This window comes from Saccoglossus kowalevskii, chromosome 10 (assembly GCF_978046115.1).
Source record: "Saccoglossus kowalevskii chromosome 10, keSacKowa6.1, whole genome shotgun sequence".
Taxonomy (NCBI): domain Eukaryota; kingdom Metazoa; phylum Hemichordata; class Enteropneusta; family Harrimaniidae; genus Saccoglossus; species Saccoglossus kowalevskii.
This window is the reverse complement of record NC_140650.1, coordinates 12,123,039-12,267,217: the sequence shown is the minus strand read 5'-3', so window position 1 is coordinate 12,267,217 and position 144,179 is coordinate 12,123,039. Positions and strand designations below refer to the sequence as shown.

The 144,179-nt window shown below is 35.0% G+C and overlaps 5 protein-coding genes, 1 long non-coding RNA gene, 2 other non-coding genes and 1 pseudogene across 9 annotated transcripts; 7 read left to right on the top strand and 2 right to left on the bottom strand.

Moving 5' to 3' along the window:
- The first annotated feature begins 46,094 nt into the window (after nucleotides 1-46,094).
- On the top strand, nucleotides 46,095-46,176 carry TRNAL-UAG (transfer RNA leucine (anticodon UAG)). Its single transcript has one exon. It is a non-coding gene; the product is annotated as a tRNA-Leu (tRNA).
- Nucleotides 46,177-50,818: 4,642 nt separating this feature from the next.
- TRNAL-UAG (transfer RNA leucine (anticodon UAG)) lies at nucleotides 50,819-50,900 on the top strand. Its single transcript has one exon. It is a non-coding gene; the product is annotated as a tRNA-Leu (tRNA).
- Nucleotides 50,901-56,805: 5,905 nt separating this feature from the next.
- LOC100378384 (transmembrane protein 45B-like) lies at nucleotides 56,806-58,434 on the bottom strand. Its single transcript, XM_006820965.3, has one exon. The coding sequence runs from the start codon at nucleotides 58,275-58,277 to the stop codon at nucleotides 57,399-57,401; it is 879 nt and encodes a 292-aa protein (XP_006821028.3). The 5' UTR covers nucleotides 58,278-58,434; the 3' UTR covers nucleotides 56,806-57,398.
- Nucleotides 58,435-63,853: 5,419 nt separating this feature from the next.
- Nucleotides 63,854-69,560, top strand: LOC146737870 (casein kinase I pseudogene; annotated as a pseudogene). The gene has a single exon (XR_014930700.1). The product of XR_014930700.1 is annotated as a casein kinase I pseudogene (transcript).
- A 2,595-nt stretch (nucleotides 69,561-72,155) lies between these two features.
- LOC100378083 (ATP-dependent RNA helicase DHX58-like) lies at nucleotides 72,156-96,749 on the top strand. The gene is made up of 11 exons (XM_006820964.3): nucleotides 72,156-72,505; nucleotides 84,186-84,554; nucleotides 85,144-85,206; nucleotides 86,491-86,733; nucleotides 88,916-89,311; nucleotides 89,498-89,691; nucleotides 90,718-90,970; nucleotides 91,485-91,676; nucleotides 92,060-92,310; nucleotides 92,891-93,202; nucleotides 94,388-96,749. The coding sequence occupies exons 1-11, from the start codon at nucleotides 72,235-72,237 to the stop codon at nucleotides 94,877-94,879; spliced, it is 3,036 nt and encodes a 1,011-aa protein (XP_006821027.1). The 5' UTR covers nucleotides 72,156-72,234; the 3' UTR covers nucleotides 94,880-96,749.
- Nucleotides 89,695-98,190, bottom strand: LOC144359154 (uncharacterized). The gene is made up of 3 exons (XR_013421945.2): nucleotides 98,096-98,190; nucleotides 91,830-91,875; nucleotides 89,695-89,722 (listed from the first exon to the last, which is right to left on the bottom strand). It is a non-coding gene; the product is annotated as an uncharacterized LOC144359154 (long non-coding RNA).
- A 709-nt stretch (nucleotides 98,191-98,899) lies between these two features.
- LOC100377936 (transmembrane protein 45B-like) lies at nucleotides 98,900-100,308 on the top strand. Its single transcript, XM_002738362.4, has one exon. The coding sequence runs from the start codon at nucleotides 99,025-99,027 to the stop codon at nucleotides 99,919-99,921; it is 897 nt and encodes a 298-aa protein (XP_002738408.3). The 5' UTR covers nucleotides 98,900-99,024; the 3' UTR covers nucleotides 99,922-100,308.
- A 7,549-nt stretch (nucleotides 100,309-107,857) lies between these two features.
- Nucleotides 107,858-125,078, top strand: LOC100377792 (rRNA N(6)-adenosine-methyltransferase ZCCHC4-like). The gene is made up of 11 exons (XM_085504260.1): nucleotides 107,858-108,037; nucleotides 109,045-109,246; nucleotides 109,668-109,851; nucleotides 110,534-110,625; nucleotides 110,751-110,823; nucleotides 112,273-112,489; nucleotides 112,595-112,698; nucleotides 114,206-114,324; nucleotides 123,034-123,161; nucleotides 123,430-123,595; nucleotides 124,759-125,078. Exons 1-11 carry the CDS (start codon nucleotides 107,872-107,874, stop codon nucleotides 124,967-124,969), a joined length of 1,662 nt encoding a protein of 553 aa, XP_085360386.1. The 5' UTR covers nucleotides 107,858-107,871; the 3' UTR covers nucleotides 124,970-125,078.
- Nucleotides 125,079-130,162: 5,084 nt separating this feature from the next.
- LOC146737869 (E3 ubiquitin-protein ligase TRIM56-like) lies at nucleotides 130,163-134,069 on the top strand. The gene is made up of 2 exons (XM_085504714.1): nucleotides 130,163-130,251; nucleotides 133,075-134,069. The coding sequence occupies exon 2, from the start codon at nucleotides 133,098-133,100 to the stop codon at nucleotides 134,040-134,042; it is 945 nt and encodes a 314-aa protein (XP_085360840.1). The 5' UTR covers nucleotides 130,163-130,251; nucleotides 133,075-133,097; the 3' UTR covers nucleotides 134,043-134,069.
- The last annotated feature ends 10,110 nt before the right edge of the window (nucleotides 134,070-144,179 follow it).

The window sequence follows — 144,179 nt, the reverse complement described above, 5'->3', positions numbered from 1 at the left end:
AGAAACTGCACGAGAAACTGTTTAGTATAAGTGAGCCAACCGGTATAAAAATGCTTTCCGGATTGATCCGTCGTGTCAACAATCCCCGGGCCTGCAGAGCCGAAAAGTATCACCAAAATATTTTGGTTAATAATATTCGTGTGGCTGTTATGTGGCTGTGTGGCTTCGTTTAACGTAATTTGAGTATTCCAGCACTTGATGCATTGTGCTTGGAATATTGTCTAACCATAGCATCATGTAACAAAGTTAATAACAAATACTATGACTTCTGTAATGATGCAGTAGCAAATGGAAAATACACGTGTAATATGTCGAGAAAACAGTCTGTGGAAATCACTATAACTGAAGTAGTTCATTCTTGCATACGTGTGACATTTTGACGGATAACGCTTCAATTCCGATATTTGTGAGACGAGATTACGTATTATATTATTCTGAAAATTACTTTCAACGTTTAATATTAAAATATATATATTTGATGTTATTCCGAGTAAACTCCTGTGCTGAAAACCGATATTCAGGTAAAGTGTAAATACACTAATATATCGTAAAAAGAAACAACCAATCTTCCAGTAAACAGGAGAGCTCGGGCGATATCCGCTCACTATTAGCAGAGACAGGGACAAAATGTTGGTTGCAAATCCTAAGAATGACAAGTGAGAGTTCTGGTTATGTAGTACATAACGACTAGTACGTGATACACTCTATTGCAATAAGCGTTAAGAAAATACTTTTTTAAACAAATAACAATAACAATAACAATTGCAGGACATGCCATTATATGAAACTTATGTGGCCAAAAATTCTATATTTTGTTTAATTACCTTGTAAATATTTTTTCACTTAATATATGAATCACAATGGTTAGGTAATAACAAAATGTTCGCTTCATTTCGTTGGTGGAAATTACAAGGTTTAGTATTAGTATGTTCATGAGTTTGCAATATGTGGCGATTTAACTAAAGCTAACACATCCCTGTATTAATACAAATCTCATGAGCCTGAATAGATCTTTATCTGCGAATACACCCCCACGTTCAGGTTCCATCAACGTATGAAACTTGTCAACAAACTTAGTAAATCGAACTGTGTATCACAAGAAATCTGTATATACTATGTTTCGCAATTAGGTATTACAAAAAACAGCATTATTGTTCTAGATATCTTGTCTCTGCGTGCAAACTGCATACAATCTCGAATACGGCGTCAATAATAAATAATAAGATTATTAAGGTAGAGATGCAGTTTACCTGAGAGGTATTTTAATTAGTTAATTAGAAAACCAAGATGACCTCTCTTGTCCACAAAACTATATATTTTCGGAAAGCTTATTGTATGAATTTTAAAAAAAATTATGGACACTGTAGTTTGAAATATACACGAAAATGTGCTTTTTTGGTCAAAAGTGATTTAAGAAAAATTAGCTCCTGAACCATGCTTCTGTTTACTGTCAAAATTGGTTTATGGGTACATCCGTTTACTATGAAAAAAGTGCCGTCATGAAAACTGTCTACCAGTTGTCAATTTTGCAGGGCAGCAGCCCAAATTTCACTACTTCAAGTTTATGCATAAATTAACACCCAGGCTGGTTGTCTGTACGATTGTACAACAGTTCAAAGCGTCTAGGAGCTATTTTTCTGAGATGTGCACTAAAAAGAAGCTGAGATAATTGCTAATTTGCACAACAATTCACTCAGTAAGAAGTTTGCTAATGCTCATAAATAAATGGCTGTTACAGTTTCAAATTTTAATGTATTATCGTTTTGTTAAATGTTAAATAGAGTGCATAATATGGAGATCCTGTCATTTCTTTTTTCACCATGTTTCTTTTTTATTATTTAAGTACAGCCTTGCTAAATCTTGCTTAGCATTCAAAAGAGAGAATGTTTGCACCTGTTATATATATTTTAAAATCGTTTTTTGAGTATGTTCCACTATTCACAATTCTACGAAATTTTAACAGCCTATAGCCAAGACTGTTTGGATAATAAAAAGCAAAAAAAAAAAATCACTCCCAAGTGCCCACGAACCTTTTACATTTTAGTTTTTTTGTGAAAGTTAAATTGCATCAAGGTACGTGTATACAAACACAGTCAACACACGTGGAGATCCACTAATAGAATACTACAGATACATGTCTCACGATTAGAAACTTTTGAAGAAAAAAAAACATTTTTTACGATTGCAAGAAAATAATGTTTTCACGAAGCCACATTCCAATTCGAAATAATGTCTGTGATTGCAATTATTACTGAAGTCCTAAAAGTTATAAATGTATTATATGGCATTCCAAACTGTCACATTCGTTTACGCTCTGACAGGAAGTAATTGCTTCTTTAAAAGATTGCGTCGATGTATACTTGCATGGATACCGAACAAACACTAAAGTAGATACGAATCTACATTTTAGGGAAATTACGTTATCTGGGTCGCAGATATCGTTGTTATCGGAATAGCTTTTTGTGAAACGTATAACGCGTATACCTCGTGTTAAGCATTTGTGTGTTGCTATGTTTAATGTGATAGCCGATAACTGGGGTACTAAATGCTTCATGGCTTTTTCCTTCTTAAAGTGTGGATATTGGTGAAATACTGAGAGGTACTACATGGTTCATTACTTTTTTCTTATGTGAATTAGTGTGGATATTGGTGAAATTCTGGGGGTACTATATGGTTCAAGATTTTTTTTCTTATGTGAAATTGTGACGTTATTGGTGAAACACTGGGGGTATTAGGTGGTTCATGATTTTTTTTCTGCAGTGAATTAAGTGTCGATATTTGTGAAATACTGGTGTACTCGATGGTTCATGACTTGTTCTTCTGTGAATTAGTCTGGATATTGGTGTAACGCTGGGAGCTAATAGGTAGTTAATGCCTTTTCTTTCTTCTGGGAATTAGATGTGAATATTGGTGTAACACTGGAGCTACTAGGTGGTTCGTGACTGTTTTTCTTCTGTGAATTAATCTGGATATTGATGTAACACTGGGAGCTAACAGGTAGTTAATGACTTTTTCTTTCTTTTGGAAATTAGGTGTGAATATTGGTGAAACACTGGGAATATTAGATGGTTCATGACTTTCTTCTTCTGGGAATTAAGTGTGAATATTGGTGAAACACTGGGGTAATACATGGTTTATGACATTTTCCTTATTCTGTAAATTAGTTTGGATATCGGTGGAACGCTGGGGTACAGGAGTGTTCATGATTTTGTTTCTGTGAATTAGTTTTGATGTTTGTGAAACACTGGGTACTAGATGATTCATTGCGTTGCTTTTGGTCTGTGATTATTGTGGATATTGATGAAACATGCGAGTTGCTCCATTGGGATTGAACAGTGCCAATGTTCTTGTTCACACAATCAGATTTTTTATTTATAACGTATCACACAATCAAGTACGTGACAAATTGCACTACTCTATGGAACGTGTCAGATTCACAAAACAGGGTGTAATCAGTTATTTGCCTTGGCCTGACTTGACTACGGCTGATTGTAGATTGTTTTATTTGGAACAATGTACAGTTGTATATATCATTGCATTCCGCGTATACTGATTTCAAATGTAAAATATAACTGCAAGCATTGATGATCGGCTTGCAGCTGGCAAGCTGATGAACCATGTTTGGATACGTTAACATTTTCTCCGAATAGATCCATTTGCCAACACATTTGATGCACATAACTAGCCTCTTGGCATTATCATTTTATCCAAATCTCTTCACTAATGTGGGTAATATCAAGTCAGTAGATCCCGGGAATCAGACAATTGCCATTAATTAGGTCGTGTGACCAGCTTGTTTGTGCAGAATATCCAGTTAGTAATTAAAGGTGAATGTAACGAATATCTAAAAATTATATATTCACAATATCAATATGGATACATGACCAGTAATTGTTATTTTCTATACTAATTCAAAATCGCCTCTACCCACAAACATAATGAATGTACAAAAAGTGAATAAGTGAATGTTTTCCGCAAAGCGATTTCAAGTCAATTGCACAGTTATACTAAATGGGACAGAATGCAACAAACAAATTAACATCCTTCAAAAACGTTACTTAAAATAAGGTACACGACCTAGTATAATGACATTGTAGGCACGTACTACAAAAAGTCTATTCTGCGCATTTTGTATTTTTTAATTAGCAAATTATTTAAAATTTCATAAATAGTATGAAAGCAGAGAAGAGATGTTTATAGATTATTCAACCCAAAAATGTGCATAACGTACGTATAGATCAACATGTGTCAAGTGTGATATACCAATCATTTTAAAAATGTTCTGGCGTGATCATACGAGTTTTGCACTGCTTGTAACAATGTATTGTTTATGATTTACTACTGACACGGAGAAGATCTTAGAGAGATATTTTGATACTTTCCGATCAGCCAATATAAACATTATGCAATTCGTTTTTCTATTGTGCCAATGAAATTAATTTATTAAAATAATTGAACAAATAACTTTATTTTATTTAAATATGCAACACACATAACATTGTCTGTGGGACAGCAAATGCTATTATCTGCTTAAAAAGAACTGTCGGGAATATGCGATGTTACATCTCTGCTTGATTGAATTCATTGTTATGTGATTTATAATGTCAATACATGTATAAGTAATAGTTGAAGTGTTACGGAATTCATACATTCAAAACTCAATCTACTAGTTGCCTATGTAATTCATTTACCTACAGTTGGAAAATGTAGACGTGCCGTGAATTATTGTCAACTACCGCGTGTATCTAAACAATTTGCGGAGTTAACTTGTCAACTGCCAGGTGAAGAATTTAATTCTAGTCTTCAGACATGTTAATTTGATTAGAGGAGAATTCGTGAATGACAATTGAAGACGAAACTAACAATGTTATATTAAGAAACATAAAATGTGGATGAGGGGGTAATAAAATGAAAATGCAATACATTAGTCAATCGCCATGTTGTTGTGTTTGCTATTTCAGTGACTTTAACGAGAATGTAACAATCAACATCCATACTCATCAATTAATGAACAAATCGAACAATCCGTTTCGACTTCCGTCACTTTGGACAGGAGGCCATTTCACAAAACCTTGATGACGCAGCGTGTCATTAACTTTAACAGTCTCATGATTTTAGATGTTAGCGCCTCTGTTCATCTATGTCAGTCTTCTTTTGTGTGTTGTATAACAATAATCTGGCGTGTTAAACATTTTAAATCAGTGATGAGAACAAATGTCAGTAAACAGGTGCGTTAGTTTGCTCATTAAAGTAATTCTAGCAATGTATGTACCACTGTTTTGTAAAAAGCATGGTATATGTTATATGAATCGTTCTGCGTAGCAGCGAGTTTCAGAAATTTGAGATAATGAAAACGGCATGTAAGTTATAATATACTTTTCCATCAAAATGTACGTCCAGAACCCATAAGTGTTGGAAAATAAGAAGCACGTGATCGGTTTATTTGCAAATCCCAAAATATAGTGCAGTGTTGCACAATAAGAAGAACAGTACACAAGCGACAGAGGTATTTCAAGCCAAAACAAATATATAGTTCTTTCGCGAAATGCCGAACAAAATAACAACAATAAATTCCACACTAGTACTGGTAAGCAATTGTCGTTTGTCATGAATTAGGATGTTTGTTGATAGAAGCAATATGAATTCAGATTCAAGATTTCCAGGTAAGGGTGGATAAATATCAGTGGACGATGATGTGCTGTGAAGTTACAACACTGCGATAAAGATTTATATGTGAAGTTGTTGAACAAACTATATAGTTTGTAATTTCATTCAGCTACTTTCAGTCATGAGACAAGACAAATAAAAGGCAAAAATATAGAAAATATAGCAAATTATCTTTTTTTGCAATATTCTTTTGTAATCGGTAATTATGAAAATTATCTATGGGTGCATAGGAAATACATTTCGTTATGAATTATTTATATTATAAATTTCCGAATTATATTTCACAATGTCGAAAACGGAAAGTTCTTATCTTATTGTGTTTTACTCTCAATCAGCACATTTATTATGATTTATATGAACAATCCCTATTTAATCAAAGTACTCGAAATTGTATATAACTAAATCTCATTCAGTGATACGTAATTCATTCGAAAAATATTTATTTTGTGTATGTCGACAATAGCCTGGCACTAATTGGAACAAATAAAACATTTAGGTCACTCACACCTGAGTTTTCTTTCGATAAACACCAATAAGCAGGAGTGTTGCAATCAAATGTAACATCGGTGATGTGTTGGGTGAAAATAACAAGTTGATGATTGCGGAAATTAGTTCATCTAATGATAAACATGTCCATGTCGCAGACGAATTTAACACCTGCACATTACGGCTCTTGTCGTTTGACGCATTGTAAATGTATGTTTAACCGACTTTTCCAAAGGGCACATCAGCATATGTGATTGCTGCTCTGAATTCATATATTAACTCCGATAACACATATTAGTATTAATTTCATATAACTTCCGTCTTAGCTTAATTGGTATTAGCGTCAACAACAAAAACTGTATCACAATTTTCATTCCATGTCGCTTACATTTACAGTTATATATATATGGGGTGTATATTTTTTCAGTAACAGTAAATATGATGTGCGCTCACGATCTGTTGTGAAATTTTATTTCAACTTACAAAAAATCATGCAGGCGTCAAGACATATATGCAAGATAAATATTGAGTAGCAGACAAATCGTGATTTAATTAAAGATTTGGTCATTGTGATATTGTTTTTGTACTTTGATGTGACGTTACAAAAGTGTAAGCCCAAGTAATTAACGTAGATGACTGTGAATGGAAATGATGTATGTTTATAATTGGTCACGTCAATGTACAATCAACATGATAAAGACGTTACCACAATGCAAGATTGAAAATAATACATAGAGGACTCCATTAACAAATATGAAATGCAACATCAGAGTACCTTTATAGATAGTTTTCATGTAACGTAATTTGATACATACAAGATGGCTTGGGTGAGATACATAATTCTGATTCGTCCTGCGGTGAATGTTGCAATAAAGAATAACATGAGATGATAAGGACCACTTCTTTAAAACTGGCATTGCATAGCTTAAAAAATCTATTTTCATTCGGATTGCTTTTAGAAATCATGTGTCATATATAGGAATTAAAATAATACGCCTTACCCTGCAGCCTATGGCTCCAGGAACTAACAAAATATTGTACTCGTGTTATTTTACTTGAGTTATTGTCTCTGTTTGACATTTGGCCTGACTTCCTGGTCAATAAAAACTCGAGCAAAAATAATCATAAAGCATATTTGCCGAAGCGTACGATGTAAGAGGGCCTGTATTCCGATATATTGCTAACCAATTAAATATTGTACACCTTTTCAAAAGGTAAAAAAACGTCAGCTAAAATATCGCTCTCGTTTGCTATCATGCGCTGTCAGCTACGTATTCAATATTTGCCAGCTACAGAAACTGTCTGCAGTCACTTTAACCTATATTTTCAGATATTATAATTGTATGTAGTACCTACCGGGAGATGCGATGAACTTTGAAAGATCAGGCACTTGAATACTGCCACATTGACAGAACACGTTGATAACCACAGCCGTTTTTGTCTCTTTTATAAATCACTGAATTCTTTCTAAAATTCTGATTTTGTAAACAACCTCATTATTTTTACCAGCTTTCCAGTCATTCAAATTACAGTATTACATGTTTCAGTCTTATCATCTGTGGGCGGCCAGAATAAAATGACTATCGGAAATCTTGACATTTCATTACAGGGTAATTAAGAATATCGAGAGATTAAGCATATATACTGGTGAAAGCGATACTGTTGGGTTACTGATGTCCCAATTAGTTAACGGTCGTTCTTTATTTGATTACGTATCTAGCTCTGCGTATACGTGTCTATGTGGCTTATATTTTAATTTCTAGATACATTTACAAGAAAACCTACATGCAAAAAACACATTTTGTAAAGTGTTTCCCCCTGGAACATGTATATAGACAGTGTTTACTAGACACAGATTTTGTAAAGTGTTTATGATCATGGCACGTAGAAAAGTGTCACAAACGAGGACAAGTGTAACTCTTTGAAAAAGTCATCTCACTAGATACATATTTAGAAAAGTATTTCCACCAGAAAATCAATAATTTCAAAGAAAATTTACTTTATTACAATCCTATACTCACTCAAACCTCGAATTTGCATATGTACATTTTATTCATCTTTCACATGTCTATCCGTCTAATGGTTTGATTGTTTAGTTTCCCCACTTTTAAAGTGTGGTATTTTAAAGCTATGTTTATCTAATCATAGTTATTCTGGCATTGATGAAGAGAAAACTATATTAACCTATATTACTATGACACAATTATTTCCCAATATTAGCCTTATCATCTTGTCAGCTGAAAAGTATAATATTACAAAAATCCAGCGAGTAATGTTTAATTAATTATCATTATTGTTTCAAGCAATGTGGTATTTGAATCAGAAATATGTGATGTAAAATAATAATAAAATAAAAAGTAACGCATATGTAATGTGAAAACAAAAATATGATCAAACACCATTTACACAAATTGAACTGCAATTTTCTGTCTAACATTTCTTTGAATTTTTGTTGTAACTCAGATCATGTATCTTGGGAATGTCGAAAATGAACTTATGCTCTATGAAATTCTCTGTTTCTGTAAATGCATGCATGAGTTTGAGTTCAACCCGTGTATAATGAAATGAATGCAGACCGCTGCAAATACCAATGCACTACACAAGTACCGATGCTTGCTCAATCAATTAAACTTTCCACACGTGTCGTAATGGAGTAACAATATCATCATACCTTCAGGCTTATTTAGGATAACTTCCAGTTCCCTTCTTTCCACAGACAATCTAAAATGCATCATTTGGTGCAAGTTGTTGCTGCTTCTTTAACGGGTATTCTATATGTCCACACTCTCCCGATAGTATAATTCAATCGTTTGATAAGCGTACGCACGACAAAAGTTACCACTTACTTGAACAAGCAACATAAAATAGTGTTCATCGTGAAAACGGTCGTTCACGAAATGTATCTCAAAATGTTTGCAAAGAAGTAGCAAACTAAATTATTGTTCAATATTTGTTTTCATATTATATTTATTGTATTAATGAAATTTCTAACTAACAGTTTAATGGTTATGTATTATTAGAAACTTAGAGGATCAAGTTTAAATTATACACAAATTTGCACAAGTATGTGGTAATTACCATATTGAATGGATTCAACATTGAGTCCCGGCCAAAAAGAATAGCTATGAAGAAAATGAATCTAATGTTCACAATGTGCTTAATATTCATCAACAAGTGTTTTAATAACTCTCACTTTTCTAAAAATTCTAAAAACACTACTGTTTTGCTAGAACATAAAGTTGTTTTATGATATAGTACACATTAATTGCAATAGTTTTAATTGCAATAGTGTGCTTTCAATTAAAACGGTGTGGAAGTTCTCCCAAGATTTACAGTGCAGTCTTTACTATCGTGGGTGTTTCCACTGAGAACTGATGTCATCGAAGTACTTTTATGGTCATCTATCAATTGGAGCAGTGTTCTGATTCGGAAACAGTTCATTCTGTTTCTAAATGCTTGACTGATTTTAATTTCAGTTTGAATATTGTTTTAATCGGATCATCAAACATCGTTATTACGTATTGAAGTTCGCATGTTAACTCTACAAGTTGTTTTAAAATAGACGTGATTATATTAACACTGAAGTTTCAATTAGTGATGTATTGATTTTGCATTTATAAGACCCAATTGCGTATTTATCCACGAAGTAAACCGAAAGGAAAACGCTGTTAATCAAAATCGTCATTCAGTTAATAAAATCAAGTCATATCTTAATACAACGTCATGTCGTTCTACGTCGAAATAGCGCTGAATATATGAATTATAAGGCACGACGAGATAAGTATATTTGTTCAGCTAGCTCACCACAACAGATTAACAGGTGAATCGCGTCATATTTAAGGCAAAACAATACAAGGCAAGGCGGCACTGAATTAAAACAGTACGAAGTCGATAGGATACGAATACATTAATTGCCTTTATAAATTATTTTATATCCTGTTGGCCTTAACCCGATAGCCTCTATGTTTTAAACCTTAACATTAAAAAACTTTTATTTAAAATATCACAGAGCTCCAATTTTATGTGTCAACATTGATGATGAACTAAACCATGATATGTTGGTCGTTCAATCAGATACAATCTAGAAAGCCGTTTCTAAAACGTTAAAATCTGCCTATTCTGCTATAAATTAATCCTATAAAAACCTTTTATTTGGGAAGGGGCGTGTTTATATGAACAGAATGAATATTTAAACCAATTAGGGTTGAATTACGTACAATAGGTTGAATATTTGAAGTTAAAAATCAGACTTTATATCCTAATCATTTTCTGCTCGAGTGTGCAATTTCCGGGAATATAATAACACCCCCACCCCCAAGAAATATCTCTCTACCTATACTCCATACATATTAGCGTTGCATGAGACGGACGTACGGATAAAACAATTTATTTTTCATTACAGTGGTCAAGGTTATTCCATCAATTTTAATGTTGAAAACGCTGCGTGAACTAGAAATAAAGAAAACTTGCGTACATATTGATAGTGATATTTGCATTTGAGATATTTTGTAATATACAATCCATGGGTAAGTACGTCATTTGTGTACACTATTTCATAGATAGTCGAGATAGTTCTTTTGATTTGCGAATTTGCATGATATGTGCCACAAAATAATTAATGTAATAAAAGTTGAAACTGTTTATGTTTCTCCACTGCGATATCAAGCCAAAAATAATATGTTATTTGTTATGGTATATTGTGTTTAAGGTTAAAATCGTGATAAAACCAGGCGCAGTTTTTTGATGGCCTATTTATACGTGAAGTCACAAATATTCCCATATCATCGTTACCATGGGAACACTTGTCAGATACGGCGCTTTTGTTAATTGATAAACTTAATTTATTAGTTTGTTGTAGATTCCAATAAATATAATGAAATATTCTGCTACACGGTGCTGTGAAACAAAACACTTAGTGATTTATAATAAAAATGCATTGTCGTCATCTTTTGGTCACCGAAAACTTATCATTTCCTCAACGTGGTACATGACATTTCATAAATAAACTGGGTCGATCATATGAACCCAGATTTTAATTTCTAAGCTAGCCCCATTTCTGGAAATATAACAGCTAAACGGAAAATGTCCTGTCACAGCTGAACTATGAATTATGAAAGAGGCAATATCGTCAAATTCATTACAGAATTTATCCGCGTAATCACGGCGTGCATTGATAGTCGAATTCCTGATATACAAAGTACATGTGTAAATGTAAATATGTTAGCAACCTTTAATGGAGAAGATTTCTCGGTACAAAATGAGTCGACCAATTCAACCGCACGTAAAAAAGCACCGTATTTTGTCTTTAGCGCACGTAAATTGGTAAATCTCGCACAACTTGATCATAAATCATAATACGAGATATAGCATTTGTGCCTTACTATGCGAGTTTTATTCACGACACAGATGGGCTTGGCTGACAGGAGTACGGTATATGATAATTGTTATTCTAAACACGTTTTCATTTGTTAGATCTGATCAGGCATGCATTATTACTATGATATATGTTATATCTACACGATATGCGGAGCCTATGGAGTGTTACTGTGGCTGATATCGTGACGTAGCGTTTATGCTTTTATAAGAATATGTCTGGGGCGTATACATTCTGCTTGAAAAGGAACAATTTGTATACCAATACAACGCCACCAAATTTTCTGACAATCACAGTGGCACAGAAGAACTAAATTTCGTACCTAATATAAGTAGTTACCTTCGAATGTGCGGCATGCTAAATATGGATATTTAATAGTCGAGTGATAATGCTATTAATTGTATTTATTTATATGCTCATTTCGTCTATTCACGTTGGCAGAAAAATACTGCATAACTACCTAACACGCGTTCAATGATAATACCGTTATTTATGGTCATTGTATTACCTACTCTGACTCAGCTGAATTAGTGAATGTTTTGCGCCCGACATCACAGATTTGTGGCGATAAAAGAAGCGCTTACAATTTATTGGTTGTCTACTTTCCATATCAACGCAATGGGAAATAAAAGTTTATGTGAATATGTCGATGGGACAAATTAACAAAACTTGAACGGCATTGAACTTTTGCTATTATATTATTATGATTTGTTTATATTACAGACACACTAGAGTGCTTGAAGCCGAGTTGGTCACAATCGTATACCAAATTATTATTATGGGCATTATGGGCCGCTTATTGACCAGATACTGCTATCTATTCAATTGTACCATTGGATAGTAAGATTCTACAGGTGTAGCAAGACAACGTATCGCAGCAGTTTGGTGTTTTGTTCAGATCGAGCTGACATACGTTATTATGGTAGAAGTGCAAAGAAAGGAAATTTGTCATGAAGATGAGATTTTATGTTTCAATTACACTATATGGCGGACATTGACATTGGGGGATAGCGACATGCAAGCCTTTTGTCAGTTTTGACGTCACTGAAAGACAGATTTTGTTTAATACTGGCATTCATACACTGTGTATGACATTGAGAATGACAATGCGTCATTGGAAACCCTGGTCGCCAAACAATATACACAATATAATAACCTAAAATTCTACCGAATATAATCAAACCTAGATGAAAATATAGATGATATTGTCATGAAGTTGTTACATTTATCACAAAAACCATCTTTCAATATTCATTCAAGCCATCGCCTATAATCAATATCTTCTCTAAGATACCAAGAGCATGATTAACATTTTTGCCTCCGAACCATCAGGAACAAATTTCACAATGCTTAAGGAACGTTGAACAGCAATATAAATACTGGAAACTAAATTACATATGAAATATATGTATACATTTTATATCATCGCATTTGACTACCTTGTACGAATTTCAAAATTATAGTTGTAACACATATTATTTTTGCTATAATTATAGAAAAAATATTGTATCGGTATGCAAATATATATATAGGCCATGGAATAGACAAATATGCAAATAAATATGTATATATAATACACAATAATTCCGGATGTGTGGCACAATGGTTAGCATATTCGCCAAACATCGTGGAGACTTTTGTGATGCTGGCAAATTCACATAATTTTGTGGTTATATAATACATTTCATTGAGCGTCAATTGCATGACAGATTATACACATTGTTAAAAGCCGTATGTTCATACTGTTCGAGTGTGTTGAGTATGAAATAAATAACCATTTGTTATCCAGTGAGTAGTGCGTAAATAATGTGCACATTACCAGTTAGTACTAAATGCGAATTGAATATCTGTGGATTAGGTAAACACTCAATCATTGTGGTAACTTGACCAGCTAATAATGTATCTAAATTGGTCTGTTGTGCACAGTATCCAGTTAGCAGTAAATGTGAATCTATAATAAATCTCTGTATATATGCACATAATTATTTAGACCACCTGACCTGATTATATGGTTTTATACGAATCTATTCAATCATGTGCATCATATCCAGTTAGTTGTAAATAGATAATGTAATTCTATTTAAAATTCTATATATTTTAGGCACTAAGCTGAATAATGTTCGCAGCATTTTCGTACTTGTTTGTGTACAAGGCGTGTACTGCAATGAACTAGTTTAGTAAATTTATTTATCTGTATTTTATCATTATCGCAAATAGGTCTTCATAGTTAGTATTCATCCATATATATTAGTATTACACGCAGATTACCCAAACAATAAATGTGCATAATTTCACATACACATTAACATGTGTCAAATATGTTTAGCTGTGTAACTTGAAAAAAAATGATTGCGAGTCATTCCATAACATTATTAAACCAATGTAATTGGAACAGTTTGCATTGTATTGATTTATGAAGTACTACTCGCGATGAGAAGATATTAAATAGGTACGGTAATACTTTCTCTCAGTCAATATACAATTCAAATAAATATATTCGATATCATTTTTAAACATCCTATCCTATACATTAGTATGTCAATGACATTTATTAAAATATTCGAACGCCATGAATATACCTCTGACTTATATTTAAAGATAAAACACATATAATATTGTTGGTTGGGCATAGCATTTTACTTCATCAAAAGAGTTGTTTGAAGAATATGCGATGTTACATCTTTGATTGATTGAATTCAATGCAGTAAGATTCATTAATGGTTGAATTGCTCAAATTTTAAAAGCTCTAATCAAATCGAACAACAGTCAAATTACTAGTTATTGGAGATGTAATTTCGTTCACTCTAGTAGGAAAATTTGGACATGCACTGAAGTGTTAAAATCGCATGTATCAAAACAATTTGTCTAAACACTTGTCAACTGCTAGAGGAAGAAAGATTTTATTGGAGTCTTTGAACATATTAATTAGATTATTAGAAAATGCGGAGCCAACTGAAGATTAAGAATGCTATATTGTGTAAGAGTAGATAAGAATGAAAAAGTGATGAAACTACAAGACAATAAATTAGTCACTCGACCTGATCGTATGTCAGTTCATTCAGTTACTATAACGAAGACTTGCCAATCGTACCCATATCCATCAATCAATTAACAAATAAAACAGCCCGTTCTAACTTTCATTAATTTATAGGAAGGAAGCTATTTTGCAAATCCTTGATGCGGCAGCGTGACTTCAGCGTTAACCTTACGTATAGACGTTAATGAGCAAGGATTTCCGTCTTATATTTTTATCATGTGAGAAAAGCAGACTGGCACGTGCACCGCTAGCAAATTAGCAATGAACACATAATAACGCAGTTTGGTGAATAGTAAAAATGTGTGTAGAAACACCGCCAGGAAGAGTGGTAATTAATTTAATTTCAGCTCTGGATGAGAGAAACCTCAAAGCATGGCGCATGGCGCATGTCATATATTCACACTTATTCGTGCATTGTAATAAATTCCATAGATCCTTACGCAAGAACATAATGTATATAAATATATATATATATATGTAAGTGGACCACAATCGGATAACAATTACTAACAGTCAATGAAATGGTACACATTAATATGGATTAATAAATTATTAAACAACACTTCTTTGACACTAAAATCAAAAATATATAGTAGTTTGGTAAAATGCCCGACCCAATGACAAACATAATTCACGCATTTATAAGCCAATTGCATTTGGGTCTGTAAAAAACGACGAAATGATATGACATTTCTGTAGATAAGTGATTCGTAAATAACTGCCTTATGCATTCAGGTCATAACATTGTTTGTCATTGGTTATATATTATTGTGTATTCTTGGATTGTAGAAGATTAGATATCGTGTAGATATACTGTTACGTCTTGTCTTGCCTTGCAAGTAATACCACAGAGATTGGTAAGAAAGCGAAAGAAGATGGTGTATGACACACATTCGAAATGGTAATCGATGTAATTGAAGGCATAACATTGGAAATGCTGTGGAATATATAAGTTTATGGTGGTGCATTGTGAAATTCCTCTCAATCAGCACAGGGGGAGTCATATACGCTTATACATATATATAATAATCGATCTCCAGAAGATTAATGAGTTATTCCAGATACCCGTAATTTCATGTCACTAAAACGCATCCAGGAACACATAATTGAAACGACCTTCGAAAGATATTTATTTTGTGTTATGTTCGTATGTTGACGATTGACTAACTCTGATTGAAATAAATAAAACATTTAGATAATCACGCCTGCTTTTGAGTTTTCTGGTGAACACTAATCAGTATAAGTGTTACAATTCAATGCTACGTCATAGAGGTGTTTATGAGAAAATAAAAGTTAACGATTGCTGAAATTGGTTCGTCTTAAGGTAAACATGTCCTTGTCTCAGACCCATTAACACTAGCACATTAAGACTCTTGTCGCTTGGTGCATTGCAAATGTATACTTGACCGACTTTCCAAAATCATACATTAGCACCTTTGTTATTTTTTTTGTAATGACATAATACGATACTATGTACTGTACATATTAACATAATTTCTTAATAACTTATGTCTTAACTAATTGGTATACTTATATAAGTGTGAATATTCATATTCCTATTGCAGTTCATGTGAATTGCATGTAACTGTGTCAATGTATACATGTCCACGTGAAAAAGTCATTTTACTTTTGTATTCTGCAAATGGGGGCCAGTGATATGACTAAAATGTTGTTTTAACTAATTTAAATAATGGTTTTAAACCTAGAAACTTAAAACAAAGCATGGCATGGTATTCTAGATGAACTTAAAAATATAAAAAATGTAATTCATCTTTTTAAAATACATGTGTTTGCAATCTTAACAATTAATAGTAATAATATAGAAAATAAGGTTCGTGAATTGTCATCAATGGAAATTTTTTTTTATTCCCAATTGAGATTCGAATTGTATCCACGGGTAAGTCGTTAGCAAAATTAATTACCAACGAATTGACTCAGACTATACATTTAACTGGAGAGGATTGAAATAGATCTGAATAAAACACAACAGACGTCCGCGTTCACTGTGTTACCGTGTAACAAAGCAATTCTACAGTGCAACCCATCAGGATTATTTTTGTTGCGTGTTTCCACATAGAACTGATGCATTATGCATTAATATGAGCAACAATAAAAGTATTCTTATTCGGGGACTGTTAAGTCTGTATATAGTTGACCCGACATTATTATTAGAATGTTATTAGTCATTTGTAGAATGATATCGCCTTTCATTTATTTTATCAAATGAGGTCATACCTTATTTTAAACTCGTGTCATACTATTAGAACTCATGACGAATGCCGCGCTAGCCTATACTTACACAGCTCCACAAAAATATTTGAAACAACCATGAGAATGACACCAAATATCTCAAATTATTCGAGTTGGATTTTAAATCGGTGGAAGAAATCACGTTTAAGGAAAAACACCAAGAGGCGATGAGAGTATAAGATATTGAGCGACTCTATAAATTGCTATAAACTGAAACTCCCTAGGTTGTTTAATACTAATAATAAAACACTTAGGTCATTTAAAGTATCATGAATTTCCAATTAGATGTGTCAACACTAATGATGAACTAGATCATAATCTGATATATCGTAATGGTAGCTCAAACAGATTTAATTCTGGAAGCCGTTCTTCTAAAATGAATTAATCTACGGGCCAATTCCGCGATGAATTGATCCAATAAAATTCCTTTATTTGTGAGAGGATAGCGTTCCTGTTCCTTAAGATCATTTAGGGTTGAATGGCATTTTAAATACGTTGAAGTGAATATATTATACTCCATAATATACTCAATAATATAATTATTCCACATTTCATGAGACGGAAATAAGGATAAAATAATTTATTATTCGCTACATTGATCAAGATTATTCCACTGGTTATAACATAAAAAGCAGCATGCAACTAAATAAAGGGCAAACTGGTTTAATTATTAATAACGATATATCCACTTCGTAATATTTATTTAACAGTCTCAAATGAACATTCGTTGTAAGCTAAAATACTTTTCAATAGTCTATTGTGGTTTTTATTCCGTTATTTAAGTACGATCCTATCATGTATAGTCCTAAAAATATTGTTATTTGCAGGTGAATGCTTGATACAATGTACCGCAAAATAGTCGTCGGGAAAAACAATTCGAACGAATACACCAGTTGTTTACGTAATCGGACACAATCTCTCTCATACGAACAAAAATATGATGAATCACCGATAATTAAAGTCTAAAGCCATTATATGATACTTTCTATTATTTTTTGCACTTATTAGTGATTGAGGATTGATATACATACAATATTAGTGTGATATGAATGAAATGCAATTGGTGGTCGAAAATATCACAATGTTACGAATTTATATATGCGGTGTTACATACATAACGTTGTTATCTGCATTATCGTCTATTTTGTATAGAAGTATGTGGGCAATTGAGACTATTATGCGAGCGCCGTGTGTAAACACAAATGTATCAGCAACCATTATTGGAGAAGGTTTTTAAAAAACAAAATAAGTAATATATTCACGTGCACAGAACAAGAACTGTGTTTTTTAACGCGCACAGGAATGAAGTAAATGACCGAAAGTGGACCATGAATTGTTTTAAATAAATTATGAACATTGGTAAGTTCATCACATTATATCGATATATTAACGAGATTGAGCATTTATGGCATGTTATTTGAGTTTTAATCGTGACACAGGTACGCTGGGCAGACATGAGTACGATACAAAATAACTGTTACTTTAACCACGTGTCCATTCGTTGGATCTTTATCCCAGTACAAATTGTACATGCAATGGTGACAGCTGTATATTATTATACAGGTTAACGATAGGAGGCGCTGATACTGTGTTATTGTAGCTGATATCATCAGCAGTTCAGTGTTTTCTTGGGTGGGAATATATACGAACAAAAACGTTGCGCATATGCATACATATATTCGTGTTTTTCTCTTCATTTGTTTAAATTTATTGTTTTGTTGTTGTTGCTGTTGTTGTTGTTGTTGTTGTTGTTGTTTTGATTTAATATGGGATGTATGAATTTTATATCCTGCGATAAAGATTTAATAAATAAATAAATAAATAAATAAATAAATAAATAAATAAATAAATAAATAAATAAATAAATAAATAAATAAATAAATAAATAAATAAATAAATAAATAAATAAATAAATAAATAAATAAATAAATAAATAAATAAATAATTAAATAAATTAGGTACTACAATGATCCAGCCAAGCACATTTAATTGTGTTATCTGTATGTGGTTGATTTATTATATACTACATATAATAAAAATACTGATATTGTCATATATGTAGGTTCATTTCAATGATGACGAAATCACTAAAATTTGTACGCCGTATAACACCTGTAACATGAGATTACATATGGAATACACATAACATTGTCTGTGGTGCATCCAATGCTAGTTTTCCTGATAAGATAGGGACAGTCTATGAAACTTCATGCTACGTTACATCTTTGATTGATTAAATTCATTGTGTGTATTCGTGTGTATACGACAATTTGTTGAAGTGAGTTTAAAACATGTGTCAGTCGTGAGAGAAAAACATGTTGATTGGAGTTTTCAGACATCTTAATGTGATTATACAAAGAATGACAACTGAAGACGAGATTACGAATGTTTTTTTTATTAAGATAAAAGTATAAGATTCAATCGCCATGTTGATGTCCTGTGTACTAGGCAACATCCATCATGACTTGACAATCGATATTCATATCCGTCAATCAATGAGCCAATTGAACAACATGTATTTCAGTTGTTAATGGGACAATTCTCTTAGATGAGTTTATAAATTAATAAAAAAAACTTGCAAACATGGATATCCATGTATACACATACAATAGATATGAATCACGTATAGAATTGTCATTAATGGGACTGATTCTTTATTTTCATACACGAACAATATTCTAATCGTATACGTGCATATGTGATTAGAAGCTCTATTTACCAACGGGTATAATCAAATTAAACAATTTATTAGTTGTAGACTATTTCGGCAAAAAAAACTCAACATTTAGCAAATCACGGACTTCGTTGCTGTCAGCAGCCACTCTGATATTCTGCTGATTACGTACGTGATGAAATTGAATAGAACATAAAAAATATGCTACCAACGCGTAACACACAACCATGCACAACGTAATAACTGTGTTGTGAAGTAATTCTATACTCGGGCATATAAATAATAATTCTGTTGGACTAAAACTGACGTCTTCTAACAACTTTAAGTGTCACGATGTATTGGGGCAACGGAAACAATGTTATAATTTGCAAACAGTTTGGCCTGATCACATAGTTATTCAGACACAAAATAAATAGATGCCCCAGTGGTCTCGATAATTGATTCAATTTGGTTACATGTAAATTGTTTTATTCACATCGTCAAACATTGATTTAAGATATTAAACGTTCGTATGGTAATTTTCGACGCTTTTAAAATAGATACAATTATATTAACACTGGGGTTTCGATTAGTTTTGGAACTGACGTAACATTGGAAAACCCGTTAATGTAGCGTAGAATTGTATTGGTAAAATTTTATCAATGTTATCATATCACGTCATACGTTAATTTAACCTTTTGTCGTATTCTCTCCGGAGGTACCAAGTAAAGTAGACGTAGCGAAAAGTGTAAGTTTGCTTACCTGGCTCAAACATACACAGTTCTACAAAAATAGTGTAATCTCGAAGGAATATAAATATTAAAAGATTGAATACTCGATGTCTCAAACCCTTTGATCTAGCTCCGGTGAATCGTACCACGTTTAGAAATAGACACAACGAGGTAAAGAGAGCACACACATCACTAAATTAAAAGCGTACGCAGACGATAAGCGATTAATACATTAATTGCCTCTGCATATGCATATGCTTATATAACTGGCACCATCTGGGTTGATAAGCGCTAATAGAAAAAAGTCTTATTCAGTTCATTTAAAATGTATTCCAATTAGTGTATCAAGTCTAATGATGAACTTAACATGGTTATATGTTTATGATCATCCTGTTCAGTGAACAGGATTAAATATTAAACTAATTTATATTCAAATTACTTATTGATAAGTGAAGTTATATCCAAAAGAAATCAGAACATCTTGAACATTTTTCACTGTGTTTTCAATTTTCCAAATGTCCAATTTCCATGAATATATCTTTAGGAAATATTATTCCATACAGTGTAGTGTTTAACGAGACGTATGAATCAAATCACATATACCTTACTAGAGTGATCGTAGTTATTCATTTGATTTCAATATTAAAAAACCGCTGCGCAAACAGTATGTAAAAAAAATTGGCTTACTTATTAATAGTGATATACGCACTTGGTAATATGTGGTTAAAACTCCCAAATCAGAAAAAATTGCTCTTCTGTGAGTTGTGATATACTGTTACTTGTTGCAAATGTGTGTATGTGAAACGACTGTTGACCTTTCCTGTTTTCACGACGCAACTAGAACGATCTGGGTATTGACGTAATCGGACATGTAAATTGAAACTCGGCAAATGGTTTATTGCTGCATCCTGTTCAAAAGCACGAATCACTGTTAAGTATTTATTCGTATTGCATTTTCACTCTACTCACAAGAGCGGTAATTACTCTTGTTCCAGGGACGTTTGTAATGCTACAGCTAGAAATATATCCGGTTGCGTTCCATGTAATATATAGTTTGTATCAACATGTGCATATAGAAGTCGAAATTGAACAACGCCGGAGTAATTCTGTATTTTATGGTATAATATCGATATCGAATCAAATTGCGGTGCAATGACGTTATCTAACGACTTCAAGGGGCAAGGTGTATTTGAGCAATGAAAATAGTGTTTCAATTCACGTATAGTTGAGAGCGTCAGTGGTTTCGTTAGTTGATTCAATTTGGTTACATGTAAATTGTTTTATTGGCATTGTCAAACATTGATTTAGGATATTAAACGTTCGTATGATAATTTTCGATGCTTTTAAGATTGATACAATTAGTTGTGGAACTGACGTAACATTTATGGAAACCCATTGCGTATTACTCATCACGTTAACATAGTGTAGGTTGATATTAGAACAAAATTGTTGTTTTTTTCAAGTTATCATATCAAGTCATATTTTAATTTAACGTTATGTTATATTCTCCCGAAGGTGCACAATAAAGTAGACAACGCAAATTGTATATTTGCATTAGCTAGTGTCACACGTTGTATTGGCGTTAACTAGGTAACTGGGTTCACTATTACTCAGTAGTTAAGTGATGTACAAAATGTTGAACGCTTGTGGCAGAGAAGGGGAATCATCCGAGTCACTACTGGAGTCAGCTGTGAGCCTGACGGAGCCCTGAATCCTGTGACACGAACTTATTTCCATAATTGAAAGGCGTCATGTTCCTACAAACCACGAAGCTGACGTTTAAAACCTGATCGATTGCCTGCAGTAGTGTGGTAAACTTGGGACATTGACAAGTAACCAAGACGGCGTGGAATTTGCCGGCAAGCGAGTAAATCTAAAGGAAACTCTGAGGTATACTGTATGATTTATATGTGATAGGTCGACTTCGCCATAACTGAGTATCACATTTGTCACGATAATAAACTGTAGTGATACTCAGGTCGACGACGATGGGATGTGATGTAATAACCGTTTATTAGCGAGCTCGAAATCACTCCTCCGCCGCTCCTGTTTCGGTTTCCCTGGGTTAAGTAGTGTTTTAATGTTCTTGTGCTGAGATATTATATTTTCCATCTGTGGTTTATGTGCCGCAAAATTGTGTTCCCCAGTGCGTGAATTTTGGACACCTGCTCAAGTTGAACGGAAAATATGTCAAAAACATGGTTTGATGTGTGTAAGCTTTTACATTTATTGACTTTTGTCGAACTTGTAATTTGTTATTTTTCTGTACGAGTTGTTTTATTGCGTGTTTGTTATTACGATTAGCAAATATTGTCACGCCATTGAGACTATTGCCATATAAGGAGTTGCACCGCAGTTTGCAGCTGATCGAAACTGTACTAGTGCAGAGCTCAGTGCTGGATTATGGTTTATACAGTGATATTTGTAAAGAGACACGTATTGCTTGTTATCACTGAACTGTGGAGATATTTCACATATTAAGTGCTATTTGAGTCACAACTGTATAGTAGTAATTTTGATTCATGGTTAATGTTACTGTGGATATATTGCAGATATATTATTGTTCCCACACCGTCCACTTCGTATCCGAAATAGTGGTCCGATAGCCTATTTGTGTTTGGTTGCCTGGCGACAAGTGAGTGAAGGCGGGACAAACATACACATACACAGCTCTACAAAAGTAATGCAATCATGAAGTTATATAAATATAAATAGTTTAAACTACCAACAGAATAAATACCCAATGTCTCAAACCATTGATCGTACTCCGGCGAATCTTACCACGTCTAGGAATAGACGCTACGAGGCAAATACATCGCAGGCACCGCTTAATTAAAACGCAGCACTACACAGATGATAGCGATTAATACTGCTACTTGTTACAAGTGGGTGTATATACGACGATTGCTGGCCTTAACTGTTTTTATGAATCAACTACAAAGATCTAGTTATTGACGTAATCGGACATAACAACATGTAAATTGGATATCTGTAAATTGTTTATTACTGCATCCTGTTCAAAAGCACGAATCACTGTTATTTATTCGTATTATATGTTCACTCTACTCACAAGAGTGGTAATCACTGTTGTCCCAGGGCAGATTATAATGGTACATCGAGAGCTGAAGGAATAATGCGATACGTCCCGACGATAGATGGCGCCCATACAGTGTTGGTATCGTCAAGCCGCAGCGTCCCTTACTTTAACTAGAAATGGATCTGGTTGCATGGGCGCTGTGCGTTCCACTCAATAAACATAACATATAGTTCGTACAATTGTCATGCGTATAAAGAAGTCCTAACTGAACAACGTTCGAGTAATCTGATTGTATAGTAAAATTAGCTCGACTTCCATCAATATCGAGTCGAATTGCTTGTCACATTATAATCTAGTATCGGTAATTAGTTACCTGCAGTGTATACCACTTCAGATGTTATTGTTTTAAACAAAGAGTTAGTTAGGGCTTAGGTTGAGAACAGGTCGCCCAGCTGTACTGTTAGTATGCAAATTTCTTTGTTTCTGTTTCCTCGTGGTGAGCACTGAAAGCAAATTCAAGTTAGTCTCACCCAGAACACAGTCCTGGAAGGTTGTTCTTAGGCGACCACTTGCTGGGGTCTTGTGACGAGCCAAGTTCTGCTTTTTGTATGGGGCGCTAGGGAAGTGGCTATATCTCTAGTATAAGCCTGGGCCAGCTTTGGAGCCTATGTGTTCAGATTTTCTGGCAGGAACTGTACAAGAAGGACAGTAGCTTTAACTAGCTATTGTGGGTATTTAGGGCCAGCACGTCAGAGGTGTCTTGTCGTGTACGTACAACTCAATTGCTGTGCACCTGGGCTTCGTCACAAAAGGGATTGAATGCAAACTCATTGTAAGTAGAATTTCGTTGTAGAGTTTAATTATATATTTCCGTAAAATTTTGATACTCCATTGTTTCAAAGAATGACGTGAAATCTGTAAGTTTTATGCCTTAGTATTAAGTTAATATATTTATTGTGATTTTATTATGGTGCTGTTATTTTTCATAGTGCCATCTTGACTTCATCAAGCAGTTAGTGTTACATTACCGGAAGATACGTGTTATCTCACTTGGAACTGCGTGCCACGTTACCGGAGGATACGTGTTGTCTCACTTGGAACTGCGTTCTACGTTACCAGAGGATACGTGCTGTCTCACTCGGAATTGCGTTCTACATTACCGGAAGATCAGTGTTGTATCGCTTGTAATAACCTACTATATTACTGGGAATTACGTTACGTTATTGGAAGCTTTGTAATGTATTTTTCAAAGCTACACGTTACATTATATGAATTTTGTGTACTGTACATGAATATGTAATTTAAGGCAACCATATTGTACATTCCAGTAATTGTCTATAAAGGCTAAGTAAAATCTGAAATCATTCTTTCTGTAATTTTCTCATACATTGTGCGGTAGCAGTTTAATGTTTCATTAATGGGCAGAAAATCCTAGATTTGTAAACAGATTGTATTTAATCCCTTTTCGACCTTGATCAATTAAAGTTATTCGTTCAATGTTATCTAACTCTTACGTGGTCTTGCGGTTTGATGGATGGATCGAACACTAGGCAACATAGTCAAAATTGTTGGCATCTCGTATGCATGACATTGCTGTGCAACACTTAGTTTTATCTTGAATACATATATTCTACCGCTGCCAAAACTCCGTCTTTATCATTCAATCAGTTTTGTTTTTGTCGTTTATTGATGCCTGTCTAATCGTGCTCTGCTTCAGATTTTTAACATTGTTGAATGTGCATTCATTTCAGTAAAACTAATTCTCCTATGATCAGAACAGAGAAACTAGAGCCTGGGCAATAAGACAAAGGCGTAGATACCGATACATTGTGTTTTCATTCAAACTAGTCGACTAAAACGTGTTTCTGCACTTCTCATTTGCGTCCGTACGATCAAAGAAAATATCAATAGCATGATCTACATTTTGGCACAAACGAGGCAACAAGCCAAGAATATTCGCTGCACTTCAATTAAAGAAATCGGTGGAATAAACACCACACTGTATAGGGGTAGTAAATTTATTGTGGCAGTTTATGGACGGCTGTAAATAGAGTAGGCTTAAACACAGCAAATAGCTTACTAATATTTATCGAATGTACTTACAAATTTACAATCCGTAATAAACAATAACAATCCGTAATAAACAATAACAATCCGTAATAACCAATAACAATCCGTAATAACCAATAACAATCCGTAATAACCAATAACAATCCGTAATAACAGCTGTATGTAATTTAACGTGTTGCTTAACGTGTTGAACAAATGATATAAGTATATATATAGATAGATAGATAGATAGATAATTTAATCCGGAAATGGTAATATTTTTAAAGCCAAGGGAATGTGTGAAATTGAACGTAACGCCGTGAATTGAAAAAAGTGTATTATCTGTCAGAAACATCGATGTAGTGAATGAATGTTACTCATGTTCCACAAAAAAAAAGGGAAAAATATCCATTCGCCTATTTCATGCTACACTTATACATACGGCTTACAACCTGCCATCGGCGGTACATTTATCCTAATGTTAAATTGTGTATTATGATAATAACCATCTGGTATTCCAGACACTGCCACCGGCAACCACGTAGAATCGAATACTTTACGTCATGGGTTGCAATCATTAAAATATCGCCTAAGCGTAGCATCACGGAGCTAAGTTCACCATTACGTCACTAATGATGTAATAATCTTTGAAGTTTCCTAATTAGAAGCGGGTTAAGCGTTATTAACAGTGAGACACGATACATGGATTGTATGTAGGTGTTCAATATATAGCTGAGTATGCTATATGCCATAATGAATTCGAAGTACGTGGGAAGTCAGGACCAAAAGCGCGACATGTAGTACATCGTGAATACCACACCATAAAGACGTATTTAGGTAATTGAAGTAAAAAAGCGCACATACACAGTATATCTTGAACACCACTTCATACAGACGTATGTGGCAAATTAGGCCCAATAAGCGTGCATAAGTCAAATTTAAATAATAAAACGCTACTCACCGAAAATTGTAATAGTATTTTATACTGCTAGATCGGGTATGGGGATATGATATTACGTAACATAAATGTGATTGGCCGTATCGTTCGTTAAATCTAGTCTGGTCGTGTAACAGTCAGTTATGAATACTACAGAATAATATGATACATCACAGCGATAGGTGGCGCCTTTACAGTGTCGTACTGACGCTCGTATCATCATATTGTGGCGTCCTATTCTTTGGTGATCAGTTTACAGAAGCGCCAGGCTTCTCACTCGCAGTGATACAAATATGATATGGTATAGTTGACATAGTTCTATATTCAATATTGTATGTATAATTAGCCAATATTGCCTATATTGCTGGACGACCTAAAAATGCGAAATTAACGAGAAACTGTGATTATCAAACTAATTCCGCAGTGACAAAGCATGTCAGATTCTATTCATAGTAGAATAATAACTGATTGGGTCATGAGACAAACACAATGCAGCCGGATGTGTTGTCTGTAGTTGTTCAGATTAATCTGGTCAACTGAAATATGTTATAACGCCAGCTTGCTTGTTTTTTTCCGTGACCGGAATTGTAACTCTCGCTGTACCTTTATGAACTGATTATTTTTTAACTTTATTGCATGTATAAAATAAAAAATGCTATATGCAAGTGTATTAAGCGCGTGCTTTGTGCGATTTTTATCAATAACTGTTGTGCTGAAGGTTAGATATTATTGTCTTCCAGCAGATGTTACAAGTGAGATTATTTTATTTTATTTTATTTTATTTTATTTAACAAAATATACGATTACATCATTACTGTTTTCAACTAGTCTAATGTCGTCACATACCTGTGTAGAGGGTGCTATCAAAATTTAAATTTATTTTTCTCGTCGCAAACTACCATAGATTATGGCGGCGAATCTTAACTCCCAATTATGTTCAGGCATCCAGTAAGGTGTCGAAGAGCGATTTTAAATTGTGCATTACAAAAATAATGAATGTATTTATTAAAACTCCGTCGTTTTTACAAATTATATTGTTAAAATCTATATTGTATGGAATGACTCATGCTGGTAAAAACGGATTAAAAACGTGGTTAGACGACGAAAGCTTAATTAATGATCGTCAAGGAGAGTGCACTTGTTGACCTTTGAATCGACAAATATGTAAATGAGCAGATTTCAGTCATACTGATAAAAAAACAGCAACAGCATTTTTACGCGTATTTGAAATCAACAGTGAAAATCTTAGTATTCTAAATTATTAAATATATTAAATAAATTTCATTTTTTTAGTGTACTTAAAATGGGTAATCCAATTGGTATAACACGATTGCATGTCAGACAAAAGAGTAATACAAATTTCTGCTTTGTGTGTTGCCGTCGATTAACTGGCGAGTTAAAATGTAAATCTAATGTATGGCACCCCTAAATGTCGTCATTCTTTTCTTTTTTTATTATTTACATGTAATGTGTTACATATACATGCAGTACAAATATTGTAATATTAAAAAGTCTTTCCAAAATGTCTTTTCAAATTCTACAATGAACTCTGCGACAATGAAACTTATATCGACAAAACAGTTTAAGCCAAACAACATCTGGTCGATACATTTCAATGGGGCTAGTAATTTTATTTTAATCCATACACCATGAATTATTATAAAACGACCATCAAGGACCATTTGCAAATACATCATATATTTTAAGGAATGGTCGTTGAACACATAAGTAAGCTATACTAACGTCAATTATTTATTTGTAAATTAAATGTAGAGTTCAGTAATACATTTAAAACAAAAATCTCACAGTCCTCTCCGATTTGTCATGGGATATCTGTAAACCAGCTGCACTTATTCAATAGTAAGTTTTAACGTATTTTTGCTGCACGGGTAATACTGTGTACTTCTGCCAGGTCTACGTATAATATACAATCATATACGGCATTACATGTACCTTTGCGCTTCGCTCCAAGAAACCAAAACATTCTATCATACGCCGCCCAAAGAAATGTATTATAAGATCTTACTTACATGAAATTTGTGATTCCTCCGCTCAGAGCTACGACGTTTCGATTGCGAAAGTCCTAGTCTTAATGACGTCAGACACACGTCGGTTGTTAAGCCTGTATTCGTGCAACATGCCTCGGCGATGAAAATATTGTAACAACTGTTCCTGTACAATGAATGAGGGTCGTAACTTGTCACATGTTACAATTTAGTAACTATCGCACGCTTATCATATATAAACTGATTCCATAAACGGATGTGAAATTGTGCGTTTGGAACATGTCACGTAAAGCGATGTCTAATTGCCCTAACACGAAACCAGCTTCGACTAGTTAAATACCATTTCCGTTCTGTCAATTGCTTTGCGCTGTAACTGTGGTGGTGGGTGGTTGTTCCAAGAGTATGGCTACTTGCATGATTGAATGATTAATAGCACATTGACGTACAAAACAAACTGTTGCATTTTGACGTACTAAATCATACTGTATTAATATCGTTTAATTGAATTCGCTGCGCTTTTGGGACACGATATATTAGCGTTGATATATTAAGAGGCTTTGCGGTGTTGACAAAAGACTTACTGCGGTACTTACAATATGTATACAGTAATGACATTGAAAGCGGTGTGCATGCCCCACGCACCGGGTCAAGCCGTGTTGTTATTTATGAAAGCACAATTACAGAATTAGCAAGTGTACAGCCGGACAATGGTTGTAATGCGTGTAACATTTATTGATCAAGGTGCTGAGTCTCCACTCTATGTTGAAAGCGGCATGTCAAACGTCACGTGGTTTTGATTTTAACCGCAGATTATCCATCGTGTACTTATTTTTTAATATATGTCGTTATCGACGGTCTGGGTGGCTGTGCTGAAAAAATAATATTATGGTATCCATCACGCCCCGACGGCCCAGCCTTTTTCAAGATATTCCTTTCAAAGAATGTTGCGAAAAAAAGTTATATATATTTTTTTTTAAGATATAATTATTTATCAAGCAGAACATTATATTTTCAATGGTAACGGTAAATATATTTTCAATTGTTGCAAACACATTTAAAAATACACGTACATAAATAACTACATGGTTTTAAGAAGATTAGTACAAACAAAAATCAGTTTAAAGTATGAACATCTGTATAATAATTGATCGTTTGCCATTATCACCATGACGATATATCACAATAATATATGAGAACACGGCTTGTTCTATCAACTGACATTGGCAATTATATGTATTGTATGAGTAAAATGTATTAGAAGCCTCATGTATTTATTTATCACATACGCGTAACGAAAAGGAAGTTAATTTCATGTTGTCGCGTTATTTGAATGAAAAAGCTATTTTTTTTAATAACGTCATATTTGTAAAATGTTCTTCTATAATGTTTACATTTTATTGCATTTTTTGGGTTAAAATAAAGTAGTAATAATATCGAATAGAATAAACACGTCAGACCTAAAACCAAATGGCTGCTCTGTCGGTCACCTTGGATTAGATTGCGACACAGATTAACTTCCGTTGATGCGCTAGAACACAATTGTAGATATTTGCAAAAAGGAAGAAATAGTTTATTTTCGTCGAACAAAATAGCTGCCAGTAGACAGTCTTGGATTCGATTGTGAAAGAAATCAACTTTTGTTGTTTTATACTAAAACCCAGTAATCGGTTGACCAAGTTTTAACTTGAATGGACATTACGAATTTCATTTCCATACAGAATTGTGCAAAACAATGCCAATTTTCCTCAAGCAAAATGCTGGTCGATCATCGTGAATTGGATTATAACACAAAGTTTCTGTTGCTATTGTGCCACAAAGCAATTGTCTACGAATGCATATAATATTGTCTATTGCATAGTGTCTAGTCAAATATCAATTTGCTCATGTATAATAGTTTTATATTACATCTGTACCAAGTCTGAATAAATTTAGTTATTATATTCTCAAGTTATAGACACAAATAAAATCTAGTATTTTTATAAAGTGCAAAAATGGTCACCAGTCGGCCATTTTTTGAAATTAATCTGAAAAATGATCAGTATGCCAACAGGTGTTACCAATATTCTAAGATTGAACAGAATCGGTCAGTAAAACCTAGAGATAATGAATGCCCTACACATCTAAGATGTGGGGTTTTGGGTCTATATTAGATCAGGGCCAGTCGGCCATTTTTAATCTGAGTGGAAAAAACAAATCTGATAATGTGTATACGTTCATGTATCAACTATATAATAAGTTTAGAAAGAGATCGAGCCATGAACTGAGACAATACAATAGACGGAGGGACGAACGGACACAGTTTAAAACCGTTCTTGTAATTAAACTGCCTTTAAATAGCACAAATTAATCCAATCACGTCTTCTCATTACATGGAAACTTAAAAAATCAATAGAATTCAAACAAATACTGCACTTTCACATTTTATTTTCCGCAAGGTAATAATGCTTGCTTGTTCACCGATTGACAACTTACTGTCAAATTGGCCAACTGAATTATAGTCTTGCTAAAAAACAAATACAACAAGATGATTCCATTTTTTCCGCTATTAGTCTGACATTTTGACTAATTGGTTTGGTGTGTAAATATCAGATAAGGTCAGAAAAGTTTAATTTCTGTATTTGTTTCTGAGCTAATATATATGTATATATCACGAACATGCAACTTTGTACATTTGTACATACGCATGTATTGTTGAAACACGTGTCTACACAAACTATGCGTATATATGGCAACTTAAAATTAGTACAGATCTCATTGTATTTCATTCACCATTACGTATGTGTAGATTAAATGTTTTAGCCCAGATTACATCTGGATCAGATAATTGCAGGAATAATATCAATAGGAAAGAGCGCGTCACATAAACAAGAGTGGATCACATAATTTTTAGTAGAGGTAAAAATCATATTAATAATCCTGCCTTTATGTCTAGTAGTGGCGGTGTATAGTATACACAAATGGGAAGACAATGATGGCATTCAACACACATATATGGCTTACAGTCGCGTGTCAATGACATTACGATGTTCTGGATAAAATGTCATATAAAATCAGTCTATATAATTCACATGACATTTCTTATGGCAGATGAGGTATCCTATTAATTGAAGCTATGTACGTGTCGGATATTATAACAACTTTTATTTTTAAGTGACTGTACTTATACGAATGATAACATTCATTTTCAGTAATACTTATGTCATAATAGTACATAATGATGACGCACTATCATTAATAATTGTTCTGAAGTAGACAATCAATGTGCGGGTGTGAGTGTGACTGTATGTATTGTACTTCAAGTCTTCTTTGAATACCCTTAGTAACAATTCTCAATGTATTATATTATAATTGGGACTTGAAAAGTGATGACTTTGTAATGTCCTCGTGTTAGGTTTTGCACATTTACCTAATTCGTTGGACAGCCAATTGCAGCTTTATTCCTTATTGTCGGTTAAAATTCATAAAAACGTGTTTTCCATATAGATCACAAAATAGTGCAGTACATTGTATTTACATGAAAAGTGAAGCCATTGCATTTCGTACATCCGTATATTTAATGTCACATGTACAGGTGAAGCTCCTACATATTGGGGCGCTACGAAGACGTTTGTTAATTTAAGCTATTGTGCGTAGCTTTGGGTTACACAAAAAATGTAGGTTAGTAAGTTCGATAAAAACGCAACCCTATATAGGATTTCATTCTAATTGGACTTAATACAACTCAATTCAATTGAATATCATGATATTTACTGATTGTAAGTGGTCACTTTGCATGGAAGACATGTGTGTTCAGTATGTACCAGTAGCAAACGTAGGTAACTGTTCATCATTGCATAATACCGTTGCATAATACAGAAGGTGTTAGTAACTCAGAGTAACGTTGTTAATATTTGCGTGTTTACAGAGTGGCAACTGGTAATTTGAGGTTATTACGAGAATACCTGGAAATATACACTCAGACAGTACACCGTCGCATCGACCTTCGCTGCGTGTCTGTCGATAATTCCGATGTACTGTCTTCGTGCATACGTTTAGGTATCCTCGTAATAACCTCATATTATCATGTCTATTCAATTACACTCGTGGCCAACATAAGTCTTGCGATATCCATATCCATCCATAACAGATACCGGTGTAAGTCTATGTGTCTGATATGAACATTCATTTCTTAGTAACACGTACGTCATTTTATTCATATTGTTAATACTAGAAGTGCCCAATTAGTGTACGGACCACTGTATGTAGCATCATTCGAATACGTATACTATAAGTATATAGTTGAACGCTGAGACTCAAAGCATGTTTGCTGTTTGGGTGATATCATTAGGATAGCTATATTTAATTGGTACTGCATGTAGCTAACGAGTCTAATGATTACGTTGTAATGTCCTGGGGCTTAGTGCAGGTTTACCTAGACAGCTAGTTTCCAATGACTCGAAATTCCCACTACTTTGACTACAATAAGCAAAAAGATAATCATGAGCAATTGTATTTTATTTTTTCTTAGATATCGGACTCCTGCTGCTGAAGGCGATATGGTCAATCTCTAATCGCTTTTACGCCGAAAGGATGCCATATGCTTGCAATTGCCATATAACTTTCATATTTATTCCCATGGTTAAATAAAACGATGAACATTACAGTGGCGAAGGGGCATAAGAAATTAAACTTCTTATAAACGACAATAAGAAATTTAAAAAGGTTTTGCCTAGTTTGAAAAATCAAACAGCATCATCACCGTGTTAAAGTCCCTAAAATGAAGCCGATTCACTTAGTTTATCCAGTTGATTTCTAACTATAATTTCCGATTCCCGAATTACAGACAGATGCGATGTAATTCTATTTGCGCATGCGCAACCTACCAGGCAACGGGCGAGAGTAAGACAGAATTATATAAAAAGTAAAAAAAACAATAGATATGAAACCCCGGAAGATGTCAGTGGCATATTTAAAATAGTTTTTAAAAAATAGCAGAGTGAGAATGGGTGGGTACAAAATGGCAGCTATATAATACAGCTGAGAAATTACCAATTGAAAAAGAGAAAAAAGTAAATGTGACATTGTTTATTAACTCCCAAAATAAAATACGTTCAAAAGTATGAAAGTATTAAGCTATAGTCAAAGAAAATTGCATCTTCGTTTTATGCATCCCAGTGGGCAAATTCTCAGATGCTGAAACGAGTTAGTTGAAAGATGATGTTCCTTTTATCTGAGGTGATCTTTACGCTGCGAGTTGAAAACACGGAAGAGCGGTGTACGGCGACTCTGCGCGTTTGAAATTATATCAGCCCAATATCAAAAGCAGCGTGTTTACGATAAAAAATAGTTACATGATTAATAAAGGTATATAATATCTCACTTGTCACATCATTCCAATTTCGATTACTCATTATCATATTACCATGTCATCCTGTCAACTACATGAACACTGTGTGCAGAGAAAAATATCATCTAATAATTCATGCTTTTATATTTTGAAATTATATACAACACCATCAATAACGTGGGGCGTCGAAGACAATTAAAGAGAGGCCGAAATATAACGGGGATTATTGAACGTGTTAAGGAGATTAATTCCCTGTCGGTGTCTGTTTCCTTTGGTCTGAATAATTTATGTAATTCAAATTTGTATGCAAATTTATTTTGCCAAGTTAAAATAAATTCTAAAATGCTGGGAGGAAGTCATAATGTGTGTACGTACACTGATCACAATTTAACAATTAATATAGGCCCATAATAGAATATGAACTATTTGTACATTTCATTATATATGGCAGTGAGCTTAATTTCATCGACTCGACACATAATCAGTTTTGGTGAGGAGTGTAACTGTGCAATTCATTGTAGCATATTGTATTGATATACTAGTAATCTATCGCAATGTATATACAATTCACTGATACATAATCATAACAGCCGCGCTGTGTAAATTCCTCGTTGTAATCCCCCTTGGTTGGCATCAAACTTGCACATATGTATAACCCCTCAGGGATGTGACCAACCTTCATATGTACGAGTTACCTAAAATGTGCGGGTACGTTGACAACATTTGATATGACCCGCTAGTGACATGTGTGTATCTCTCGAACTGTATTTCGGCACATTTACATCACATTAGCTTGAGTGACTGTTTTTACTCCATTTGTAGGAGTGTGTTGGGATGTTGTTGTTTTTTCGTGTTTTCGTATTGGTGATATTTGGTTTGTTGTAATAATCATTTTATATAACAGAATGTAAGAATGTAAAGAAAACTTTGACGATTTGCAATATTCCGCGGCTTTCCTGTTTATTGAAATATGGAATATATTGAAATATGGAACGTGTCGCTATCATCCCGGGCACGTGTGTAATGGTAAGAACAAGTTGGATGTAAAACTGACATGCTAAAAACGGAAGAAGGATGCTAAATACCGTGTACTGTGAAAGATAATGATGATTGTAAGTCTTCAGACCTCCAATACGACTCGGCTCACTGTCTGTGGGTAGCGGGCGCCATTTTTAAACAGTTGGTTTATTTATTTCAGTAATATTTCAGTATATTAGTAATATTTCAGTAATATTCAGTAATATTCTATTTTAGTCTTTTATATTTTAAAGTAATTTCGCAAAAATTTGTTTTAAATATGTCAGAAATTTTAAATTTGATTTTTCAGTTTGGGAAATGTCACCCATCATTACATTTCAAATGTACAAATTCCACATTTAACACGTAATTATTTCATCTGAGTACATAATTATATGGATGGGGCTTTGCGACCGAAACACAAATCAGGGAGTGTGCATTGTTTATAATTATTCAAAGGTTGTTTCTAAAATTGTATTATAATATTGAGTTTTTTAATAGCCTAACTACAATAACTATGAATTATTTTGTTCTGCGTTTACACTAATTATCTAATTCGTATGTCTACTATGTGTTGAAAGATTAATGGACTGCAGACCAATTAACTTGCTACACTGAATCGAAACAATAACCTGATACTAACTCGATAATAATATCGCATAATAAGTATATTTTATATATGGAATCAGCAAATTGATAAATGCTAGTAATCATATTATACTTAACACATGCACGCACAACGACCTTTCCACGGCGTACAATACTGTATACTGAAATAAATTGCATACACGATGTAAAATAATATGCATGTATTCAGAAATATAGAGCTATCGAATATCTACTTACCTGTATGTTTACTCTCCAAAATAACAACAGCGATAATTATTATACGAAGTGAAGAGTAATACTCGAATGACGTAACCGTAATGTGCATGATGACTTACAAATGGTAGCGAGTAAATATTAGACTCGGCAGTGACGTTTACCAAAGTATAAGTAAATTTGAATGGCCATCGTTATGTAAATACGCATTCTGCTGTAGGTAATATTTTACACCTCAATCCGAGGTATTGCGCGTTTTTATTAAATACGCTATATTACTTACTAGTTTGTTTGTTTTTTATTTATTTCTATATTTTATATGACACATTCAAGCCAAGATATATAGTCATGAAAACAAAATGTTCTTTTAGGGTTTTTAGCACCGTTGTGTGCATTGTCCTTTTTTTTATTTTTTTTTCCTTTTTGTTTTTTCCGTTTATTGCCGTCACTTGCTATATTATCGATGTTTTGCGATATCTGTACGGTTTATTCTGGCAGTGATGGTTCGCCCTCTAACGTTTCACAATTCTTTCGTAAAATAACATTAAATTCTTTGTTGCACAATCTGATAATTATTTCTTAATGTCACAGCATATGTCCATTCAGAAGGCGACAAGGTCTCATTCCAGAAAAAAAAGGTAAAGAAAAATGCTTTCAAATATTACTACTGACTGCATCGCAGAGTAAAATAAGAAAATCCTGCCTTATTTGATGAATGATACCCAAACAGGTTACATAAAAGGTATTGGGGATAATATTCGTTACGTTTATAAGTTGATGCTTTCGTTAATTAAATCATTCCAGCATTCTACTCACGTCAGACAATTACTTTGTAATCCGCTACTGTGACAAATAAATATAAATAATTCTTTCTAAAAAATCAAGCGTCGGTCGCCGCGTACATGTTGGCTAAATAAAAATAAAATATTGCATAAAATTATAAAAACATCGTCCTACAAAAGGTCACATTATTTATTTATTTATTTATTTATTTATTTATTTATTTATTTATTTATTTATTTATTTATTTATTTATTTATTTATTTATTTATTTATTTATTTATTTATTTATTTATTTATTTATTTATTTATTTATTTATTTATTTATTTATTTGGGTTCAGTGTTGAGCTACAAAGAGTAATAGCCATGAACGTTAAACTTGGGACACATGTTTTGCATTTTACCCACATGACACGAGAAATTGCAGGAACATAATGTCGAAGGACAATGCTACAGTGCGTATGTTTATGTGTATTCGTACTTTGTGTTATAACTATTTATGTTTGATTTTTAAGGTTAAAGTTCAGGGTAACAGTATATATGTGTACAACGCCTAAACTGTGACTCTCTTTGTTGATGTGAAAATTAAAGAATACTAAGTGTTGCGTGAGTTGGGAATAATAAATCTATGTTCGTCCTATATAGCAATTTAAGTCCAATTCTGCGTGAGATAATTTATAATATAATAATAATATATTATAATTTTCTACATAAATTCACATTACACATAATAACTGCATATAACAACAAAATAGAATAGCAGTCATTATGTGATTAAAAGGCGACAGCCGTCGTGCTACTGTTATGAACGAGCGAAATTGTTGATAACATTACCATAATAAAATGCGCTCACAGACGAAATAAGGTTACTCCGCACCCGCTTCATTTGCACCAGAAGCACATGCTGTCACATTCAATTGTTATAGGTAGCTCGGTAATTTTTAGGTAAATTTATATCTGTATCAATACACATACTGAGCATGCGTGGCAAGATTACCCTTCCCCGTTTATACCAATCCTCCAGAATTTAGAACTTGTATGTTTACGGACAGACTCAAACGTATTAATGGTATCTTCTTGATTTCAAGATTAAACGCCAACGGCAGTTGTGTACACACAAACAAAATTATTTGCATACAATTTGATTATATTGTCGACAGCCTGTCTTCTAAAAAGGTCACATTAAATATCATTTTGTAACCAACTGCAATTTACCGTGGCAATATATTTAGATTCAATTTTACTGCTTCGTAACATTGTAATAACACACCACAGTCACCATATATTGAAGGTCAAATCTGAAGGTCATGTTGACATGTTTCCTGTTCGTAATATTAATTTGTTTCTAAATATTTCAAACTTGAAGAAACATTCAGATTGGTAGGGTTTCGTTAAACTTCCTATTGTCTGCAGACATCTTGCTCTAGACCCAAGGGACCACCCTCTCATTCAACACCACCTCACACAATGGAAATATTATACTGATATCCTATCATGTGTATTTCTATATTGAAGGTGGTGTGGTGGAGTGGTGTTATAGGTTTTGGTCTTCTATCGCTCAGTAGGTATTTCCAATTCATTGGAAAATGTAGCAAATCCTCCATTAAAACAAGGTAGAGAAAATAACGTCTGATGAGTGAGCTGATTCGGCACTTTGCTGATTTGGCTGAGCAATGATGAAAGGCGTGTTGGTCAGACAGATAAAGAAGTCTTTTCTTAAGTGAGTAAATACTGGCATGATATATAAATATCAACATTTGTAATTAAAACAATTGAAAACGAAATTGTTTTATTTCACTTTCTTGGCAATTGAAATCATCACTACTTGACTAGTATATATGTCATGTCATAGTGTGTCCACGTGCGTTATTGTAATCTTTCAAATATCCAGTCGCTTCGCTGTTACGGCATTGATTTAGCCCTTGTTCGCAAAATAAACACAATGATACGTCGCGGACGGGCCTCTTATAGAGATTCGACTGTTCGACAACGCACTAACCTCACGAAGCCTTTCCTGAATTGTTTGTATTGTATCGCATATATCACAGGATTGATACACATATTGCACATGCAAATTGCCACTGACGCATTATAAAAGTCGTCTCCAAAATCTAAAGGCATTCCAAATATATACAACAAGTTGTATACGGTCATTGGAGCCCAGCAGAACAGGAATGTTACAGAAACAACGGACAACATTTTAATGACATTTCTGCGGGCCTTTCCCATCTTATTTGATCGATTTACGTTTTGGAGACCGGATGAAACAGTGTTGAGTCTAGACTCGGGGCAAACATTTCCCTTCAGTGCAATCCATATATTGACATAGGAAAAAGACAAGACAAATAATGGAATAAGTGTTTGCAACAATATTTTGAAAAACAAGAGTAATCTAGCAGTAATTGATCCAACTAACTCCGTCCACGTTGACAGTAAGGACTGCCCAGTATGAAAGCAAAGCCATACATGGCAACAATCCATTCAAAGGCGAAGAGCATCCACAGTTTTGGTTTATAGTTAGTCAAACAGTTACGGTGTCTAACCGGGTACACTATGCATAAGTATCGTTCCATAGATAAGAATGCCAGGTTGAAAGATGATGTTGTTATGGCTGCCCACAGAAATATCTCCGACCAATACAGCCGGCAAAATACGGTTGCAGACAAACTGTTGGGTGGTATGTCGAACGTGGGACCTAGGTACTGAAACGCAAATACGACTGAGGATGTCAAATCAATAATAGACTAGAATAGTTTGTCAAGGTACGTCGTTGTTTTGCCTGTGAAAACACAGCACAGACGAACACGTTTCCAACGATTCCAAGAAATCCCACCGTAATGTAAAATGATTTCAGTATGGGACAGAAGCCCCTCCAAGTCCAAAAGTCGTAGTCTACGTAACTCGAATAATTCTGGTATAGGTCATCATAACTCTGCGGCAATTCTGTCGCCATGGCAACTCGCTCTGTATCTCAGAACTTGTGATAACCCAATGTGCGGTGGCAGTGGCAATTCAGTCTTCGAGCTGAAAAACAGATTCACGTACTAAGTAACATTTTTGACTAGAATCTTCTTCGTCTCCATCAGTTGAAAGTTGTCCTAACTAACCGGTCAAAACCTGGCATTAACAATGACAAAGTTCTGTACGTCGGTGAGTATTTGTATGTTTACTGTATTTTATATATCATGGATTAGGAAATGTGTTAAAATAATGGTTAAAATTGTTGAGAACTCGGCATATGGATGTGTCAATTCCCACAGTAGGCTGTCCCAGCCACGCCTCTCTCTGTGTTGTTTGAGTACGAGTGTGTCAAACTAAACATTGTTATCATAATCAAACAAGTAACTATGAATAATTCCATGTAGATATGGTAAGTTTTGTATATGGATTATGTAAAATGTCTTAATACATGAAAAAATACGTACGACAGATAACTCCGAAGCATTGACATTGTGTCCCAGGTTTTCCATCCCACTTTCTATATCATTATCTCTAATCACAACATAATGCCCACATAATTGTTGGAATAAATGCCAATTTGCATATACTTAACGCTCATTCGTCTTAATTAGTATTTATTCTAATTGAACGCGTAATACGAATTAAAGCAATCAAGGGATATCAATATATTAATTAAATGTGATTTATTAATAAAGAATGAAGATATACAATTAAGTGGCAATTATATGACGGTCGACATCCAATTAACCAGTTTTGTTCGACTGCCAGCGTCGTGTGTTAAACTCTGCTTTGGTATTTTACTTTCAGGTTTCAAATGGTATTTGGAACAATGAACCTGATGACGCGTAAGAATGGAACACTATTAGAAGGAGGAACAATTATAATTGAGTGCGTATATCAACATGCAATAGCGAACAGAGATATTTAATATAAAAGGTAAATGAATTAAAGACGATGCTCTGTTCATTTTTGCTTGATAAAACGGGAAAAGCATGCAATATCCTCGACTAGCCCCATGGTATTTGCACAATAATTTGCATAATGAAGTCCTGTAATTTCAAATATAATCTTCCGAAAAATATGAATATAAGCGCAATTATCCGCTCGAGTAGAAACAAAAATCGAAAATAATGTAGGCACATTCAACGTGTAATCAACAACCATTTGTAATCATTTCCAATCGTCTTCCCTGATAAAGCAACACCAACCATAACTACGAATCAACGGCAATGTGCAAACGTCTCGATGTGCGTAATAATTAGAAGCAAGCCGCTAGGCTGTTTGGCGCTCCGCTTCGGTCAAACAAACAAACAACATGGTTTCGGCTGTTACCATGGTAGGACATGAACGTGAAGCTAATGTGGGTTTATAACTGAAACCGGACCCCGCAAAGAGCATTCAGTCTTCAGTTGTCTCTTCACTTTATTACTAGCACGTATTTTTCGGTTATAAAAATTATTAAAATGATCTGCCAGCCAAGTATAAACAAAATCGGCCCAGCCAAAAAAAGAGTTAAAATGCCGTTACTGGTGAAAATTTATCGAAACCAAGATGTCTCGGTAATGAAAAGAAAATATAAAAAAAACTTAATGCCCACACTCAAGCTGAGTAGAATGAGCTATGTAAAAGATTTTAGTCCTAGATTTGTATGAGATACATTTGGTGCGAAACTATTAAAAATCAGTTTTTGAGCTACTGCTACGGCAACGATGGGCCAGGATTTTTTTTAGATTTTACCACCTAGAATGAAGGTATGACCTGCCTGTCAACTTTGAGCAAAATCGGCCGAGCCAAAAAATTCACAGTAAATCTCACACACAAAAGTGACTGTAATGGCAATCCTAGCGGAGCGGATCACCAATAGCTTACACGTATACATGTATATTCAATATCCACAGAAAGAACGTATCAATGTTATCAACTGGGGTTAAAATACAACAAAAGTTTCAGATATACTCTTACCCGAATCCTGCACCGCATTAATCACTGGTCTTACTTATATATATTATATATATGATGTGGATGAAAAAAAAAACATACATCAATTGACAATCGCCTTGGCTATTGTGTGTGTTCGACAATTATTATACATTTATATATGCAAATAATATGCAGATTATTGAAACGCGATTGCATCAAGATGGCATGTGACTCAATCGTGATTGATCGGGAATAATAGTTTTCGCAATTTGTCCGCGCAAAAAAAAATGTTTGGCGTGGAAGCGATTATTTTTGGCTAACATATTTTATGGGACACTAATTTTGTGAGGTTCATCCTTTCCGTCAACATTGGGCGGTGTTAGCGAACAAATTCTGCCCGGAGGCTGGCCAGAACATATTTTTGTCACGTCTAATAAACGGTATATACAACAAATTTTGCCTCAGCATTTGGTTACGACTGATTCTTTCATGTTTTAGCAATATCAGAATTTATATATGACCTTTTTTATCTCATGTCAGGAACATTTTGATACATGACAAAATCATCGCACTATATAAACCATTGTAAAAATGACAGTTTTGAGCCATTTGCCATTACATTTCTGTCTCTTGAAACTTAAAAAAATGCCCGGTGACCCCACTTTGTTTTTTTTCCTGTATCCTAATGAATGAACACATGTTAATGAAAGTACATGACATATAGCTTTAATTTCGGCTTAAACCTGCTTAAAGAACTCTGATAGGGGCGAAAGCGTGACGTTTTTCTTCAAATTGTGATTTGTTGAAATGGTTTTATGGGATTCAAAAAAATAGGCACCCCCACGGTGAGTAAAAAATGGTACTTAATATTGGATGAATCGTGTATTCCGTGATCGATGAATACAAAACGCATTTCCCCTTCATTTGTTTGTAAATTATATGAACCATAAGAGAAAGGAAAATGTTTGGAGGATACGTACAAGACATATTAATATCTACACAGATCTAAATATATATTGGATCTGTCATAGAATACCAATATGTCTAGATATTCAAATATTAAAGTATTAAAGTAATAAAATAGCAATTGAATGTTACGTAACGCTTGGTCAAATTTCCAAAATAAACGAGAATGACTGGGAATTTGACGGTGAACACATATATGATTTAGAATTGTGTTAATATTATTTCAAGTTACCAACGTATATTTCTACATTAGGTACTAATTAGGTGTTACATCGAGTAGTCGCGGTGATGATGACGTCATTGCGATTGTTATGTTTGCCTCTAATAATCAATAGGCGCACTCATCTTCGCCAGCCAAGGACCATTTATTCGACCGATGCCTCAAGATTAACCTTTGGCAGATTTCACCACGATTTACTGTATATCGCACGCCCTCAAACGATTATAAGATTCACTTGGGCTCATTTGATTTACCCAATCAGAACTCATGATGAAACGACATATTACTTGGTAAAATCGTGGCGCTAGGTCGGTTAAATATAGAATCAACGTGTTGCTAGCTTTTTCTCTGTAAACGAGCTTACTGACCACCAACGGAAAAAACTTAGTACTGTTTCGAAAGGAAATGATGTGTTAGTTGCAACGAAAAAACGGTCGGAAAAGTCGACATGTTATCTATTTCGACAGTTTTGTCAGTTTACTAAAACACGGTTTGCACAAATATGTAAACATAATCTTCATTCAATTGGAAACGTGTCAACGAACATAGACCTTCTGTTCTGTTCTTCTTTTCTCCCGATGAATAAGCGCAGAGCCTACACGCCGCCATTGTTTTAATCTGTGATGACCCCCGGATCTTCAAATTTATGATACAGCAACGCTGATTGGTAGCGCCAGCTCCTTGGCACGCCCGATCAAATGACTCAATTTAACTGCGGTGAAATACAGCTTTTCCTAACACGATCACGCACAGGTTTGTTGGCCGATTATGAATGACTGGCTTTAGCAAAACCGTGTGATTCGGACGATGAGGCGCACTGGGCTTGATTGTAATCACAGTTCAACGATTCACACTGTTATATACAGTACGAATTATCATATCTGGCATTTAAGGGAACGTGAATCAAGACATGAATTTACCTAAGTTAAAGTACCTACAGTATCGTAGAAAAAATTTACTTTATGTACAATAAACAAATGACTAAATTACCCCCCCCCCCCTGTGAGACATGTTTTAAAGTAGACTCAGTTAATGCTCGTCTAGTACGATATATAAGTGGACAAATGCGCTTGTCATAAAGCAACATAGCTCTAACGAAATCCAAATTTATTAGACTAAAATAAATATTAGCCGATCCCTATTTTTCTGAACGACTTCCAACACGGCCACTAAAGTCACATACATGCTTCTAGTTCGTACATTCCAGTAAATCGATTCAAATTTATACTCGCTTCTAGTGTACTCGAACATCGTCCCAGGGATTGTGGGTATGACGATATGTACAATATGTCATATATGTGAATCATGCTAAAGTACGAAGAATCAAATAGGATTTCTCAATTTCTCAAACTGATCTATTTGACACGTTGACTGCCAGTGCAAACTCCACGAACGGTCATATACAATCCCACATCACTGTGTTCTGACAGCGCAACAACAATAAATGCGGTAGAAACTAATTATAATATGTGAACAATATTCTAGTCGATTTAGGCTTTGACGAGCGTAATAATCGGCTAATAGCTTTCACATATATTCATTGTGCGTTGTTGGCAGTGTGTGGCTTGTATATTCAATATCGGGTCCGCAAAAAGCAAACAGCGTATCAATGTTATCACCATGAGTTATAATACGACAGTAGATTCAGATCTACTCTTACTGAATCATGCACTGCATCAATCACTGGTGTTACTTTGAAGTCTAACCCCAGTCTTCATCTTAGTACTAGTAGATGAATAATCAATATCCATCTCTATATACAAACAATATGCAGATTATTGTCTCTAGATTTTATTATTCTTTCATTCACGATGCAACGTCCCTCGTGATGCGCCATTAATGTTATAATTATTATAATGTGTTATTAAAAGTCACGTCATGAATAGAATGCGGTAATAAAGTCAATTGTTTTTGTTTTCCCAGAAGGATTTGATATTTTCATCAAGTAGATTTGTATATTATCGACAAATCAATCAATTGTCAAATCAATATCAATGTCACACTAATCAATCAATACACACATGATATGTGTATCAGAAATAATGCTATTTTTTCCTGGTATTTCCACTGGACTCGATCATGGGCATCATTTAACTTCGATTATTACAGCTTAACGATTCACAGTGTGATTATAGTATGAATGTTCAAATTCGACCACGTAAAAGCATTCTATTCCATTTAATCATAAACCTAGAAGGGATGATTTCATGTTCTTTTTGTGGTTCGCGCCTTAAAATACTGCGTATACATTATGTAACAATATTATGTGTATTCACGGTAACGAATATTGCCTTCAGTGAGTTTGCAGTTGATAAATAATTGGCGCATATTTGCATAGATGTTAGACCATTTTTGTTTGTTTTCTTTACTTCAGGCATCAGTCCAATAAACATAATGAAGTTTTAAGAGTTTCATTCACTATCATTCACAGTATTATTTATGCTTTTATGTAGCATGGATTTGTCTCGATACGAATTCCCCAAAACCAAGATGTTAGTACATGACATTCCAAGGGTAAAATACATTTATTTTATTTTATTTTACATGAAAACCAAAGAGTTCGTTATTTATTGTATGTTAAATTCGAATATGGATAGTTGTTATTATTATTATAATTATTTATAAAAACTCCGCACTACTGCGTGTCATTGAACATTAGAACAATTATTAGCAAACTCACTTGTTATAATTATAATTCGATAGTTAATTTTAAATCCTAATGTATGTTGGGAAATACCTCAAATTGAATATATATTTTAAAGTTTTACTTTGGTGGTCAATTTTAGACATGCGAACTTTGAAACGGAACAATGTGCCGACCTCCAGGATGACGGTTTTACCCTTTCGCTATTACACCATAATACTAGTTAAGTTTATGATTTCAAAATTAGTATCAAAACTGATGTTATGATTCCCTTTTCGTTAATAAACCGCAACAGTCTCCAAGCAATATATCTTCAAATTTCGTTCAAAAAAAGATAGAGGATACAAGTAATACGTTGTATGGGACCGATGTATCGGTCGAACACCGTGACGACGCAGAGTGAACAATTCAAGATTACAAGACGTTATAATGCAGCGAATTCGTACACTGCATAGCAAATCATTCGTCTAGACTATCGGGCTGTTCTCGAACTGAAATGAACATCGCAAACAAAAATGTCAAGCCCATAGATGTAGATTAGACCAGGGACGACGTCAGACCTCACTTCAATTTACTATCGACATGTTGGAGTTTGAATTTCGCTATGAAATATATCTACGCCCGTTTCACATAAAACTGTACTTATAAGACAATAGTGATCTGCCTGTCTTGCCCGCACTAAGAGGACGGTGACCTATCACTTGATCATTCAAATTTATTGAATACTCAATACAATTTATTCTGGAGAATAGGTTTCATTGGGCGGTGTAACGTGATGTATTTGAGAAATGCAAATTGCATAAGCATGGTTTAGTTCAATGTTTGTTTTTTTCAGTATATGTGAAACGCAAAATCAGTAAGTACATTGCTGCTGGGACGAGATCAGGCTTTCCATTGGAATACAATAATCAGTCACGTGTATATTTTTTTATATATTTTCACGACAAATTTCGCAAATGAGACACGTAGAAAAATGTGTGACATGTGACTGAATTTCTAAGTATAGGCTTCGAAAGTGTATGCATGCGAACAATACAATACTGGACAGTCATGTGTTATAATTATCACGTGACAACCAACAAACAAAATGGCGAATCTCGTCAAAATGACTAATATTAATAGTTGATTGGGCGAGGTATTAAATTAGGTTTTGGTCAAACCTCCTTTGATGTCTGGATTCTTGTTGCTAAAAAAATACCGGTGATGCGTAGGTAGCGTGGCCGAGCGGTCTAAGGCGCTGGTTTTAGGCACCAGTCATTTCGATGGCGTGGGTTCGAATCCCACCGCTGCCAAGATATTTTGCAAAAATATATTTTTACAACTAAAGAGCTGAATATTATAATGTTGCTACAAAACAAACGTACATTTTATAGAGTTTCAAATAATTATCAGATTGCAAATGTGTTTGCGCCCTCTAGTGTTAATTTACATAGCTTAGCAGAAATAAATGTTTCCTAAGTGCTTTCGTTAGTGCAGCATATACTAGAAGACCGTGGATAAATCGTCACCACGCAAGTGGCATCGTGAGATTACAGCCTGAGCTATCTACATGAACATGCACGCGTCACGAGTGTGAACAATTTTAGTGCATAATATACAAAGCCTTGAATACATGTACTAGAACCCCGAGAAAACGCAACATTGCAAGCTAAAATTGCCTTAAACGAAGATTCGAGTGGTATAAAATAATACTTACAACAGTACTGTTCATTTCATCTGTTTTTGCCTTCGAGGCAAGTATTTTTAACGATGTAAGTGTAATTGGCACAATCATAAGGGCCGTTCAATAACGATTTCGTGAAATTGTTGACTTGCCATTCTTTCTTACTCATAATAAATAATTAGAACTCGAGGCTTTACAACAACCAATTGTGCGGAACTTGCTGGCACTTTGCTCAGGGCTTACGAAAGTTAAAATATTGTTGAACCACATGTATATATTGGAATTCTGGTCAGTAAAACACATGTTGGCCGGCTCAAACTCCTACAAAATGGTTGTAAACAAAACACACAGATTTGTCAGTCTTTCTACCGTCAATATTCTCAGAAAAGCAGACAGTTTTGAAGTGTCTAATATAGAGTTGCCCAGATCCACAGATCATCGGTCACGGTCAATAAACAAAGCTTCACACACGAGTCGAACAGCTCGCGTAATTGAGGTACGCCCTCACACATCGCATTTCAGATAAAACACTGTGAAAGAAACCATTGCTTAACAACAACCATATGATTTGATAGCATAATTGATGGAATGAGACCTGTCACTGGTCCCTGACATCATGGACGTGGAATATTAAAGGACGGCGGTCGTCGCGACGAGCATGTACGACATTTGTTGTTGATAAACATTGATTTTCCCATAATCCAACACGCTCTTCTAATGTAATCGTAAGTACGAGTTTTAACCTGGACGCGACGTCAACTAATTACCACCGGTGACTCATCGATTCCTTCCAATTACCAAAGATAGTACCTAATTAAGCTTGGTAACGTCTCGTTGATGTACGCAACAATCAAAGTCGCCACCCTTGTTCATAAGAGACCCATATCCCGCGCATGCGTGGTGGCACGACCACCGACATTTAAATATCGGGACATCGTTCCTAACGTTGTTGGGTGGCACCTCAGACAACTAATAACTAACGACTGTCAACACTATTTTTAGAGGTGTCAATCTGCCTAATCCCCGGCGAACATGTGTTTCGGCTACGCTGGTGGCCCATGCTTTGCCGAAATTTGCCGAATGGCGAGTACACGCATCCGTCGGGAATCCTCTGTCTCGCGTGCATTTTAGTCATTAGATCAGTTTTACTTCTAGCTGCCGAATAATATTTTTTTAGCCAAAATTGCAATTTTTTTAGTGAAATAACGATTATTTTAATGTCTAGTCTGTCTTCATAGTATTTATTTTAATGTATAATTAAGAAAAGGGAACGACTTTTACCGGAACAATTTTTTTTCCAATAAGTGATTCGATTTTTCTGGGATAGGGATAGTTCACGTCGCAATAGTTCATATTATACAACAAAGCTGGTCTTATGTTACTAAATTTTGCCGATCGTGTATTAAAAAGCCTTTGAAAATATGATACATCAGAGCAATAAGTGTACCAGTCAACTAAATCTAGGCAAAATTAATATAACGGTCTCCAAATAGTACTGTCGTGATGTTTTGATTTTGTACATGTGTGTAGCAACGTCGCGTCGAGAGAACGCTTATTACTTACTTCCACCTGATTTATTTCCACTGCTATTTAGTTTGACCTACAACTAAATTTTATACTTTCTGTTTTATTTTACCCGGACCTGTTTTATTAATGTATGTGGGCCCACGAGAATCACTAACCTAAGGAAAATGTGAAACTTCGGTCTGACCTTCGCGTTAGTCTGTTTATTAGTTGTCTGAGCTCCAGGATAGCAAATCCCTTGCCGACGGATTCACTGAGTCATGCTAGGCCACAGTCCCGCAACTGTTATGAAGGGACTAAGCAAACCCCGTGTTCGATGTGACTTATTTTCGAGATGCTGAATTGTTCGAGTTACAGACATTGTGTTACGAGCATTTAATTACAAAAAATGGCCATGCCCAAATTTTAGAAACCACTCCCACTTTTGCCAAACCAAGTTCAAATTGTAACTCGATGTTCGTAACTCGATGTTCGTAACTCGATGTTCGTAACTCGATGTTCGTAACTCGATGTCTGTAACTCAATGTTCGTAACTCGATGTCCGTAACTCGATGTTCGTAACTCGATTTTCGTAACTCGATGTTCGTAACTCGATGTCCGTAACTCGATGTCCGTAACTCGATGTTCGTAACTCGATGTTCGTAACTCGATGTCCGTAACTCGATGTTCGTAACTCGATGTTCGTAACTCGATGTTCGTAACTCGATGTCCGTAACTCGATGTTCGTAGCTCGATGTTCGTATCTCGATGTCCGTAACTCGATGTTCGTAGCTCGATGTTCGTATCTCGATGTTCGTAACTCGATGTTCGTAACTCGATGTTCGTAACTCGATGTTCGTAACCCGATATCCGTAACTCGATGTTCGTAACTCGATGTTCGTAACTCGATGTTCGTATCTCGATGTTCGTAACTCGATGTTCGTAACTCGATGTTCGTAACTCGATGTTCGTAACTCGATGTCCGTAACTCGATGTCCGTAACTCGATGTTCGTAACTCTATGTTCGTAACTCGATGTTCGTAACTCGATGTCCGTAACTCGATGTTCGTATCTCGATGTCCGTAACTCGATGTTCGTAACTCGATGTTCGTAACTCGATGTTCGTAACTCGATGTTCGTAACTCGATGTCCGTAACTCGATGTTCGTAACCCGATGTTCGTAACTCGATGTTTGTACCCCGATATCCGTAACTCATTGTTCGTATGCGATATGTAACAGATATATTAGTAACTTCGAAATATATAGATTGTATAAATAACACTTGTTTAATTTCTTTTTTCCGTCTGAGAAAGTCCATGCACAACCCTGAAATGATATGTTATTGGTGTGAAACGTATGTGAAAGAATTATCCGATGGTTGTGGCAACAGCAAAACCTTAAAGTGTGCTAAAAATCTAGAAAATGGACAATTTTCAATTCTCGTCATAAATACAAAATCGAATACACTGGAGAGAAGGCAAACAATTCCGTTCATTCCCCGTCAGCGTTAAACTTCTAACCGTCAAATAAGAACGTTCACACACAGAATTGTTGACAATAATTTCGGCTCTGGTTTGAAACAGCTCTAAAATTTTCAAAAATTGCTCACGAACAAGGGTTAATACACACGGCAATAAGTTGTTGGAATTGCAGTGGCAAATGATTTTTTTAAATGTCAAAAGATACATCGATTAAAGTTAAATAACTACTAGGCAGTATTTGGTAATTGGTGTCCTAAATAACCCTTCGAGATAGCTAGATGTTTGGGACAATGACCCTTCTACGGCAGCACACGACTGAGTGTTTAAGTTAGGGAGCCTACTAGTACTTAAATATCACTCGACGTTATGTAATGTTTAAATTGTACCTGTAACTGTAACTGCACAATGGCAATGAAAAACATTATTTTTTGCTGTGCAAAGTCATATTTCGAGAAACCGGCCAAATAGTATGCAAGAAATCGCCATTGAGGATAACGATAAAATATTTTTTTTATCTATTTCGAAAAACAGCACTTTCGATAACAACTACTGTCAGTATCAAGTAACTAAATATCACATGGCCGAATTCAGAGAGTAATCGATTCCGAAGAAACCTCTGAGTTAAATTAATGATTTGGCGCCTGTAACTTGTATCGGGACCAGTGTTTCACATACAATTGTACTTATGACAATAGTGATCTGCCTGTCTTGCCCGCACTAAGAGGACTATAACCTATCACTCGAGTATTTATTGAATAATCAATACAATTTATTCTGAATGACACGTGTCTATGTGTCGGTGTTACGTCACGTATTTCAGAAATGCAAATTGCGTAAGAACGGTTCAGTTTATCAGTATTCAATGTTTGTTTGTTTTTCAGTTTTTCATAATGCCTTCAGTTTGAATCACAAAATGAGCAAGGACTATTGCTGGGATACAACAATCAGTTTCGTGTCCAAATAATAATTGTTGATACTATTTTCACGACAAATTTTTCAATAAAGATTACGTCGACAATTTTGCATATCTGACATATGACTGCGCTTCTGAATAAATATTTCTCTGTCTGTTGTCCCACTCAAAATTCGGTGTAATTATGCTTCGAAAGGAGAACAAGTTCCGGCAACAGGACTGTGATTACATAATTATCATATGACAACCAAAATGGTTGATCTTGTGAAAATGGGGTAGTAAGGTATTAAATTAATTTTATAATCACTTGTGTGAACATTTCGTTGGCCATGTGTCTAAAATTCTTGTTGGTAATAGGGTTACAAAGAGTAGAGGTAGCGTGGCCGAGCGGTCTAAGGCGCTGGTTTTAGGCACCAGTTATTTCGATGGCGTAGGTTCGAATCCCACCGCCGCCATAATTTTATAGATATATTTTTACAACAAAAGAGCTAAATTACCAGTCTATAATCAAAAACAAAAGCACATATAATGACGTGTCTATTTATAGTCTTAAAACAAATAATCATCAGATTACAAATAGTTTGGGGCCCTCTAGTGTTCATTGACATCGCTTGGTAGAAATAAACGTTTCCTAAGTTTCTTCGTCTTACATGTATACGAGAAGACCGTAGATAGACAATCACCACGCAAGTGGCATTGTGAGATTACAGCCTGAGGTTATTCATATTTCCTTCTATAGTCACATTTCTTCTATAGTCTTTGATTTGTTATCTATGATGACAACTTTGTCGGTATCATGATATTACCGAGTCGAATCTCATTATGAGAAGATTACTAAGTACACGTCCGCATTATACTTAGTATGTGGCATTCTTTATAACTATGACATCTCCGCCGAGACAATCAGTAAATATGGTGGACGAGATCAATACCCCTTTCGCGCGTGTGCATGAACTTCAATGAAACAATGCGAATGCGAGTAATTTTAGTGCATCGATACAATGCTAGCCGACACATTGCTAGGATTCGAGAGCCGACTAATTCAACCACGCCATATAAAACAACCACCGACAATAGTACTTTCCATTCCCAAACCTGTGTTGCCTTGAAAACGAGTTTTAACGATCTATCCAATGTAAATGGCACAATCCCAGGCTGAATCAATCAAATGAATGTCTCCATGCATGTTTTCGTGACATTGTTGACTTACTATTCTTTCTTACTTGTGAATAAATAGTGACGACGCAATAAAATCTCAGCCTGAGAACTTCCATGATCCTTTGCGCGAAATTCGCTCTTTTCACTGGTCCCTGAAACCACGGACACACGATATTAAATACCACGTGGTATATCAATAACTATTTATGCGGTAAATAAATGAACAATCACTTCATCACGTGGTATATCAATAATTATTTATGTGGTAAATAAATGTACAATCACTTCATCACGTGGTATATCAATAATTATTTATGCGGTAAATAAATGTACAATCACTTCATCACATGGTATATCAATAATTATTTATGCGGTAAATAAATGTACAATCACTTCATCACGTGGTATATCAATAATTATTTATGCAGTAAATAAATGTACAATCAATTCATCACGTGGTATATCTATAATCATTTATATCACTCCCTATTTTTGATTTATTTTGTAATTTACATCTCTTGCAATTATATAATAGTAATATGGGTAAATGAACGTCAAAGTTAAATGATCTGAAAAAAATTAAATGCCACTTGCTTATTTTGAACATAGACATTTACTATAACAAACGAAAAGTGCATAGCATGCAACTTAAAAAATAACAAATCTACCTTGCAATCTACAAAACATATGTAAAAACCGTGGCGGATTTAGATAGGAACAGAACACGCCCCTTGCTGTATTAGCTTATTAGTTTATTATTTTGCTTTATGGTGAAAATATAATTATTGAGTTGCTCGCATTTCATTTGTTGTGTTACCAATACAGGAGAGCTCTTGCCAGATATGGTTGGAGATAGTTATTGCGCCCTTGCCGACGGATTCATCAAGATGCAGTGATGTGCTGAAAAAAATCCCATGCTCGATGCGACTTACTAGTAATTTCACGTTTATATTTCATGATGAAAATAACAATATAATGCAATGTGCAACAGACATATTAGTAATTAGTACTTGTATTAGTAAATAAAACACTTGTTTTACTCAAATAACGATTTATTCTCCCTCTGAGCATATGTTCATGCATAGCCCTGAAGTGGCAAGGTTGTTTGAATGTTGCGTGTGTGAATTTGAATATCCGATGGTTATGCTAAAAATGTTGAAAATGGACAACTTTCTAATCTCGTCCATAAATACGAAATCGACTACACTTTGAGAGAAGGAAAACAAATACTAGTAACTAATGCTGTTCATTCCGTCCCCGACAGCCGCGTAACAGTAAAATTAAATTATTGCTAACCGTCAAATAAGAACGTACATTCCCACCACAAACTATTGACAATAATTTCGGCTCTGGCTTGAATGTGAAATTATCAAAAAAAAATACCCATGAATTGGAATTGAAGTTGCAAATATTGTTTTTAAATGTCAAAAGATCCATCGTTGGAAGATGTATAACCCGTAGGCAGTTTTTAGTAATTAGTGTCCTAAATAACTATTCAAAATAGCTAGACGTTTCGGACAATGACCCTTCTTTGGCAGCATGAGACAATATTCGATTTAACCTATTTCAAAACTGAAAATTTTAATAAACATTCAAAGACAATACCGTGCCAGTATGACCAAGTCGCAAATATCACGCGAGTCACTTGCTCGAGAATGTGGAAGACATAATGCAAAGAATAACTGAGCTGAATCGAATTTCGAAGAATCCTAAATAAATACGCAAACGTTGCCGTAATTTGTATTGAAACCTCGTCGCAAATAGTTTTGATCTAGCGGGACTTTTATTTGCAAACTTGTTTTCATCTTCTAATTGTGACTAAATGACTACAAATAGACCAGGGAAAGTATATATGTTTAGAATCGCCAGACTTCAAGCTTTTCACAAGTGTATTTTGCATGCCCGTATCTGCATTCTACGACGCGTTACTCAATCAAAGGTGAAGAATTACTTTTTCTGTAAAAAAAATAATTACGCATTTATGCTGGCGATAAGAAGTATTTTTTTCACTTTTCCTAGTTGTTCAATAGTCTGGTAAATTGAATGTGTCTGGTCAGTTTTATTCAAGCAACGCGTTTTAAAAAAAATAGTGTGCTGAATTTCAATTACTGTTTTAGTCGCATTGCCCCCAACTCAAACCACAACTCGTTGGTAAATAATCGATGAAATAGTTTGTCTGGACACATTCAAGTTCCTCTCATTGTCACCTTAAAGCACAGTCCCTCAACAAATGGTGTTGAGGGACTGTGCTTAAAGCTGTGAAAATATGGTGTTAATCCAACGACAATAAGTATAAGTTATTTTTTGTTAAAGACCTTGTATTTGGAAAAACATAAACTCCTAGAAAACGTCCATGAAGTAACAGCAAAGATTTTCAAGCTTGTTTATCGGCACAATCAATTTGTTTTCCCATCAAGGTCTGTTTTAACATGTGTAGGGACATCCAAATGTGTAAGGTTATTGGAAACCAAAAAAATAAAGGAATGGGATAGCTATAATTGGATAAATTCGGCATATGAAAACACCAAAATCAATGATTTTTTTTCAGTGGCTGTGTGACTTTGTGTCTGACACATTCATATGCAAATGACTAATCTGTGAAATAAACAGGGGCGGGGACAAACCACTCAAATGTTTGGAAACACTCATTGTGTGTCAGATAGCTACTGATAACACATCCTAACATCGCTTTGTCTTGAGTTTATCTTTGAAACTTATAGGCACACAGATTAAACCTGTGTTGTTGATTTTGGAAAACACTACTGAGGCTGCCTTGCTTCCCTTCAGAAAATCTACATTTTAACCAACTTACATGACATTCTATGTTATGTTGACTTTATCATATGAAAGTTTATAGTGCATTTCATCAATTAATAAATAAATGTGAAAATCGTAATTTTCAACACAAATAATAGTCTCGCTACCTTAATACCATCACATCATTGTTACTTGATATACTAGTTTATACGTCCAGAAAAAATGGCCATGTGAACGCATTCAGCTCGAGCCGCCAATAAACCCTCGGATAAACTCCGATAGGACTGAGCCCCGACGTGGCTCAAACAGTGTAAACGAGACACACGATGCCAAGGTCGTTATTTCAGTTCGGGTCTAAACAAAACGGGCCGAACTTCGGACCACGTTCGGCCATAAGTTTGTAAACGCACAAAATAATCTCCTGGTAATTGGCGAGAGGAGCACGGTTTGATCCGATCAAACGCCGCCGTGTAAATCCTAGCAAAAATCAGGATTGGAATATTTTGTCTGTTAGTAATGAAAGTAGTATAAAGTCTCGACAAATTATGAAAAACTCCGAGTCGCAGTGAAAGTGCCACAAATGACAAAAACGGTCACAAGTAAATATATCAACCCACAGCTAGTTGTACTGCCGCTCAACATTTACGCGCGTCATTATTTGTGCAACTGATTGTTGGCAACACAATTGGATTCTGCAGCTGCTCATTCAGTTTCTTTACAGGGTGGTTTGATGAGGTCTGGTGTTTTGCATAACTTGATATATGCTTATAGTGCGTGGTGCATTGCATTGTCAGTTACTTAACCTAACAGCAAGCTGTTTTTTTTGTTGTTCCCATGACCACCGTCCCTGAGGGACGGTGCCATGACCCAATGCTTCGACGATAGTGGTGACGGTGTACACCCCAAGAGGGCGCGGTCCAAAGTAAACTGTTTTTATTTCGACTATTGTAATGAGTAAAATCTGTATTTAGAGATGGCACCAGTTAATCAAAAAGATGATTTTCCTAAATATACATTATTTGTGTGTGTTTTCTTTTAATTTAACCCATACGTGTACTCAATTTTCATATCATTAATGTTATTAGTTATTTTCGAGATACCAATATTAATTCACCGTTGAAAACTACTAGTACTCTAGTCTAATGAACACACTACCGAGTTAAATTAAAAAAAAAAAAACAGAGACGTTTGCGCTTTTGGGATAGCGGTGTTTTAGTGGTCTGTGTCTTCTGTCGGGAGACCAGTACGGGTTCAGACATTGGATGTCGCCGGTATAACCAGATTTGTTAAGTGCAAATTACATGAGCAGTACTTTGCCACGGACATCAAATTTCTGTATGTGGGACTACGTGTTTCAAAGATCTTGCTTGACAACCGTAAGACTTAAACTGTGTGTCCACTCAGAGTGCTGTTTAGTTTGTATTGTTCATAGATGATCATTGTTGGGGGCGAGGATGGTGCACTGGTCGAGTTTGAAGGTACTGTAGTGAACGACTTGATGGGTAATACGATACGAGTTTTTATCTTATTATGGACAGTGTAAATATTATGGTCGCTGGGGTTTGTGGGTTTATGACCGAGTTCATGTAAAGACGTCAATGTTTACATTTACGTTGGGCGGGGTCCGACTTGCGTGTTTGTTGTACGATAGACACCCTGACGAATATTAACCTGAAGGAAATGGAACGGTTTACGGCCATTTAACGGCAACACTCGTATACACTGTTGTAGAAGAACCGTTGTTATAAAAATCGCATCGTATTGTGTGGGACGTGGTCCCTGGGAGAACGGTGGACAGCGTTATTTGACAAATCTAAAGAAAGAATAATACGGCGACACAAACCTCTAGAAAGGTCATTTCAGTACTACATGTACCAACCACGAAACAACTAAAAAGGTTCCGTGACGAGCACGTCGACGTTGTGAATTAAACATTAAAGAAACACATGTCAATTGAACGCTAGCTGCATTAATATGCACACGGGTTACTCCGCTAAATTATTCACAATTTAATATATTCAATCAAAAATTATTAATACGTCAAATTACACATTGAATGTAGTTAATTGGCCTTGACAATTCGAAGTACAATTACGACAATGAATATACTCACAATCTTCGTAAGGTTCGTTAACGCATTTGACAGCAAGATACATGGAATTTCCCGTCGGTGGCCTCAACGTCTAAATATGCCGGTTATAATATACGGCGATAAAATGAATACGCGATAGTCGCGCTATATACGTTTGACGTAATAGAATATATATTAATTGTAATAAATATTATGCATGTAATTTTCTTTCAAAATATTTGAATGACAATTTTATTATTTTGAGGGGGAATTACTGAAGAATCATCGAGGGAATAGCCTTTAAATAAATAATTACACAAACCGTTATATTACGTTATTGTTGTATTATAAAAGAAAAATATAGCAGCAATACGTTTCGTTAGAACAGCTATTTTTTATTTGTGATATGCTACTACGTGACAAGGCTTTATTACAAATGAACTAACTATTTTAAAATATGCTAGGGACTGGGCTCACCTCCTACGATTTAAAAGTGTGTCGATGTAATTGTAGAGTTTAAGGTGACACACAACACAGTGACACAATCTCAATTTAAGTATATAGACAAGGTGTGGTGATGGAATGGAGTGAATTTTACCACGGTATCTGTACAATTACTAGCACACTTCACCACCCACACCCAGCCCCGCTCCGCCCACCCCACCCGCTTACACAGCCCAACCATATACATTTATATAAATCGGTAAACGAGAGAGATTCTGTGAAATTACATTTCAAATTTCAGAAGCGATGACATGACTGTCGAGACAAAAAATACATGACGATTTGTTCTATACTCATCCTGTTCTAGGCCAGAACGTTTTTAAACCCTACCCGGCCCCAGATTGTTTATTGATATATGCCACATTTATCAAATAAATATATAGTGAACGTTGTTTCACAGGCATCAACAGTTTGTATCATTAAGACATGCGAATACAGTTACAAATTTATGAAATTTCGCAGATTATTCATTATCGCTTGATCCTTTATCATCCAAGCTCATTAATCCAACCTGGTATTCATCCTCAACCTGTTTGTACGGGACAAGGTAGACTCCTTTGGAGCGCAGACAGAGAGACACAATGCCATAAACGCCTGCCATCACGAGTATACAGGCCACGATGTGCCAACAGAACGCCATTGTTACGAACATGATATTAGAGTGACTATCTTCGTCCCACTGAACGCCGTTCGGTGGGTACAGCATAAAGCCGACTTGCCAAAACCACGTACCTTGCGTGATGGTTAGGCCGGTCCGAATGAACGGTAGAAGTGGGTCATCGCCTTTCCAAATCTCGGCAACTGTGACAGCGGCGGCCAACATTACTGCGATAACTAGCATGTAGTGCACGGATATGTCCAGAGGTGTCCGGCCATGAACGTGGAAATAAAACAGCAAGCCCTCCACGAAATAAGCTAGCGCAAGGAAGAATTTTTCGAATTCTTTCAACCCACACACACAAGTACGCGCTAATATCTGCACCGCCCCTGCAACTCCAAAGAACGTGTACATTGTGCAGTGTTGCCATTCAGCGGAATGAACAAAACGTCTGCCGGGGTCATTCTTGTCAAACATTGCCCATTTTTTATACGGCCAAGATTGTTCGGAGATAAAGCCAGCAATAGTGAACATAACAACGACGATTCCTTCCACAAGCTCCGCGGATAATCCATGGCATTTTCCGAGTCGTCTTCCCCATTTGTTGTTGGGAGTCGAACCATTTTTCTGCCGGGAAACATTAGAATTCTTACGAATAAGACGGTACGAATATTTCATGCACCACCAGACGCCAAAGGCGAGGAAGAAACTACCAGGAAGTGCATGGCCTTCAAACGTGCCCATTTTCAACCAACAGCCCGAATGCCAAACTAAGTCGCTCTAATTACAGCTCCCTGCTCTAATATAAGGCAGAATAACTCGTTCGCGTCCTGATGGTCTAGGTGTTTCCGCCACTGGCGTGTGATTCCAAACGCGTTGATCACACAATGAATGGGGCTTGACGGTGACGCATTTGTAAGCGTCATGCGCAGAAGGGTATGCGCAATGTGCTCATCTCAGATTCCGATTACATTTGTGACCAGCTCTGCCAGTGACCTGTGGCATGTTTATGATAAAGATATGAAGAACTGGACACCCAACTTAGTCAGTTTAAATTACCATCGCCTATATAGTTGTATACATATGTAAACGAGCATGGTCTGACTAGTAGTAAAGCTTATTGTACCTATGTGTTTCCTATAAGCTCACACAACTAATAGAGCTGTTAAATTTAGCCTGAGTACGTTCCTGCAAATCATGGAAGCTTGGAAACATGCAGATCGTGTCACCAGTTTTCCAACCACGCTTTTTATTATTATTATTAATTTATTGTTATGATTTACTGTAAATTTGTCATGTTATACTGAACCAAAACAACCTTGTATAGGGTAATATGGCTGGGCACCGTATTCCTTCTACGCATGTGCAGATATTATAATTTGTCTGCTTGGATTGTATTCCCGTTTGTTGGCATGCATTGTGTACGCTCCAAATAAAATATCTAGTGGAAAAAAAATCTCATTTACCATGCGAATTCCCATAAATGTATTCCATGTCACATGACAGAACGCCAAGTGCTTAACAACACGATTTGAACCCCAAAAGTAAATTTGATCTAGCATGCTCCAGTCTCCTGTCGCTGACTTTGACTCTGCCTTGGGCGCCGCAGAATATAATAAAAACTATACCGTTGAGGGCGTACATGTGATAACAAAGAGGAACGGCCGTGTACTCGCGGGACAGAGACTCGAAATATATAGAGCGACTATAGATTTGGCTCAGTATTACAGCAAACTATAGTGATTGATATACAAAAATAATATCAAATATAAAAGCCATTGAAAAAAAAAAAAAAAAAAAAAGCTATACCATGTTGGGTGATTTCTTGTTTATTCGACTGTTTTTTGTGCCTACGTATTAAACATGTAAATGACACGAATTGATCGTGTGTTGCATTCTAGGACCTGGGTACAACGGTTGTGGCTGTTAGAGTCCCTCTCAATTGTATTTCAGGACTATGTTGTGGCATATGAATGCGATATGTTACTTCAAAACGTAGTGGTAGTATGTATTTGTTTTATCAGAAGGTTTAGGTATTCCATAACATTCAGAGTGCTTACATAATACCAGAGGTACATCACTAGGGGTTTGCAACTACGGTGACATGATACCAAAATCCCGTTTCAATCTCGCTCCCGCATAAGCGTTCCAACTCAGAAAAATGCGAATGCCCGAGGTAACTAGGATACTGGGATGTCCAGGTGGATCAAAATAGATTTTCACGATATGACGGATTGCGATAACTATATTTTCTGTACATTTTCGATGTATTACATTTTTTATTATACATGTTTTATTGATTATTACTAACCGCCTATTTCATGTCAGAGGGTCGTAGCATCAGTCTCGCTATCTACGAGATGAGACTTGAATGGGATCTTAGCATGATGTCACCATACAGTACTATGCGCGTTGCAAACTCCAAGTAATGTACCTCTGATAATACATATATAATAACTAGACTATAATACCAAAACGGTCTTGTAAAATATACTGCACCATAGAGTACGTGTAAGAAACACTGATGGGTCAGGGCATAGCCCGAAACAACTCCCGGATGTTTCGTGGTGTTAGCCACTTATACACTGACTGCTTTAATTTATTTTAATTTGAAGATTAACAACATAAACGAGAGGTTAAAATTGTGACGTGCACGGGAACGCATACGCGGCGTTCCAGCGCTGACGTTCGTTCCGAGTAGGTGAGTGTTTTGCCGTTCATGTAAAACTTGTAGCATTTTGCCTATTTTTCTTACATTTATATTCACGTGTTATTATTTGGTTGTAGGCGTAATCTAGCTGCCGTAATATAGCAAGAGAATACGCTGTGAGTAGTTTTTTTTTTTTTTTTCAAATTTGTGATCATCGTTTTTTTGGTCGTCGTTTGCGGGGTGATTATCACGGTATCATCGCCATCATGTCCTCGTGATTGGTAAAAACACCGACTCGCAACAATGAAACAAATAGTTACACAGTTGCTTCAGTTACAAATACGGAAGACGCGTGTTAGTGTCGACCCGCTAATAATGAAATATCCGGCAAAAACTGTTTTTTATCGTGAATCATTTATTTAAATATCTCGATAGTTTTATATAGCTTTTTTTTTTCAGAAAATGTCATCTCCAACTAAATGATCTCCTCAGAGAAGTTGTAGCTGTTAACCTGTGTTGTAGGTTGGCCAGTGGTGTTGCGTGGTCCGATATTGCAGAAAGTATTATGGCTGCCCCCATGATCTAACCATAGGTGGGAGACGGTGCGTGCGCACAGCACTCTTACTGAACTATTTTGGAAGATGCTGAAGTTTTCAAACGGTATATGTTGCACTTGACACATTCCAACTACATTGATGAAACTCGTTTGTATGTTGTTTATTGTTTTTAACGTCATGGCGGAGGGTAGGGTGTTGTTATCTAGTTTATTTTAATGCTGTTAACATCAGAATGCGGTTGGGAGGAGATAAGTTGTACAAATATAGTAGAATTTGACAAATTATATGCCCTGTAATTAAACTGTGTGTAAATGAATAATTTTAGCTCAGGGCCTGAAGGGGATTGCACGGAAAAAGATAAACTATTACAAGAGATCACATACATGTCAGTTGGAAATTGAAAAAAAAAAAGTCAAAAGACAAGTCTAAAAATAATTCAAACGACTCACAGGGATGTGATATTAGGCAGAGACCTCTGCTTCCTTTTAAGGCTCGTTTACCATCTTTACCATCGTCTCTTGCTTTCTTGTGACGAGTTTCTTTCGCTTCTCATACTTTAGGTGTAAACTGCTAGGAGACACATACATTGGTTTCCTTCAATAACTTTCTCGCTTGCTGCAATGTTTTGTCCCGACGAACGGCTGAGGGCGTTTGTTCGCGCGAGCGATGGGCTCTAATAACTTCGAAGTCGCTGCCTTCTAAGTTTAATGATTCAGATATAGTGTTTAAACGGAAATAGCTATAACTAACGCCCGATTTTTTTTTCGATTTTTATTTTTAATAAAACATTTCCTGTGTAATCAGTATAGTATAATTTGTAACGGCGACCGACGAAATGCGGACAATGAAAGCATACTATATATAATGTATATGTACAGTCCCTATATATAGAGGTATAACAAAACTGAGGTTGTACATTAAGGTAGAAACCTGCTCATAATCTTTTGAAAAAGTTGGCCATAAATCGCATGACAATGTTCATTTGTTTATTATGTAAAATTATGAAGCTAATGTTCCATCGCAACTTGAAATAGCATTTTTGGTATTTTAAAAAACTTGTCCTAATATTTTTCAAAAATTGCTATTTTTAGAACAATTCCATAGCGCACAATGATAAAGAAAAATTGCATTTTTGACACTTTTTAAAACAAAACAAAAAGTACAACAAAAAGTACACACCATACATTATATATAATTTTTCAGCTTATGTCACCAGATTACAATTTGAGATCTGGCATAATATGTCTGTCATAGAAACCGTTATAATACTGTCAAAATGGGTTGCGTCAAGGTCTCCATTTAAAGGCGTCATCGATTGAATTCCAGTTTTGTCAACTGAACCTCAGAAATTAGGGTACAAGATGGAAACTTAACGGATGCTCTAGGTGAAATCATGCCAAACACCCCTCCGACGGCCTCTCACTGATGAATTTAGGTGTCACTTAACCACACTCACACTGGTGTACGTCGTGCGTCATATTTTCTACGGTCTCCGTCACATGACAAATTTTAACGTTAGCGACTTGACTTGACCGTTGGTTTTCATATCGCATTATATATAAAGGCCATAGATGATGTATTTTCCATGCATTATTTTGTGTCAAATAAAATATGCTATACTATAATATAGCCTTGTGTAGGGTCACTTTTGTCAACGCAATTGTGTCTGAAACATTATTTAGATGAGATTTGGTCGTCTCCATGTTGTTGTATTTAAACGTTGAGGTTGTGGCTTCCCAGATTCCTCCTTCGATCACTCAAAAAAGAAGTAATTTATCGCGCATCATTCAGCCTTTTACGTCCTCCATTTCACATTCCAGTTGATTCCCTTTTTCTTTGCATACTTCGTTTTATTCGTCAATAATATATCACGGTGGCTTTCTTTTAGGTCCGTTCGATCATCAAATCATAAGATCATTTACACGTTCGCAGAACGACTTGGTTTTCAGTTGACAGATTTCGGTTAATTATATGAATAGTGACTTTACTCTGAGTCTGGCATGGTACACAATTTTCTAACGCACTGTATTTTCACACATGTTTGTGGCACTGTCGGTGATCTTTTGAGTGACTGACGGGTCGTTGAATCGTGATTTAGCATAAATAAATAAATATCTGTACTTCCGCCCTTAAACTGGCCTATTTCAGACAACAACGCACTCCTGTATCTTGTAGGAGAGTAAATTATCAAGAAAATGCTCCAGCCCTCATGGTCAGACAGTGTAATTATTCTGCATACATTCACGAAATAACAAGTTTGTATCATGATAGTTAATCGCACCAGGGAGCTGTAATGAGAAGCAGACTGGACCAATTCTAATACCAGTTAACGCCCTTTGTTTTAAAGACTGTAATCCCTTATAAAACCATTGTGTACGATTCCTTTGTCCCGTATGATCATCGCCGCCAGGAAAATGTTCTTGATTTCTATACAGCTCCCTGATCGAATATAACATAAAACTGATACGAGTATTATAATTATTCTGTGTGTGTCACTAGCACAGACAGACATGTAAAATAGGATTCAACCCTTAGTAGTAAACGTAACTATTCCAGAAATGACAAAAAATTAACTTGATTATACAGTAAAAACATACACTCCTTACTCCAAAAGTTTTGCCACAATTTTTTTGTTCGAATACCCCTCCCCCTGCAGAAAAACAAAAAAAGCCATTTTAATGCCAAGCGAGAACACTTTCCCGGGGTATTTGAAACAGAATTTATCGGCCGTCGCTGATTGGCCCTGAATTTGATGATGATTAGTTAATATACAGTATATCGGTAAATAAGCCGCATTTATAATTTGCCTATCATTTGCACGCCAGCTGATTGTGTTAGTTTCGAGATTCCCCTGACATATACAATTAGTGTCGAACACGTTTACAGTGTGTATACCCACGGTTACCAGTAACCGTGGTTTACTCACCTTTGCACCTAACATGCATTTACTAAATACTAAAACCTATTTACTAATTAATTGTTTTTTTTTTCTGTAAATATTTCTTTGTTCCATTGTACAATCGAGCAAAAAATCAAAAAAATAAATATGCAAATTTATGCAGACATGTGACATGCGCAGATGATATTTTCCGTGTGTCACATTTTATAAAGTAGTCGGCAAAGCAACGACGTCCACTGGCTTCTATAGTGTTTTTGTTACTTTTCAAATCACAGCCGAGCCATCATGTCTAGTCTTATGGGGTCAAAATCGAACGGAGAGTTCATAGTCGGTGGAAAGTACAAATTGGTACGCAAGATCGGCAGTGGATCGTTCGGCGACATTTACTTGGGTGTCAACAGTACGAATGGCGAAGAAGTCGGCGTAAAGCTCGAGTCACAGAAAGCCAGACATCCGCAATTATTATATGAAAGTAAGATATATAAAATACTCCAAGGTGGCGTAGGAGTGCCTCATATTCGCTGGTATGGCCAGGAAAAAGATTTCAACGTCTTGGTGATGGATTTGTTGGGACCGAGTTTGGAGGATTTGTTTAATTTCTGTTCGCGCCGCTTTACAATGAAAACAGTGCTGATGTTAGCCGACCAGCTGATCAACCGTGTTGAGTACGTGCACAATAGAAGCTTTATACACAGAGACATAAAACCCGACAATTTTCTCATGGGTATTGGCAGACACTGCAATCAACTGTATTTAATAGATTTCGGACTGGCCAAAAAATATCGCGATAGCCGCACAAGGCAGCACATTCCGTATAGAGAGGACAAAAACCTGACCGGCACGGCGAGGTATGCGAGTATACACGCTCATGTTGGCGTTGAGCAGAGTCGACGAGACGACATGGAGTCCCTTGGTTACGTTCTGATGTATTTTAATAGGACTTCACTTCCATGGCAAGGGTTGAAAGCAACTACAAAGAAACAGAAATACGAAAAAATTAGTGAGAAAAAGGCGTCTACCCCCGTTGAAGTGCTATGCAAAGGATTTCCTGCCGAGTTCGCGATGTATCTAAACTACTGCCGTGGGTTGAAGTTTGAAGAGTCACCCGATTATATGTATCTGCGTCAGTTATTTCGTATCCTGTTTCGCACTTTGAACTTTCAATACGACTACACCTTTGATTGGACTATGCTTAGACAGAAGACATCTCATCAGTCTAGTGGTATACGCTCCGCCAGTGCGAATCCATCCGCCACCCCAGTGACGGGCTACTCTCACCGCGAAAGCCGCGGTCGAAGTAGCAAGCTGCTCTCAAAGGACAAATATAAGAAATAATAGAAAGACAAAATTAGGCATTGCCCACGTACGTCCATGATTTGACAAGCATTAGAGTATGTTAGTGCTGAATCCCTTCAATTACTGGTGGATGTGAGAGTTGCTCCTGGCAGTGCTTTGTTGGCTGCACTGTCGTTGTTAAGAGCTGTATAAATTAATAATAGAAATGATTTCAGGGTATCTTCCAATATTTTCATTCACTATATAGATTGAAAATTATCACGGTGTTGCAGCAAAATTCATTATTCTGTTAAACCCATACTTTAAAAAAATATGTATACATGAAAATGGAGCCCTAAACTATTGAAACATGATGACCATTTTGAACCACACACCCACTCATAACAAGGATTGGATTAGGATTGACCCTTATTCTTGTAACATGAAGGAGGGGACCCTCTTTTCGTGTGATAATGACATTGTGTTTTTCAGTTCATCTGCACTTTCTCATTTGGACTTACTACGTGAAAATACTAAAAATCCATGTACAATAAATAGACTTCCTAAAATACTAGTAGAGAAATACAGGTTTAATTGAATTTTTGCATCATGAGTCGTGTGAAAGCTGTAATATCTATTTTGGTTGTATTTACACTTTTTCATATTTAGTATTTCGAATTTTGTTATCCTAATATTGGTAAGCCTTACTGCACCCTTTTGCATAAAATTTCTCTTTGAAATAATCCAACATTCCACAGTGGAGCACATCAAAAGGTCTACTTGAAGTCTACTGACCTTGTATTTGCTCTATAAAAAAAACACATGCCAAGGTGAGAAATGAGTACTGTAAATGCATTAATTTATTCACTGGGTTTTAATTTTGTAATTATTTACAATTGAACGCATTGTTTCACTAGCAAATTCGTGAATTGTAAAAGCCAGTGAAAATTAATGCTTTTACTCTTGTTCTGCCAGCGCCATCATGTACTTTTACATTGACGTGACCAGATAGGGGGTAATTTTATTCACTGCATCAAATCATTCATAAATTATGTGCAACATGAATTTAATTAAGTCAACATGCTATAAATGAAGCATAAAACAATTAAAGATGATTTTTTTGTACATTTTATCAATAATAATTGCATTTTCTAGCAGTGGCCAAGGCATGCTCAACTCAACTCATGGTCAATTAGTTGTATTTATTGTATTTATGAATTAAACCCAGTTGTGTAACTTATAATAACTAATGCCCATGCGGTTAGATTAATTATGTACTCTGTTTTCCCCAGAGCATTTGCCATTGCAAATATGTATAGATTTTTATAATTAATCAGCATCCATGCAAATTATCCGCAATATTTGATTTTTATCTCCTGAGAACACTGATATTCAATCCAATAAATTCTGACTTGAGTATTTTTCTATAGCTGTGAATCTATGGGTTTTCAGACATTTGCAATATTTCAAAGGTTTTACTGACAGCTAGGTTTTAGAAATTGTAAGCTCCAATGTTTGTTAATAATTACCCATGTTCCATCGCCCTTGTATCAAATAATTATTTTCACAATTATCTTAAAAAGACATTCAATATATTGACATAAAGCTGTGGCCAATGTGATGATTTTCTAAACACACGGATAAGCCTTTTCGGCATCTACCGATGGTATCTATTTTTAGATGGTTTCGGCTACGAGTTCAGACAGCTCTTGACCCCTGTCTAGTTGCTGGAATGATACGAGAAGCAACCTATGCAGTCTCATATAGGTGGTTAATTAATTTTAATTTGCAAATACTATCAAATGATAGTATTAATTCTCGATACATTTGTCTTTATATATGCCTTTCCTGCATTTATTTTTAGATGGTTTCAACTAGAATTCAGACGGTTATTGACCTATTAAACTTTTAGAAAATCAAATACTGTGGAATACTTTATTTTCACTGGAATTAATTTTTGCTGAAAAGACTTTTTGGGCGTTTTGTATGGAATTTTTTTTCACTGATTTTTGATTGGTTTAATGTGAAATATAGGAAAAAAAGTATATTCGCTGGATTTTATTTTCACGGAATCATCCCTTCAGCGAAAATAAATTCCAAGCGAAAATAAAGTATTCTACAGTACTTCAAATTTCAATACTGTATTTACTATTAGTAGCTCAGTGGTCAAAATATGTCTTATTTGATAAATCAAATACAATTTTTGGTTTATATGCTTCTAATAGTGTACATATGGTATTTACATCATACTGAATACCTTATTTGCTGTAATACATGTAGTACAAAGTTTGTTTAAGCCAAAATTTTTGTTTTGGGGAAATTTTACATGGAAAGAGTTTCTTTTGTGCCCTCCACTCCCAACCCCAATTCAATTGAATGTGCCCCCTCTAGATAGCTATAGATGTCATTAGGAGGAGTATTAAATTGGAGAGTGTTGAAGGGTAGGGTACAAAAGGAACTCTTTCCCCAAATACAGTACAGACACTAAACATTCATTCACGGCACTCCTATATCTATATCTCCCAAATGAAATTCAGGTTTTATTCTCAAACACTTGTGCACTTTTATTCAAGCAAATACGGTATTACCAGTAGTCAGAATGGTACTATTGTTCTAACATTACACACATTTTTAATTTTTTTTTTCATATTTTTGAATTTCTTTTAATACTAAGCTAAAATGCTTTATGGGGTAAAATGTTGGGATGTTTATACTACTTACATACAAGTACCGGTAATACCTAAATTGCCAGAAAATAAAATTTTGGTCAGGCCATATAAAAAAAAAATGTTGTGGTTCTTACCGGTATTACATGTTTTTCAGATAGGTATTTTTTAATATTTTGTTCTTGGTACATACCGTTTCACTTGTTTTTCTTACATATAAGGACTGTTCTTTTTTAAAGATACAAGTATCATAAATAAGTTTAAAGTTGTTTACATTACTCAGTTTTGCATAGTTTTAAATTTCTTTAAAATCTACAACTTCTGGCTCTATTTTGTGAAGTTTTCACAATATGGTAAAAAAAAAAGGAAACACACATTTTTTTTTCTCTTGACCTTACTTGTTTGGTCCCACGAAATCTCTGTTTTCCAAAGTTTACTACTGTAAAATCTGTATCAGAAGCCGCACCCATTTTTTTTGAACAATTGAGATCCAAAAATTCACCATTTCTCATATGTGCTCTAATAGAAGCTGCATCCCCTCTGTTGCATTGTACCATTTTAATAGAATAGGCTTTTAATACAGATTTTACAGTATCCTGACTGGTTAATATTTACATGTTTGTATCATAAATACATGTCATGTCATGTATCATCATGTGTTTAATTACAAGTGTGAAAAGATCTATTCATCTTGAACGTGTTGCTGTTTTTATTTACAGTAGAATAATACCAGTAACCATTCATTATTCAGTTCATTGTTTTTTCAACTTTTTTAATTGTGAGCTTCTTTGAAACGTCCCTAAAAATGTTGCTTGTGAATTGTTAACAAGTGCTTAACACTTAATAAATTATTAACTCTTTTAATCAGAAACTAGTAATACCATACCCTAGTTTGTAGTGTCTAAATGGATATTAGACAACATTCCATGTTTGAACATTCTTTCTGTGTGTGTGTCATAAGCCAGGCAGCCTTGGGAGAACATCTTGCCCAGTTTGTTGCCAGGAAACAAGTAATCAGATGAATATTTGATCAGCATACACACTGCATGTACTTGGTACTAATTGCAAATGTATTGTTATTTCCATTTTCACCTTTTGTCATGTTGTGCCCAGACCTGGAGTTCATTAAAGTATAGGTTCACAACAGGGGACCATTTTTTTATATTTCTGTTTTCATCAAACTACTCTCATTAAATGTCAGAAGACCATATGTGTGTTTGTCATAGTGCAATTACATGATGATAAACTTGTGTAATAGAGCCTTTTAGATTTAATTTAGAATTGTATATTCTCAATCCTGACTTGCAAATGATTTTTAATGTTTGCTGTGTCACTATTGGCCAAGTAGAGTTGCATGTGAGCCAGAATTGTAATTGTTTCACTGGTAATACAGTTATTCAGTGGTAACAGGCCAAATTACCTGGCTAAAATAAATTGTTTGCTTCTGTTGTAGAAAAAATTGACGAGTGACAGTTTTAATTTTGTTTTAATATTCAATAAGATGTATTCATTAAAGTATATACTCTCACTAAAGCCAAGAATAAAAAAATTGTTTCTGATTAATTTTTTTTATGAAATTTACCTGCATAGTTGGATTTCATTGGTGCATGTAATATCCTGAGAAATGAATAGCATAGAAACATTGAATCACTTCTACTAGAGGAAGTGTATGGGGTTTATATTCATTATCAGTTCTCATAAGTCTGCCCATTGATCAAAAATGTTAAAACAGAAATTGCCAATCAATTCTACATATTCTACGGCGTATCAAATGTGTCAGTTTAAAAAATAACAACTTAAAAGGGTATCAGCCCCCTTTTTTCAAATTTTTGAATAAAAAAGTGAGCTAAAATGGCATTTATGGTGCCAACTGAGTATGTAATATAAAATGTTAAGATGGTCGCACTACGCCTATGCAAACAACACCTAGGCAGCTAGAAATTTTGTTTTTGGTAAAATAAAAATGAATTTCCAGCTATATATATGCTTGTTTCGTGCTACTGTTTTTATTTACAATATTGTTCAAGACTTATTTTCATAGAGCTAATACTAGACATACACTGATTTGTTTGGATGACTTGAAAGGTATGACAGGCAGACCTGTAGGACGGGACTATAACAAGAAATATTGAGAATTTTGAGTATTCTACAGCTTGCTGCATTGCCTATAACCTAGATTAGACAGTTAAAAATATACTTGGGCCAATCTACATTGTATTTTTCACACTCAACTGAATATTTCATTTACCGTTGGTTCATTGACCAGTCTTTTGTTCATGGACTGCTTGGAAACTACGAGACAACATGTAAGGAATGTATTGCTCTGTTTGAATTAACTGATTTCAGTCAATTCACAGTCAGGGCCTCAAACCTTATCAAATTTCTTGTAAACCCCTGGATTAAGCATTGATCTGCTAGGCTGCATAATCTTACTGCCCATAGGTTGACGTCAGTGCAATGATATGTTGAGCTGAATGTCACTGTTATTTTTTCTATCATGTACAGTGAGTCATTGTTCTTGTATTTTCTAGTCAATTATTCATTGTAACATCTTTGAACCAAATAATGCACGACTGTACTGTGATATATTAAACTGAAATTTATACTTTATTAACCCAAGTTATAATACCTTATTAACCTAGATAAACCTAGCATGTAGTGTACATGTCCTGGACTTATAATGAAGGTCATTTGTGTACTTTGCAACCATTTTGAACTTCAAAACTTGTTCAAACTGTTTGTTGACCATTAATCTATAGTCCATGTCGATATTTGATGACAAAACTGTTCAATGAACTTTCATTGCAAATTTTCAATAATTACAAATTCAAAGAACTATCAATTTATAAACACTTATGTATTAGCTTTTTAGAAGCACACTCACAAAAACTAAAAATTTAGTGTTGAGTCATTAAATAAAAAATGGTTTATTTTTATGATAGCCACACCTCAGTTATTTACATAAAGTGTATACAAACTTAATAGAGAAAATATGATAATGAATTATTTGTATTTTCTTTGAATCTTTTTATGTAATAATAAACTTGCTTGTGATCCTGTAGCTCATATCTTTTAAAAATGCTTTTGATATACATGTTCCGGTAGTATATAAAATTAAAAACCAAAGGTGCGAAATTTTGTATTTTCTTTCGAATGTAAATTGATGTATTTGTGTAATATTTAATTTATAAATTGAACAATTTGCATGTTTATTTTTTGAGAGACCAAATTGCTCTGCTTCATAGAAATAATTTTGAGAATTATGTATTCCATTTTTTGTGGTACGTACTTATTGTTTTAAAGCATGTGGAAAATAAATCCACTATTTTACAGTAAAATTTTTGTTTTGTATTTTATTACTCCTTATATCAAGTTTCTAAAGTCGTCATATCACGGATTTCAGTAAAATTTATTGTTATTGCACCAGAACCAGTATATTAATAATGAAATATTTTTTAATAGAAGTTTTTCAATTCGCTGCCAGTATTTTTTTTAACTTTTTAAAGAACTGCTAACACCGAGTATAGACTAAAAGAGTAGACCCCTTTCTAGACTAGACACACTCATAAAATATCTCAATGGACACACCCCTGGTTTCATGAGATTTTATGCACACACCAACTTGAAGAACAACAACCATCCATAGATATCATGAATAACATGCACAGGTCACATTACAAGCAATCTCAAAAAAATAAAATTACGGCCCTCTTTGTAATCATTATCAGTGGCGGCGGCACAGGGGACAGAGGCCCCCTCGAAATAAATGTTGGGGGGGGGGTCGCCCCTGCAAAATCAATCTGAAACCCTTTGTGTCAGCAAAATTTGCTCCTCAAAATGCAGGAAATAGCGTTTCAGAGGGTGTAGATTTCAAAATTGTTAAGGAGAGCATCCCCCGGACCCCCTTGTTCATTACTATCACAATGGACATGTTGAGGTGCTCTAGAAATACACTGTATTATATTGCATCACGAGCGCCCATGATATGAACATTCTGACACTCGCACTTGGACCCCTTCGTCACGGTTATTTCACAAATTACTACAAGCAGACAGCTGCAACTTATTTTGCGCGCACATTCTTCTTTTCGACAAACAGGCTAATAATCGTTATAATAAATTGGAATTCGTTTGTATGAAATAAAACCACGGCTATGTAAATTACAAGTATAGTAAAATACGAGTATAAGGAAAGAAGAGCTTAATTCTTAAAACTTATTTTATTTCAATAAGATTATTTTAAGTTTCTGCTCATTTTTTCTTCAAAAGTGGGGCGCTGAGGCATTTTTTTTTTACCGCAAAATGTTTGACGGAGAGCTGCCAAGAAACGTTATTTTTTTAGACCGGGAATTTACACTCCGCTTTCTGTGCATGTAACCGGGTAAATACGTGCCAGGGTCGACACACTGACGTCATCGGCCTTTAGCGTTATTGTTTGTGTCCATCTATCTGATTGGACAACCGATCGAACGTCCTAAATTTTGACCAATAAACAATTGCGTTATAGACGTTCTGTCACGTTGGGATTCCCCGGTTATTCTTAGAATGAAAAACTCCCCCGTTTTCCAGGTAAAGTTGCGTCACTCGGCCTGTACAAGATATACTTGTACGATCGGTACTTATTACGTGGACATTTAGACACGGACAACACAGACATGGCTCTGAACGGCGGAGAACCTACGCAACAACGCCACAACGACAAAAAATTGATTGAAGTTTTCGCCTGTAGGCTTGTCGACGATCTGTCCCCGGATAACATTCTCCCGCACCTGACCTGTCTAACCAGCGGCGAGAAACAACGTATTCAAAATGCACAAGACCAACACAACGATCAAAAAGCGACTGAAATTTTACTTCAGTGTATCATTGATAGTGATGAACAGGGGGCGTTTGCTGAATTTATGAACGCTTTAAAAAATACGCAAGGTATCGTATCATTTTTTTCCATTATTTTCCAAGTTTCAGTATAATGTATTTATATAGTATAGCATTATATAGCTGCAGTTCTGTAGCTCACGATTCCTCAAATCGCAATGTGGTTTTCCTTTTAAAAAATACCGAAACGTGAGTCGAATGTAGAGAGGGGGGCAGGGTACGATGTAGTCTTTGGTATCAACAGAGTACACTTATGCGCATATTCTGTTAACAGCTGTTTGCATCAGATGGAGTTGTCTGTGGTGGGACACCTTTGTAATGTGTACCACGTCGAGATCACTTCGTAATTGTTACCGTAGTGACATCGCGTACAGACGTTTGGATAATGACGTTGCAGTATTATTTAGGATCAACAACTTGCATGTTTAAAGTAAACATTATAAACATGTATTCCAGGAATTTTATGAATAGATTGTTTACTGATTGTATTCAGTAGTGGCAACTTCACAAATGCAATGCTTCACAATTCACCCCCCCCCCCCGGCAAGTATTTATTGGAGGTGTGGCTATGCTAATGATCTAGTCCTCTTAATCACTTGCATAGTCTATGTTTACAAAAATTTGTAGTTTATTTACAAGTTCATAGCACTAATACCCATAAGCATCAATGTATATAACAGGTCAGTCAGACTTGCTTCCATAGAGTACAAACCAGAGCTGCATACTAGGCATTCCGTAATGAATGTGTTACAAAGTGATGTGGCATTGACCATTTCTTTGAATTACGTTTATTTCAATAATAGTGTTCATCTGAAATGCAGAATAACATATCATATCTATTTGCCACCTTCGCATCGTTGAACTACGATTCCATGGCGATGACCACGATGAACATATGCTTAAGACACTGTCAAGCTCGCTACGGTCAACAATAAAAAAATATTCTGTGATGAATTTCTTTTTGCGTATCTGTTGACTGACTTATTTAGTTGATTACTAGCGAATGGCTGTGTTATGTCTGTCATCGTTTCGGCCTATTTGAAGTTCTGGACGGAACTTGACTCAGTGATTTGGAACTAATTACGAGATAACCGTCGCTATTCGGACTACTAATTCTGACAGTTTGATATTCATAGTTATTAATGTAGTGAACGATTAATCAAAAGATATGACGTGTTCAGTACTTAGTGTGATTGGCTGTATGATTGAAGGCCACACCTTACAGTGTTTAAACTGCTTTGTAATTGGTTAAGTTTTTAATAAGTAATAAACAGTCTAAGTCGTTGGTCTCAGAGTGGGAGAGAGAGAGAACTCCACGAGAGACGCAGTCTAGGAGAGTCTAGATAGTCTTGGGGACTTTTCCCCAGGGCGCTGCGTCTTATAGAGTGCTCGACTGACTGACTAATACGAACGTTGAACCGTATTTTGTTGTGTGTGTCTTATTTGACTGTAAAGTTTAAGTGACTTTCCCGATCCCGTACCTCAAGGGGACGCGATAGAGAGACGAGACGAGATTCCCCCCTGGCAAGTGTGGAGAACCCTCAGAGAGAAAGAGATTCCCCGTGATACGTGAGTGGAGAACCCTGGGCAGGTGTTTAACACACATTGAGATCCTGTGAAGAAAAGTGAAATGGCGAAGGTGTGTCTTTCTTGCGAACCGAACTAACAGCTCGATGGCAGAGACGACTCGGAAACTGCGCTTGACGACTAACGACTTTACCCGGATGACACCGATGAACAACGCTGAAGAGATGAAGACTTCGGAGCCCCTTCGGAAGGACGAGTATCGAATAGAACTGAATAATCAAGAATTGAGCGACATTAAAGACAAGATGATGAAATAACGACCTGTACTAACGCGACGAAAAGAGAAGAGACGCTATATAGACTTTGAATTAGAACTTTAGCTATCTGTGTATTGCTTAGAGAACTGCTCGCTGGACACTGTAACTGACACTGTGTAACTCAAGACGTTGAACTCTTTTCCAGAATCCCAACACTATTGTTCAGTATGTAACATATTTCTTGCTTGCTTTTCCTATCGTTTTTACCGTTTTTTTGTGATGTTGAATTGTATGTTATGTAAGCGCCCAGATCTTTTTTTGAAATGATATTTAGTGACGTGCGAGGTCCTTTATAACGATTTAAGCGCGCCTCAGTGGACAAGTATTTGCAACACAGTGTTTTGAGTTTTGTGAAGTTTTATGATTTAATGAGTTTATGAGTACGGAATATGATGGGAGGAATGATGCCCCCACATGTTTTTAAGAGTTTTGAGATTTGTCGAGTACAGAGATATCAACGTTTTAAGAGTTGTTTTAGTTTACGTGTTGTTTCCGGAATACTTCTGATGCTTTTTGAGTTGATTTGAGTTGAGAGCACCTTTGTAACGTTTTTTAATGTCTTTTCGAGATGAGAGTGTGGTGCGCTTATATACTTATTGTTTGATAACGCAAGCTTTTGTTCATGATTGACAGAATTACATGTAACTTAGTAGTGTCTATCGTTTTTGCTTTTCCCCGTCTTTTTTGCCAGAGGAGTAATGTGTTATGATAGCTTTGTCTTTGCATTTCGTTTCCACGCCGTTTGACTTTTGTTTAGATTAACGACTTGTGAGTTCAGTTGAAGTTTATAAGCGTATATGACAGGAGTTTGATTAATAGCTTGTTTATTCATTGTTTATTAGTTACGGCTTTGCAATGCTTTAACCGAGAGACGCATCCCTGGTAATCACGTGATCAGGCTGTCGACTGCAGCGATTGGCTGATCGCTTGGTTACACCGCCACACCTTAGTTTTTTTTTACCTTTTGATGTAGAGTTTGTAACCTTAGTAACGAGAGACAGTGCAGCGAAGGGTTACCTCAGCGAACTGTTTGAGAAAAGTGAGTCGATTGGTAGCCTTTCCCTTGTTTTTTTATTTATAACCGTTGATATTTGTGACTTTATAATCAGTTCTTAATCAGTGTGTTTTACTCTTTTTGATTTATACCTTTTTATTAGTACTGTATTTAACCCGTATAACGTGTTATGCGGGAGGCATGGCTCAGTTTGAGTGAAGGGATGTGTGATGAATTTGTTTTTGCGTATCTGTTGACTGACTTATTTAGTTGATTACTAGCGAATGGCTGTGTTATGTCTGTCATCGTTTCGACCTATTTGAAGTTCTGGACAGAACTTGACTCAGTGATTTGGAACTAATTACGAGATAACCGTCGCTATTCGGACTACTAATTCTGAAAGTTTGATATTCGTAGTTATTAATGTAGTGAACGATTAATCAAAAGATATGACGTGTTCAGTACTTAGTGTGATTGGCTGTATGATTGAAGGCCACGCCTTACAGTGTTTAAACTGCTTTGTAATTGGTTAAGTTTTTAATAAGTAATAAATAGTCTAAGTCGTTGGTCTCAGAGTGGGAGTGGGAGAGAGAGAGAACTCCATGAGAGACGCAGTCTAGGAGAGTCTAGATAGTCTTGGGGACTTTTCCCCAGGGCGCTGCGTCTTATAGAGTGCTCGACTGACCGACTAACACGAACGTTGAACCGTATTTCGTTGTGTGTGTCTTATTTGACGGTAAAGTTTAAGTGACTTTCCCGATCCCGTACCTCAAGGGGACGCGATAGAGAGACGAGACGAGATTCCCCCCTGGCAAGTGTGGAGAACCCCAGAAGAGAAGATTTCCCCCCTGATAATTCACTGCACGGTGTTCACACTTTCACTCGCATAAATGCTGTTACTGATACGTGGCAATAGTAAAGATAATAAATTTGAGACGATGCATCACTGCGTACGAAAACCTTATGACTGATCACAGTCACTTGTAACACAAAATAAAACTGCTAGATGCCGACTAGTGTACATTTTCTAGTGTAGGCACACAGTTACGGCATGAATTTGCCATTTTCCTGAACACCAGTATAAAAGAAACGAAGAAGCCAGTAAATTAATTCGTACTGAGTCACATGTAACGTTTTAAAAAAAATTTTTGGTTCGTCATCGGAAACTCTGAAGATCATCCAGTCCGAGTCTCATTGCTGTTCCATTTACCGTCATATGCTGCGCTATTTCCGGAATACGCTCTTCATCACCAAGTAAAAGTAACAGTAAACGATACTAAACACTGTATTCATATAAAAACATGACTATATATAGGGATATTTCTGGCTCGTACTCTCTGTGGCAACTTTTTAAATTTGCAAACACGATTTTCATTGTCTTCGTTGAATCCGCTATGTGATAATGATAAAAGCATTAGGAACTGTGTAAATGTTTTTGGAGATTAGAGTCCAACCTATTTCAGCGGCCCAACGTCATGTGACATTATTAGTAGTTGTATCCCTTTTTCCAGTTTGTGTTTTTGACATTTATCCGACAAATCTGAACTTGTACACTATTTATTGTCATAAATACTATATATAATCACTGCTGTGATATTCATAGACACATACATCCACTTTGACATGACATAATCAACCTGTAAGTTTGAGAAAACGCATCTTTACCGGGGCTTGGCTGGAGCTGTTTACTTCAGCGTGACTTTCAAGGAAATAATCTCTAATGTTTAGAAGCGTATTTACCGGTATAGTATACCTGGGCCTTTAACTGTGAGACACAGCCCTGTTAATTACGTGATCCTACCAGCAGCTGTAGCCATTCTAGATGTATACTATTTGCGTGCAAAAAGTATACGTCTGAATGAATTTGTATATTTTATGTAAAAATCTTTGTATACAAGAAGTATCCTATATTTGGAACAGATTTGTATACAAATACTATACAAATAGTGTACAAAAATGGACTTTTTAGCTCTGCTGTCGACTTTGTCTAGCGGAGCTTATCATATGAGTGACTGTCCGTCATTGTCCGCGTCAATGTTTTCTTTTTCGACTTCTTCTTGAAAACTACAATTGTTACTCCTTTGATACTTGGTGTATACATGTATGTACCTTGGGCAGACCTCTTTCAGATTTGTTCATTTTTGATGAATATTATTGTCATTTTTGGTAAAAAGTGATATTTTTGACTTCTTGTTAAAGGGGAACCGCTCAATCCCATGGATTGCACCAAGTGTTCATGGGTAATTAACTCTTACTCTGTCCACTAAGTAAATGAATGCTTATCTTTCCCCTTGTCCCACTAATCCCGCAAAACAACAACTGATATAAACAAGTCCAATTGCTACGATACATTGTATTACATATATAGGTACTAAATGTGGACCTCTCTCAGATTTGTTCATTTCGTGATGATAGCTTCAATTCTCTAATTTTAATAAATATTTTTGTAATTTTTGGTAAAAAGTGATATTTTCGACTTCTTGTTAAAAACCACAAGTCTGATTGTTTTAATACTATACATACATGTATAGGTACCTCAGGTAGATCTCTCTCAGATTTGTTCATTTCGTGATGATATCTTCAATTATCTAATTTTGATGAATATTTTTGTCATTTTTGGTAAAAAGTGATATTTTCGATTTCTTGTTGAAAACAGCAAGTCCGATTGCTTTGATACTATACATATTATTCATTTTCTAATGATATCTTCAGTTCTTTAATTGAAATGTGCATTACTAACAGCAGAGCTATCTCAATCGACAGGCTGCATGTCTATACAATAAGTATCCCATATTTGGAACACTTTTATATACCAAAAATTGTACAAAGCTCAATTCATAAAATTTATCAAGTTATTTAATTCCATTATCAAACCAATATTGTTATATGGTGCAGAAATCTGGGGTTCAGAGATAATTGATTTCACAAAATGGGATAGAGGTGCTATTGAAAAAATACATCTTAAATACTGTAAAAGAATTCCTGGACTGAACAAGTATGCTAGCAATGGTCAAGACTACGGGAACTTCCAGAAGACAATATAACAAAATGGGCATACAATGAACAAAAAAATCAACATAATAGTAATATTTGAATGCCAACAATAAAAGGCATGTTGACAGAAATAAATCAACTCACTGTATGATACAGAGGAAACAATCTTAGAATCAAAATCTAAAAATTTCATTAACAAAGTGAAATGTCAAATGAAACAAAAATACACTGATCATTGGCGATCAAACATTATGAAAGATGATAGCAAATTACGTACATACTTAAAATTTCAGGAAGATTTTGTTATGAACAATATGTTATAAATATTAAACAAAAATTCAGGATAAGCAATCATGACCTTGGTATAAAAACAGGCAGATACACACGCCCCAAATCAAATTTATTAATTGTTTATGCTTACCTGACTGATTGACTATTCATTCATTAAACCCTATATTGTATGTGTTTGACTTATATGTCAGCCAAGTATGTACAACAAACTGATTGTGGTGAGAGGAATATTGATTTATTAGTCCCTGTTCGGACGCAGTCCGAAAACGGGGACTTATGTTTTGACCCTTGTGCTTCCGTGCTTCCGTGCGTGCGTCCGGACCTGTATCTTAGAAATGCCTGGACGAATCATAATCACACATACATCATACATGATATTATACAAATGCACATCAATTTGTTTCACGATCTGATTCAAGATGGCGGAATGGCGGCCATTTTTGTGCTAAAAAATCATCAAAATCATTTCTCCGCTGGTTACATATGGATTTTGTTCAAACTTGGTATATACATTAGACATTATGGGACCTTGATGCAAACAATTTTATTTTTCAGATCGGATTCAAAATGGCTGACTGGCGGCCATCTTGTTTTAATGAATGGGCTTCTAGACCCATATTTCTGACTTGCTTTGACTGATTATGTTCAAATTTTTAATATTTATTATACATCATGTCATAGATATACAGATATATTGGTTTGACAGTCCCATTCAAAATGGCCGAATGGTGGCCATTTTTGTGATAAAAAATCATCAAATATCAAGCATTTCTGGCATTTATGAATGGATTTCATTCAAACTTAGTACATACATTTGGACATTACGGGTTCCTGATGCACATCATTTTATTTTTCAGGTCGGATTCAAAATGGCTGACTGGCGGCCATTTTGTTTTAATGATTAGGCTTCTAGAGCCATATCTCTGACATGCTTTGACTGATTATGTTCAAATTTTATATATTCGTTATACATCATGTTATAGATATATACATGTATTCAAAATGGCTGATTTTGTTTTAATTAATGCTGTTCCAGAGCAATATCTCTCAATATGGACAAGTACTTGTTTGACGATCTGATACAAATGTCAATCATTTTAATGTTAAACAATCATCATAATCATATTCCTGACATGGTTATATTCCAGCTATATTACTATAAACAAAACTATATATCTTAAATTTGATAACTAACAGGGACTGTGCCATACATGGCTTGTTTCATTGTGTTTTGCTCAACTGAAAATGCCAAAACTAGATTATGCATCCAAAGGAACGTAGTGTGTAGGGAACTTTGACTCACTTGGCAGATAACATGTACAGATAACAAAACATTACACATTAGTTCATTACAGATAGTCTAGCTGTATTCCTCAAAACGGTCAGCTGAGGTAACACCTCACTGTTTACCTAAACAAAATCATACATACTCTCCAACAAAACTAAGGCATGGCATAGTAAACATGTGATCAGCCAACCTTCACCAAATTGTATGTCTCAATAGTATATTAATTGTATACATATTCTGTACAAAAAAGTATACTTTTTTGAAATTGTGTACATTTTATTTATACAAGTCAACAACAGTACATTATTTGTATACACACTTTACGCAAAACCATTAATGTATATTTGTTGTATGCTAGAAATGTACAGATTTTTCGCAAAGGATTAAATGCCTAAATATTGTATAATTTACATATACATATATACAATATCATGACATTTATGTTAGAATCATGTCACAATGAAGTATAATTTATGTATACATATACTGTACAAACTATTGACTTGGCATCATGAAAAACATTAGTACTATTTATGTACACATAGAATCTACAAATATTATCCTGTTTTGGATCCTAACATGACTTATTGCCAATTTTTATGAACTTTTTCTTGATCAATTTAACTAAATTAACATTTAATTTCTCAATATGTATCTAGTTTTAGGCATTTTCAGTTGAGCAAAACACAATGAAACAAGCCATGCATGGCACAGTCCCCATTAGTTATCAAATTCAAGATATATAGTTTTGTTTATAGTGATGATATTCTTAATTCTCTAATTTTGGTGAATATTTTTGTCATTTTTGGTAAAAAGTGATATTTTGGACTTCTTGTTAAAAACCGCAAGTCCAATTGCTTTGATATTACATATATAGATGCTACATGTGGACCTTTCTCAGATTTGTTCATTTTGTGATGATATCTTAAATTCTCTAATTTTGATGAATATTTTTGTAATTTTTGGTAAAAAGTGATATTTTCAACTTCTTGTTAAAAACCAAAAGTCCAATTGCTTTGATATTACATATATAGATACTACATGTGAAACTTTCTCAGATTTGTTCATTTTGTGATGATATCCTCAATTCTCTAATTTTGGTGAATATTTTTGTCATTTTTGAAAAAAGTGACATTTTTGACTTCTTGTTAAAAAACCGCAGTCCGATTGCTTTGATATTACATATATAGGTACTACATGTGGACCTCTCTCAGATTTGTTCATTTTGTGATGATATCTTTAATTCTCTTATTTTGGTGAATATTTTTGTAGTTTTTGGTAAAAAGTGATATTTTCGACTTCTTGTTGAAAACCGTAAGTCTGATTGCTTTGCTATTATATATATAGGTACTACATATGGACTTCTCTCAGATTTGTTCATTTCGTGATGATATCTACATTTCTCTAATTTTGATGAATATTTTTGTCATTTTTGGTAAAAAGTGATATTTTCGACTTCTTGTTAAAAACTACAAGTCCGATTGCTTAGATATTACATACGTAGGTACTACATGTGGACCTCTCTCAGATTTGTTCATTTTGTGATGATATCTTCAATTCTCTAATTTTGATGAATATTTTTTTTCATTTTTGGGTACTATACATGTACTATACACAATGGGAGTCTTTGCAGTTACCCTGTATGTGTGTGTGTGTGTATGTGTGTGTGTCTGTCCGTCCAACTGATATCTCAAGAACCGTATGTTGGTTTTTAATGAAACTTGGTGTATAGATGCTCTGGGCTAATGCACAGATTTGATTAGGTTTTGGTTGAAATCCATGCATATTAATTACCTGTTTTGCATGATAATTAGGTAATTTTTAGCTGTTCTTTGACTGTTCCACTGATATCTAAAGAGCCATTCATTAGATTTTGATGAAACTTGGTACATAGATGCTCTGGACTAATGTACAGATGTGATCAGTTTTGGGTAAAATCCATGCATATAATTAACCTAATTTGCATAATGATTAGTAAATTTTCGCCTTTTGCACTGATATCTCAGGTACTAATAATCACATTTCAATGAAACTTACATAGGTACATAGGACGATGAACAGACAGATATGTGAAATATTAATTACCTTATTTGCATAATTAATAAATTTGCAGCTTTTGATATTTCAAGTACTATTACTTCATTACTTTTCAATGAAACTTGGTACATAGATGCTCTAGAACAATCCAAAGACCTGATTAATTTTAAGTAAAAATGTGTGCATATTAATCAACTAATTTGCATAATTAGTTACTAATTATCCCATTTCAATGAATCATGGTACATAGCTTTTCCAGGGCAATGCACAGACCTGTTGAGTTTTGGATTAAAATCAGTTCATATTAATTACCTAATTTGCATAATTAGCCAATTTTCAGCTTTTACAATGATTTTCACAATGTGCTAATTATTCCATTTCAATGAAACTTGGTACATTGATGCTTCAGAACAATGTGCAGATCCTCTCAGTTTTGAATTAAAATCAGATCATATTAATTACCTAATTTGCATAATAAATCATAATTTTTGGTTATAATCACATTTCAAAATGATGATCTGTGACAGTACTTATCTTAATTCAATGAATCTTGGTACATATGTACTCTAACACAATGTGATGATCAAATTAGTTTTAGATTTATGTACACATCTATAAATAATTACCTAATTTGCATAATAATTTACTTTTCAGCTTTCCACTAATTTAGTTAGGATTAATCATCACATTATAATAAAACTTTGTTACATGTGCACCCTGAAACAATATACAGACCTAAATCTATGCATAATAATTGCTTAATTTGTATAATAATTCATTTGGTTCATTGAGGTAATCCACAGACATGTTTAGTTTAATGTTGATAAACATGCATCTTGATTATCTATTATTAGCCCATCTAAAAAAAATCAGATTTAAATTGAATTCATTGCAGAGATGCTCTGGAATAAATTAGACTAAAAACCATGGATGAAAAATCAAATGTATTTTCTGTATGTATTATAAATTTTGATAATGTGAATCAAATTTTTTTCATGTTATGCATCTCAAATAGCAGACAAAAATTAGTTGCCAAGCTTCTCGCTTGAAAAGCAAATCATAAATGTTGAATTAATTTTAATGTGTCTCCAATACTCTCTCAGCACACAGGAGTTCTTTCTAAGCTTTCTTTAATCTAATGATATCTTCAGTTCTTTAATTGAAATGTGCCTTGCTAACAGCGGAGCTATCTCAGCCGACAGGCTGCTTGTTATTAAATAACACTTGCACACCTCCCTGATTTAACAAACGAAGAAAAAAACAGCAGAAGAAAAACTGAATACAAGTCAGAAACAACCAAGACAAAACAATATCTTCAGCCGAATCATCCTGTGGTGCATACATATCAAAATGTGGAACTATTAAAAATTAAAAACAAGGGGTTCATTAACCTTTTCACCACCAGTTCCCTCTTTTTGGTCTATGTTTATAGTCTGCTCTTTCTTTCAGAAGATTGGGACAAAAATAGGCAAATTTTTTGAGTAAAAACTGAAAATAAGCTTAACTTTCGTCTTTTGGCTCAAAAATTTGGGTTCATTTCTAGAAATATTGAAGAATATAAGAAAAAAGTGCAGAAAAATTTGGGCATGAAAGTCTAGTTGTGAAAAGGTTAAAGAAAAAATAAAGAGAGGAGGTAATGGAACTTGTTTTGATGGAAACACTTCTTTTTCTAAAGCGTACGTAACAGCCTTCATTTGTAGCCATTTTGAATTGACCTTTTGTCAAAATACATAAAACTACGGTTCATAATTGAGCGACTATTTATTTCATGATTCTTTCAAATAAGTAGCAAGTCATATAGAATCACTGTGTTCTTGCGTCATAATTATTTAACCCACTACATCCGTAGCATAATTGTTCCAGGGATAATAGTATTTTCCAACTGATAAATTGCTGTGTATAAACCTTCTTTGTAAGATCTCTACAGTGAAAGACACAAAGCTGGGGATGTTCCACTGCATTCTGTGATGCTTTTTGTTAGAAATGTGTTAAATAAAACCTAATTTATATATAAAAAATAGAAAAGTGAATTGCATGCAGAATAGGGTCTTCATTGCATATCCAGGATCCTTGATCTTCACAGTGACTTAATTGGGCTCTTTGATATTCGCTATGTTCTTCCTATGTGCTAAAGCCGTTTTATGAATCTTTGGTCTTGAAAATTGGTGTTTTTCTCAACTGTGAAGTTCAGCTCTGCATATCATCGTATATAGAGTTGCAATCTTGATGATACTTCATTACTTGTATAGCATTAATAGTTTTCATTTGTTTTTGCAAGTATAGGCTGTGAACACTTAGCTGATCTGATGATTGGAGATAAAGAAGTTAAATGTATGCATCCGCAGCAAAATCTACTATCAGCTCTGGCACCAACATTAGTCAGAGACATAGATGCCAGAACTCTGTGTGAGAAAATCCCGTGTTTAAATGAAATGGATGAACAGCAGATTAAGAATGACTACGACCAACATGGAGCTCAGAGAGCGGCTACTACATTGCTTTACAGAGTGGTGAAGCGTGGACCAACATGGTTTGATGAATTGCTAGCTGCATTGAAAGAAGATTCTAAACATCTTTATGATGTTATTTTAGGCACTTCCAGTTCTTCCAATGCAGATGATAACAATGATGATGATGATGAAATCAAAGCTGGTATGTTCAGTTAATGTATTCCAAGCTGAATTCAAATTTTGCACATATATGCAATGCATTATGGGAGATAACCTCCCATTGTATATAATGGAAAACTATAGTATCACCATGGAAACTTGATTATATTTCAATTTTTTGAAACTATATTACAATATTATATTGCATATCAATAATTTATGACTTTTTCATCCTATGTCACAGAGAAAAAATTTTGAGAAATGCCAACTTGTATTACCAAAAATATTATATTTTGGCTCAAACCTCCTTAAAGCGGGGGAGTCGTCACCTGCACATGCGTCAGATGGCCATAGCGTGTCACTTTTTACAAACAAGCGTCTACCCATGAGCCTTTGTGTTTTTAGCGTGTGTTGTTATCGTGGCTTGTGACTCAATTCCTGCGCGTGCGCAGGTGACGACCCTCCCGCTTTAAGACAGTAGTATATCTATTTGTACCTTTTTGATCGAAGTAATCTTGTCATCCATACTGACAAATCAGTTCCAAGTTTAAAAGAAGTAGCATGATTGAAGGAAGGTCAGGTCACCGATCATATTATAGTTAATTATGTTTAATATTTACTATTGATTCTAGAGAAAGAATTGAATGCAGGTATTGCTGCTGCTGATAAGATTGGCAGGTCTAATCCTATAGCAGGTAAATGAATTGAGTATGATTGATATACTCATATAAATAGCACAGTGGTGTTGCAAATTTATTAGTTCCCAATTGGATGTATTTCGAAACACAAGGATTTATAACATGTGTCCGTCCGTACGTTCGCACCTCTATCTCAGACATACATGTACCTGGGCCGATTTCATTTATGCTTCACACACGCATCATACCATACATATGCTCATGCATTTGTTTCATGATCCGTTTCAAGATTGTCAATTAAGCATTTCTTCCATTCTGAAACCAGATCTCAATCATGCATGGACATATTTCATTCAAATTTGGTGTGTCCATTAAACATAATGAGTGCTTGATGCATGGCATTATTCTTCCCAGATTTGATTCTAAATGGCTGTCTGATTTTAACAAATGCTGTTTTTGGAACAATATTGCTAACATGACAGAAGTGATCATGCTCAAACTTTACACATACATTACATAACACATTTGGCTGATTATCATTTTTCATGCTAGAAATGCATTATGAATGTAATAAGAAGGAACCGCACAAATATAAACTCTTCATATCATGTCTGTCACATGAGTGTATGTAATTATTTGGCACTGAAATCTGAACTGGGTTGTAAGGAAATAATTGTGTGAACGTGGTGCATGATGGTAAAATATGGTATGTATGTGAGTTATCAGTGTGAGAGCTAGGGTTTGCAAAGTACTAGTGAAGATAAGGATATCAAAAGCAAAAAGAATGAGTGAGAATGAGTGGATATATAATGGAGAGATAGGTAGGGGACATCATAGTGAGAGGGAGGGGACATCAAAGGTAGAGGGAGGGGACATCAGAGTGAGAGGGGACATCAGTGTGAGCGGGAGGGGACATCAGAGTGAGAGGGAGGGAACATCAGAGTGAGAGGAATGGGACATCAGAGTGAGAGTGAAGGAGCATTGGAGTGAGAGGGAGGGGACTTCGGAGTGAGAGGACATCAGAATGAGAGGGAGAAGACATTAGAGTGAGAGGGAGGAACATCTGAGTGTGGAAAGGGGACATTGGAGTGAGAGGTAGGGGATATCATAGTCAGAGGGAGGGGACATTGGAGTGAGAAGGAGGGACATGAAAGGCAGGGGACATTGGAGTGAGAGGGAGGAGACATCAGGGTGAGAGGGAGGGGACATCGGAGTGAGATGTAGAAGACATCTGAGTGAGGAAAGGGAACATTGGAGTGAGAGGTAGGGGATATCATAGTGAGAGTGGGAGGATAACATGAGGATAAGAATGCACTGACATTGACTGTATATACTGTGCAGGTGACAATGCAAGCAGTAGTGGAAATGTTTCCAATGATCTTAACAGAGCATCAGCTGATGCAATTGAATTAGTGACTGGTGCCAACAATGCTGAAAAATGTCAAACTATCGATGAGGATACCAACGTGATCACAAATAATGTCCAATGTGAGAGTAATACAAAACTGATGGTGACACTGAATGTTGATGAAACAGACACTGACAAGATGAACGCCGCAGAGAATGCTGAATCCAGTGATAAAGGTAAATTATCTTACTGCTTTAATTCAAGACAAACTTTTACAAATTTCGTCGTAATAACTATTCCTCTGGGGTTCTACGTTATGGAGTGTCAGTGACATTTGGAAAATTATTCCTCTCAAATGCCATGAAATCAGTGAATCACAAAAATGTTTATTACTTTAGCTGTAATGTTTTGTGGTTAAAAGAAAGTACATACAGCTGAATATATACATGTATACAGTATAGCATCCAGTGTACTGATGCTGATGTATGAAAGCATGTATGACAAAATATGAGATTATTTGACTCAAATTCAGAACTAAATTTCTTGAGTTTAACTGTGACTCTTCCTTCTTGTCATCATGCTCATTTAAGTTTGAAACTTGTGACTTGCTCATTTTTAGTCCTCATTTCGAATAAAGTTCAAAATCAGTGGCTATTAATTTTGGTTCCGTCTTTCAGTCGGTGCTTGCATACAAATACCATTTCTAAGATATATACTTTCACATAGACCATGTATGATGACTTACATATGCAAATCAATTTTCTTTACCATTTGATCAAAGCATGGCTGACTGGTGGCCATTTTGGTTTTCTCAAGATACTTAACCATGTCTGGGACCATTTCACCTCTCGCAGATGAACATGGCAAACTCACTCAAACTTTGCATCAAGGTCATGCATATTGGGTTACAAATAAACATCCTATTTTTTGAATTTGAATAAAAATGACCAAATGGTGACACTCATGTCTGTGCTGATTTCTCAATAATATATTGCCTGCCTGATTTAGTTGAAAGTTTGCATACAAGTACTCTTGTCAAATTAATGACCTGTTCATCTAAAAACCTGAAAATGTTTCTCAATACATTTCAAGACAAAAATGGCTGAAATGTGGTAATTTTTTTTATTCATGTCCATGTCGCTTTCGAGAATGGAATTTTGCCAAGTGTTTAAAACCAAGATAACAAATACACTGGAATGGAATTCAGTAAATACATTTGCAAGCTCTTCCTAAGATGTCAAACTGCCTTTAAAGAGATTTAACAGCTACGTAGTCATATTTAATTATTTTTGCTCAAACTTTATTATATTTAGTCCCCGTTCAGACGAAGTCCGAAAACGGGGACTTATAATTCGGTCTCTGTGCGTCCGTGCGTCCGTCCGGAGTCATATCTCAGAGTCCCTTGGACCGATTCCGTTCATTCTTTGCATGTGCCTAGTACTTTATGTGGGACATATGCACATGCAGTGGTTTAGCGATTCGATTCAAAATGGCCGACTGGCAGCCATCTTGTTTTTTGAAAATGATGTATTTTGGACATGCTTTGTCAGTTTTCATTCAAACTTGGTACATAGATTATACATGTTAGGATACATGTCCATGATGATTTATTTCACAATTGGATCAAAGATGGCCGACTGGCAGCCATCTTGATTTTTGAAAATGTCGTATTTTGGACATGCTTTGTCAGTTTTCATTCAAATTTAGTACATAGATCATATATGTTAGGATACATGTCCCTGACCGTCCGTGAGTTCCTGAGTCTGTCCGTCCAACCGTCCGTGTGTCCGTCTGTTCGTGCGTCAGTCTATCCAACGTCATATTTCAGAATCCTGTGGACCGATTCCGTTCATTCTTTGCATGTGCCTAGTACCTTATGTGGGACATATGCACATGCAGTGGTTTAGCGATTCGATTCAAAATGGCCGACTGACAGCCATCTTGTTTTTTGAAAATGTTGTATTTTGGACATGCTTTGTCAGTTTTCATTCAAACTTGGTACATAGATTATACATGTTAGGATACATGTCCATGATGGATCAAAGATGGTCGACTGGCAGGCATCTTGTTTTTGTTTTTTTATGCGGTATCTTGGACGTGCTCTGTCAGTTTTCATTCAAATTTGGCACATACATGTACTTTATAAATGTTAAGATGCATATCCATGACAATTTGTTTCAAAATCTGGTTTTATTTAGATCCACAATGACAATATGATTTCAATATTTGAAATAATAAATGTAGAACATAGTAGTGTATCAAATAATTTCAATACAAAAAAAAGCAAAAAACCATCAAGAATTCTATTAAAAATATTTGAGATTTACTTTGATTTTTGTTGAATATAAACTTTTTCATTTATGAATCACATTTGATTTTATTGATTCATTATTTAACTATTATTGTTTTTCCTGATAGTGGATGAACCGGAAGAAGACATTGTGATTGAACTAAGACCTTACCAAGCGGAATTAGTTAAGCCCTCCATTTTTGGTCATAACGTCATCGTAAGCGCACCAACAGGAAGTGGAAAAACCAGGATAGCGGCGTTTATCACGTTGAATCATTTAAAACAACGTGAAAACGCTAAAGTTCTGCTCTTGGTCAACAAAGTACCATTGGTGGAACAGCACTACAAGAAAGAGTTCAAACTTCTGACTTCCAAGTACAAAGTTAGTAAGATTTGTGGTGAGAGTGCAGCTAGGGTTTCCTTAAAACATTTGGTTGAGAAGAATGATGTGGTTATCCTCACAGCTCAGATACTGGAGAATGCTCTTAACAATGGTGAGGATAACGAGAAATTGGAACTCACAGGTGAGATATTCATATCATTGCAACATTCCTAACTCATGAGTGATGTAAATTCTTGAAATATTTGTGTAAATAAACCATGTTTTTTCATTTATGTAGTATGCATGGTTATGGGTCCATATCGAACATGATTCTGTAGTGCTGTAAGTAAATTTTTTTTTGTAAATTCTTTTTTTTTTTCCATAATAGATTTCAGTTTGCTGATATTTGATGAATGCCATCACACACAAAAGGGAGAAGTCTATAATAATATCATGCATGAATATTTAAAATTAAAAATTGAAGAAAAGGTTTATCAACTTCCCCAAATTCTTGGTTTGACTGCTTCCCTTGGTGTTGGTGGTGCTAGGACAGAGTATAAGGCTGTGACACATATTTTGCAGGTAAGTTTCATTCTGGCTCCTTTTTTACTACCTGTTATGCAAATGAATAAAATTTGTTCACCAACAGTATTATTTTTTGCGCAAATTTTGATGCTATGTTTTTATTTTAATTTTTGACCAAATTAAAATAATTTTCTGTTGGTTCAGGGCTTGATCAACAATTTCAAAAATTAAATTATAATACACATGATTTTATTTTACTTTTGAAATACATCTGCAGTTTTGGATGTGGTGTTGTATCGATGTCTGTCTGCCGTTTTAAAGCCAGACAGTTGTCACCTGCACATTCATAGCATGTTGATGTTTACAAACAAGCATCTACCCATAAGCCTTTGCTTTTTTAGTGTGCATTGATATTGTTTACTCAATTTTCACACATGCCAAGGTTATGACCGCTGGAATTAATTTTCGCTGAAAAGGCTTTTTGGGCGTTTTGTATGGAATTTATTTTCACTGATATTTGATGAGTTTAATGTGAAATATAAGAAAAAAAGTATATTCGCTGGATTTTATTTTCACGGAATCATTCCTCCAGCGAAAATAGCGAAAATAAAGTATTCTACAGTATATGGTCACATGATCCCATAAAAATGCATAAATATCATATCTGGAACACTATTTCCGATTGACATTCAACTAGTGCTTCTGAACAAGTGCCGAAGGAATTCTCGTATTAGTTTTGAATTAGTCTGCTTAATTGATTTGCATAGTTAACAACTAATTAACACACAGGAGCATATTTAATTAATGTGGTCTCGCTGGACCAGATAAAATACAATCAAATGCATATTCATTGACTACATCACACATTTCAGAAACAGTACAGCTAGAAACTAAATTTGATTATCCTAACTCAGTTCTGCCAGTATTATATAATATTTGCCACAGGAAGTGTTTTTTTTTCATACACATCACAAAATTTCCAGACTCCTGTCTGAATCTCTTTTGCCCATCGGGGTAAAACTACTACTTGTGTGCCACAGCCTAATTATCCAAATTCAACCACAATCTCATATTATTTGACAGATCTGTGCTAATCTGGACTGCATGGACTTGAGAACAGTGCAGGCCGAAACAAAAGGACTGGAGGAACACAACAAAAAACCGCACAAAGTCGTAGAAGTTGTTGCTGACCGAGAGAAAGATCCGTTCGGTGATGAGCTAAAGAAAATGATGAAGAAAATTCACAGTCTTATTGACGACAAGGATGTTGAATCTGACAAATGTGACTTGGGTACTCAGGTCTATGAACAGTGGGTGACTGGACTAGGAACTACAGGCAAGTCAAATTAATCAATATATACTATGAAATTTACAACATGTCTTATAACATGAGCATATGTATTGAATGAATAGAAACAATTCAACGATTAGGGTTTAGGGTAGAAGCATACTCATGATTTCAAATACCCAGAATTTATTCATTTTCCAATCAATTGTACTTCCTGGCACTATGAGGATATTGACTTCAAAATAGTTGGGGGTCATAGTACTTGTCATCACCAAAAAAAATGATTAACTATGATCAAATACAACGTAAAATTTTGACAATTGTTAAATTTAACAGGCTTTTAGCAGATCTCCTAAAATTGGTTACTATCATGTAAATATTTTTTGTTATGTGGTCCTATGTACATGTTCAGTGGCAATAATTCTCTATCAGATTTCTTCATTTTGTGACAAAAATTTAAATTCATTGAATTTTGTCACATTAATTTCACACTTTTTTGTTTAAAAACATACACACTTATCATACATTCTAAAAAATGATTAATTCATTTCATTTTTTGTAGCTGTTAAAAAACAGGATCGGAAACTACGAACTTGTGCGGAGCATCTGCGAAAGTATAATGACGCTTTGCTGATTAATGATAGTGTACGTATGGAAGATGCGCTGAACTACTTGCAGGAGTTTTATGATGATGAAGAAAGACGTGAAAAGGGTTTTGATAGCACTGATAAAGAATTATTGTCAATTTTTGAAGGTAAGCTGAATTTTGAACTTAATTTTGCTAATTCAAAATGTTGCTAAATTAAAAAGAAGGTATATTCTCACAAGATTGTTTGCACTCTAAGATTCATCAGACCAAGTTTGCTAAAATGGCATGTAGCTATTTTAATGTGTTTACAGTACTTACTTGATTGAGCCTTCTCATCAAAATATTAGGAAAAACCATGTGGTTGCTGGAAAAAAAAACAAAACAACCTTTTGACAAAATTAAAGCTATTGGCTAAATTTGTAAAATGTTTTTAGCTGCAAATTAATGCATATAATTTTATGTACCAATGACAAATACCCATGTAAATGATAATACATTTTTCACAGCACAAATAAATTAATTAAAACTTTTATACATTTTTAATACAGAACATTATTACAATTTAGTGAAGATCTCAAAGAAAAAAATGTTTGAAAATCCCAAATTGAAGAGATTGCAATCACAGTTAGAAAAAGAGTATTCCACTAAGGAAGGATCTCGTGGTATAATCTTTACCAAGACTAGAGAATCCACCAAGGCACTGGTTTCCTGGATTAAGAACACGCCTGACTTGAATTTTCTGAAAGTAGATAGACTGACTGGAACTGGTCCAAACAGCACTAGTAAGAGCATGACACAGGTATATATTTCAATAACCCTTTGAGCACCATTGTCAACTTTGGGCAAAATATTTTGTATTAGAAATATTTAGCTCTCAAAAAGTAAATTGGACCAGAAGCAAATAATTATTTTTGGACGTGGCTGAATTTGATTTCATTGGCTGTTTTTAATATAATAGTGTTTTTTAGTTGGTGGTAATGATTGTAGAATTAAATATTTCAATAGCCTGAAACATGGAAACAAACAAAGAACAACTCAAATTGTTTTATTTCGTATTAATAAGATGAACATTGAGATAGATTGATAGCATGAGATAGATTGATAGCATCTTAACATGCTAGGTGTATCTCCAGTGACTTTGGTATAGCCTCTGCCATATCCTCTATTGTGTTACATATGTAGCTCTGAGTTCAATCCCAACCTTTGATGTCACTTTATCAATATAGTCCTAGGACAAATTATGTGAACAAGGATTTGACCTAAAAAAAAAAGGGTCAGACTTGGAAACAGGATGTTTAGTTTACAATAGCATTCTGATTTGGTCGAAAAGCACTTGGCGGGTTTCAATTGACATTCTTGTACTTTGTAACGTTTCACAGAAAGATCAACAAGACATCATCCTGAAATTCCACAAAGGTGATCTTAACTGTCTTGTTGCCACGACTGTAGCCGAGGAAGGTCTTGATATTCCGGAGTGCAATGTCGTCATTCGTTATAACTTAGTCACAAACGAAATTGCTATGGTTCAAGCTCGTGGACGAGCACGTGCTAAGGATAGTACATATACTCTGGTCGCTGGTGAGAACTCCGGTGCTGCTGTTCGTGAGCAAACTAATGAGTATAAGGAAAGCTTGGAAAAGAAGGCAATTGCAACCATACAAAGGATGTCCAAAGAAGACTTCAGAAAGCAGGTGAATTGCTCACTTTATACTAATACTAATTGTATACTAATTTGCAATTTTGCATACCGGTAGAGCATGGCACTTATGATAAAATGGAAAAATGTTTGTTTTCTTTTTTAGAAGATGTTTTGGAAATCTAAATCCACATTTAATGCATGTGTTTGAAAGCATTATTTAATAAATATTGAACATTGATGATATTGTGGTGTCATTGCATCATTTTTTAAAATTTTTCTTGAGATGAGAAACAGATCATTTTTTTGGCCTTGAAGTACACTTCTCAGAGCCACCGTGTACTGTTGATTTGTTTATCATGAACGCTTAAAATAAACATATATTTAAAGTATACATTGTGTATGCTTTTCACAGTAGCGTTTTCAGTACATTCGTATTTTAACAATACAGTAAATACAATACTGTAAAATGACTAATTTCATCACTAGGTTTAAATTTCACTGATTTACCATTTCAGGCATTCAGTGGATTCAGTGGATCATTTAGATAATGTGTTCTATAATAAATTTTACATATTCTCTCTGGGTTTTACTTTAAAATACTTTATTTTAGCTGGAATTAATTTTCACTGAAATGACTTTTTGGGTTATTTATGTGGAAATCATTTTCACTGATTTTTGACTGTAAAATATAGGGAAAAAGATATATTCGCTAGATTTTATTTTCACTGAATCATTCCTTCAGCGAAAATAGCAAAAATTAATTCCAAACGAAAATAAAGTATTTTTCAGTAATTTAGCCCATTTTACAGTCAGCCAAATAAGCAAAATTAAAACCCAGTGCATAATTAACCCTTTTACAGTATTTGGTTTATGTGCACTTGTACTGGAGATGGGTTTTTGATATAATAAATGCAGTATTGTGATATCATTATTTTTAGGGGATAAAATCATAAAACAGATTTGCAGGATCAAGTCTTCTAAAATAAAGGAAATGAAATAAAGTCTATATGCTTGACGTATTTGAAGTGTCATATTGATAATTATGAGCTTCTCTTATTGTTTTTGGTTGAAATCAGGAATGACATATAAATGGGAATTATAATTTATTCTATAGATTACAGGTGTAGTTTTAACATTCCCATATAATCATGATGTATTTGAAAGATTTGTTTGTTTCTGTCCAATGTATGTTTCAGAAAGTATAAATAACTGTGTGTTTATTTCATATTTCTTTTAGGTTAAAAAAGTTCAGGTGGCAACTTTGAATGAACGTAAAATGAAAGCAAATGTGGTCGTACAAAGGAGGCAACTTGTCACTGCTGACAGAGCTAGCCTCTTCTGTCGTAAGTGTAGCGTGGTGGCATGTAATGCTAAAGAGTTACGTAAAATTGAGAACATGCACCATGTAAATCCAGAAGATGAATTCAAAGAAAAGTATAAACTTGAGGAGTATCCGGAGTCTATTGAGTTTGCCAACATTGAGAATGTGGGAAAGTTACTGTGTGGAAGCTGTAACAAAAACTGGGGGACTATGATTGTATACGACGGGGCTCGCTTACCATGTATCAGCATCAAAAACTTTGGATTGAAATTTAATACTGGAGTTATCTTGGCTCCTAAAAAATGGAAAGATGTTCCTTTTGAAATACCCGCTCTCGATTTCACCGAGTACCTCGAAAAAATCCTGAACATCGGTGCTGTGTCCATGAAAGAGGTTGATGACTTATAAGTATGATTTTCTTAACTCTATGGAGTATTTAATGTAATCAAGTAATACTGTCATGTGACTTGGCTGATCACCTGACTATTAAATTATAATTGGATATCAATAATGTCTATCTCATAACTAGTTGAAGAATTGCTAATTTTTTTTTAAATAATTTTGTTTTTAGAAACAAAACAGTGTTTTATTAAATGTGTTTTGTGCTATTACACTGGTTTAAATTTTTCTAATGCTGGATATTCCTCACTTTTATCTTAAAATTTAATATATTTGAATAATAATCAGCCACTATCTGTATTTTATATAAACCATTTACAATCCATTGTGATATTATGTACTATTGGTATTATGTACTTAAGATTATACATTTACATAATCAGTTTCTGTTTGAATGGAGTTCAAAATACAGCCTGATAATTTGGCTGCAGTCATATTTCAGAACCCGCTGGACTGAATTCATTCAGAGTTCAAAATACAGCCTAATAATTCGGCTGCAGTCATATTTCAGAACCCGCTGGACTGAATTCATTCATTATTTGCATGTTCCTAGTTGGGAATATATGCGCATACAGTGTTTTAGTGATATAATCCAAGATGGCCGACTAACAGCCATGTTAATTGTGTTTTGAAAAAAAGATACCGTAGACATGCTTTGTAAGTTTTAATTAAAACATGGTATCATACATTATACATGTTAGGATATGTGAACATAATGAATTCGCTTTACAATTGGCCATACTACTAATCTACTCTGTTCTTGTCAATTCATTTTGATTTAAATTTGATTAATTTTAAAATTTAAAATCTATTCCTCAATCACAACCTTAAATAATTTCCTTTTCTGGGTATCCCATACTGATCACACTTTCTATTTGGTGTATCGAGCTTGTGGAAGTTAGTTTATCTTTTTGAACATGTTTTTGTCCTTGGTATACACCATTGCTTTTATCCCAATCCTTTCCTTAGTGGCAGCCTTGGTGAATTCTGATAATTGCAGCTGTATTACTTTTACAATGCTGAGGCCTAGATGTGATGATTGTTTTGGTGACTATCTGAGTCTTTTTTTTTTATAAACTGCAATATCTTTTGATCTAATGAATCTATCAGCCTCATGTTTAGTATGTGCTTTATTTGAAATATTCTCTTGCACAAACAATATTATTATATCTCTGTGACATATTCATATTTGTTACATATATCAATGTCAATTTGTAGGAATATCTTCCAAAATTTGTGTTAAATGTATGTAGATTGTTTTCAAAAAAAATCAAAAAAAAATCAAGAAGAAACAAGAAAAATATGAGAATTTTTTTATCTTTTAACATTTATGACCATGTGGTATTAGTTTTTAAATTTAAAACAATCATTTTGAGAAATCTAATTTTGTCAATACTAGTTGAATATTATTAACTGTGTATTACTGATCATATACTATATACTTATTGGTCAACAATTTACCTGGTCACATGACCAGTAATTAGCATATCCAAGGTTTTCTTATGCATTATGCATCCATCTTAGATTATTAATAATAATAATAATAATAATAATAATAGTTTTTATTTCGAGAACCAGCTCTTAACAAAAAATAAATAACTTTATCTTATGCATGAATAACATTTCCTCTATTTACAATGGGGTTTATGTCATTTACAGTGATTTGTATTTACAGTGTATTTTTAAGTGTAACCATTATCTGGTAGTTTTATTAATATTATGGGGATCGTATTCATTAATAAATGTATAGATTAGTATGATTTGTGTATTCTGAAGACAATTATGTGGAATTATTCACCAGCACACTATGGATATGATAGAAATGTACAGTGGTATTCTTTGGTGGTTTAGGAATAAGAAATACATAAGTTCTAAGAAATACATTTGTCTAATTTCTTTTGCACAGTCAGACCTGTTTTGGTGACCTTTATATTAAAACCACTTTGCCCCCGTACATAGTGACCACCTTTGCAATTTGCATGTTAAAGACCACCTGTCTGATGTGACCAGTAAACCACAATTTTGGCACCGGTTTGGTCAAATCATGGAGCTCCATGGTCAAATGGACAGTGTCAAAATATGGAAGATGATCGCATGTTTTGTGTTTGGGGTGGTCACTGTAAACACCCGTTTGGCTTGAACATAAAACCAAACATGAAAGCACTGAGTACTAGTACTTATAGTGTATTTGATTCATTGTTTTTCACAAAATGTTCAGAATTTTGCGAATTTCAAACCAAACAGTTTAATTAGACTCTCGGCATTCCCTTTGGTCCTTTTTTAGCTTCTCTGTTGACTTTGTCGAGCAGAGCGTATCATATGAGTAATTGTCCGTCGTTGTCATTCGCGTCAACTTTTTACTTTTCCTAAGTCTGATTGCTTTGAAACTTTGTGTAGACCTTGCTTAGATTTGTTCATTTTATGATGATATATTCATTGCTCCAATTTTGATGAATATTTTTGGTAAAAAGTGATATTTTTCACTTCTTGTTAAAAACCACAAGTCTGATTAGTTTGATTTGTACAAATAGGCACTACTGGTGGATCTAACTAAAATTTGGTCATTTCATGGTGATATCTTCAGTTTTCTAATTTTGATGAATATTTTTGTCATTTTTGGTAAAAAATGATATTTTCACTTCTTGTTAAAAACTGTAAGTATGATTGATTTGATATTATACATAAAGGTACTACAGGTGGACCGCTCTCAGATTTGTTCATTTTGTGATGATATCTTTAATTCTTCAATTGAAATGTGCTTTGCTAACAGTGGGGCTATTGCAGCCATGAGGCTGATTGTTTGAATATAGCTCTTATGATTTAGTCGAATGCTACAATTTGCTTGTGAAATGCCAAAGCGAGGCAACCATCGCTTGAAATACCTTAACGTTTAAAAAAAAATAGGCAAGAGGTACCGTTGACAAAATGGTTATTATTATGGTTATATGGCAATGATACCCGGAACTAAGCCCACAAGGCGACCATGCCACATGCAAATATTTTATCGTGGACGGGGATCGGTAATGCCATAGGAGAATATACGATGTAGGACGACTTTACTGCTGAAAACCATATATAACATATATAATAGATCATGCGTTGGTTTTTAAAATCAGTAATATATTCCTATTTTTAAACGGAATATCCTATAAAAAAATGAATGCAGTTTTACACGAAACTTAGTTTACGTTGTTGTATTAAAAGTTAAAGTAGGGGAGTCGTTACCTGCGCATGAGCCTTTGCGTTTTAGTGTATGTTGTTACCGTCGCTTGGGACTCAAGGACCACTTGGCACGTGACACTGCAATTGAATATTAATGTCCAACCTTCAAATAAATCTGAGTTATTTTGAAAACCAGAGTCAATAAAATCACTGTTTATACTTCCGCTGTACTATTTTGTTGCGTAATCTGATATCATATCACTCATACCATATAAACCGTCGTATTACATAAATGTGCCAATAAATAAATAAAAACAAATCTCGATTACAGCTCGAATGCGTTCTGCATCGAACTCGATTTATTTAATTGTCGACAGAGGGCGCAATTACCCACTGGTTTGAGATTTCTCACTCCGCAAGAGTCGATTGTAGATATCGTCTCGACATCTTTTCGGCGCAGAGCGAAACATTGTCATTGAGTTTATTTCGTTTCTGGGCGGAATTTACTATTATTTTCATCATCAGCATTTCAGTGAAAACGAAGTTCAAATAACGAACTCTTCAATTAATGCTGAACTATGATATTAAAGTAGGTTGAAGTTTAACCTGATTTTATTATCTATTTGACCAAAGGTAACCCATATATTGTTACACATTATCTGATCAGTTTCGTGACTAATCAATATACACTGAGACTCTGGACTGATCCTTCTTTGGACTCGCCTACCTGGCCAATCAAAAGAATCATAACTGTTACTTGTGGCTAGCAAAACGCCAGTTCAGTTATTTTTACTTAAGCTGGATATTTTGCTGGTACAACTAGACGCAACACGACATCGGAGTTAGTCTCTTTACGTGTCCTCTGTTCGTGTTTTAGTTAAAAAAAACGATTATCAGCATTGAATCTGTGTCGTCTGTTGATGATTGACTTCCTAACTTTAATACCACACGTAGTGTAGTCACCATTGCCGTCGCCTCGCTTTAACTGGAACATGGGTACGTTCGAAGGACACATCTCACCGGGCGTTGCTTTCTACACCTTCGGTTTGTTATGGATGTTCCAATATTCGTATCGGTACCAAGCAGAGCAATTCCTGAAACAGAGTTCAGCACAGCGACCAAAGGGACGTTGTCGTCGATGTATGTCAAGCGTGCCGTGGGAGTCAGTTATGAAAATAGTCTACGGAACCATGGCGGCTTTGGCAGAGTTTTTTTACCCTCTCGGAGTTAACAAACTGGAGATGTTTAGAGATGGTGAATTGCAGCACCCAAACGAATGGCAACATTTTACCATGTATTCGTACTTCGCTATAAGTGGTATCGTTGATATTATCAGTCTGAAGATTCTGGAACATAGGTCGAAAACTTTGGAGAAGCTCTTCGTTGCATTGGCGTTCGGCGTCGAGTCGTTTCTGCTGTATAATCACCGCCACGGAAAGGGGTCTTTAGAGAACAATATCCATATTCTCATTTTCATCACTGCTTTCGCCTGTTGCGTTGTCTCCGCCGCTGAGATATGGCATCCCACGCAGTGGCTGCTTCCATTCATGCGCACTGGTCTAGTGTCGCTACAAGGGACGTTTTTTTTCCACGCAGCCTTCATCATCTACAGACCCGTGTCTGGTATTCCATGGGACTCTAACGATCACAGAGCTACAATGTTCGTAACGATGGCCTATAGCTGGCACATTCTGTTAAATATAATCATCATGTCTTGCATATACGGAACCGTGTACCTGTTCTGCGGCCGACGATGGCGAAAACGAAGTCAATATTACGTCAATGAGAGCCCATCGAAAAGTAATGGTATTAGACAAGAAGAAATAGAAATGATAGCTGACACCAGTGATGACGAACAGTATTCAAGTCTGCGACCACTGAAAAATTAACACCGCAGTTATCTGTGAAATGCATAATATGCTGGACACAACATTAATGCCGAGTGTGTCATTCTAGCTAATATAGTTGAACAGCGAATTAATGCGTTGTTGTATACATGTACGTGTAACTTTATTAATATTTAGCGCTTTTTTTTTACCTTGCCATAAGCAACAGGTCCATATTACAGTTTGACCCATCAGCATATTATTAGCCAAATGTATATATATTGTACTGTGCGTAGCAATGGTAATATCACGGATGCATACAAAAATGTTGACATGGAACAACTTGTAATGTAAAGAAAGTCCGCGGCACATGCATTCAAACGCGTCGATCCACTGTCTGATTGATCTATTTCAATTAATCTAAAATAGCAATATATTACTTTAGAAAAATTCAACAATATATTAGTGTGCATACATATTTTGAATGTAGTATTATTATACAGCGATTATTGAGGAGTCAATTATTGACTAGGTAGCTGGTACGGCAACACGTCATTACTCCCATCTCCACCGGCCTCCAAAGCAATCAATCAATAAACACACGTATGACCTTAGCGGACTACTTCGTTATCTCACGATATGGCGATTTACCCACGTCACTCATTTCAAACTCAAACTCTTATCCGATTTACGGACTTCAATTCTCCCGATCAACTTTGCATTGTTATGTTAAACAAAAAAGACATATTTATATTTAGCTTTAATATTTTAAATAACGATAAATGTAGTGTTTATCTAGTGTACTTATAGCATGGATTGTATCAAAATGTACAATTTAAAATAGTTTAGACGATCATAGTCGATTGTTTGTTTTTTCCGAACTTAAGCGAGTACGTCAGAAATATTTGTTCATATATCGCTAAAATAACCATATATTTTACAAAATATATCTTTTCCCGGTCATCAAAGGAGATTATCCCTTAATGTTATTTAATTGATTAATACTTGTAAAATATTGAAATTGAGGAGAGCATTAAACAGTTTATACCAAAAATGAAAGCAATTTACGAGTACATTTATTTTTATCGATGGAACTGACGTTTAGGATTGAAAATTGAATATAGGGACGGGTACAACGAAACATGGAAAATTACTATGGAATGAATTTGAAAGAGTAGAATAAATGGATAGACCATTATAAATTCTGGGGGCGATGGCAGAATAGAACAAATGCACAGGAAAAAGTCCTGCAGTGACAAATAACAAATAAAAAGTCCACACGTCGATTTTGTAGGGAAATATTACACTCAGAGGAATTAAAAAAAAATTTGGACTTGGCTATTATTTAATTTGTCATAGTATGGAAACTTACTAGTTGAGTCGAAACATATATACAAGGCAGGCTTTGATACGTCGAAAAAAAAACACCTTGTCAACAAACAAGCTGCCCTCTGATTGGTTAGACGTTTAGACATTATGGTCGGGAAGCCAATCAGACACAGTCTTGTAAGTAGCTTCGCATTGACTCCAACTTACCGCAACGTGCTGGGACCTCTATTTTACATTACCATACAGAATGGCTGCTCATTTGAAAATTGCCTTCAGTGGATTTGAGTTAATAAATTACAAACAATCAAACCAGATTATACACTCTATGACTGCCATCGGACTGGCGATCATATTTATTTAAAGTAGTGTTATGGGTTTAATTCAATAACGCCGGAGATTAGTTTGCAATGATGCATTGAATACTATCGATAGTAATTTTCAACTCCTCGTAAAATGTAAAAAAAAAACTTTAGACAGCTCTATAAGCTAAAACGTCAGTTTCAGGATTTTGTAAGGTTAATCATCAAATATGTAACCGTTAAATTCTCAAATATCATAATTCTGCAATGCTTTTCAGAATTAGCAACTTGTTATGAAATTATACCACAGTATGTCGCCAAGTTGCCTTTATCATTCATGGTCTTGCTACGTCATGACTTAAATGTTTACAGACCGTCTGGGAGGATCAACATTGACCCATCCTTGTAACCATGGTGACACTTAAAACTTCAGATTAAAAACTGATAACAAACACCTGCATTGACTGTAATGAAACTTTTTGTAAACAATGTAATTGATTTTACCGCGGTCAACCAATATTGACTGCGGCTTTTAGTAACGTAAATAAATATATATAGTTCCCGAATGTACTGTATTTCAATAATATGCCTTGACCTCTGGGGGTCACACATCCTGGTACTTGCATTATCAATGAAATAAGACAATTAAGTATCACAACAAAAATGAAACCATTCATGATGACATAATGAGGTTATATTATTTAAAAAAAATGCCGTTGCAGGACAACAATGCCTTCGAAATTTACCAGGATGTGTGACCTTTAAGGGTCATGCACTATTTCATTCCAATATCCAGCCTTGCTGTACCGTTTACTGTATGTGGGCTGCACCTTAAAGTGAGTTTTACAGATAGGATATTAGACGACATCTGCTACGTGACTACAATCACGCACAGATACCAATGATGTATGCGGCATGCGACGATATGTTTCAACCTGCCCTTACGGTGTTATACGGCGCTAACTAAGCCTGGTGTTAAATATAGCGGCATCAATTAAGTACTGGCTGCACACCCTCTAGTAACGCATATCGGGTTCGGGGCAAAACAAATTAACATGCTGGTGCCGGTGTTGTTTGAACAGGTGCCATCAATTATTTCAAACTAATTAAAATTAAAAGCGACAAGGATACACAAGCTATCGACAGGTGGTTGAAGAGAGTCTATTTGGTTCATATCCTGACACGTTGGTTATATTCTATGTTTTTCATATCCAGCAAAGAGACTAATCAATATGTATTGTTCGGGGGTCGGACCCATCTGACAGGGTGTCAGTTGATACTAATACGAGTGTCGAGGAATATAGAAGAAAAAGAAAAGCTAAATTGCAGTATGTCCTATATGACAAATACTTGAAAGAAAAACACGACCTGAGTTATATGTCCATTTAATTTTAATAAACACTTAATAAAAAGTTACTATAAGGATGCATGCTTCCAAAAATTACAATGATTTCATTTTCTTTTTTTATTCATACATTTACATACTGGTGACATCTTACGCGTGAGGTTTTCCCTGACACACGTGCCGGTGCACAGCAACCTCCCAGCAGATAATAAAAGTGAACAACTGATATGTTTTAGAATTGGTAGGTATAAGTCAAGGCGCAGATTCTGATGAAATTAATTACAGACAACCAATTTGTTGTGTGAATCTTGTGTTTGATGTTTAATTATTTGCTAATTTGCATAATAAGTATATAGGAACTTGTTAACCCTGTTGTCGCAGCTGTATCTCAAGAAACTTCAAGTTGTTTATTTTAAATCAATTACTTGTATACATAGAAGAGTACATTTCCAGCTCCTAATTATCTCATTTGCATACCTAATTTTATTCAATATATATAGTACATTTCCAAAATCAGTGTATCCGGGAAAATTTGATAGACGAGAAGGTAAAAGAGCATGTTTTGCTGGAGTTATGTCATTTCACTATTGTTGTCTATTGTATAACAAGCAAATAAATATTGTTATCTCAAGACTGTGCTCATTGGTATAGAATCAAATAGGTGTCTTACAAGGTACTAGTATAAACAAATATTTATGCCTTCTTTAATGACAAAATAACTTTCTAATTTAGTTTTTGTTTAATTTTGTGTTCAAGGTATTGGACCATTGACTAGCACAGAAATGATAACACGCACAATTTGACACGGATAATTGCCACTGTTAAATGGGCTAATTCAATATGTGTGCGCACGTCTAATATGAATGATGTACCACCAGTTCCACATCGAGGAGTTCACAACTGTTGGGACTATTTCAATTGTAAGTTGATCTACGCATCCAATTATTTCTATACATCTCCACATTTGGACCTGCATGTCAGACAGGGCTGGGTGACTCCGCCCTCGAACATAATGGCATTACGGCAACTTAATATTATCATCTCGGTGTTAAACAGGCCCAATACTATACACAGGCATAGCATGTGAACCACGACCAACAGTTGAACCAAATCACAAGTAACTGCACGAACGTCATATTGAATTGAGTTGTTTGGTGTCTAATCCAAAGTTACATTGGAAACTCAGGTAAGTTTCTACGAATGCAGCGTTATGTGACACTGTTTTAATCGTCACTGAGTGCTAGTGTCCTGTGTTTCACCCTGTTGACCCAGGTTATTAATACCGTGCTTCAAAAATCGCAAATCTAAGAATAACATCAATCGGATCGCCCAAACCCTGTTGTCACGTCAACGTTTGCCCGCATATTCACCACGAGTAGCCATACATATGTGACGCGGAGATAAGTGTCACAGAATGAGGTATTAAATAAAGTATAACAATAAAAGTTTTAACTCATTTTGTAGAATTAAATAATTGTGTTTGAGACCATAGAGCTATAATGAAATATGACAGTATGCTGACATGTGTAAACACTGCTCTAATAACTGTTTACTTGTACAATCATGTAGCAATGCAGCAAAGGGGAGATAACAACTTAGTTCCCTTCTATTTTATATTATTTTATAGCTTTTAAAGATGATTTATTTTATTTTATAGTATTTACCATCGACATAGCGTGTTAATGGACGGTCGCATATTTAACCTTTGTGACAGAGAAGCGAATTGAAGCCGGGGTCGCATAAGTAGTGATAACACAGACAAATGGATAAAGCGGGAAAAAAATTGTTTTAAACGACTGTGTGTATACGACCGGAGCGAGCATGTTATGTTCCTGACATGGTACGGATTAGGCGTGGTCAGATGGGTTCAAATTCCAAGTCCGCCATATATCCTGTCAAATGCATTTATTGGTCCACTGAAACATCAAAATAATGTTCCCTGTAACTTAGACTCTTATTGATCAAGGCATTTTAAAAATCATGGGTGTTAACTCCCCTCAAAATATGACCCGTTGTCCCCTACAGAATAATGGTTGCATCTAATATTAAAATAAAGATGGCGGAGTATAGCGTTGATTCATCTCGTTCTACTCTGGATTACTTGGAGTCAATAAAGATCCTAGAAAGTTTATATTTATATGCCTGTGTGTTTTTTTTTGTTTTTTCACTGCCTTTGACTTTCCCAGTATGTTTGTTGCTGTTGGCAACAATTCAGTCCTCTGCCAGGCTTCAGTCAATGTTTTTCTTCACTACCTACCCAGCTCCTCGTCGGGCACTATGTAGCTGGTGTGGTATATTTATCACAGACAGTAGGTCACATTTAGTGCTCCAAGAAAATATTCTCTGTCCATGTGTATTTATTTAAATAGATGCAGTTTCTTTGGCTTGAATAACATTCACTGGTTTCGTACATACAGGTATACTGGTTTACCTGTTTCTAGTTGAAATTTAACCAATCTTATTAACCAAGACTGTTGGACATTTGCCACATGTCACAACACTCATTTCCAAGTGCCATAGCTTGAAACAAGTAGTCAAATCTGACATTGGCTGGAGCTTTAGTTTATATGGGCATGGTAAATGGCAAACTAGATGGTCAGAAAGTAATAAAAATAATCACAGCTTTACTCCACCCACCCCACTATGAAGTAAAAGGCTGTTTATAAGGCCATGTATGATGGTCTCATGTTTCTTATGGAAAACAATTTTAATTATAAACTTCTATGCTCCTGTACCCAACCGTGGGGTCCATCACACTAAACAATATAGGTGTTAATATTTCACTAAACCATCGGCAGTGTCTACGCCTGTTTGTTTTAAAGGTCAGTGGTCTGAGTCTTGTTCGATACTAGACTCATGGCGACGTATACAACGTGTGTAAAATACATGAACTTCGAACACACGATGTGAAAAGACCACCGCCCTTTTATATGGCGATTATCGTAGTCCTAATAGAAACACGTCAAACTCTGGCAAATAATGTCCGTTGTTAGGCATTGTATCTCTCCTTTGGTTAGAAAATACAGTTGTGATTCGTTGTCTGTTTGTGTGCAATAAACTCAAACATCGCGGTCAACAAATTCGGTCACTGAAACCTAATAATATATAACCTAATACTAGTAATGTGTGCAAATATAATAAATAATATACAGTGGAAACGCCCTCAGTTATGATTAAAAAGTTATAATATGATGCTTTCGTTTTTTGACGTTTATACTAAGCCTGTTTTAGATTGTTGTGTGGATGTACCGATGATTGGACTCACTTTGTTCAAGTATTTTAAAAATGTACAGTACAATATACTAATACAACGATTTCAGATATGAATCTCCGCGCAACTACTGAACAGTACATTTAAATAATTAAAAACAAACAAAAACGAATGCACCATATGATAACGTTAACTAGTACTGAGGGCGTTTCTATAGTAAGGCCACAGTTATACACTTGTTTGGCGTTCGTATTATTTAGTTGTGATACAGAGCTACATATAACCGGTAAATATTTGTCTGGCTCCAGTTGACTTTTGAATGTGTAATATATTTTAAATATATCCTGGTAACAAAATTCAGTGTACCAGTCCGGTTGATAGATATATGTCACACGTTAAACGAACTTTGCTTTCAAACATATGTACAGACGTTTATGGCCAACTCCATTAAAACACCCCCCCCCCATAGTATATATTTTATCAGTTATAGCCACGTTAAGTGTCCTATTTATGAAGTGTGTAAATATAAGTGTTTTGCAACTTAATATAAGTATTTTGTGGTTAATACGCCGGGACAATATTTTAACAAAAATGGCGTTGAGGTATTTGAACGCTATCAACTTACACACATATGCATGTATATATATATACACGGTTACTAAAAACGTTTTAGTAACCGTGATATATATAACCTCATATATTGGAAACTGAACAATTAAGCAATACAATATACATTATAATTTAGTGACCCCACTTTATATATAAGACCATTTAGTGAAAACATTGCTTTTCTTGATTGTATAGCTAAATTATTCATTGTTTAGAATCACGATTATTTTAATCGAACTTAATTTTCATTTCTAGCGTTGTGGTCCCTTTCTATATACAACGTATTTCCATTTATCAGTTTCAGATTCCATTCATTACAGAAACATTACAAAATCAGAAACATAAATTAGACGATGTAGTCGGAAAACATAACTATATCATCTGCATATTTCTGATCGTTGGAGTACTTAATATTCGGCAGGTATTGGTTATTAACTGACTTTGGGCCGAGGTCTTGTCTTGTCTTGTCAGAAGCACACAGAGAGAATAACGCGGCTCTGTCTCACACCAATATTACAACCAAAATAGTCAGAAATACCCTTGTCTAAGATAGCACTTGACATTTACATTCTCATACATGGATCTAGCAATATTTTACAGAAATGCCGACACCCTCGAAGTTTCAGAAACGAATACCCGTGATTTGTTGTGTCGAAAATAGAATAGAATAGAATAGAATAGAATAGAATAGAATAGAATAGAATAGAATAGAATAGAATAGAATAGAATAGAATAGAATAGAATAGAACAGAATAGAATAGAATAGAATAGAATAGAATAGAATAGAATAGAATAGAATAGAATAGAATAGAATAGAATAGAATAGAATAGAACTTTATTGATACCGTAAAGAAAATATTACATTTCGTTTTTGGTTATGAACATCAATGAAGTTGAAATTTTGAAAACATTAGTAGTACATTGCAATTCACAATGCTTGCGAATACACGCATTAAAGGATTTTATGGAGCAACAAAACATCCTCTGAGACAAAACAAAACAAAATAAAACACTTCCTCATTCTACTATATGTGGCACACTTTCTCCGTACCCCAAATCCCCTCCGCTCCTATAACCGTGAAAAAATGTGAAATATACTGTGCTTCGTAATTTTCCTTGTCATATGCCCTCTTCGTCGAAACAACAAAATTCTTTTGTTCATATCTTGTGATAAACGTCATCAGTGTGCGTGTATATTTTGAGGTCAGAGGTTATATCACATGTGGTACTTGTTTGCTGAATTGTGTTTCATTCTTGAAGTTCTTTTGGTCCTTTTGGCGTCATTTGTAATGGATGCAGACGATTCTGGGTTCAGTGGATCGTCTTTGGGCGTAGATGTCATACTCGATGAGAAAATACTGGACAAAGCACCGCATTGCCCTCACGGTATGGAAAGTTGCACCACTACTGTTTCAAATCACGTCCGCCCTGCGTACAGTGCTGTGTGTACGGGGACGCGTTGGTTTATAGATGTCACCACCGGAAACATCTATGAACCAACGCGTCCCCGTATACACAGCACTGTACGCAGGGCCACGTCCGCCCACGACGTTGTCGCGCGGGCAGAATTTTGTGTGTCGGGGTGGGGGTTGATTGGGGTGGGGTGGGGTGGGGTGGGGTGTGGTGGTTGAGTGTTATACGTCCAAGCATTGGTCAGAAAATCCCTTCACCTATGACGCATAGTCAACCGTAATTTCTGGTTGAACGGAGTATTTATACCGATCAGAATACATTTCCCGATTAGCATACAAGCACATCACGAGCAGGATAAATATATCTCGATCAGGATATTTTGTCTTTGAACATTTCGGCGCACTAAAAGAATACTAAGTCTGTTCGGAGAAAATCCCTGTACAAAATGACTGAGTAAAAACAGCATGTTTTGTCTGTTTAGGGCATTTTACCATTGTTTCTTATGGCAAGTACATGTATATACTATTTATTATATGCATAACTTGCATCACCGCAGTGTGACGTAAGACAAGGCAGTTATAAAATCCATATCACCAGTGTTACGTTCGGGGTTATGTACAATAATATGGATTGTGATAAAAGTGCTTTTGACAAACTTGCTCTGGTGGTTGTCTCTTGATCGTGTCTCTTGATCAACCTAAGAGAAAATATGGGATTCTATATAAATAGAAATATTAGAAAACTGACGATAATGGGTTTTTAACAAATGAATTTATTATAGCTTGGAATTAATTTTTGCTGAAGAAATGATTCATCCAGTGAATATACTTTTTTTTCCCATATTTTACATTTAACTCATCAAAAATCAGTAAAAATTAAATTCCATACAAAACACCCAAATTATAGTGTCTTCAGGCATTTCACTTCAGATTTGATCTCAGCTTCAACATTAAAGTCGCAATTTTTTGTTTGCATTCTAGGTCCCACATTGTTGTTTGAAAGATATTTCCAAGGTCAGAAATCAGACAAAAGATTCTTTGCTTGCTCAGCTTGCAGAGATAGGAAAGACTGTGATTTCTTTCAGCATGAAGACGAAAAAATCTCTGATGCGAGGAAACAAGCGAGACACGAGTTCAATAGGTCAAAGCAACCGGAGTACACACATAACGAGTATTACAAAAGGTAAGTAGATTGTGTATGAAATCTATGAGGTTTATATTGAAGAGGATATAAACATCATTTTCAACTGAATTTATTTCAAGTTTAAAGTTATTTCATACATAAAATAATATTAGCAATAATTAATATTCATGAGTCAACCAAATTTAAAAGCCGCCCATGTCCAGTCAGATAATGCATGGTAACAAAATTGGATAGATTGTTAAATAGCAACATTGGAATAAAAATCAGCAGATGAGTAGAACACTAATTCATAATCTTTATTATTTGATAGAGGCTGGCTACAAAGGGAACCAGAACCATTGAAACCATGGAAAATACAAACAAAAGAATGACAGATATTATTTAGTCTATAATAATATAATGTTAGTTTTGGCTTTATTATTTAATATATAATCAGTATTCACATCTGTATAATTTTCAGATATCAAAGCGCATTGAGAGAGAAACCGTCCAAACGTTCGTATTGTCACCACTGTAATTTACTTCTCTCACCCAAAGAAACTAAGTCACATGGGAATCATCGAATGACGACAAATATTTCCAATGAACAGCTGCTGAAACCAAGCTTTGTCATGGCACCATTGGAGAATAAAAAGACTAATGCGGTAAAATACGTTTCCACATATCGGTACTATCGTCGATATCAGCTATTCAACATTTTAAGGTGTCATCAAGTCATCACATTGCAAGCAGGATTTTACAACTGATGATTCGTAAATTCAAAATCAATGTGGAGCAATTGCCATTGAGGTTGATCTGCGATGCACAGTAGTTTCTTGACTTGTACCGTTGTTAGGTTCCCCTCTAGTTTACGACACTATTCAAAAAGCTACTAGATACAACAACGAGAATGCATAACTTGCTGATATTTGATCACAAAAGTAATTTAAATTTTTATGTTTTTACTATTGAATGTACAAGTTTTTCTCATGAACAAATTAAATTTGTAAGGAATATGGCAGTTATAATTATTCAAATTAGTTTCATTACAATTCATGACTGGATTTATCCAGCATTGTTCAAATACTAAGGATCATTCCTTAGTAGCCATGCAAATATATTCACACATTCAGCATTTTCAATCAAGAAGTCAAATTTACAGTCAATAGCGTTCTTATTTACCATTGTATTATGTGATACCATAGAAATCTTGAAAACCTGGAAGAGTGCATGGGTTATAGTCTCGGCTGCAGTGTTTACAGCATTATGTTTTTTCACCATGTGAGTATCTGTGTTGACCACTTTACGGATAACTGTCTTCAAGTATAATTTTGTTTTTTTCCTCAGCAATACCTGTACAATGAGAAAACTGTTGAATTTCTCTTAAAAACTATCCAGACATTGGGATTTGATAGAGTTGTGTGCATTGGAACCCCTAGGTAAGTTGAAATTAACAGTCTTGAGTTACATGCGTTTTATTTAAACAAGTAATTTTCAGATTAAACTTAATTTAAATGAAATTAAAAGTGCAATTGTTTTAATTTTATGCATTTCATTCCTGTAGATTACATGAAGTCATTATGAGTTCTGAGCAAAAGAAACTTGACAGTCTCTTGCTTGATATTGATCACAGATACGTAAGTGTTTTTGATATAATTCCATACTGTTATTGCAATATTTTTAGCTCGGCTGTCGACTTTGTCGAGCGGAGCTTATCATATGAGTGATTGTCCGTCGTCGTCCGTGTCAATGTTTTACTTTTTCAACTTCTTCTTGAAAACTACAAGCCTGAATGCTTTGATACTTGGTGTATATGTACCTTGGGTAGACCTCTCTCAGATTTGTTCATTTCATTATGATATCTTCAATTCTCTAATTTTGGTGAATATTTTTGTCATTTTTGGTAAAAAGTGATATTTTCAACTTCTTGTTAAAAACCGCAAGTCCAATTGCTTTGATATTACATATATAGGTACTACATGTGGTCCTCTCTCAGATTTGTTCATTTTGTAATGATATCTTTAATTCTCTAATTTTGGTGAATATTTTTGGTAAAAAGTGATATTTTCGACTTCTTGTTGAAAACCGCAAGTTTAATTGCTATGATATTACATATATAGGTACTACATGTGGACCTCTCTCAGATTTGTTCATTTCATTATGATATATTCAATTCTTTAATTTTGGTGAATATTTTTGTCATTTTTGGTAAAAAGTGATATTTTCAACTTCTTGTTAAAAACCGCAAGTCCAATTGCTTTGATATTACCTATATAGGTACTACATGTGAAACTCTCTCAGATTTGTTCATTTTGTAATGATATCTTTAATTCTCTAATTTTGGTGAATATTTTTGTCATTTTGGTAAAAAGTGATATTTTCAACTTCTTGTTAAAAACCGCAAGTCCAATTGCTTTGATATTACATATATAGGTACTATATGTGGTCCTCTCTTAGATTTGTTCATTTTGTAATGATATCTTTAATTCTCTAATTTTGGTGAATATTGTTGTCATTTTTGGTAAAAAGTGATATTTTCGACTTCTTGTTGAAAACTGCTAGTCCAATTGCTTTGATATTACATATATAGGTACTACATGTGGACCTCTCTCAGATTTGTTCATTTCATAATGATATATTCAATTCTCTAATTTTGGTGAATATTTTTGTAATTTTTGGTAAAAAGTGATATTTTCGACTTCTTGTTGAAAACCGCAAGTCCAAATGCTTTGATATTACATATATAGGTACTACATGTGGACCTCTCTCAGATTTGTTCATTTTGTAATGATATCTTTAATTTTCTAATTTTGGTGAATATTTTGGTCATTTTTGATAAAAACTGATATTTTTGACTTCTTGTTGAAAACTGCAAGTCCAATTGCTTTGATATTATACATATAGGTACTACATGTGGACCTCTCTCAGATTTGTTCATTTTCTAATGATATCTTCTGTTCTTTAATTGCCATGTGCATTGCTAACAGCGGAGCTATCTCAGCCGACAGGCTGCTTGTTAACATTTGTAAGTCATCTACCGAAAAAAAAATTAAATAGTTACTGAAAAATATTTTTTTTTTCTACAGTATCAGTTCTACCCTCCAAACAACTACTGCCGATACAATATGTTCAACCATCATTTTTTTGATGGAGACGAAAGCGAGAAATATTTTCAAGATTTCCTCCATCGCAATGGTGGGGATGGGGTTGTCGTGGTGACAGATCCCCCATTTGGGGGACTAGTGGAAGTTTTAGCCTTCACCATAAAGAGAATCATGATGCTTTGGCACAAGGATAAAACAGGTGTGATTTTATTTTTAAATGTTGAAATCAGTGTTTTTCAAAGTTCTTCTTCACGACTAATTTATCAAATTATATTATAAATTGGATTCCTTTGTTTACTTTCAGATGTGTGTCGTTTCCAAGATCTGCCAGTTATTTGGACTTTTCCCTATTTCCTAGAATTTCGTATTGTCAAGTGGCTACCTTCATTTCATATGTCTGATTATAAGGTATGCAACAACCTCATAATTATATACCATATTAAGCAGTGGTATCTTTATATTTCACAATAGTAGAAGGCTATAACACAACCTTGCAAATAAATTAATTCTATACTATATTACACAGTAGTAGCCTATATATCACAGCCTCGTAATTATATAGTAATTATATACCATATCACTCTGTAGTAGCCTATATATCACAATCTAATTATGTTAATTATAATTATATACATGTACCATATTACTCACTAATAGCTATACTTCATAACCTCATTATTATGTTAATTCTATACCATATATACACAGCAGCAGCTTTTATTTCACAACCTCATAATTATATTAAATTCACTACGTTCAATTACCCACTATAGACTCCGGTCAGTCAAAATGACTATTTTGAACTGTAGGCATTAATCTGTGATTCAGCCAAAGACAGAGGAAGAAATCTAGGTCAGGGGAAGCCCCATGACCTCAAGATTTTCCCTTACGTTACAAACCATGTGACCGAGGCAATGAGGTGGTACCAAGGGGATCGATCTGGGCATGGAATGTTATACAATCATTTGAATTATGTGTTACGAATTTCTGATAGTTTAGGCTTTGTGTTCTATGGGCTGTATTTCGAAAGTTGTGAAGTCATGGTACTGTTTTGACATTATACGACTTGCCGTTCCCTTTTGATGGATTTTGTGTGACTGGCCGTGGTGTTTGTAAACTTATCGAACTGTAGTATTAAGTTAATCTGCCCCGGGAAATCTGCAAGCAAAGTTTTAAATTGCCATTTTCATTATATATATTATATGAAATGCACCCGAACCTGGAAATCGATGGCAAATCGGGTTGGTCTTGACACATAATTTCTTAGCTTGTTCTTGACTGCAGTACGCTGGGCTATGATTTTCCACATACCCACGCTTATGGGAATAGTGCATCGTGGGTAATACTGTATTGATCGAGGTGAAACGAACATGGCTGTTAAACAACTTCAGTTAAACAAGTTTCTACCTGTAGTTGCATCATGTTTAATACATCTAATATAAAATCTACAATTATTTACTCGCACAGACACAGGAGTTCTTCCTCAGCTTTCTTTGCTTTTCTGCCTGTTCGCCAATCCATTGCTCCAAAACACACCTTTAAATACTCTTATTTTCCCAGCATCAAGATGGCTCTGCCAATTCTTGTGGTAATTCTATACCATATTACACAATAGTAGCCTACATATCACAATCTAATAATTATATTAAATATATACCATATTACACAGTAGGAGTCTATACCAATATGTGATTACTCCACTGTCTAAATTCAACAACCATTTCTCTATGCATATGAATAACAGAGGCACACCTATAATAAAAATAAGTAATATTTGAATGATCCAGTATACAGTTAATGCAATTTGTATTTACATGCACTTTTACTGGAGATGCGCTTCTAATAGAGTAAATATGGAAGTATTTCTAATGTTTTTATGGAATAATCTGAAACTTTGTTTTATTTATTATCGCAGGTTGGTTATGATAACCACGCTTTATTTCAATGTGGCAAAAAAAACAAGGGAACACCGGTCAGATTATTCACAAATTTATCTCCGAAGACATTTGTACTTCCTAAAGAAGATGGCTATAGGTAATGTACAAGTTGAACGTCTGTGTAACTGCTTTGTTTTATATGCAGAACACCTTGCAATAATAGTTGAAAAAAATATAAATCAGTTAAAAATCCTGGAATATTTAAGCTAACTTTTACTGAAGGTTATGGTGTTTTAATCAATGAAAAGTTCTATTGTTGTAATCCTGCAAGAATTCTTCAAAATGTGATTTTAGGAATCGGTTGGATAAGATTCCTCATGAACTGTACAAAAACCAGAGCCCTCACGATGGCAACTGTAATCATCTTTGTTTGTGTTTCAGTACACCATACTTGTAAATACATTTAAAATATACCAATATTTGTTTAAAAAACACACATGCTACATGTACATGCTAATTGCGAAATCATAACCTTAGGTGAATGGGTTTGTGACTGTTACTGTAGAACATGCACATGTATCACAGCCATTACTCTGCCTGTCTACCTGAAATTGGAGTATCGTGCTTGAGAAAATCCATAAACCATCAACCTTGGATTAAAAATAACCAAAGCTCTTTCCTACATCAGATTTAACCTTTTCATCACCAGATGTTCCTGCCCAAATTTTTCTGCACTTTGTTTCTTATATTCTTCAAATTTTCTGGAAAGGAATCCCAATTTTAGAGCCAATAGACAAAATTTGAGTCATTTCAGTTTTTATACAAAAATTGGTTATTCTTGTTGGAATCTTCTGAAGGAAAGTGCAAATTATGAACACAACTATTTTGTGAATTTGTGATAAAAAGAAGGAACTGGTAGTGAAAAGGTTAATTCAGTTTGGGACTTCATGCTCATACTTGACTATTTCCCAATTTTGAATGTCATTTAATTCACCTCATTTTTAGCTCCGCTGTCGACTTTGTCGAGCGGAGCTTATCATATGAGTGATTGTCCGTCTCCGTCGTCTGTGTCAATGTTTTACTTTTTCGACTTCTTCTTGAAAACTACAAGCCTGAATGCTTTGATACTTGGTGTATATGTACCTTGGGTAGACCTCTCTTAGGTTTGTTCATTTCATGTTGATATCTTCAATTCTCTAATTTTGGTGAATATTTTTGTCATTTTTGGTAAAAAGTGATATTTTCGACTTCTTGTTAAAAACCGCAAGTGCAATTGCTTTGATACTACATATATAGGTACTACATGTGGACCTCTCTCAGATTTGTTCATTTTGTAATGATATCTTTAATTCTCTAATTTTGGTGAATATTTTTGTCATTTTTAGTAAAAAGTGATATTTTCGACTTCTTGTTAAAAACCGCAAGTGCAATTGCTTTGATATTACATATATAGGTACTACATGTGGACCTCTCTCAGATTTGTTCATTTTGTAATGATATCTTTAATTCTCTAATTTTGGTGAATATTTTTGTCATTTTTGGTAAAAAGTGATATTTTCAACTTCTTGTTAAAAACCGCAAGTCCAATTGCTTTGATATTACATATATAGGTACTACATGTGGACCTCTCTCAGATTTGTTCATTTTGTGTAATGATATCTTTAATTCTCTAATTTTGGTGAATATTTTTGTCATTTTTGGTAAAAAGTGTTATTTTCAACTTCTTGTTAAAAACCGCAAGTCCAATTGCTTTGATATTACATATATAGGTACTACATGTGGACCTCTCTCAGATTTGTTCATTTTGTAATGATATCTTTAATTCTCTAATTTTGGTGAATATTTTTGTCATTTTTGGTAAAATGTGTTATTTTCGACTTCTTGTTGAAAACCGCAAGTCCAATTGCTATGATATTACATATATAGGTACTACATGTGGACCTCTCTCAGATTGTTCATTTCGTGATGATATAAAATACTAACAAAACTTTAAAATTCATACAATAAGCTTTCCGAAAATATATAGTTTTGTGGACAAGGGAAGTCATCTTGGTTTCCTAATTAACCAATTAAAATACCTGTCAGGTAAACTGCATCTCTACCTTAAGACATTTGAACAAAGTGATTTATTGAACTTAACACACAAAATCACCATTACCTGTAAATAGCATTTTATCTATTTGGAAACTGTATATGCATAACTAACCGGATGCAACACATACATGTGCGGTCAGAAAGGGATTTAAATTTTGAGCAGTCTGTATGAAAAGGGGGGGGGGGGTGATTTTTAGCATCGCTGTCGACTTTGTCGAGCGGAGCTTATCATATGAATGATTGTCCGTCTTCGTCCGTCCGTCGTCCTTGTCAATGTTTTATTTTTTCGACTTCTTCTTGAAAAAGAAAGCCTGAATGCTTTGATACTTGGTGTATATGTACCTTGGGTAGATCTCTCTCAGATTTGTTCACTTTGTATTGATATCTTCAATTTTCTAATTTTGGTGAATATTTTTGCCATTTTTGGTAAAAAGTGATATTTTCGACTTCTTGTTAAAAACCGCAAGTCCAATTGCTTTGATACTACATATATAGGTACTACATGTGGACCTCTCTCAGATTGTTCATTTTGTGATGATATCTTCAATTCTCTAATTTTGGTGAATATTTTTGTAATTTTTGGTAAAAAGTGATATTTTCGACTTTTTGTTAAAAACCAATAGTTCAATTGCTTTGATATTACATATATAGATACTACATGTAGACCTTTCTCAGATTTGTTCATTTTGTGATGATATCTTCAATTCTCTAATTTTGGTGAATATTTTTGTCATTTTTGGTAAAAAGTGATATTTTTGACTTCTTGTTAAAAACTGTAAGTCCGATTTCTTTGATACTATACATATTGTTCATTTTCTAATGATGTCTTCAGTTCTTTAATTGAAATGTGCATTGCTAACAGTGGAGCTATCTCAGACGATAGGCTGCTTGTTAGCATATTTCCTAGGTTTTAATTTTCATTATACATGTTTACCTGGATTTAATTGAATGACTTATACTTATCTGCGAAAAATAGCAAAATTCAAAACTCAGTGAATATTTGAAGGGTGATGGTGATCATGTCACATCCTGTTCGATATGGGACTCATAGAGACAAACACAACCTCTGTAAAATACATTGTTTGTTGGAGTGGAAAAATAATATGTACAGGGATTCATTACTATAAATCCAGAGTTGTGGGAACCAGAACTAGAAATTGGGGAAGAAATTTCGCTGAGTAGACATGGGTTGTTTAAAGGGTGGAGGTCGTTACACTGCATCTGTTTGATATGGGAATTACAGCGACGTATACAATGCGTATAAATCTTTCCTTTCAAAAACAACTTCATGGCTGAGAAGGGATGAAAGTCAGAGGGTGCAAGGTCAGGAGAGTAAGGGGATGGGGGAGGATTTCATAGCCACACGCCTGTGCTGCTGATCTGGCGACATGCTAGTTGTGGACCGGAGTGTTGTTCTGCTGATCTTGCCCCACTTCTTGATTTTGATAGCTTCCTTAATCCTCTTTCTCCTAAGTCTTACTTACTATGGTGCATCATTTGTCTGTCCCTCTGACAGACATCATATCCGAAGTCTAACTTACTATGGCAACCATAAATCTATTCTCTTTTATCCCAAGTCAAACTTTGTATGGAAAGCACATCTGACCCTCCCCAGGGGGTAAGTCAATGTTTTATGTCAAACTTTTAGGCAGTCCAAAAAGCAAACATACTTAGCATAAATATACAGTGTAGTGCATTGTTAGCTTCTAGAAACTGACTTGTATACACAGCTTTTTGGTGCTCCAAGCAAAAACTTTTCCAGCATTGTGAAACTTAGTGAATTCAACTTGAATCATGGGAAAAACAAGTAAGTACAATCTGAGTTGTTGTAACTCTTAATGAATTGAACTTGAGTAGTCTAAGCTACATATAAATTCAACTTAAGTGCGCTTGAATTCAACAAAATTAGAGTTAGGTGGACTCTGCTACAAATGAATTAAACTTGAGTGGGCTTAGCTACAAATGAATTCAACTCAAGTGAGCTTGCATTGAACAGAATTAGAGTTAGGTGGACTCTGCTATAAATGAATTAAACTTGAGTGGGCTTAGCTACAAATGAATTCAACTCAAGTGAGCTTGCATTGAACAGAATTAGAGTTAGGTGGACTCTGCTACAAATAAATTCAACTTGAGTAGTTATAAAATCTAACAGAGTTAGATTTGAGTGTCTGCAAATACAAATAATTTGAACTTGATTTGCCATAAATGTTACTTTGTTGGGCATTGCAAACAATAGATTGACCCTGACAAAGTACCTCTACTTCCTTTGGGCTTAACTATTTGCACTGCAAATAAACCAATTGTACACAACGATTATATAACTAGGGTGATCATGAAAGGGGGCTTGACTTTGCTCCACAGCACTGTAAATCAGAGTAAATATTTGAATTGTTTTGACTAAAGCTAATTCTATTTGGAAATATGGGCTAATATATCTTCATTATTACTGTCTTTGCAGACGATTCCACTGGTCCTACAGCCCTTGCATGAAATGACTTTGAGAGAGGTGGCTTCTTTGAAAATTACTGACCAAGAACATGATCTTGTTACAGAGATATCAAGCAACAGATCTGGTAGAGTGAGAAAGAAAGTGTTTCTGCCCAGTGCACCTGAACATAAGTCTAATAAGGTAGGATCTGACAAATCTTTACCTACACCCATGCACACAAATAGTGACAGTTATGTCCCTGATAGTTCCCATCCTCCAGTTACTGCTAGTACTAGTACTAAACGTAGAAAGCTTAGTAAACACCACAGAAAGTCAGAAAGAAGACATGGTGGCAATACTAGCGACAGTGATGAGGATAACAGCAGCAAGCATAGAAAAAAGTCAAAGCGCCATAAAAAAAAAAGAACCCATCACTCGAGTAGCAGCACTGACCGTCTTAGTTCTAACGAAAATGTACCCAAGATTTTTGGAGAAATTGAAGGAGAGCATGAAAATGTACCTGGGAATGCTGGACAGATGGATAGTGGGTTGAAACATGTACTGGAAAAAGGTGGAGATGACAATAAGCGTGAGGATGGACAGATTAAAGATAAAGATGAGGGTGGTGGTGGTGGTGATGGCAGTGTGCTTGAGGAAGGAGAAATCAATGATGATGATGTTGAAAAAAATCAACCTGAGAATGTTCAAATTGATGGTGGCAATGGGGATGGGAATGTGCTTGTTGATGGTGGTGATGAAAATCTACAAGGTGAAGATGAAAATTTACCTGGGAATGGCCAAATTGAAGGTGGAGGTGATGCTGATGAAGAAAGTGATATCTACAGTGACCTAGACCTTCCTCACAATGTCATTCCAACTCCCCCTAATCTAGATAGTGGGATGGACACCTCTTCAGGTGAGGAAAATGATGAGCCTGATATGGAATACCACAGACCTATTCCTAGTCTTGATAGGCAAATAAGAATTGAAACAACATGGAACAGAAATCTAGACTATGTTGAACCTACATTTCACATTGAAGATGATGATAGTGACGCCTATGAAGACATACCCATGGATGATGATGGGTGGAGTCCTTTGCTCCATAGACACAGTGTAGAAGACTTTTCTGGCGAAAACCCAGGTGCTAATTTAAAGGCTGAGGACATACCTACACCTCTCAGCGCCTTTCAGAAAATATTTCCTCCCTTATTAGTGACAAGACTTAGAAAAGAGACCAATGCATATGCCAAATGGGTAAAACACAGAAAAGGTGCTGACAAGTATTGGTTAAAAATAGAAACTGATGAAGAGATGTCAGCCTTTCTTGGTATAATAATTTTAATGGGTGTTGATCCCAAAAGTAGCACTTCAGACTATTGGTCCAGTAATGCTGCACTGAGAAATGAAAAAATTGCTTCAGTCATGAGCCGAGGTAGTTTCCAGAAGATATTGCAGTACTTTCATTGCAACGATGCAAGATATGACCCATCCAATATTCGGGATCCAGATGAAAGGGCAAGAGAAAGACGTCGGCAACCACTCTACAAGGTTGCACCAATAGTAGAAACCATTATGTCTCTCTCAAAATTGTGCTACAATCTTCACAGAGAACTAGCTATAGATGAGGCAATAATTGGATACAAAGGGAAGTTCAACGGTATTCCAACCGTCTTTATTCAAGGAAAACCAAGAGCTAAAGGCTTTAAAGTGTATGTGTTAGCAGACAGCCATTCCAATTATGTTGCAAACCTTAAATTTATGACTACAACTGGAAGCCATGAAGAAGACATGAGGGATGTCTCTAGAACCACAGCAATATGTGACAATTTGATTAGTCCTTTTAGTGGCTTACATCATGTCGTATACACTGACAGTTTCTATACTAGCATCCAGATGGCAGACAGGTTGTTAGATTATCACCACACATATGTTATTGGGAGCATAAGACAAGATCGTAAGGGATTTCCTAATGCCCTCAGATCAAACCCACGCAGAAACCCTGAAAGTGCCAAGATTAAAGATTTATGCCGAGGACAATTTGCAGCTCGTCAGAAGGGCAGTTTGGTTGTGGTGACATATAAAGATTCCAACCTTTTGAATCTGTTATCAAACTGCAGTGAAGGATTTCGGGAAAACAACGAAAGAATAAGTCGGTTTATACTGAATTCTACTACCCGTCGAAAGACGATTCACAGCCTTCCAGCCCCTGATGTTGTTTCTCAATACAATAAGCACATGGGAGGGGTTGATCGTGCCAACCAGATAAGGTCATATTATTCATCTCAAAGACAAGCACATAAATGGTGGAAGTATGTGTTCTTTTACCTGTTGGACACCGCATTGTGCAACAGTTGGATCCTGTTTCAAGAGTTGGTAGATGATAAGAAATCCCACAAGATGTTCCAAGTCGATGTTGCATGTGCCTTAATTGGAGGGTTCACATCAAGAAAGCAAAGATTGACAACATCCGATCCAATCATCAGCACATATAATAACCATCATTTGGTGAGAGGGGATGGAAGAGGTGCTTCATGCAGGATGTGTATTAAACTTGGCAGGAAGACAGCTAAGGGGCACTACGTTTACAGTGTCAATAAGTGCAGTATGTGCAACATCAACCTTTGCCGTGACTGTTTTCTCCCATATCATCATGAAGCCACATGCAGCTCCACAAAATCAACGAAAGAGACCCAGACTGTGCAAGATGATCAGGCCCATGCTAGATGGCTGTGGGACAGGAGGGTTAATGGAGAAGGGCAACAAGGAAGGCAACAAACCAGAAGAAGTTCTTCAGTTGGAAGAGGAAGGGGAAGGGCAAGTCGTGGACGATAAACACAGATGACATTTAGTAGTAGTTACCTAGTAGTTAGTAGTAAAGGAAAAATATGTACACTTAGTAGTTATTTTATAGTACTAGTTAAAATAAATGGGCCCCAGGGGTTGGGGGTATTACCAATATAACTTATATCATGCATACATATATTGTACATGCATATGTTATGAATTCAAAATATATGTATTGATGTCATATTGCTTTGTTATATGTATTCTTACAGATTAATAATATAATACTAGAAGATTATTAGACTTATAGATTTTGTTGTCCACAGAAGAGTACTTGTTCTCATAAAGGTAACCAGACTACATAGTCTGATGACAGTATGTGGACCCAAGTCAAAAATAGTTATCTTCAACAGTCACCCTAGTTGAAATTAATTGTAATTCCCACTAGCAGAGTTGAATTTACTTGTAGTTATAAACAGCCCTATTAGAATTTATTTGTAGTTACCTAAGCCGTATTAGAATTTACTTGTAGTTACTTTAGCCCTAATGGAATTTACTTGTAGTTACTTTAGCCCCATTGGAATTTACTTGTAGTTACTTTAGCCCCATTAGAATTTACTTGTAGTTACTTTAGCCTCATTGGAATTTACTTGTACATGTTACAGCTCAAGTCCAATAAATTCGTAGCAATGGTTACCCAACTTAAATTAACTTGTAGTTACTTGCACTCAAATGAAATTAGGTAAGTTGTAATGTAATACTCAAGTACAACATAGTATGCAACTTTGCATCCTTGGTTAAATGAGATTTCAAATGAGTCACCATAGAAAGTTTGACTTGGGATAAAATGTGTGTACCCCCCTGGGAGAAAGAGGAATTTATTAATTTCATCAAAAATGAAGCGTAATATGCTCCTGTAATTGTGGTGGGGGGTGGGTGTTTACCTGGGCATGGGCTCTTACCTGGATAAGTACGGTATATCTGCAAGGCTTATGGACCATTGTCATTAATATTTGGCACATGCATCATACATATTGCTACATGTCCATGCAAGTTTGTTTCATAATGTTCAAATTTGATACAAACATTATACATGTGCAAATATATGTCCATGATGATTCGTTTCAAGTTCAATTCCAAAATGACCACCCATCTTGTTTTTTTTCAAAATGTATCATTGACATTGGTTTTTCCACTTCAAATTATACACGTTAGGATACATGTTCATGACAATAGTTTCACAATTGGATCAAAGATGGTTGACTGCCTGCAATCTTGCTTTTTGACCATACTACTATTATATTATCTCTGTACATGAGCCTGGACAAAGGCAATTCAGTTTGAATACAAAAAATGCATGAATAGAAAATCTTGTTTATTTCTGATCATATATTTCAATTTTGGAAGAGTAATTTAATACATCTAATTTCTGTTGATACTAGACCAGCCAACTAACTATGCTTTTGGTCGGTAACTTTATTTTTGGCATAAAAAATATTTCCCCTAATTCCAACGGTTACGTCATTAACAATGACTTGTTCTATTTCACATGTGCAGGTTTTGTGATGTATGTGACAGGTACATATCTTCGGAGAATGTACATTGTGAAAAATGTAATAAATGTACATCCAAGGATGGTAGAAGATATCATCACTGTGAACTTTGCAACCATTGTGTTAAGCCAGGTGAGTGTATTGATCCATATATTGCATTGACGAGTTCACCACCTGTAGTGACATGTGTGTTGTCATCTTGCACAAAGTAATGCCAGTATAAGTACTTGAGATATCTAGGTATGCAGAATCAAATATTAATATTATACCATGCTGTAAAAATGTCTTAAGAATACAATGATCGATACATTCATAGCAGTAGATTTGTTAGTGGCCTCACTCATTCATTCGAGTTTTGAATATTAAGATCATTATTTTGAGAGTTGTTTCCTATCTGCAGGTCGTGAACATTGCAGTACGTGCAATCGATGTGAATTGGTGAAGCATAGATGTATAAGTGATAGGTCGTCACTCGGTTGTCATATCTGTGGTGACCTCACACATAAAAGACGAGAATGTCCCCAACGAACTGCTGCCAAACCTGGTGGTAAAGGTAACAGGAAAAGGTATGGCCACTCACAGAATACAACTAGAATGAAATTTGTTTTATTTACATTCTATTGATTTCTTTGAAAATACTGATCTCATGTTAAAACTTCACAATACATCATAATGATTCGATTCAATATGACTGAATGCTAGATATATCAAAATCAGGAATTTCAGCCATAACGGAAAGTGATTGGTGGCATTTGCACACAGTTGGATCAAATTGAGTACATACAAAGCATATAATAGGACCTCGATGCACGTTATTTGTTTTGAACGAATTCAAAATGGTTAGCTGCAGTTTGATTTTCAAAAATGCTGTCCCAGAGCCACATCTCAAACAAATCTTGACATATTACATTCATACTTTACCAATACATGCTAAATCAGACGGACTGTTGTCACAATTTAAACATTACGCAACTTGATCTAATATATAACTTACACACTTATTTTGTCAATGACTGATTACTTCAGATTTTTATGAAGTTTGATTTACAGTTGCACTCTGAAGTCATTCCATTGTTTTATTGGAGTCTTGGAAATATTATGAGAGACACTATTCTAAGCGTTGACAAATGAAATTCAAACACACAATAAGATGAAAAAGATTTGTATCTAGAATGCTGAGACTTCAAACTGTGCCATCAAAGTTTACCAGTAGGCGGGTCACTAAGGATACTTCAGAGTCATCATGTCGAGTAATAGTGTGGTATGGAATAAAATATACTCCAATGTCTAAGTAAATGTGTGTTTATTCATGAAGTTTTGGCCTTGGATGTTCTCTTTTTTCACTTAACCAAATTATAATTATATATTATCAAGTGCTGCAAAAGATGGTCGTACATTTAGAACTTAGTACTAAAAATCATTAAATTGAACATTTTAGAACATAATTCCCACAATTCATGATTATTCACACCATCCAATATAAATTTATAATAGATCCAATACCATGGATGTCCAGGCATGGTACAATGCAATATAATCCAAATTGATGCTTAATATCTTAAATAGAGAAATAATCTCCTGTGGGAGACACGTCAACGCACCCAAATACAAACCGTTCCCCACCAACCAACCAACAAACAAACAAACAAACAAACAACGTGCGATGCAAAGATTCAAGTGAAAAATGAACATCTTTTCAAATAAATTCAACCTTTCTCATTATTTCCAGAAAACACAATTCACTTGCAAGCGATACAGCTGGATCAAGTGATACAACAGTGATTGATGAGAGTTTTAAAACGTCAGCTGATAATGTCAACTGTAGAAAAGATAGTATTGAAAGCACAGGGGTATATACAACAGACAACACACCATGTAAACACAGACGCAAGCCAAGCAAATCAAACAAAAAGAAGAGAAAGTTCCACAAGAAATCTTGATAAAAGCAGACAAATTGACTCACTAGCTTACCTAACAGATTTTGTTTTGTATTGTTTTGTTTACATTATAAAAGACCAACGTGAAAATAAAATGAATTTTATCCTTTTATGACTTTTGTAAATTTTGTTTTAAGATGTCTATACACAGTGTTTGAAATGTGCTTATGGATTCCATTTGCACAACGTAATGCATTGGAAATGTTTTTTTGAAAGTTACTACAAAGTTAATTCATGCAATATATTTGTCTGTAAACCTAACATTAACAAATTATGTAGATATGAAACACGTCAGGGTTTCCTGATTGTAATAAGTTAAAAAAGACCTAAACTTTCCAACATCAAGTAAAACACACGATACACAAACACCATTTTGATATAGGTGAAGTTTTGGTCAAATTCGGCCCTAATCATGCAGCTCAACAATGAAATCTCTCTGCCACGGAGCAGTCTTATACTCGTTGATTGGTCAATCAAAATATTGCCATGCTGGTGTTCGTACATGTTTGGCCGTTTTCAAAATGGAAAGCTAATTTTCTTATAGCACAACGAGTGGCAGTAGGACAAATTAGTCATCAAAACCATTGCTTTTGTTTATATTTCTTAGCCTGGCAATGGACAGAACGGGTAGCTTGGAGAACAGTGTTAATGTTGGAGTTGAAGTGAAAAGATACACTTTATTGCATCCACTCTGTGACAAGTAGACTGAAGGATAAGAACAAATTACACCTTGCCTTAATGTATTAGAGATCATTTAGTGATAAATATTCAATTCTGAAACAAAAATAAACAAAAACAAAAAAAACTATTTTCAGTAAACAGTACATTACTAACTCATTCCACCTTTATGCAGTATTATTTGTATTTGTAAATTGTCTCATTAATTTTAACTCACTCGAATATGATAACAGGTTTGAAGTTTCTAGTTAGCATCAGAGTCATGCAACAGGTTAGCAGCTTCTGTTCATTATTACAAGTTAGCAGCATTGAATATCGTCACAGGTCAACAAATCCTGTAATATAAGACTGTATACTCTAAATTCGACTATGAAAACCAAAACATGAACATTTCTAATTGTGCATCACTAAACTAGTAAACCAGCTAGATTAACTATGCTAACAGTTTGGTGATCACCTCAGCAATATGCACAGTGTTCAACAATAATTCACACCCAAAGTTTATGAGCGAATATCATTTTAAAAACTCTGAAAATTACAAGTATAACACAACTGAATATATTACACTATTACTTATATTGGCTCAATAATTGTTGAACAAATGTCTTTAAATTCTTAAATTCCATGTTCATCAGAAAATCAATAACAATCATCTTTAATGTATAAACTAGAAATCTCACACTATATAGTACCATATAGATGGCAATTATTTCTATAAACTGCATTATCTATGATTTGCAAAGCAACAGCTATCGTGTTTTAATCTGTTTCATTATTTGTGGTGTTCAGAAATTAAGTTTCACTCGCAGCAACTAGTAATCAGATTAGTTTGAACTATCAGATGAAGTGGGATGGGGTCCAAGGTAATTGATAAACAAAATGGCGGCCTACATAAGTTTGTGGTCCAGGGGGCGCATAGCAACAGACAGAGAGACACTTTCCCATCACGATATGATACAATCGCATCTTAAACTGAACACATGAATACTTATAGCGAACCATCTTTCATTACACATTTGGCTTTCAAGTTTGTACTGAATCTGAACACATATGCTGCCACTCGCATCAACGTTCTCCCTTTTGAGTAATCAATGCCCTCCTAGGATTCTTCAGTCAATAGCACAGTTTTCACTGACCTTTAAGAACAGACATTGGCCACTCTGATTCTGGCAATAGTAAAACGGTTGGTCCATTATTTCAGGCACCTTCAAGCATGTTGACATTGATGCCTCTTGATACTTTGTCTGCTATATCGAATATGTATGTAATATCCAGTTTATTCAATGTCATGTGACATTGGTTCCCATCCAATCAAAACATGTATAACAGTGAGATGTGATAACAATGAATGTTACATAATTTATTACCCCAAGTGGATATTACATGGTATATCACATGAATGACATCACTACTGCGCCATGATACTGTGCATAACAAATTTTCGCTCGCTGCACTGCTGCTGTATCGGCCCGTTGCTTTCAGGGTTTTGAAGGATCATTAGCCACCGAAATAGACAATGAATATTCCAGAATGGATATTAAGTAAGATACTCCATTTTGATGTTTAGGATATTCTTTATATAACGCAAATATGTACAGCAAAGACGCCACTGAAACGTGCATCTGGGATTGCTGCTGCTTGTTCTACGCTGGTTCTAGGAATGCCACGCCGATGCTCGCTGAGAACGCCCTGAACTGAGCACCTGGTGAATGCTAATAGAAGATGTGATACGTTCTGGAGAATGTCAAAGCAGTCACTTTCATCCTGATATTTCTATCCGGGGCGAGTGGTGAAATAACTTGCGTTTGAGAAGTTCTCAATACAACATCAATAAATCCTGGAATGCCGGGTGAAATTCAAGTAATCAGCGCAAGGTACCTATGTTTCAACATACCACAACACACAACTTTAAGATTAAGGCAAAAAACAAAAAATCAAATTAATCATAATTACTTAAATTCGTATATATACTACATGTTATTCGCATTTGTCCGCGATTCGCTTGTGAATTAATAATTGTGGGATTGTGCTAATAACATGCTATTTAGAGCTTTTAATTAGAACAGTGATCTTGTCATGAAGTCACACCTGTCATGGTTACGAATTTGAATTTCGTGTTTGCTGTTGTAATATATATCTCTTTGGTTATAATTTTATATAATATGTAATGCTTAATCCTAGTGCTATTTCCCTGATTAATTGAAAACATCCTGGTCCTTTCCTTTTATTCACCATATAATCATCCTGTCCTCTCTCAATATAGATATTCCTCCGTGGAATTCATCGCCACATTCCCTGTGTAGACTAAACCATGTCCAGATTGACAATTTTTGATGGATGGCGTAGTTAGTAGGTTACAAAGCTGTCTACATCTAACTGCGAGGACGATATGGTATGGTGCATCATTATCTGCTGTGAATGGTTTCACCTAGCCTGTCTTGGTGTGATGAAGGACAGTGTTTGCAGGCTGTTATATTAATTACAGACATCAACACTAAGCTCAAAGAACTGCAATCTATTCCACAACGCATGCGTGACAGTGCCGTTGGTACAAAGTGTTCGTCGATCTGGAAAGGTTAATGTCACACATTCGCTCTAAACTGCGAGCCACATTCCTAGTGTTGTTGAAATTGACAAATTTAGCCGAGTCTATGGAGTGTAAATACACTTAGTAAGAATATACTTTGAACTTTTTGTCCCTTCACAACCGTCTACATTGTCTCCTTCCTTAACACCAACGCACAGTCCTACCCTTGTAAACAATCACTAGGTATTAAATAATTTCGTTGTGTTGTTTTACGTGTCTGTTCGTGGAGTAATTGTTGTTTCGTCGTCAAATGGTCAGCGCTTTGGCTGTAACTGTGGCACCAAAATCCACCTAACGCGTTGCTCACCTTACGTCTTTATGTCTATATGGGGATTTGCACAACACAGTAAATGTGTTATATAGGAACAAAGTATGTTAAAGATATTTCAGTGCATAATTTGTTTTACCTCCAGTGCAAGGCATTCTCTCCATCTTCATAAATATTTATCAATTTAAATTGAGTCCAATGAACTAATTAACTAGCACAGTGCTCAAAAGGTTATTTTAAAACGTTCATACAACATTCAATCTGCTAATATAAACCTTTGCTTTCAGTTTGCATTATGAAATTTATGATGGAGGTTATTATATTGTTGCGCTGAAAGTATGTTTTATAATCGTTAACACATGACGGCAATTATTTTCAAGTATGGAAATTATGATGGAGGGAATTATGTTTCATAAAAATATGATTACACTGCTGACGAAATACAAAAGTGTTTTGTTTATCTGTGTGGAAACAATTTACAATAATTGAAAGAATACAATGACATACCAGTTAATGGAATTTGATAATTTGATACAAAGTCTGATACGACTGCTTTTGAAAGGGAAACCAAGAATACGAGACGATAAATTCAACTCAGTGAGAATTGAGTGCAAAGAAAAAGCAGAAACAAACATGGTGTGCAAAGTAAAATAAATACTGATTGTGAAATATGGGTTTGAAAATAAGTTAAGTGGAAAATGGTGTTTGGTATACTAAATTCATCTCTGAATATAACACAAACAGCAAAAAGCCAAAAGCAACAAATTCGTCATCCCGAGACACGTCATGTTATCAAAGGCTACTTACTTTCTCAAAATCGACTGTTGCTATTACCTTAAATTACAAACAGGGTAACATTAAAACTCAAATACTGAGAGCGCTACTAATATTTCACAAATAATATAATAACCTAAAACAATTGACTTTTAACCATAAATGGACCAATAGGTATTCACAATCAAAACACACACACAACGAGATTTAATAGATAATGAGACCAATATACCACAAAGTGAATCCCACTATCTGTCTCCTGCCCCGGATTCCGTCATTACAAATCTAGCTTCCAACGCCCAGTACGAGTCATATATTGCAAGGAAATTAATTTGTAAAGTAGTAGTTTAAGGTAGGTTAGACCAAATGTACGATTTTGTAAAAACAGTTTGAAATGGTTTCCCGTTTTACCCATTTTCTCGCAACCTAATTAAACAAACAAACAAACAAACAACAGACAAGTCTGTATCATGAAAATCTAACAACACATATGATATACTAGTATACAAGTTATTTACACGAATTACGAACCTATATTAAATGTATTTATAATACGGATACTCACGGTTGTCACGAATTATTAAAGAATTCTAACGAATAGTATATATTTTTATGAAATAATGCTTTAACATGAATTGCCCATATTTTGCAAGTTATCGTACAATTAAAATAATTCGTAACAGGTAAAAAATCCCAAAGTTGAGACGTGAAGTCTTAATCAAAAATTTTGAAAGTTTCGAAACACAAGAACGTAATATTGTTTCCGCTCTGATATATTTGGTATAATGCCCACAAACGACTTTAAGGCAACTCATACCACCTACTTGGGGTTAAAGTTCACTGCGTTACATACCAGTACAACTCAACCTCACTGTACGTCTCCTGTCCTGGTTCCCGGCACTACAAATCTAACTTCCAACGACCAGCTCAAGTCTTATATTGCAAGGACATTGCGTAAATAATAGTGGTTAATTTAAGGTAGGTATGACAAAATGAATGATTTTGTAAAACTATATAAACAGGTTGTAAGATCGTCAAGTAGGTGTGACCACAGTCACTCTACTAGGACTGTGGTATGACCGACCCCTGACGAGACCGCCATTTTGTTGTATATTTTTTGCGGTGAAATCCCACGGTGTTGATATTGTTTTGAGTGGAAATGAAATACACATGAAATCAAAACAAATTACATGGCAGTCAACATGTCGATTTTTCTTACCTTATTTCCGGGTTCATTGAACTAGTTTGTATGATTAACAATGCATAGCATTCAAAGGTGAACACGGCGCATATTTGGTTCCAAAATCTATACAACGTTGTATTAAACACTCATGAATAAATTATGTACGTTAATTACAATCATATTGTGAACTGCCCATTATTTGAAACGCCGCATTCTTGTTGATCGCGTGGTCACATGTTTGGTCACATGATCTATTTTATCAGTTAACTGAACAGGTCTCAAGGTCAATACACGAACAGTCGAGCAAGATTGTATTTGAATCAACAATATCCAATGCTTTCCTGTATTTGAAGGGAATCCTATATTAAACAAACGCACCAGGGTGTTTTACAATAATAATAAATTCTGGTCATTTGTATTTCGACAGCATGGCAGCGTGTTTTCAAATGTCGTGTGCCGGTGATCGTTTTATGTGCAACTGAAATACAAACGTCTACGACGCGCTAACCACACTATTTGCTTCTCTCATTTCAAATCACCACTGAACATATATTCAATATTTCGGCATTTCTTGGTGTTAAGGACTCTACCCTGTTCATTATTGCATGATAGCAGGGCCCGTCGAACAGGGTACTGTTCAGTACAGTACTGCGTCTCGTCCATTATTGCCCGCATTATTGTCCTGTTATCATGCAATATAGGCATTGTGTCGTCCTTTATTCTCTTAATATCAAATTACATAAACTCTCACTACCTCAGTTTTAGGATGGAAGCAGTGTTTGATCACCGACATTTTCCTTGTCAATAACACCGCTCAATATTCCAAGTAATAGAGCTAAATCCGATGTGAATAATTCTCCATTGCGCAATAAGTTGAAGCTCATAGAAAACGTATTGATACAATGAGAGGGATAAAAAAAACAATAAATTGTGCACATACCTGAAGTCAAATTATAAACCTACGCCCAATGTAAATGTGAAGACACTTTATTTTCGAGCTTACTTCTGAATTCGAATTTACGCAATCCAAACTCATTATAATAATCACAAGGTTAGTTTGAGATTTTCATCAAATCATACAAAATTGGAATGCGGTATTTAATTCTTCACTTCTCAGCTAATTTATATAAGTTATGTATGTATATAAGTATGGATTAAAATAGAATATATTAATAATATCAATGATTACAAATATTTCATATTGTCATATGACTACATTATCACATGAAATGACATCTATCAGTTCAGAAATAATAAGTTGGATTGGTGCCCGACATAAGTACCAATTGAAAACAAAACAAAACTGGTGATATAATATGAAAGTGTGTGTTAAAAAAAAATCCTGGTGAAAAATGTATTGCAACAAAACTACCGATATTTTAATAAGCTTCTACGACTATACTAACATGTATAGAGTTCAGTGATTATATTATTTTCAGAAATACCCAGGAACGAAAGATCATTTCAGGTGCTAAATCATGAAATAATTCTGACAAATAGTATCTATTTTCTATGGAATAATGCTTTACAATGAATTGCTATGGAAATAGTTCAAAAAGGGCCAATATTTTGCATGTTTCAGACAGCTTTTCTCTTATAAAATTGTTCGTACATGAACACAAACCTTAATCAACAATTATGTAAACGAACTACCTTAAGCCAACTCAAACAACCGTCTTGGGGTTAAAGTTCACTACGGTAGAAACGAATACACATTAAACTGAACCTCACTATCGGTCTACTGTTCTGGTTCCAGGCATTTCAAATCTAGCTTCCTAGCGTCCAGCACGAGTATTATATTGCAAACATATTACATGTAAATTGGGGTTGAATTTAGGTAGGTGTGATAGATTTCCACGTGTCGAGTGGAACTGAAACACTCATTAATTCAAAACAAATGACTTGGTAGTTAGTCGCCGGAGTTATAATGATTTCAACAAATATTCAACCAAAAATGTAATAAGTAATTTCTAATGTCCTTATTTCCGGATGCTTTGAACGATGCTTGCCACATGCAGTCTTGTTATCAGATTAACAAGATTGTATTTGAATCAGCAATATCCATTGCTTTACCATATTTGTACGGATCCTATATTCAATAAACCCACCATGAATTTGTATCTATGTTGTCATCAAAGATAAAAAAGTGGAGCTTTTCATGTAGATTGTCCGTCGTCATCTGTCAAGAATTGTATTTATTACTTCTCAAATTTTGTAAGTTAGTTTGTTCTCTTTGTTAACTGTCACCCCAATTATTTTGATACTTAGTATGTAGGTATCTTTAATTCTCTATTTTTAGTGAATATTTTTTTTCATTTTACATTGTTGTAGATGTTTCATTGTGGCGAAAAACTGTTCGGCTATGTGTTAACATCGCCGCTAATTATAGATTATAGATGCATGTTGGCCAACATTGCTGATTTAACATTTTAACAATCAGGATTTTGAATATTAATTGAATTCAGCGGTTAGACAGGTTATTTGTTAAAAATTAGAAATACTCCAAATAGTCACTTAATGTGCGCTTAATTTATTTATTTATGTCAGGTAGTTGGGGGTTATCTATTTTAGATATGAAAATATGAATTTAATTTCACTTTATTTTTCCCAATTTTCAGATTCAACCAATAACCCTCTCATAATGGCCAGCAATATTGGAGCCACGTCACACAAACAACTTATGGACGATATTGATAAGAAAATCCTTCTTTGTCCTATATGTCAAGAAAGATTCACATCACCAAAGATATTACCATGTGTTCATACATTCTGTGAGAAATGTCTGAAGTCGTGGGTTGAAAAGAAACATGGTCAACTGACTTGTCCATCTTGTCGAAAACCACACGCCGTTCCTCCAGGTGGTGTCAGAGCACTAAATAACAATCTGTTTGTAAACGAGATGCTGGAAATGTTCTGTAACGTCAAGATTGGTCAAGGTGTGTTGAAGTGTGATGTGTGTGCATCTGCAGCCTCGTTCTGGTGCAAAGACTGCGCCGAGTTTGTTTGTCAAGATTGCAGTGTACCACATAATCGTATGCGAGTTACGAAAAACCACAAAGTGATCACAGTAGAGGAGTACCAAGAATTAGAGAAATCTGATCAGCGTCATCTCATCCGACCACGATTCTGTACAAACCACCCTGACAACCAGCTGGAGTTATTCTGTGATTTGTGTCAAGTTACAGCTTGCATAAAGTGTGGTATGATCGATCATAAAGGAATCGATCATAAAATGATATCCATGGGAGATGCCGTGAATAAATATTCTCCTAATTTACATAGTCTTACAGATAAACTGGGAAGAGCAGTGACGTCACTGAATTCATGTAAAGATAAACAGGAACAAGTAAAAAAACAGCTCAAACGTAAACAAATATCAGTAGAACAAGAAATAAAGCAACACGCAGCTAACATTATTAAACGTGTAAAACAAGAAAAGCAGAGACTTCTTGCCAAGGTGACTGAGATATGTGGTAAGAGAGAAAGAATTACAGGCACAGATGGAACACATCGAGTTGGATTTAGGACGAGCAGAAAGTATGCAGTCTTACGCTACCAACTTTCTTCACCATGGCAACCCAGCTGATATTCTATCACAAAAACAGAATTTAGAAGAAGGACTGATGGAGTTAGGACATACATTCCTAATAACGCAGTATGAAATAGGAACAGACATTAAATTCAAATTTCAGGAAAGTGTTTCACCACATACGTTATCCATTGGTGAAGTAAACTGTGAACGTACAGAGAGCCCCCCTCAAAGAGAGGTTGAATGTAAGTCCGAAGTTATCACTGGAAACATGCCACATGGTACGATGAAGAATAGTGTTAATCAATGGGGCGCAATATGCATCGATTACAATATCCCGGATGGTGTTCAAGGGGTAAGACACATATAACCAATATATAATCACCATTGCTACATATTCATTACATGATGCACGGTTTCACAACTATCTTAATTACTGTATGTATTATTTTTTCTGGGAAACATGTGCAGTACAAATCGCGATTACCGACAGACATGATGTTTTGATTTTGCGCAACGGGCGCGTCCAGGACAATAATATAAAAAGTCAAATTACCCCGCCATTAGTATCCAAAGTGTTGTTTCCTTTACAGATAAACTGAGTAAATGATCTCTCTAAAATATTTAAATTATAGACGCGGACACGTACGAGTACAATATTTCCACTGCTCTGTCATAGTTACGAATGTGGTAGCAATTATATTTTGTTATCATTGTTACACATACACACACTCACATATACACAATTTATTTCAATTAAAATATTATGATTAAACCCTGACATATCTTTAGAGTGCTATAACGATACTCACGACACATTTCCACAAAACATATTTCAGAATAAATAACTTTGTTGATGTCCGTCCTCATTTCTCACATTTGAGATTCGGCATTGCAAGTTTTCAGCTCCGCTGTCGACTTTGTCGAGCGGAGCTTATCATATGAGTGATTGCCCGTCGTCGTCGTCTGTCGTCCGTCTTTCGTGTCAACTTTTTACTTTTTCGACTTCTTCTTGGAAATTACAAGCCTGAATGCTTTGATACTCGGTGTACATGTACCTTGGGTGGACCTTCTAATTCTCTAATTTTGGTGAACATTTGTGTTATTTTTGGTAAAAAGTGATATTTTTGACTTCTTTTTAAAAATCGTAAGTCTGATTGCTTTGATATTACACATATAGGTACGTAATGTAAACCTCTCTCAGATTAGTTCATTTTGTGATGATATCTTTAATTCTTTAACTTTGATGAGTATTTTTGTCATTTTTGGTAAAAAGTGATATTTTCGACTTCTTGTTAAAAACCGCAAGTCTGATTGCTTTGATATTACATATATAGGTACTACATGTGAACCTCTCTCAGATTTTTTTCATTTCGTGATGATATCTTCAATTATCTAATTTTGATGGATATTTTTGGTAAAAAGTTGTATTTTCGAAGTCCGATTGCTTTGATACTATACATATTATTCATTTTCTAATGATATCTTCAGTTCTTTAATAGAAATGTGCATTGCTAACAGCGTAGCTATCTCGCAGACAGGCTGCTTGTTTGTGATATCCTGAATTATCCAAAAGCATTATAATGCGCTTGTTGGATTTATTGAAGATATTATTCCACAACTGTAAACCACAATTAAACGGAGACAATTCTGTATTGAAAATAGACAAAGAATATTTGTATTAAATTGTAAGATGTTGTTTAGCAGTTACTTACTAAAGTTTACCAAATTGTCGATTAGAACGTGAAAATATCGTTAACAGTGATTAGCTTTTCATGGTTAATTATTACAAATCAAATACAATTAACATCACTGATACAGCGCCATCTATTACATTACATAGTTGTAAAGCACTTGACGTGATCAATTTGCAATCAACATAATTTACGATTACTATCACCAGGGTGTGATGTTATCTCCCCACCTTAATTAATTGTTTGTCTCAAATTATGTCTAAAATGTTTCTCAGAATAAAATTGTTTTTGTTACCGGATAATGTACTACAAGTATATTTTCACAACTATTATTGTATTGCCATTTCCACTCCTGGCATTGTTATAACCCGTCCGTATACTATTATTGTCATGATATTTGAACTACTCATATCATATTAATATTTCTAATAATAGTGTCGCATTGTTACTTCCATTACTTGCATCTTAGTTATCATATTACTATTATTATCAGTCTGTTACTTTCACTACTAGTAGCTTGTTGACATTTGAAATAATAGTATCATATTGACACGTTCCCTACTAGCATCGTATTGACGCATACGGTATTAGTATTGAGTACTAGAATTGATACTTTCATTACTTATGTCTGAGTAATTCTAATACTTAACAGTACTTGCCTGATACTTTCGGTATTAGTACCGTATAAATGTTCTAACTACTAGTATCGTGTTATTTATTTCATTACTTTATTTTAGAAAAACTATTTAATTACTTGTGTTTGCAATAATGTTACTACTAGTAAATGTTTTGTACCTTTACCACGAGTATCGTATAAACATTCACACTAGAAAGTAGTTCATGCATGTTCATATTGTGTCGTATTGATATTTTCATTACTTGTATATTAGTAATAATACTGCTGAAAAAAATTGCAAGATTCATTATCGTATGAATGCTTACAATAATAATATGGAATTGATATTTTTGCTGTATCTGTCTGATACTTTCACTACCAGTATTGTGTTGATACTCATACTACTTATATTGATACTTTCACTATTAGTATCTAATTGATACATTTTTACTGTGTCTCCCTGATACTTTCACTACTAGTATTGTGTTGATACTCACAATACTTATATTGATAATTTCGCTATTAGTATCGAATTGATACATTTTTACTGTATCTGTCTGAAACTTTCACTAACAAAATTGTGTTGATACTCACACTACCTAAGTATATTGATACTTTCACTATTAGTATCGAATTGATACATTTTTACTGTATCTGCCTGACACATTCACTACCAGTATCGTGTTGATACTCACATATTGTTACTTTCACTATTAGTGTCGTATTGCTATTTGATAGTATTTCAAATGATTTACTATATTGTATTGCAGCTTTCAATGCTAGTTGTACATTGTTTAAACTATTAATATTATCTCCCTGCCACTTTTCATTAATTGTATCTGCGTATTAGTTTTACTACTCGTATTGTATTTATAGAGAGAGAGTCAAGGGTCACGACTAGGCTGTTGTTGCGTTCACGTCGCTCTCAAAAACTATCAGTATTTTACAAGTTTAAAAAGCCAAAACTTCAGTATCTGCACAAGACATGGACTGTAAGTGTATCATCTGTCAAATCGTAGTGTTTGTGTGAAGATGGAAATCTCAATAGAGCTATTTCGAGTGCGTGTTGGTTGTTTCACTCAACGTGTCAAGACAACAAAGGATCGCCATTATCATTCATGGTCAAGGTCAGATCATGACATTCACCTTGTAGCGATCGCTATACGGTTAGTTCTGATCGCATTATTAATAGTATCGGGCGATGTTGAAGTGAATCCAGGCCCACAACCAACAACCAGACAAACAACATTGGCATTTGGAAATGGTAAGGATAAATATGGGCATGCTGCGTCGGCATCCGAACAGATCAAAGAAGTGACAAATGCGGCCATTATGGACACATTAAAGAAAATGGGAGCTGATATTCGTGAAAGGGTTAATAAAGTTGAGGAACATGTGAAGGAAATGAAGGATGAATTATCCAAACAAATACAACGTAATACTGAAGACGTCCGTGTGCTTAAAGAGGAGATGACTCAATTGAGATAGGAAAATGAACAGTTAAAACTTCAAAACAGTTCTATAAATCACCGTTTGCTACAATATGAAAGGGAAAAAATGAAAGTGAAGATAGAGCAAGGAGATCAAATTTGGTATTCTACGGTATTCCACAAGAACAAAATGAGACCTGGGAAATGACAGAGGAAAAAGTGAAGAGCCAAATATCGGAAAATCTTGAATTAGATTCGTCATCTATGGACATAGAGAGGGCACATCGCGTATTTAATGCTCCAAATGTTAGAGGTTCAAAGCCAGTTGTTGTTAAATTTGTGCGTTATAAGGATAAAGAGAAAGTTCGAAGAAACGCTTACAAACTGAAAAATACTAACTTTTCAATCGAGGAAATTTTTCAAGAATACTAGAGCTAAACGCAAGCAACTTTTTGCAAAGAAGAAAGACATTTTGCAGGCAAATAACAGTGCAAAGGTATATATAAATTATGTTACCATGTCTGTTGTATATCCAAGTGGGGAGAAAGTTAAGTATATGGTAGATGATATCACTGGTACTGTCAAAACCCTTAATACACATAGATAGAGGTGGGGTCAAGGCCCGGGTATACGAGATGTTGCCAAATCCAGTATTCGTTTTCTGTCATGGAATGTCCAGGGGTTAAGAAATAAGTTATTTAATGAATCATTTCAACAATTTGTGTCAGAGTTTGATATTATTTCCTTTGAGGAAACATGGCTTCATAAGCTGAATTTACCTGATGTATGTTTAGCTGATTATGATGTTTTTCATTCAGTCAGAGAGAAAAAGTCACAATTCGGTAGATGTGGTGGTGGGGTATCTGTTTTCATTAAAACATGGTGCCGCCAAGGGATAACTAAATTGTCAACTAAATTAAAAGATTCGGTTTTCATTATGCTAGATGCAGGTTATTTTGGCTTGCAAAATAACATTATTGTAGGTTCTCTGTATATTCCTCCAGAGCGGTCAACCGCCTATACAGACGAAACTAATGGTATTGATTTATTAGGTCAACAATTGAGTAGTTTGGGGGCTCAGTACCCTGACTGTTACTGGTTACTTATGGGCGACTTCAATGCCAGGACAGGTCAAGATTTTGATTATATTATTGGCGATTCTTTAGACCACATTCAAACTTCAACTGAAAGTTATGTAGAGGATACCTTTGAGATTAAGAGAAATTCAAAAGATATGCTTAAAAATAATTTTGGGAAAAGTCTGCTTGAATTGTGTTGTGAATATTCAATTCATTTCCTGAATGGTAGATTGGGGGCAGATTTAGCAGGGGAGTTCACATGTACAGCTAACAGGGGATCCAGTGTGGTGGATTATGTTATAGCATAGACTCCACTATTTCAAAACATTACCAGTTTTTGTGTAGGGGACAGAGGTGATTCAGACCATTTCCCATTATTGTGTTCTATGAATATTAAGTTGTTGAATAACACATCAGAGGAATCTGAAACACTTTATTATACGTATTCTCCATTTAAATGGGACAAGGAAAAGAGTCACCTCTTTCTAGAAAATATGATGTCCAATAAGGGGGTAAATATGATAAATCAGATTCTAAATTCTAATACAGAATGTGTAAATGATATTATCGAAAATCTGTATAATGTTTTAAACTGGGCAGCTAGTGATTTCAGGAAACGTGCATATTGTGGCAAAGGTGTTCACAGGCAGCCATACTCGACCTGGTTTAATACACATTGTATGTCAGCTAAACGTGACATGTACTTTGCATTACGTAAATTCAGAAAGCATGATGATCTTGAGAGCTTACAAAATTATAAAACATTAAATGTAGCTTTTAAAAAGGTATGTGAAAAAACAAAAAGCAAATTCAAACGTGATGCTTGTAAGAATTTACGAGAGGTAGATAGAAATGATTTGTGGAAACAGGTCAAACGGTTCACGGGAGTTAGTAAGCATTGTCCAAACATTGCACCGACAAAATGGCTGCAACATTTTGAAATACTTCACAACCCCGAAAGACAAAAGTCACCTTTAGATGCCACAGTTGAGCAATATTTAGAAGATTTTGATTACGCGGGCAATAGTTAGGATGGCAGTATAGATGAAATTTTGAATAGAAAAATTTCAGAAATAGAAATTTTACATGCACTGAAAAAAATAAAAAATGACAATTCCCCTGGACCGGATGGCATCCCCAATGATTTTTATAAAGCTGCCAAAAATATACTCGTTCCCGCTCTAATGTTTATGTTTAATGTTATTTATGACACCGGAGTCTTTCCAAATGAATGGTGTAAAGGTATAATAGTACCAATACATAAAAAGGGAAGTATGACTGATCCACAGAATTACAGGGGAATTACCTTATTAAACTCATTGAGTAAAATTTTCACATCAATATTGAATACAAGACTGGTAAAATGGGCAGATGCTGTGGGTTGTATTACAGATTGTCAGGCAGGTTTTTGCAAAGGTTATAGTACGGTTGATAACATCTTTGTCTTGCATGTTAAGTTCAAAAATATTTGAGTAAATCAAAAGGTAGATTTTATTGTGCATTTGTGGATTTTAGCAAAGCTTTTGATTCAGTAGACCATAACTTATTATTGTATAGACTATGTATAGAGGGTATTAGTGGGAAAATGCTTATTATTTTGAAGTCCATGTACAAAGATGTCAAAGCTTGCGTTAAATCGCAGCAAGGTATTACAAACTACTTCTGTTGTCATGTTGGGGTACGTCAGGGATGCATGATTAGTCCATTTTTATTTACATTATTCATCAATGAACTCAATGAACTGGGTATTCAAATCTCACAGGAACTTTTAAATTTATTTTCGCTTTTGTATGCAGATGATGTGGCCATTTTTAGTGATTCTCCTATTGGCTTACAGAGACTTCTGTCGATTTTGGAAAAATTTTGTACACTTTGGAAAATGTCGGTAAACTTAAGTAAAACAGAAATTATAGTTTTTAGACGCGGGGGCATTGTTAAGAAAAGTGAAAACTGGGCATTTGGAGGGACACGGATTAATACAGTGAGTTACTACAAATACCTTGGTTTATTGATCTCTAGTAGAAATTCATGGTCAATGGCTGTAAATACATTAGCAAGACAAGCACAAAAAGCGATGGGGGCAATTTTTCGCATGATACATAATACTGGGAGTCTTCCATATAATGATTATTTTAAATTATTTGATGGTATGATTTTACCAATTTTGAGTTACGGATCAGAGATATGGGGACATAATAGATATTAGGTAGTAGAAAAAGCCCAGTTAAAATATTGCAAAGCTTTTTTAGGAGTTAAGTCTTCCACATCCGACGTTGCAGTGCTTGGAGAGTGTGGTAGATACCCTATATATAATTATACAGTCAAAAAGTGTATGAAATACTGGCTAAGACTATTAACCATGCACCCAAGTAGAGTTGCTAAGCAAGCTTATAAACTTGCGCTCAATCTTGATGAAAATGTCAGAACGTCATGGGCAACACACATAAAATCTTTTCTTTTTGAGTATGGTTTTGGCAGGGTCCTGGTGACCCTGAAGCCTTTCTCTGTCAATTCATGTCAAGGGCAAATGATATTTTCAGACAAAATTGGAGAGCGGAGGTGTGTACAAATAACAAACTACGTACATATTGTAATCTCAAAGTCCTATTCCAGAGGGAAGATTATTTATTATTTATTAGTAATGTTAAATTGAGACGAACATTATCATGCTTTAGATGTTCCAGTCATGTATTCGCAATAGAGGGCGGCAGGGTCATGGGGCTTGACATTGATTATAGACTTTGTCAAGTCTGTGACATGATGGAAGTAGAGGACGAATATCATTTCATTATGATATGTCCTCTGTATAAGATGATTAGAAAGCGGCTCATTCCTATTTGGTCTTATACAAATCCATCTGTAAATAAGTTTTATTCCTTAATGTCATGTAATTCATTTGAAATTATTAGTAACTTAGCTGTTTTTATACAAAATGCATTTAAGTTGAGACAAGATGTACTTGACCTTTGACCAAAGATTTGTTGCATCAGTATTGTAATAAGCAAAAGGGGCCAGTGGCCTACAAGAGCAAATAAATATATATATATATATATTTATACGTTCACTTCAGGTGATGTGCTAAATACAACCAGTGAGAGTGGGTAAAATTTATACTGACATTGGCTAAAATGATAAGTATATGTCCGCTTTTGCCTTAAATTACAACAACCTTTCTTACTCGGGAACCTTTAATCTCGGAGAATGATTTATTTATACAGTGAGTGCAGTCACATGACTCCATAGCAATAAATGTATCTTCAGTGTTCAAAGTTACCAAAATGTACTGTATTTCAGATGACCATTTGTAATGACATCTACCATACCTGTCGGTCACTTTCCATGGCAATCAAACGATTTCACATATGTATCATATCTACCCATCTGATATCTTTGCAACGGTGATATCTAGTGTATCCATTTACTGCAAGTGTAGGTGTAATTCTATGAGCCCGTAGAAAGAATCTTAGTGCCTAATTTTAAACATTGTCACATTGTCGAAATCAATAAACAAACCTTACAGAAAAACATTAATTATGTGCAGAAATTGCGCATATGGCTTTTATAAAATGTCAACGCCCTGATACCCTAAATATTTAAAGTTATTGAGAATTGCACCTCTATACTTGCCTGATAATTGAGATGTTCGTTGAATACAATGCCCAAATAAGGGTATGGGTGAGCACAATCAATGCTTCTATCGCCTATAACTACAACAACTTTTGTTCTCACTTTCATTTCTAAAAATGATTCACAGTTGCCGTTTTCAGATTGGCAGGTATGAACCGTTTCCTAAAACATGCGTACATTACTTCATTGATGTCAGTGACAAGACATTATGGTAAACAAGATCATGATCAATTGTAGATAAACTCTTCAAACAATTTACGCAAGTGCGAACATTTGATTTCACAAGACCTTCCTTTCGAAATCAGTTTTGTTCATAAACAATTTTACCCCTGGTGTCCATAAAATTAAGTAATCGGTTATTCACAATAAAACTATAAATTTTGAGAAATGTTGACTGTTAATTATTTGCTTGGTAATTTAATCCATTGCACTGCTCTCGTGAGTAGATAAAATACTCGCTAAACTTTGATTGTTCAATGTTATCAATGCAAACATCCTTTGTCGTTTTTTGTACGTCTCACAAAACCTATTTCATAGCGGATACTATTTACATTTATATTCGTGTAAGTTTCATAAATGGGAAGAGAAATATTTTCTTCCAATGCCCTTTTTGATGATTCATTGCATTGTAGCAGTTCATGTCTGGTTCATCGACATCATTTGTTTCATTATTGAACATTCTGTTGACCTTTTTATTTAATGTATTCAACTTTGGATCGCAGTCGATCGGTTAATTTTACTATTGTTTTCTAAGTTTATAAGCATGTCATTTAACATTCTAAGGTTGTATGAATGGACTTGTGGTCGCCCTTTAGACCTCGAGTCAAATAGGCTATTATGTACGTTGTCTTAAATTTGTCGATTAATCTTTTTGAACTTTTCTTTTTCCACTGTTATCGTATATACTTCTGCTTAGTTGTGTTACTGTTTTTATCTCGTCACTTTTACTAATTGTATCCCTACTTTTTATATAAATACCTTCACTACTTGTATGTTAGTGACACTATTACTATCCCACTTTTTATTAATTGTATATCTTAGTTAATGTTATTATTACCAGTATTGTCAAGAGGTCTATATATATATTTGTATTAAATCTGCAATAATTCATACAAAGCGAATGGGAATGCCAAACAGTGATTCGTATAACTTAAACTATATAGATCACACTTGTGGGTTCTTTTCACGGGCCATAAAGGCATTGGAAATCATTAAGATGGTTATCGTTACAAGACGACAATGATCTCAGGCCAATAACAATTGGACATCTAAGAACCATAGGGAATTTATAAATAAGGGAACGAACACATTCATCATACACGCACAGCACTAAATGACACCAAATTTGAATTAACTGCAATGTACGTACGCACACTTTAATACAAGAGCAAAAGTTTGACAGTAAATACACAAATAGCTTCACAAAATCGGCTAATTAAATATTACTGCATTGCCTAAATATTTTAGACGGTTCCGATAAACGTAACCGCGGTCGAAATATGCAGGTAAGGCAAGGGGAAACTGAAACCTGGCTGTTTGTGCGTGTAAGGCAGATGTACTATACCGGACGTAACGATGTCGAACTGCAGCAACAAACGTGGCGACAAACTTCAGACGGCTTGGTTTCCAGGGGTGGCTCACCTCACGAGGACGCTGTGCAGTACTATAGCTGACACCAGGACGACCAGAGAGTGAATTCTCAATCCGGAGTTCAATGGTGACGTTATCTGCGTTATACCGTACTTCTG

What these genes read in the sequence shown, in the direction of transcription:
- LOC100378384 (XM_006820965.3), bottom strand. Translation starts at nt 58,277, where the DNA reads ATGGGCACGTTTGAAGGCCATGCACTTCCTGGTAGTTTCTTCCTCGCC.
- LOC100378083 (XM_006820964.3), top strand. Translation starts at nt 72,235, where the DNA reads ATGGCTCTGAACGGCGGAGAACCTACGCAACAACGCCACAACGACAAA. An exon ending in CGAGAAATTGGAACTCACAG is followed by an intron (nt 89,312 to 89,497) that starts GTGAGATATTCA and finishes TTTCCATAATAG; the next exon opens with ATTTCAGTTTGCTGATATTT. An exon ending in AAGAAGACTTCAGAAAGCAG is followed by an intron (nt 93,203 to 94,387) that starts GTGAATTGCTCA and finishes TATTTCTTTTAG; the next exon opens with GTTAAAAAAGTTCAGGTGGC.
- LOC100377936 (XM_002738362.4), top strand. Translation starts at nt 99,025, where the DNA reads ATGGGTACGTTCGAAGGACACATCTCACCGGGCGTTGCTTTCTACACC.
- LOC100377792 (XM_085504260.1), top strand. Translation starts at nt 107,872, where the DNA reads ATGTGGTACTTGTTTGCTGAATTGTGTTTCATTCTTGAAGTTCTTTTG. An exon ending in TTGATATTGATCACAGATAC is followed by an intron (nt 110,824 to 112,272) that starts GTAAGTGTTTTT and finishes TTTTTTCTACAG; the next exon opens with TATCAGTTCTACCCTCCAAA. An exon ending in CAACCATTGTGTTAAGCCAG is followed by an intron (nt 123,162 to 123,429) that starts GTGAGTGTATTG and finishes TCCTATCTGCAG; the next exon opens with GTCGTGAACATTGCAGTACG.
- LOC146737869 (XM_085504714.1), top strand. Translation starts at nt 133,098, where the DNA reads ATGGCCAGCAATATTGGAGCCACGTCACACAAACAACTTATGGACGAT.